A 141,133-nucleotide genomic window follows, 5' to 3' on the forward strand; every position below is an offset into this window, starting at 1 on the left:
AGTTTTAATCTGCCGCATGCAAAACTTTAATCGAAAAGCTGCCAGCGCCGAGGAACTAAGTCAAACTTTTCAAATTGAAATATCAACATAAAAAGGCAAAAATGCAAAGAGGCAAAAAGACAGAAAGGCAAAGCAGTGAAGCTTTTCCAGATAGGAAAAATTCGATTCGTATGTTTTGTCGTCACATGCCAATTGCGTGTTTGAAGTGCATGCAGAAATTTAAGCCGAAAACTTTGATCGCCTTTCAGTGCGACAGAGACAAATGTGAAAGTTTTCCCGATGCTCTCACAGCAGCAGGAAAAGTAGGAAAAGCTGGAAAAGCAGTTTGCAAAGTATGCAAAGGGCATGCAAACAATGGCCTGTGATGGCATTTTCCTCCTGTTTCGTGGGCGTTGCATTTTCGCCACTTGAACTTGTTAACTTGGCTCTGGCACAGTAATGAGAACAATAAATATCCCTGATGGAAGGCACACATATTTATTCTGCCCGCCGAAGTGCAATTTTTATTCTGGGAAAAACCAAACCAATGTTTGTATTTGCATTCCATATAGAAAATGATATTTTCAGATATTCCGTTGGGGAATAAACATATTTAAATCTTTTAGCAAACATCAGCGGAAGTGATTTTATAGATTTAGTAACTAAGATGTGCCTCCTAGAAAAACTAGATGCTCAAACTGCAACAGGCATTTTGCGATAAAAGTCAAGGCATTTTACAGTCCTTTTTAATTAACCAAATGTGTTTGCACGAAGCAGAATTACACTTGTGCACAAAAATACGGAGCGGCATAAGTAAATACGGAAGGCAAAATTAATTTGCCCAATGCAAATATGCAGAATGTGGAAATGGTTCCCCTTTTTGCTTACTTTCTGTGCATGTGCGTTGTCATAAATTTTGGCGACTGAAAGTCGAGGGAAAAACCCCGAAAAGCAAAAGGCAAATAGCCGAACAATTTTCGCTGACGTTTTCGAGCCGAGAAAAGCGACTTTGAGCGCCGTGCAAACTCGCCCACTATTGAAGTGCAAGTGAGTTAAGCGAAAACGAGCCAAGCTCCAGTTTGTGTTGGCTGCTTCCAAGATATTGCACCTGCCTTTCCCCCAGCTACCATATGTCCTGCTAATATGCCTGGATTTCGGTCCTTGTCGGCTTGTTGCCAACTGTATAGCTAGCTACATGTCTCTGCCAACTACTGCTGACTGCAGTCGGTTACCCGGCGGGCGACATTGCAAACAAGGAGCTCATTTTCGAGCACTGCCGGCAACCCAGCAAACATTTCCAGTCAAAAAAGGATGCACAGAAGCATGGCTAAGAAACATACATATATGTATTACGAACTGCAGTGTATATGGTCGCCTCATAGATTCAAATTATTCCCCGCCAACTTTGTTAGCTGGGTTGCCAGCTGCATGGAGCGCAGGACAAGACCGTGCTCATTATGCATAAATTCTCGCTGCGAAACTGCACTGAATTATGGCAAAGTTAATGGCATTATAATGCCAAAACGCTGACATCTGCCCGAACCAACAGCAGAGCACACTGCCATCCCAAGAAACATCCAGTTGGCCAAGGGCAAGAGTGCCTTGATTCCGATGCCACTCCGAATGCCTTTAAAGAGCAGGGATGGCTGCTGCTCGGATGACTTGTTGCCCCAACAGGCGGAAGCCCAGGGAGGAGTGGGCAAATGACCCTCGTTTGTTGTCCGCTGTCGCAAACAAGGTTCGCCCATGTCGACATCGGTCACACACATGGACTCGCGGACTCAGGCAAACACCTTGCATTGCCACCCCTTCACCCTGGCACTTTGGCCATAATCTTTCCTTTTTATAGCGGGTCTGGAGCCACAGGACATGGACTCAAGGCTACACTTTAAAATCACCTATCAGTGGTATGCAGATATAAATATTAATGAACGATACTCGATGAATTCATCTACAGCTTACCTTCTGGCATGCTGCATATCCCAAACTAATCTAGAAGGAGGTATTGTCTTTTTTTTTGAGTGTACGCCACAACAAGCTGGTTGTTGTCCCCATTCGGCTCCATCGACTCGCTGTGTACTGTGTACTGTGTGTGTGGGTATACTTCCTGCACACGCCGCACGCCGCCGCCGCAAACTTGCGGCACTGAGCCCTGTTCTCACTTCCGGTTTCCGGTTTGCCTCAGCAAGTTGCCTCGGCTAGTTCGGTTACCGCTGCCGTTAACTTGTTTTGATTTTTTAATGGCTCGCCCATGTCGGCGACAGCGAGCAGAGCATTTAAGAGTATGGCTTCATAGCTTAAAGCCCGAAGCTTGAAAGGTGCCAGTTGTACGCGGCCAATTCGCGGAGTGTTGCAATAATGTACATTTTTCACAATTCCTCGAGTGACTTTTGTCAAATAAGCGAACAACAGAGTCGTGAATGATACTCGCCGCTTGACGTGTTGTATGTAAGGTCTGAGTCTGGGCTTTTGTCATGCAAATTGTTGAGGAAGCAAGTCGTGTTGTCGACGGTGACGTTGATTGCTCATGAAGCGAAATTAAAAGCAAACAATGCAAGGGACTTCGACTTGTGGCGCCGAATACTCTATAAACGCTTTAGTATAATCACTTTCGACAGCGAACAACTGAGAAAGCTTTTTTGAATATACTTGTAACTGAAATAAATCACACGCTTAAGATTTATGAGCGATTTAATTTGTATGAGACAGCTCAGATGTTGATACACCTCTATTGCCAAGTAGGGGATAAGCCGAATCGGGGAAGAACCTAAGGCGGCGTGGCTTACCTTCCAGCCCATTTCCCCATTACCTCCATTAACCATTTTCGTGTTGTTCGCATGCAACTCTGGTTAAAAACAAAAGAGCTGCCAACAGGCAAGAAAAGCCACCGAGGAGTGGGAAAGTGGGGAAAAAGGGAAATGGGAAATGGGCAAAGAAATACAGTTGACGTTAAAGGGGAAGCACACACGACGAGTCGAGTCAGAAAACTTTTGTTCGCATTGTTCCCCTCGCTATTGTTGTTGCCACTGGGTTTTCTTTTCGCTGTTGCTGTTGCTGTAATTGCGGCTGGGAAGGAGTTGGCCAAGTCGAGAGTCCTGCGCAGAGTCGTCGATTTTAATTACGTATGCAATTTATTTATTACCTTCGCCCGGAAATATTGTGCAATTGTGTTGCTCTTGCCCGCTGCGGATGTGGCGCTGAGGGCGGGCAGGAAAAGGGGGCGTGGCACGGCGAAGATTCAACGTGCGGTTATGAAGTTACTTTTCATTTTCACAAGTGAGTGCTGTCAGAAAATGCAGTGCAGGCACAAAGTGCTGCATGCCAGGGATGTCAGGGATGCAACTTATTGGTTCAAGCAGGGCAGGGATTTCTTCCAGGGCGTGACTATAAGAAGTCGTGATTCTTAACAGATTTGAATACCCTTACAGCTGAAAATACAATGGAATCATTTCTCATTTCCGGCCTGCGCTATATGTAATACTAAATTTGTGATAAATGATGTGGCTAAATCTGAGTTATGGGAACCTAGCGGAAGTGGAAAATGCCGCATTCAAGCCCCTGCAAACCCACTATAAATTAGATTACCAGGCATGGAAAAGTCCAGCCCAAAGAACCGTGAACATTAGCATGGCGTGTGTCCAATAAATTAGCGTTTTCATTAGGAAAACAAGAGAAATTTGTTCACAATGCTGTCGTTCTTTGGGGCTGAGAAACACACACACACATACTATATAACTCGAACCCGTTCAAAATTGGTTGCATTACTTGATTAGTGTCCGCGCAGCGCTGTTATTAAAATTCAATCTAAAATTTTAGCCCTGCATGGGAAGTCCCGTGAGCTGATTGCATGTCTAATTTGCACTGTGGATTGGGCAAAAGGAGCAGCGGGAAATTAACGAACTTCATATTAAGTGCAAATTCCGGCCTCCAACTCGTGTCATGCGATTCTGATTTGAAGCTCGAAGTCGTTAGGCTTTTCCATCCACTCTACGTAATGCCATTTGCATGTTGGTCACATGACCGATGGAGGGACAGTAGGGGAAGTCCCTATTTTAGGGCGGTACTTAGGAATAAATCCGAGGATTGCACTATGGGAAATTTGACCCCTTTTTCTGGCCAAAACCCATTTTCTGAAATTCGGAATATTACAATAATATTTAGTGTACGCATTCATAATTGACCAATCTTTAGTGCTGCATACCAGAAATTTTAATAGATGGCGCCACAACAAAGAAATCGGCTGTTAAAAACAGCTGTTGCGCGTACACAAAACAACAATCTGCAACGTTAAGTTTTTCTGTCGTTACAAAAGTTCTAATATTTTTGGAACCAAAGCGTCGGAAATAGTCAATGCGCTAAAGATTTTCATGAATTAATATATTATAACTAGTGGGACACACTTGCTTGATTATATATACATTATAGTTTTGTATTCATGCTCTGTGACCATATATTATGTAGTTACACTTTAAATTATTTCGGCCATTCATCCATAAACAAGAATTAAAACATTATAAATGCCATTGCCCATATTTGATCAAAGCTTCAATACATGCATAAGCTATTAATAACAAAATATTAGAAAAATGCTCGTAGGGAAGTTGGTTTTATTTGTAAAACTAAAAACCAAATGATATCATCACGCTTTTGAATAACCCTCTTTAGGTTAGTTTAGTGTCATATATACGTCGACAGTAGCACGTTTAATATCGTAAGCAATCCAGTTCGAGTGGAATAGGTAATCCCCATGAGGAACTGGAAGAACGTCGGTTACTTGCGTATTTATATGAGATACAGGAATTTTATCCAAAATGACATCGTGCTGCAAAAGGAAAAATTTCGTAGAAGAAGCTTGCTACTATAATTAGTAGCCTACATTATTCGGACTCACGTCGTAGGGGCAGGAATGATTTATGTTGGAGAAATCTTGAAAGAAGTTGAAAAAGTAAGACATAACAGGATTCGATTTTTTGTTGTTAATAAACCTGCAGCCATCTACTGTAACGTTATACAGAAAGGGTTTATAGCCATTTAGTCTCTGGAATGATGCTATATTGACCTGAAACGTATTATTATATTACCTGAATATGTTATATTAAGCTACTCATACGAACCTTTATTTTGGCAATGGGTGTCTTTAGCAATTTCACTTTTATGGAAAGGTATTTGTATGTACGATTAATTGATTTTAGAAAGCAATAGTCAAAGACGGCAAACTCTGGATCGAAAGTTTTGCACTTAATGTTGGTAAACTCCAGTTTGCATATAGCCTAAAAAGGGTTTTAATTACGTTATTAGTAAGTTGAATATGCAAAATGTACTTACTATATGAATCGAAAACAACATAATACTCAGTTGAACTAGGCGAACAGGAGAAATCATTTTCGACCGCAGCTACGAACAGTTTCGCTGAAAATGGCAAAATATATTTAAATCAGAAATTTCAAATAACATATGGTTCTTTTTTAATCGTTTTTTATCTTTACAGCAATTAAACCAAATAACTTCCACTTTTAAGCGAAAGTGAGCTAATGTTACAGTTGGCTGTAGGCAAGGAAAGAGAGGGAGCACAAAGAGAGAAAAGAGAGAGGGATTCGATAACAGTTTGAAGAGAAATGCAAGTTTGACAGCTCGAAAAAGAAGACAATCATAGCAAGCGTCAATTTGACATCAAAGCGAAATCGAAAGCGGCAGCTCACAAAAAATTAGCATCGAACAGAGCAAGACCCGCATAGCAAGAGCCCCCCAAGTGAGTCAGCAAAAATCGAATAGTAACCAAAGGTAATAGTTGCAAGCGTAGCGCAGCAAAGCTTTTCCGCAGATAACCAGCAAGAGGGATAATCGAATCGAATCAAGTCCATTAGTCACGATGTCGGATCGCAAGGCGGTAATCAAGAATGCGGACATGAGCGAGGAGATGCAGCAGGACGCTGTCGACTGCGCCACCCAGGCACTGGAGAAGTACAACATCGAGAAGGACATCGCCGCCTTCATCAAGAAGGAGTTCGACAAGAAGTACAACCCCACCTGGCACTGCATCGTCGGCCGCAACTTCGGCTCCTATGTGACCCACGAGACGCGCCACTTCATCTACTTCTACCTCGGCCAGGTGGCCATTCTGCTCTTCAAGAGCGGCTAACCACGAGCGAGCCACGACGCCTGGAATCCTGGGAGCATGGGAACCTGGGACTCCCAATGCCAGGACGCCCATCGATGTTTTCCGGAGGAGGTCGCCGAACACTTTTGTTCCTTGAATTGTCAACTCGCACACATAAACGCTAAATCATGCCCTCTCACACACGCACACTCACACACACACACTCATTACCGCACACGCACACTCGCGCACGCACACTGGCACACGCACACTCGCACACTTACACACTGACACAAGCACACTTACACATGCCCACTTGGCGTTGCGTTGATACGTTTTGCCCAAATTCCAAACACTTCGCTGTGCTGACTTAACCTTAAACACTTTGATGCCAATTAAATTGAATGCCGGCCCTCAGTGCACTGCTTATGAATGCGGGGGGGAGGGGATTTCAGGCTTAAAGAGCGCTATCGCCGACTATATGCCACATTTCCCAGGACATACTCTCTGCTTTTTGGGTTAATTCGTGCATTCATGGTGTCCTTCGGTTCATCAGAAGGCAAACAATGGGAGTACGGAAAGTACGGGAATCGGGAGTTGCAGCTCCACCTGGCTGTGGGCAAATAAAAATTGCTTAATTAAGTTAATTAAAATATTGTCGCTGTCCGTGGAGCTTCCATGTGCTGGCGGCGTTGGCAGTGGCATTTATGCGTTTTTATTATCACTGCGATTGGCCAATTTCGGACAGGACGTCGTTCGGGTAATTATGCCAGTTCACGTCCAGGGCGCCATAATAATCATAAAAATAATATTAATAAAGTTCGCAGCGGGTAGGCATACATATGTATGTGTATATGTTTGCGAAATACTTTTACACTTGGCCGACAGACTGAGCGGCATATGAAAATGTTTTTTGTCGAGTGGGTGTTTATAGTTGGTTTGAGCCGCTTTCACAGTTCGACGACTTTTGGCCTTGTCGCTACCCGACTTTCCCGACTTTCCCGACTTTCCGGACTTTCCGCCATGTGGCACCCCGTTACCGGTGTTCCACACCATTCCGAGCCATTGCATCCGCATTTCGATGGCAATACCGACCGATTGCTGGGTCAGACAGATTCTCATGCATATTTCATGGCCCGCTTGAACGCGGCAAGTGGCGCACTTGAAGGCCAAAGCCGGCCGTCCAATCGAACTGCCTCGCAATCTGGTTTACACCCTTACACCCTTACACCCTTACAGTTAAAGGCCTTATTAATATTTGTAGGTACTTTCGTACTTTAATGCAATTCGACATTAAAGGCAGGGCTCCTACAAAGGTGCCGCTTCCCTGGAAAGTGGCTTCCACTATCCCACCTCTTGACCATCTACATCCTGCGCCCACCTATTTCATTGTCGAAGTGAAGCTCCGGCTTTGTCCAGCTGCTCCTGTGTCTTCCTGCCGGGTCTCTGCCTCCACTGGGCTGAATGAGTGTGGTGCTTTCGCTCCAGGATGAGTTGAGTCTGCGCACTCGGAAAATGAGAATGAGTGGCACTTTTGAAGCGACGAGTGGATAGATGGCGCCAGCGAGAAGTTCAAATCGGCTTCTCGTCGGATTTCTGGATGTTGAAAAGAGCGTTTTTGAAATTATGGTACATTTTGAAGTTTTCTACTTTCTTTTCATTTTAATTTGACCAATAGCTTAGCTGCAACTCGAATCGGTAGGAAATGTTAGAGTATTAGGACATGGCACTATTGCAGAAAAAGTTCGGTTGAAGCAGGTTAAGTATTTTGGACATACGACTTAACTTGAATTCAATTGACTGGGTTGCAAGTGCTTAAGTCTCCCCATCATGACAGTATATTAAAGGACCTTTTTAATGCCATTCCATTTGTGCCCAGCCATCCAACGCAGCAAAGATGATATTACAAATCTGCTGGTACACTCACCGCTTTGTTTTGTGCCCACATAATTCCAATTTAATCTCGCATAGTCGCATTCGCCATTCACAGCCACCATCAAGTGACTACAAATGAGCAAAACTCTTGACCTTTTTGTGCCCCGGGCGGAAAAAATGAACAAAACTTTTATAAATTACTGTCAGTAGCAGTGACCTCAATATAAAATTGCACAACATAACTTGAACACACACCGATGCACAGATACACCAGCACACCAACACACTGACAGCGGAACAATTGCGAGTGCAATAGATACGAGTGTAATTGCATTTCTCTTGGCCGCTAGAAAGCTAGAAAAACCAACTCAGAACCGACCCAAAACCAAGCCAAAACCACAGAAACATACGCACACTGATATGTTCACTTTTTGTGACCTCAGCAGCTATAATTATTGCCATTTTTTGCTGCTCAGGCACACGTATGTACATTGTACAATATTGTACAGTGTATATTCATATATGAGCCAGCAAAGCGGGTCAGTCCAAAGTCAACATTAGTTTTATCACAGTACCCCCCATTCTCCACAATGACAAAAGTCCAAATTAAACACAAACAAGACAGGAGGCGGAGGGCGTGGCGGTGGCGGTGGCCAAAAGCCCAGCACACATTCAGCAAACAATAAAAACCGCATCGTATAAAAAGTCGGGGTAAATTTTCATTAAACAAAAATAAATGTTACGAATTTGTACCAAAAATTCAAATGGCAAGTCACTTTTGAGCGCGGCTGCGAAGTGGATTCACTCTGTAAAATGTTCGCAGGATATTAAAGGATATTTTAAGTAAACGATTTGTTGAAAGGGCTAGTCGATTGAGGAAAATGTGTGTAGTAACAAGAAGTTTCAAAGCTAATGTTGTTAAAATTGTACCATTTTGCTCAATAATAATTTTGCATTTTTATTACCTTCAGTCAGTGAATTTCCATAAGTCCATTTCGCTGGATAATCGCGCACATAAACAAAAATAATCTGAAAACAGAAGAGAAAGAGATGGGATCCTCGCTGCGAAATGCTGGAAGTTGCATGCCCCTTCAGGGTTTTTGCTCCTTTTTCGGGTGGTGTGATGGATGAGGCTGCAAGGACCCGCAAGGACACATGCAGAAGTCACCCACTTGGGGAGTCGATTTTTCATTTGGCTTACGTATCATCAACCCGAGCTTGGCTCCACTACTCCCGTCTTGACTCGTTTCCCCTTTCTTTTTGGCCACTATCTCCGCCTGACCAACTCCATTGTCGTCAACGAGGCTCCTCGGCTTCATCCTGCCACTTTTCCCATCTCCTACCACTTCTGAGCTCCGGATTTGGGTGTCCATCTAATACCCCTTTGTTGCCATTTGTCGCTTTAAGGCTGAAGGCTTTGCTTGTGCAGATTAACCAAACATGCTGTTCTATACGGGAACAGGGTAAACTGCAGCTGGATTAGGACCAAGTGCATCCCACCGAAGTACTGGGTATCATATAGTCCTATATCGAGCTGCTATTGTCTGCTCCTTTGGATCCGCACAGTACTTTTGTGTGGGCTTTATTTGCGTTATGGTTGCCTGTGATAAATTGTGCGCTTTTCGTTTTGACAGATGTCAGCGTTTGTCTGCCCAATGCGAACCAGAATCAGAACCAGAAGTCTTTTGGGTTTGTCTAGGCCGGACTGCATGTCCTCGGAGGTTATCGTCCTCGGAGGTTTTCTCATTTTAATTTTCCAATGCCTTTTCAGGCATTCAAGTTCTCGCAACCTTTAACCTCAGCCTGATCTTTGACTTAACCATAGTTTTTGCAAACATTTCAGACGTGTGTGTTGGTTGTGTCTATTTTTTTTTTTTTGCTGCTCGCAGTCGACTTGTTGACATTTTCAGGCCTGTCACAGGACTCTGAAGTCCTGCGTCTGAGCTCCCCAACCTGTGTGCTGTCAGTCTGCAGGAACCGAGTCCAGGAACTGTGTCCCATGTCCTGGCCCCATGTTCTCGTGTCCGTGTCAGGCGTCACTTTATGCCCCTGACAGCGGCAACAATTTTATTTACTTAATTTGGCTTTAGTTTGTCATTTATTTACTTGTTTGCCGCAACAGCACACCAGTTGCTCAAAGTGTCCACCTCACCAGCTCCACCTCCACCTCCAGCTCCAGCTCCACCTCCGATTCCTGTTCCATATCTGCACTCCTGGCACCGATCTGGTCCGACTTCTGTTGTTGTCACTTTGACGCCGACGTTGGAGTTGTAGCTAAGGATTTTGATGTTGCTGCTCCTGGTTTCTGTTCCCTTGCATGGGGTATAGTGCAATGCGGATCCACTCTACTTTGGAATTTGTAAGTGCAACCTCCTACTTTCAAATGGAGATTCCATTTCCAGTCTTATTGCAGATTCATCCACCCTTACATTGTTTGTCATCAAGTATTATCTTTACATGGAACTGATTACTTGAGTCTCCCTTTCGAGGCTTTCGACTTTCCCTTTCGAGGGTATCCCCCATTCGAGGTGCGCAACCAGCAAAGTTCCCCATTTGGTTTTATTTGTAACACGGTGACACATTTTGCTGCCCGCACTTTATTGCATACCGTTGTCGGCTGTTGGCGGAGCGTGGCATTGAATTTTTTATGAAAATTTAGAGCAAGTTGCTTTTTTGCTTGTTTGCCTTTTGCTGCTGTTGCTGCTTTTGCTGCTGTTGCACTTTGGTACCTTAATTAAATATTTATTTCAATCATTTTCGCAAATGGATGGACACCGTGATGGGCGGTGGTACGAAACCCATTCATGGCCGAGGTGAGACCGCCAACTGGAAAGGGGGCGTGGCATTTGGGGGCACTAACATTTGTCATTACACATTAATAGCGCACCATTAATCTTTTTCGTGAGCCGCTGGCTGAGAACTGGGAACTGGGGGATGGGGAGCTGGGGGCAAAGGCTCGGAATGAATGCCATTCCGGGGTCTGGACCTGAATCTGAACCTGGATCTGGAGCCCAGTCGTCTGTCGCACAAAACCGTTAATTAATGTATGCCATTTAGCTGGAAAATTGCAAAAGGACACATACTCACGTACACAAATTGGTTTAAGGGGCAGAGATGGCAGCGTGAAACTAGAAACAACCGAACTATTTTGCAACAGTCACAGAAGTGATTAAACTGCTTACCTTAACTAGTTACTTACTTAATTAATAAAAAATCATTGCAATAGCGGAATTTTTGAGTTATATTCTATGCACAGGCCTCTGATTTTCTACCTTATTTACTCACATATTTAATACCACTTTTACAATGGTTAATAGTACTAGTACTTAAGTCACGTTGCCACCACTAGGGCATACGTGTTATGCCAGCCCATCATAATGAGCGACAATTTAGTGCCCTTTTGAATGGTGGTGCTGTGGGGTTGAGCCACTGGTCGAGTGGCCTGCGGGGGGAACGGGGATGGGGTATTGGGTGGTTGGGCGGTGAGTCGTTGTCGCCACCACAAACAAGCAAAGGCAAAGGCCGCAGTGGCGGGAAAGTGAGAGGGGATTGGGATTGGGACGGGGGGACTGGGGATTGCCCAGCAGATATGCTTGATTAATGCTTTATAACAAGGCTCGCACAAAGCGCGCTCTGAATGCACCACCCACGCCCACAGAAACCACAGGATGGCGGTTCACAGCCCTCACCCACACAGCCACCCAACCACCCAGCTCCAGTGTCCTTGCATTTTAACATTAATTTAGCGGAATGCTGGGCGAGACTATGAAAAGCTTTTCAGCATTCGCCGACACATGTTAATCCGCGTCGTGTTGTTGTGCCACCCGAAATCGCAAGAGCACTTGAAACTCTGGAATAATGCGGCTTCGGTAGTCGAATGGCGATGCGATTGGCATGTAATGATGCAAAAATTACATATTGCTTAACAGGAGGTTATCAAAGATTTATCGATCGAAGTTGGTTGTAAAAATGTTCAACAATTTAATGTTCGTATTACACTTACTTTTAGTTCCTTTGTGTGAAAACTTTACCATTTACTAGCAGTCAGTTGAATTTTCACTGAATCTGAATCTGAGATGCCCCGTGGACCTTTTCGTTAGCTTAATTAAATTAAGATGTTGCAAAATCGCAGATCTTGTTTGAGCAGCGCACTTTTGACGCTCGCAATTATTATTATTTTTACTCCTCATGGCACTTTCCATTTTATGCGATTTTCTTTGCACTATTTTTGCAGTATTTTTTTTTGCATTTTCAGTTCTGCTGAGCTCTTTGCCCTTGAGTGCTTCCTGTGGCGCCCGTTCATTAGGCAGAAACGGAAGAAAAGCCAGGGAAAAGTTAGAAAAAATAGGCCAAAAAATGTGTGTAAAGAGTTAAAAGGTTTATTCACTTTGCGCCATCTGACGGTTTTAGCAGTCGTCGTGGGGCTAAACCCGACTTTTGGGGGCAGGAGACACATTTTGCGAGTTGAGCATTAAGTAATTATAAGTTGCCAGGCTGAAAGGAGTTGGCTAAAAGTTGCAAGTTGGCATCTGCAACTAGGCAAACATATTGCATGTCTACACCCTTGTAGACACCGACACACACACACACATACACTGTCGCACACTGGCACACACTGCGTATGCGTAATGTGTTGAATAATTAAATTGTCAAACAATTGGCTTTTGGCAGAGAGACACAGAGAGACAGAGCAAAGATGACGCCAAGAAAATGCTGAACGCAACCGGGATTTATTGTCCTGCAGAATGCGAATCCTGTGAATGCAGAGAATGGAAAACGCTTAATCATCTTTAATTGAAAGCACTTGATGAGCTAGTCAAATGCCAATGAACAACGAACACTGAACACTGAACACTGAACACAGAACAATGGCAAAATTCAGACAATCGGCATTATTTATAATGCTCTTTAATCTCTATCTGAATTTGCATTTGCCGTTTTTCTATGAGTGTGTGCTGGCAAAATCATTGCTCGCTGATAGGATTCAATTTCCTTGTCATGCCGAAAACGTTTTCAATTAAATCGTATTTATTATTCAGCAGATCAAACAGCAGAGCAAACAATTCCCTTTTCAATAGTTAATAATAATGCTAAGTCGGCTTATCGCAGCTCGCTGTTTTATGGATAAATTTCGCTTCAAGCCAAAGTATCAAGAAAAAGGCTTCAATTAATTGGCATTTCATTAACACTCCTAGACATAATTAATAAATATTTCAGATGAAAGCCTTAGCTAAACACTGTAAATACCTAATTATACCATTAGCTTTAATGAAATGTACATATATATATAAGGGATAAAGCACAAATAAATAAATAAAAAAAAATTAACACCAAATAATGAACACGTGCATTTGGCAAATCTTTCAACTGAGCTGTGATTTAATATGTTAAGCATTTGAGCTGAAATCCCCCTACTTCAACTTACTAATTTCTACAGAAGTGCGAATTGCAAAAGCTTTTAGGCAGATTTCCTGGATTGGAATGGATATTTAACCGCAAATCTGCTGAGTTGTTAACTGCGTATGAATTGGCCTGAATGGTTTCAAAAAACAGAGACAAATTATGACTTGATTGCTTTTACTAGTTGTAAGAGCAGCCTCTACGCATATAAACCATTGATTTTACAGAATCCAAACGATTCAATCCAATACAGTAAAATCCGGTGCAATTTCAACTATGCAACCTCCTGACCTTCGCCCTCGCCTTCCTCCTCCTCACCCTCATCAGCTTCCGCATCCGCAGCAGCTTTCTTCGTGACAGTGGAACTCCGCTGACTTCCCGCGGATTTTTGGGAACCACGTTGACTTGGAGACTTGGACTTTCGAGGAGGCGGTTCCGTGCAGCTGTAGGGCGGCATATTGAACTCCTCCGGGTCGAACTGCTCCAGGGTTTCCAAACGCAAAGTGGCCAGCTCCGACCAGCAGCAGGGCAGGTCCTTTTCGGCCAACATCACCACCGGCAGTCGGGCATCCGTCGCGGCCTGGACTCCCTTGGGCGTGCCATCGAAGACCAGGGTGCAATCCGGTCCGGCATCTCCCAACCGTCTCATGGCAATTAAGTAGACATCCGGCTCGGGCTTTGAGGCCTTCAAGTCCGCATCGTCGGAGCAGATCACCGATGAAAAACTGTCGAAGAAGTCCTCCTTATCCCGGATCTTAGTGCAATACATTGACTCGGAGCACGAGGTGACCAGTCCCAGGCCCATACAGCACTTGCCCAAGTGGGTGACCAGCCGCTCCACTCCGGGCATCAGCGTGGGATTGGCAATCAGGTCGGAAGTTCGCTCATTCAGCTGGAAGCGAAAGGACTCCCAGCTGACGGGGAGATCGCATTTGCGGCAGATCATCTCGGCCATCTCAGCAGTTTCCATGGGACCACACTGTATCAGAACCGCTTCGGGTACCGACCTGTTGTAACTCGAAGCCAGCTCAATTACGGCCCTCTTGTAGACATGACGGGTGTCTAGATGGTAAGTCTGGTCTAAGTTATATTGGTCATGTGTATGAAGACTATCTCACCGAAAACAGCACTCTCCAGATCGAAAATGCAGTAGCTGATACCCGGACTGCAGCACATGGGAGGACATCGGGAGCATCCTGGCGGAGCCTTGCAAGACTTACAGCACGCACTGCACATTTTTGGGGCAGGACTCTACAAATTTTTCAAAACTCAAATTTTGTTCTACGAATTTTGGCCGATAACTGACATTTGCCGCACTGAAAACAAAGCTTACTCTCAATCGCACAAGATTGCCAAGAAATCGAAGAGCAAGTTGAATGTGCAAAAACCTCTTCGTTTTTATTAACTTATAAAATACGACTCATTCTCTTAAATTTAAAATGGACGGCACGGCGGGTGGCAGTGGAGGTGGCGCCTCAGGTTCCGGCTCCGCCTCCTCCTCCGCGGCAGCTGCTTCGGCGGCTCTGGCCCGGATCACAGTCAATCTCTGGCTGAACCTCGTGCGTCGACGACTCCAGCGCCTCTTGGGGGCAGGGTCCGTGAACGGTGGCAAGTTGTACATCTCCGGCTCGAAGTCATCCAGGTACTCGAAGCGCAGGGCGGCCAACTCGGACCAGCAGCAAGGCAGGTCCTTTTCGGCCAACATGATGACGGGTAGTCGAGCATCGCTCGCCGCCTGAACTCCCTTGGGAGTGCCATCGAAGACCAGGGTGCAATCCGGCCCAGCATCGCCCAGCCGCGACAGGGCAATCAGATAGACGTCGGGCTCGGGCTTGGGCGCCCTCAACTGCGGATCATCCGCACAGACCACGGTGGAGAAGTTCTCGAAGAAGTCCTCCCTACCGCGGATCTTGGAGCAGTAGTTTGCCTCGTTGCTGGACGTGATCAGACCCAACTCCATGCAGGAGTTGCGCAGGTGCGGCACCAGCCGCTCAATGCCATCCATAAACGGGGGATTTGCAATCAACTGGGAGGTCCTCTCGTTGAGCTCCTGCCGAAACGATTCCCAACTCATGGGAATATCAAGCTTGCGGCAAAAGAGTTCGGACATCTCCGATGTCGTCATTGGCCCACTCTGAACATGTAAAATATCAGGGATCCTCTTGCCATAACTACGAGCCAGTTCCTTGAGAGCCTTCCGGTAGACGTGGCGAGTATCTGAAAGAACACAGTGTGATTGACAGTGTGAAAGCCACTTCTTCAGCTCGAATCTCACCAAAGACAGCACTTTCCAGGTCGAAAATGCAGTAGCTGATACCAGGACTGCAGCACGAGGGCGAACAACCCGCACAATCTGGTTGAGATCTGCTAGTCCTGCAGCCGGAAGTGCACATCTTCCTATTCTACCAGAAGAACTCTAGGACTGGGGAAATTTTCACGAATTTAAATCAACATTATCTGTATCAAGGTCTAAAGGTAAGAAAATTTACACTAGAAACAATGTTGTCTATATTTCTCATTTCTGACATTCAATTCTCATTGCAAGCTACTTAGTATCTTATAAGGGTGGCAATCCAAAATATTGTGGCCTGAAAGTCTCGAGCGATCGCAGTCTCAAGGTGGCCGAAGCACTTTCGTCAATGGATACCAGAGGATCGGGCACCAGGACCACCTGCATGCCAGCGGCCAGAGCAGCCTCCATTCCCACTAAAGAAGACTCGAAGACCAGGCACTCGCTCGGCTCCGGCGCATCCTCGAAACGAGAGGCGGTGGTGAGGAAAATATCCGGAGCGGGTTTTCCCAACTTGACCTCCTCGTCGGAGCCGCTCAAAACCACGTGACTGAAGACATCGAAGAGCTTGGAGTGTTGACGCGTCTTTATCGTAAACGAGTCCAGACAGCTGCCACTTCCGATCGCCATGGGAATGTTGAAACTCTTCAGGTGATTCAGCAGTCGCTCCACGCCGGGCATCAGTCGAATGAAACCCATTTTGCCACGACACTGGAGCTCCTGCTGGCTCTCAAACTCCGTCTGGCTGAAGGGCAGATTGAAGGTGTTCACGATGAGAGCGGCCTGCTCGGAGTCCGGCTTGCCCATGCACTTCATCTTCAGATCGAAGCTGTACGTGTGGCCATAGGGTTCCAGGATCTTCTGAACGGATTCCGTTCGCAAACGCTCGCTGTCTATCAGCAGGCCATCGAGTTCGAAAATGCAATGGGTAACTGGCTGAAAATTACACAGCCTGGAACTCGCCTTTCTAGACCCATCTTCCTCGGACATTGTATTGAATGTGTTTAAGGTTTTGAATTTTGTTTAATGTTTTTTATTTTCTAGATAGAATACTTTGTATAGAATGTGTTTAAAGTTTTGAATTTTGTTTAATGTTTGTTATTTTCTAGATAGAATACTTCTAATAATTTTGACAGATTAACTTGGACTGCTGGGTGTTAGCCAAACTCGAACTTGGAGCAGGTGTCAAAGGCAGGGAGACCAAAGAGCTCCGGCTTGAAGTCCGCCATCGACTTGAGTACCTTGGTGGCGCCCTTTCTCTGCGGCTTGGAAACATGTTCAGTGGGAATGAAGATCACCTGGGATCCCGCTGCTATTCCACCTTTTAAGCCCACCGGAGCATCCTCGAATATCAGGCACTTGGTGGGATCTGCGGGCGGATTGAATCGCGAGGCGGCCAGTAGATATATATCCGGTTGGGGCTTTCCTCTGCCCGGTCCCAGTTCCGGATCATCGCCACAGACGACGTGGTGAAAGGCCAGAAATATATCCTTGAAGGACTCGGCCTTCACTTTGAACAGCTTTCGATACGAACTTGTGGCTATGCAGAAGGGTATGCGGTATTCGTGCAAGTGTAGAATCAGATCCCTGACCCCCGGCAGCAATTTCACACTTTTCATGTTCCTGTCGGTAGCTGCATCGAATCGCTGGCGAAATTCCGCAGGTGAGAGTGGCAGATTGAGATCCTTGACGATTTGGTGGGAAAACGTGCACATCGGCATTCCCATGTACTGCGTCTGATCGGCTTTGCTGTACGTCTTGCCAAATGGAGCCAGCAACTCTTGGACCGTTCTGAGGTAGATGCCCTCGCTATCTGAAAAGTTAAAATTATATATTTCATTGAAATCAGTTAAATGGGAGACTGTTGACTGTGGAACACACCTATCAAGGTGCCATCGCAGTCGAAGATGACATGAGTGACGGGGCAGTAACACTTCTTGGGCGGCATTTCTAAGATGGTCTATCGCTGGTCTATGGGCAGCTTTTCATACAACAGCATGCTCCTTAATTTAGAGGACAATTTAGAGGACCAGAATGGTGCCTAATTAAAACGAGCTACAAAAATTTGGTACTTCTGTTATGGATATGGATGTCCCCTTGAGAATTTTGAAAGACAATTCCAAGAGGTCGTGATTTCATTTTCTAATTTTCATTCCTTGCAGGAATGGTTGCACTTTCGTATTTTTATTTTTGGCTCAGTCTCATGCATGCGGCGCACGCCTTTTGGCCAGGACTCGCATGTTGTTGCAAAGTTGCGTAATTGATTAAGCAGTTGGCAGCCAAGCCGCAAGAGACGTTTGCACCAGCGCGTCGCCGAAACTTTGGCTTTGGCCAATACGTGCCGCAAAATGTTGGGCTGAAGGGGGAGTGGAGGGGGCAGGGTTCCGTGGGTGGTGCATGCAGCATGTGGTGCGAAACTTTCTGCGGTGGGTGGAAGGGTCAAAGGTGAATGCGTCGCGACGCTTGATTTTGGCACGGGTTTAATGGCCATGAGCACCTGGGCTGCATGAAACGAGTTAACGAAATGTTTGTGCATTTTGATAACTTTCAGAGGGAGTTGACAACGGAAATTTACGTTGTAATTTTTAAATAATCTAGTTAAAGAGCAAGAGGGTATAAGTTGATCTGAGTGTGAACTGTAAATGGTAATTTCAACTCTTTGCCACAATTTTAATTGCTCCTAGCTGAGCAAACCCACTTAGTAGCTCCAGAAGCCACTCCACTGCGAAACTTCGACCATCGCCACTGACTAGCAAAAGGATGGGGCATTTTATTACCTTTTATTGCAGTCGCAACCATTGACCGTAACGCATTAATGTCCTGTGGCCGCCAAATCGAACCAGAACCAGAGGTTGTGCGATGTCGAATGGCGGATGGCGAATGGCTAACTGGTTCGCTGAGCTTGCATATTTTATGACCAAGTCCAACTTTAATTGGAACAATACCAATAAATGCCAAATGCAGATGACCCGCAGGGTGAGCCAAAAAGTTTGATGTGCTTTGACCGGGTTATCGAAGGACCCACCAACCAGTGCGGAAATCGGCTCAAGGGTACCCATCCACATTCACAGTAGTCACATTCACATTAACACTCACATCGATATCTACACTCGCAGTCGCGTTCACACAAAGCCGCAAGGACTGCAAGGATAACAACGGCTTTTGGCCGCCCTCGCTGCAAGTTTGCGGTTTTCGTGGACTGAAATGCAGGCTGGCAGACAAGCAGTCCAGTTAACAATTCAATGAACGCAATTACAGCGCCCAGATTTCAGGTGGCAGGTGGAGAGTCCTCGTTGCCAGGACAGCGATTAGAGACGCGTTCAATTAAACGTTTGCAACATATTGTTGCTGGTCAGCCAAGTGGGAATTCCCCTAACCAAGCCACAAAAAAGAAAGCAAATTCATGCAATCCTTTGGTTGAGACTCTGAGTTACTCTATACAATACTTGGCCTACTATTTATTAATTATATTACCTGCAAAAAATTGTAAGCTACTCAGACATTTCCTGTGATTGTTATACTCGTACATAAATCTATAAAATATTCCCCATTAAAGGTGCTGTAAAAATGGATATCCTTCTACTCATACCGTGTACATAAAAAAAAGGTGAAATACCATAAATGTGGGGCTTCCCAAAATGGCTGGCTGCATAATTTATGCACACAATTCGTCGCTGCATTCGAATGTCCTGTTCCCAGAGTCCTGTTCCCCTCTCCTGGTAGCCACAACAGCTGACGCACAGCGTCCGGAAAATTGTCCGTCCGATTAATTAAAAGGCATTTTATTGACTGGGCGGGGGAGGTGGCCAAATGGCCAAATGGCCAAAAGGGGATCTGCGTGTGTGGAGAAGGGGGCGGGGCACTTTTATCGCCAGTACCTTGCTGACAGCAAATTGCTTTAGCTGATTTGGCATTTTCCATTGAGGAGATGATAAATGAAAGGCGATTGAAGGAGGTGCCAGCAGGGATGTGGTGTTAAGTGCAGATAGAACAAAGTAACGTCAATTTCAGGGCATTTTAATGGACGAATTACAGCATCAGAAGGGAGTATCGTACGTGAATAAACTTTAGTTGGAGCCAACAATTCCACTCACTACATTGCTCGAGTCTAAATATACAGTCTGCAGAATCCTCAATAAAAATGGAAGCATCTTCAAACAACTGTCTTCAGTGGGGCCTTTTGAAGGACCTTCCATCAAAGGCCCCAAACTCAGACGGTCCAGTTGCGAGTCCCCGGGCAACCGCAAGGAATACCAAATTGAATAAATAGGGTACGATATAATCTGCAAAGAGTAACCCAATAGCCGGCGGGCAAACCGCAAAAACTGCAAGCACGAATCGTCCTTTGGCACTCAATAAATGCTATCCATCTATGTACATATGTATGTGCGGAGCAGGCTCAAATGTCAGTCACATATTCCTTCAATCATCAGGACGCTCCGCAGAGCGATTTCCCAAAGGATGCCAGTGCAACAATGTCCTGTTTGGAGGAGGGGTGGGAAGGGCGGTGGGTGTAAAACATGGGCACAAAGTCCAATTTGTTTGTAATGGCATTACTTTGTTTACAAAACAAATTTTGTATGCATAGCGAGTGGCAGTTGCCGGAGAGGGCGGAAAGAGGTGAGTTGGCCGGGGAATCCCACACGACCGATTCCTGGCTCCGATTCCTCGACTCTGGCAACAAATGCTGCACAAGCAGCTCGAAATGCCGCGGGAGCTGTCGCAGTCTGGGAAACTGAGAAACTGGGAAACTGGAAAACAAAAATGGAAGGCGGGCAAATAAAATATAGACATAGATATATACAATGTATATGTTTGTACAGCTTCTAAAAATCGTTGTACCATAAAATTTCCCCAATGGACGCTGGGAGTTTTCGCTCTGCAAGGACAGGACCCTCCTTCGTCCTGCCTTTTCGCTGTTTAATTTTACAATTGTCCTTTTTCCCTATTCCTGTCCAGGGAACGAGATGAGTTGGTGGCCCAGGTTTATCTATGCGCATCCGTTCCGAGTGCGGTTTTGTGATTTATGCCCGTTTCTGTGGGCCAACATTTGTTTTGCTCGCCAAGGCCGAGCAAATAGGGGAGCCTTGGGAGCAAATAGAGCTCACTTTAAATCACTATGAGATATTAATACATATAGCTTTTAATAAAAATGGAGAAAAATAAGTTCCCAGAACACTATAGATTACTTATAAGGGAAAATCGATTGGTTATGCTGATTGAGACTGGCAAGTAACGCTTTTATTTCAAAACAAGCTTACATCGTTCAAGTATCGTGAGGACACGCCTCCTGGGGAACTTTGCTCATGTCACTTATCACCAGACCGGCCTGTTGTCCATAGTACTGAGCCATATGTATCACCTGAACAGTAGGCAATCGTTTTCGCGTCTGGATGACAGCCCAATCTGTGGGTTACAGGACTCGTTTTAGGGGAAAGTCGTTATTGTTTACAGCGCTGCACTCACGAAAACTGAATATTTTGCTGGCATCGAAGCACATAAATCGTATTGCAAAGTTCACATAATCGGTATCCAGGACATACAACAGAACGCCCTCAGGAAATGCTGCAGAATATATAAAAGTTATTAATTTTTTTAATTTTAATTACTTATTATTTAGCACTAAGCTAAGTACTATGTTACCCGTATTTTTTGTGGCCAAAAGGTACCTCCCAAGCTGTGGCTCTACGTTCAGTATTTCCACCTTTCTCATCTTGACAGTGCCAGTTCTGTGAAAATGGCCAATAGAGTAACTTCAAGATAATAGAAATCACTTACTGGTTGCTCAGTTCCCGGGCTACAACAATGAACTTGTCTTCTTCCTCCTCAATGAAGTCCGTAGACTGACACTTTGGCACTCGCAGCGAGAGATTAGGATACATCGAGTGGGTGTACCACTTTCCCTTGAATCGCTCCATGTCCAGATCCCCGACTGCAGTCATATTGGGGTTACAGGGGCCATGGAAAGCCCTCATGGCCGTCGAAAACTGATGATGCAGGATTGCAAAGCTTTGGGAGAGTATTAGGTAGGGTATATAATATTCATTTAACTTTTCAGGCTTCACTCACACGAAGATCTTCCACTTGATCATGCTGGAACGGGCTGAGTAGAAATGCAACTGAATCAGTTAATAATAAGCCAGACCTTATTTGAATCTACTGGATACGGTTTAATGAATAATAATCAGGATTTTGCGGAACTTCGTTACACTTAAAAGTGTAAAAAGAAAGAAAGTGGAGCCGTGCATTAAGTCACTAGATCGAGAGATACTCAGCTGTATAAAGAAGCTTTGAACAGAAAGGCATTGAATTTAATCGATTTTCTTTGTATTTCCATGCAATAACAAGAAGCTTAAACTGAAGCACCAAAGAACATTCAACAATCGATATTTGATCACTGTGATAACATGACACTTAGTAACTCAGGAAGTTCATAAAAATGTCGTAGAGACGCTCGTAGAGGCGTCGAAGCCACTCTCATGCCTTCTCGATGGCATTCGGCACCGTGGTGGACACAAAGTCATCCACATCGAGGCCATCTTCTCCAGCCAGCCCAGTGCCATTGCCATCCAAGCGGGGACAGTTCTTCTGAACAGTATCGATGAGGAAGGCCTGGGACACATCGTTGTCATCCAAGATCTTTCTGGCCGCATCAACCACTTCCGCTGAAGGTTCGCGCTGACGGGTCAAGATCCAAACAATTTCTGCAATTAAAATAATATTTATCATTCGGTCGTAAGTGCTAGTCACTCTATTTAAGTTTTCATACAACTCGACTAGACTGCCTAGTAACTTACTGAAATTGGCCAAAGGCGTCACACTGGTGCAGCTGTAGACGACGGCGTAAGACTCGTAATCGGTGCCCAAAACCAGGTAGTTGGCCTTCGTCAATGGCTCTAAAATTTAGTAGATAAGTAAACAAATGTTTGTTGAAGAGAACACTCAAAGTTGGTTAGTTACTCACGCGTCGGGAAAAAGGCCACGGCCAATTGACCGGGTCCAAGGACCTTGGCCTGTCCAGTTACATTCGAGGGTTGCCCGGTGCTTTTTCATCGATTTCTTGATTAAATGGAGTGTTTCAGATAATGACATTGTTTCATACTCACAATCGATTGATAGCCGCATTTACCACCGAAACAGTGTTGTTGTCTACGAGACTGTAGTTGGCATAGATGCACTTCTTGCCGATCTCGAAGGCAAATGGATAGGCGGCGTACTCATACCAGACGCCCATATACTGAAGTATTCAGGAAAATAACAATAAATACAATGTAACAAAATTACGTATATTTAGGCAGATGGTCACGTAATAAGTAATACAAACTGTAGCTCGAGCTGTTTACCTACTATTTAAAGTTCTGGGAATAATTTTAGCTAGATTAGATAAGCAAGGTCGATAATTAAAAAATAGTGGGACTCATCAAATAAAAATATTTACCTAGAATGCTGTAACAACAACGCCCTTTATTAATGAGAAACCAATTTCCTTATCTTATTATTACGTTTTTCGCTACTGTGATCATAGCTCAGTTGAACTATCAGTTTCCAGAACTAATGAAGTTTTGAATTGCACTGTGAAGTTTACCTATTTTAATATATTCCCTTGTTTTTTAACTTTAGCTCGTAATCTACTGAAACTTCATTAGCATGCTCGCTTGAACCCGATCGTTTAGACTTCCCTATTCGCAACCCATCAGAATGGGATGATTGACATGCGATGCGAGATGGATCGCCTAAGGTCGGCACTCACCGCTTCCGCGTCGAAGGTGTCCAGTAGCTTCACATCTGGACACTTGCCGGGAAAGGGCACCTGGCCATGGGCCACCCACACTGCTCCAAATACGAGGGAGATAAGCAGCAACAGGTGCGAGCTGTGGGGATGATTAATGAAGTGTAAATAACTTGGGGAAATAACTGGGAGAAATAACTGGGAGAAATAACTGGGAGCTAGTGTTCACTAAGTGGCGCTTACCTCGACTGGTGATTGTGATTCATAGTGCAGTTTACTTGGAGATACGCTGGCTAGCCACTGGACTGGGTATCCGTTCTACTTCTGGCTTAGAACTGAGGTTCTACTGCATCTGCATTGTATCTTTTATACGCTGGATGCGAAGCTTTGCTTTTCGCGAGCGAGCGAGCTTTTCGAGTGCGCCGAATCGGATTGCCAAGTGAATAAAAGTGAAATGCAGACGATCTGGATGAAGTATCTCAGCACACTGCTCTCATTTCAATCGCTTGGCAGCTATGGAAATGCATCCAGATATCACTCACATAATTTCTGTATGCACATCGCGATAATTCGGGTTCGATAAGGGCTTCCGCATGCAAAGCGGAACAATTTACACTGCAATTAGTGGGGGCAATTAATTAGGAGAGATCGCGGGTGAAAGGTCAATGTCCTGAAATGGCGAAGTGAAATTAAGTAGTGAGTCAGCAGAAATGCTTCACTCCACTCGCAAATCAGAATGATTATTTCACTAATTTCATAAGTATTAATCAGAGATATATTATTTAATTTAAAACTTGACTATTTAGTACTTATTAATATATATATTTATGCCTTTTTTTGTTAGCCCATTAATATACATTTTATTTCACTAAAAGAAATGTGAATTAATTATTTTAAATATTTTATGTTCGGTAGCACTGCAATATTAAAGATATAATAAATGGTATATCTTAGCATCCACTCACAGCTGAGCTTTTCCCTTCGTGTGGATTGCGTTTGTGGCGCCATCTACGCTCACTTCCGCCAGCGCCATCTGTTGAGCGCTTTGCCGTTGCTGGTCGAATTAAGTGAATAAATTCGTATTTTTGAGGTTCCTTCAGCGCGTATCCTTCAGCTCGTATCCTTTAGCTCGTTCTCGGGCTGGTCAGACGAATTGTTGACAGTGGCGGAATTTCTGCGGTTTTTCTCTTTGCAGCTGGGAAGGCGGAGAATTTAATTTCCCCATATATTATTAAATTAATTAAATGTGAACCACAAATTGAGTTACATATGCAAAAAAGCCCGCAGGACGAACGCTGAAACGATTGTGTGGGGCATTTCAGGTGATATATGTTTGGGCAGGGGTGGATTGTTAAGTAAGGAAAACGTCACTAGTTCTGCAGAAATCATCGGACACATGAACAGAAATATCCTATACTTTTGGCCCTTTTTTGTTCCCACCACAAGACTGGCTTATTGAATATGGATAACATATTTAAAAAGATCGAATCTACCCTCGTTTAAACACTCATATTTTTATCCATGTGCGGCTAGCGCAGATTTTGAATGGCCAGCCAACTATTCGGGGCAAGGGAGTTCATAGCGCATTGCCCCACGAAAGGATTGTGCTTGCCCCATTTGGATGGATGGATGGATGGATGGATGGATGTCCTGGCTGGGATTTGCTGTGGCTGCCACTGTTTGCTGCATGCAGCGTGTAGTAATTAAATTTAAAATATGTACGCATTTGCCGGACATCTGAGCTTAAAAACAGGTGCAATCCTTGAGGGCTGCCGGTGGAGTGGGGCTTCGGGCTTCAGGGATAATTTGATCAAAGGCAACCATAAGCCTGCAGCTTGGTGCAGAGTGGACAGATGAGAGCTGGTTATTACAGGCCATAAGTGCAGTTTTCGGTAGGTAGGTGCAGCCATGGGCGTAGCTCAATTGTAGTGCACAGGGGTCAGGCACTTTAATCAGTTTGTGCTTAAATAAACCTTCGGGTCAATAGTTAATATTTGCCGAGCTGGGTCCCCACTGCCACCTGTCACTGTGGTGCATTTGTGCGGTTTAAAGTGCATTGACAATTGGAGATGAGTGCGTGAGTATCAGATATCACTTACTATTACTAAAGGATCTACTTTACTAAAGTTTTCATAGTAAAATCAAACTCAGTTGTTCTTATTAAGATAACCAACTAAAGACAGTATTATAAAGGAAAAGAAAAGAATCTTTAATAAATATATACATAAGGGGTAAAATTTGTTTAGCAATTCCATTAAAGATTTCAACAAAATGCTTTTAAAACTGCATCGTGACACGTTTGCATTTCAGGCGAAAAAAAAACCCTGCCCACAATTCAATCACTTTGCCATTTTAAGTGCTCGAATATTTTGTGGTTATTCATTCGCTTTATGGGCATTTTGTTGAATGTAATTTGATTTAAACAGATTTTTGCCAGATGCATGAAAATCAGTGCAGTGCCACAGGATATGAGCGTGTGCATATGGAGCTCATGGCGTGTGGCCATTTAATTAAGTGGCTACCTTTAAAGCCAGCCGCCGAAATTGAATTAATTTTGATTATTGCTGCAGCTCAGCTGGGATATCAAAATATCCTTTCTGTGCACTGTGCACTGTGCACTGTGCACTGCTGCAATCAACAGTTGACATAAAAAAGGAGTCCTGAGTACCGACTCCCATTCCCCCCTCGGGGGGATCACACTAAACTGTCGGCTAAATAACATACAGGCGAGGACAGCTGGAGCAGCAGCAACATCAAGTGGGTGGAGACACACTCCGGCGACCTTTAACCCGAGCTGCGAGTGGGAGTTGCGAAAGTGGGTGGGGAGCTCCGCAGAATGCGTGGGAATTGCAAAACATGTCGCAATTTGTGCTCGCTTTTGTTGCCTGTCCTTTTGCATGCCATTCTCCCAGGATATTACCAACTGCCCGTGTTCTCCTGCACACGCAATGGGCCATAGATTAGGATGGATCCTGGGCACGGGGGGTACTTGGAAAACTTGGGAAGTACTGCCATTAAACCGAGATATGGCCAAGATGTCTGGGGTAAAAACTGCATGCTGCTAGTTGCTGTTCTCAAAAAAGAATAATTGATTTGCAAGTAGAGCCCTAGTCCCTGGGGACTCCGAACTGTATCCTCTGCAGTTGATTTTATATTTGGCTAACATTCTTTCTTCGAACAACAAGGTTTTAGCGCTTGTTTGTTCAATAATCTTATTACGCCCATTTGAGTTACACTCATATCCTCCCGTTTGATCCTTGTATGCAACATGACACCCACCTGATCACCTGCCACGCCATAAAAGCAAACCGTTCTCACAGCCATATCCCGACTTCTTGCACCTTATTTTGATGTGCAATCTTGGACAAATTTATTTATTTAGCACATTGTTTTTCGCATCGCTCCATGGGGCATCAGATGTTCTGGGCGGGAGAAAAACGCGGAAAAGTCTGGCACAACACACAAGAAAAGCAAGGCAACATTAAGAACAATAACACTAACCACTGGTGGCAGACAACAAAGGGCAGGGAAGGGCTGCACTTGGTGGTACTGGCGAAAAGGAGCAACTCTCGAAAGTATTTTGATTTGTGAAATGCTCGTAAGTATTGTCGTTTTTGGCGCTGGCGCTGGTAGCAATTTCTTAAATTTTTTATAGCGCATAACCTGTCTGGCGCACATGTGCACCCCCCTCGAAGGACCTCCATCCCCCTCACCCTCCGCCAAACCCCATCGCACCCACAAACGCAGTGGCTCAAACGCCGGAGGGCCCAAAGTCGCAGGACGAAGACGTTGCGCGCTTGTTGGCAACGCTTATTGCATTATCCTCGGCTCGAGTCAGTCAGCCCAGGATATATGTCGGCCGATCTGGATAATGGTGGCTGGTTGGAGAAGCGGGGGCGGTGTTAGATATATCCGCGCCAACTGCCGCAGCTGATGCCACTTTTGGCTCGTGGCAGCCGCGAGCTGTTTGCCCGTTTGTTGTTATCCTGGTTATGGCTGCAGCCAAGGAGCAACTCATATTCCTTTGGGGAACAGCGAATACTCTGCAACCTCACGGGGATTTTGGCCAGACTAAAGACTTCTGGGAGGTGATATGTTTCTTCTTTGGAGAGAGATACTTTATATACCAAGAAAACTGAATTAAAGTTTGCCTGTTTGAATTTCAAGCTTATTCCTTACTGAGCATCGGCATATGCCCGACGAGATATGAACAGAATTATGAAATTGGCACGACTTCAGCTGGGCTCCAAGTTACCCCCTCCCTCCAGAGCTCCACCCATCAATCCCCCACTTTCGCTATTCGCCCCAAATGCCTGGCGAGAAATGTTAATACCGAAAAAAGCAAACCATTTGCCGCAATGAAAATCGCGTAAATTTCATACTGATTGTAAGTGTCGCCGTTTTCTTGACGCTGCCACGAAGGCAGAAGCTAGACGGGCAGTACACTGCTCAAAACTAGGCAGTGACAAGCATTTGTGGTAATTCCCCACCTAGAAGTACTGCAAAAGCTTACTTAAATCAATTGGAAGCCTCAATAGTGCAAAGTAAATTCAATAAACGTTTCGGTATATTAAAGTGTGCTTTTCTCCGAGTGTAGAGAGGAGCTGCGCGAGATGTGGACGGAACTGCCATTGCCGTCTGTTTCCCCCATCCTTCACAGTTACTTCCCGATTCCCCCGACTTCCGGTTGGAACTCTGTGTTGGCTGTCGCCTGCAGATTGTCAGCATTGTCACAATTGCAATTTTTAGGATGGCATGGGATCCGCTGATTTGGTTGCCATTTCACCATTTCACCATTTTAGCATTTGAGCTCTTCAAACATTTTGCGGGCATTTACCATAAAGAGCCAGGCGAGTCCAATCCCAATCCCAATCCGAATCCGAATCCAAATCCGAGCCAAGAACGTCATTCGATTGCGTTAATAGCCGAGAGTGGCGACCAATGCCAGCTGCAAATCGCGCAAATTGCAAAAGTTTCTCGCCACTTTCTGGTTGACTTCTTTGTTGTTTTTATGGTTTATGTGTGAGTTGATGTGGTTACTACACATGTAGTTGTCATCTTTTGTTCGAGGACTTTTTACTTGGTATTTGAGGTGTATGGGACATTTTCCAGAATGGCTTAAAAACAAAAAATAGTTATATAAGGAATGTTAGTTTAATTCAATTCATAACTTCGTAAAATAGCAGTCGCTCTAATATACAGACTTTTTGTACCATCTAAGCAATTCAAAATGATGGGTAAATACTAATAAAGGTTCAATAAAAAATGTATTCTACTTTTCATATCATATACATTTTAATCCAGATATCATAGTGAAGAAGTTTAAAATCAAACCTTTGCAGCTTTAAGGACATCTGCTTACAATTCGTTCTCCATATCCTATTGATTTTGGCAACTGCTCACTTTGTATTCGATCAGGTCGCCTGCGCAACTTCTATATTTGCCTGACTTTCAGTGCAACTATGATTAAAAAATAATTTCGCAAAAATATTGAATCACGTCGCGCACTTGGCAGCTTGGCAGTCAAAGAGAACGTTTGCTGGAAGACGGATGGCGCTTTTGATGGCCGAGAATCAAGTTTGTTTTTACGTGCCATGTAGTTTGGCCCGGGAACGTGAAGGACTTGGGCCTGGGGGATGTCAAAGGTCGGTCGCAGCTGCTGCAAATGGCTGGTGCTTTGGCGAAATGAGGGCTCCTCAGTATATCCCAGTTCCCCAGTCTCAGTCTCAGTCTCAGTTCCAATACCAATACCCCCCGCCCGACCAAAACTCACTTTTGGCTATGAGAAATCGCTCGTCATTATCGACGCCTGCGAAAATCCGCCAGCTCAGACACACACTCACATGCGAAGGCGCCATAAATTATGCTGCTCCCAAACATATATACATACATTCCTTCTATACATATATATATTATATATATATATATATATAGACATCTGGGGCCGTGAAAAATCGTGCCCCAAAAACTTTGACCCCACCGCCCAGGAACTCGCAACTTATTGAAAATCACTTAGCCACACATGTGACGCCCTCTAGTTCGTGAGCATGAAAATGAAGCAGGAAATTTCGGGGCTATAATTTATGTCTCGGGGATTTGAATTCGAGGGAGCAGGGTTAAGCCACCGAAAGCACCTATGAAAAGTTTGCAAAACGGCCAGCGAAGGCTGCTCCAAATATGCAAAGCCAAAGGATTGGCAAAATAAACCGAAAGGAGTGTCAAAAATCGGACAGCTGGACAGTTGGACAGCTGGACAGTTGGATATCCTTAGGGCTTCTTAATAGACATGACCAGCGGCTAAGACCACCGCCAGCATGTGACGACAAACTCATAATTTATGGCCACATCCCGGCCAGACGCCGAATGCTATCTCTTCCTGACCCACTCCTTCTCCAGCTACAGCTCCAGCTCCTCCTCCAACTCCTACTTCCCTTAGTAGAATGCGTCCAGGATCTCGGTTTCAGTTTCAGTTGCGCCCGGCATTTCGAGCCTGTCAGTGTCGTCTGTAATTGTTTTCCTAATGGAGGGGAGCCCAGGCTGGAGATCTGGAGAGCTGGACCCCAAAAACATGACCGCACTTAAGTTGTCAGCCCAGTTATGGGCGTGGACATATTTATGGGGCCGAGTGAAACCAGATAATCGCCTCACAAGTGGAAGGCAGTGGCAGTTGGAACGGAAACAACTCCCCGGCATCTTTTGGGGAATTGAAATGCAACTGTGGGTACAGAATTTCGCCTAAATGCAACCTCTAGTTTATGTACTATGAGTATAGGAAAACTCCCAACACTGATGAGTGTGGATCAAATCAAAAGTGATAGGATTTTCCATGAATGCAGCTTCGTGCACACTGCAAAGCAGTCAAACTTTCCGAAAATATTACTGCTGAGTAAGCGTGCTGGAAAGTCAGGTTATAAATCCTGCTCGAAGTAGACTTTGCAACTAAATTAACTGGCTTGCTAACAAAAATTAGTTGTGCTAAATTCCATTTGAACTTGGAGGCTGATCGGTGAAGAAAGAGCCAAAATCATGTTCCTGGACGACTTTGGAAATCCCAAGGAGGTGACTCCCGAAACCCTGAGCACTTACTCCTACGATCTGGTACTTTTGATAGTATTTAAATATTTGTGAATTAAACAAGAGCATTTGTTTATAGCACGGCACCAAGCTGCTGACATCGGCGGACTCTGAGATTTATCTGCCACCGAAGTGGCACGGCACGATTTACAGCACTGAAAAGCTGCTGGACACCTACAGGCGGCGCTTCAACGTAAGTGGCATTCCCAGGAGCTGAAGATTGCTGATTGATCCATCTATTCCACCAGCCGGATCCCACTCTGCTGACCTTCCATGCCATGCAGCCCTACGAGCCCGAGTTCGTCTGCGTGCAGCGGGGTGTGGTGGAGCTGACGCTCCTGCCGGCTGGTCAGAGCCTCTACAGCGACAAGGACATCGTGGTGTTCCTGATCAAGCAGCCCGCCGAGGAGAAGAACTTGCTGGTCATCAAGGACCTGAGCACGCTGCTGGACTTCTTTCCGCACAACCACCACTACCACTCGCGCATCCTCGACGAGGGCATCGATGTGGTCTATGTGGACGACAGGATCTACCACAATGTCCCGCCCACCAGCCATCAGTACCATCGCCTGTACAATTTGCTACGCAACATCCAGCCTGGTGCCGTGCTGAGCCTCTTCGGCAGTCCTTTGCCCGATGTCCTGCGCAGTGCCTGCAGGAAGCCAGTCCAGAGGGCCAAGGAGTCGCACTGAAACGCCGCCTCTTCCCCGGGAATTGTGTGCCTCCAAAAACATGGTCATAGTTAAGAGTCCGGTTTAATAAACTTTGTGACTGCAGAAGATTCGTCTGCCCGCCGATTGTTTGCATATCTGATGGCGACGCATTAGTCGCAGTTGGTTGGGCCAACTGTCTGCGCTTTCCTGTCTGCCGTCCTCCAATTGATTTGATTATGTCGCAGCTGGACTGCAGAGGAGGTGGGAATGGGAATCTGGAGTAGATTATCTGGCGCTGTGGAGCAGTTGCTTTCATTTCAGGGGTACTTTACCATTGGTTTTTCTATTTTTCATTATTTAGTAACCATATTTATTTGCAGTATTGGATAAGAGTATATATTCTCACAATGATTAAACTACAACATTTCCATTAAACCATATCTGGTGGGCGTTGTTCCCACCCACCCACTTGTCAATAAATATATTTTTGGACTATGCAAAGCAGTCCCTGGCATAAACTTTTAAGTCGCCCCCACTTCTTCGTCCTCCAGCTCACATTAGTATTCATAACAAAATGTCATATATTATATTTTTGGGCGTTCGAATGGCCAAATCCCCTTGGGCAACGCACTGCGTGACATCTTTGTTTGTGGTCTGACCTCCTGAATGGCCAAAAAATAATCTTTCTGGGTCCTTGGTCCTCCACGCACCCAATTCCCCTCCTAGGATCCTGCGGCCTTCGGCCATTCGATGGCTTTGCAATCGCTTTACTCTTTTGTTTTGTGCCTGGAATATCTAATGGATGCGGCAACTAATTGAGTTGCCTGCAAAGGATCCCACTTTCTTCCTTCTTGCATTTGCAAATCCTTTTTCAGAGCCAAATCGTTTTGTTTCCTTCGCTTGGGTCGGGCTTTTGGGTCTCAGTAGGTCTCAGTACTTAATGAAGCGGATGTGAGGATTTGCTGGCACAAACAAATTCAGCGCAAATCAAAAAGTTAAGCATTCGGGGGAAAGTTTTCAGCGAGAGTTGCTTGACAAGTTAATGGGTATGTTATGTTGGATTTGCATATTATTCTAAGCAATAATACTATACAATGACATATTATCTATATAAATACAAGTATATGCAAATAGTAAGGTATTTGTTTCGACTGACTTGTCAATATGCCTCTTTGACCAGCCAAATGGAAATCAAACTCTTGCTGTTTTTGGAAGTATGTTCTATAGGTCTTACTTCAAAAGTTTCCCTTTCATCTCCCCACAACCTGTTACTCCGCACCTGTTCAATAATTGATGTAAATCTGTCACCACTGTGAAGCGCCACACTCGCTGGCATTCCAATTTCTGCTGCTGGTGTTTGGTGCTGAGTACCTTGTTGATCCCCTTTATTCCTGTCGCCGTTGTTGTTTCAAACCTGCAACTTGTTCACAACTTTTGATGGCCCTTGCTGGAAAAAAGCCACACCATGGAAACTTCACAGCTGCTGGCTGCCGAAGGAGGAGGGGTGTGTCCTGGCAGCCGAGGACTGCGTTCTGCTCAGAAGCCTATGGACGACGGCCTGAACTTATGTACAAGCTCGCTGGGGAATGATAAATAGCCGGGCTCAAGTGGCTACCACGGCATAAAGCGACTGCAGGCCAAACGAGCTGCTCACCTTTTGGCCTTATGCAAAAGGCAAGACGGGGGAAAGTCTGGGATAAAAAAAACCGGAAGGGCTGCCCAGGAAAAGCTCGAAAACGTAATGAAAATGAGATGAAAATTATTGCAACGTAAATCAGGCGCTCCTGAGGCGCCCAGCTGGGAAAATCCTTGGAGAGAAAGCCTGGCTCCTGGCTGGCTCCTTGCTATCCAGTTATCCAGATATCCTCCAACTATCCAGCTCCCTCCACCGATTATCCCCCATCTGGCTAAACGTTTTCCACTGCTTAATTTGGCTTTCATTGCTACGGATTCGGTTCGCTTTTCGCCGTTTCCCCCAGCTTTTCCTCCACTTGCCGATTTCCAAGCGGCCCGACATGAATTATTTAACGATCTCCAGCTGCGTTGATGCGATTTTCGCCAAGGATGCCTCTAAATTAAAGCCATAACAAGCTTAATGCAAAGACACAACCGCAAAAGAGGCCATCAGCAAAAAAAAAGAAATGGGAATGCTATTCTTCATTTGAGGCAACAATGTGTGGGTCCGAACAATAAGCGATTCCAATCCCCCTCAGGATTCCTTTTCCGCACATGCAAGGACTTAACTCTTTGTGCCGACGTCGACTTTCCAATTTCAAGTGAAAAATCCCGCGAATGAACATGTAAACAACACACTAGGTGGACCAATGAATCCCGAGGCAGGAGGAAAACTGGCAGCCAAGAGCGACAGGCAGGAAAAACAAAAGGAAAACCCGAAATGCAAAGAAAAATCAACTTAGAATGGCTGCGGTTCCTGTGGCTATATGCGAATAACTAGGTTTACTATCTCGAATTTAGGTACTTAAATATATAACTCAGATTTTTATATCGTGTTCAGCTGATTTCACAAGAAATGTACAAATTAGTGGTCAATAATGATATTAACCCAATATTATTATCCCAATAGCTCTCTTCAATGTTCTTAAGTGCGAAAATCATATAAAGTAAAATAGAAACATTATATTTAATCCAAGTTGATTTAACATACCCTTCGAATGCAAGAACTCTTTCCAATGCGAGGCAGGACTGGAAACCAAATGAAAACTGCTCTGCGGGAGGTCAAGCGAAGTATCTCTATCTGCAAACTGCAATGGCCGAAATGTATCCGTATCTGTATCTGTAGCTGCAGAGTGCCAATGTGTCTGCGTGTAGGAAACAGTTTGTGTGCATGAAACAGTTTGCAACAAACTCGTGCGTTTTCGGGGCGAAAATCCTAAAACCAAATAAAAAGCGCTCTGCAGTTGAACCCACTTGAAATATATATTTTTGGCAGTGAAAATAACCCCCAGAACGGCGGAAAAAAACGTCCAAAAACTTGTTATAATAAATGGAATGAAGCGCCAACGCGTTGAGCTGCAGGAGAATGTTGCAACATCGGCGTGGCACCAACAAACTGCAGCCAGCGGCGCATCCTTCGCAGATAATCCCTGGGAAATTTGTCTAACTTCCAGCCCCCCCTCCAACCCCCCTTTAAGGCTGATGAATGGCGCCGCTGCTGTGCAAATTATAATAGCAATTTGCATTATGTGGGTGGTCCGCCCTTGGCCCCTATCCCCAAGCCCCCAGATTGCCCCCCTTTTGTGGGGCGGATTAAGAGGGGGGCGCCCATTGTTGCCAGCTGCGTGGCGAATGAAATTTTAGATTGCCGAGTTAGTTATGGCCGTTAAGTGGGCGAATGTATTCCGCTGCCGGTGGGTTAATCACCGCGACTTCGTCCAGTACTCATAGCATTCATGGTCAAGGACTCAACTGGTCTAAAGAGAATTATGCAAAAATACTTAAGAGAAACCTTTCCGGCGAGATGTGTGTGGCAAACCTCAATAAATAGATCTCCTTTCATCTGTTTTAGAACTTAAAACAATTCGTTCCTCATTCCGCATCACTGCTGACATCATCAGCTCCTCGAATGCGCTCCCCCATAAAAATATCCTCACATTCTAACAATCATCTAATTGAAATCGAGATGAGATCAACCGTACTAGCCCACACCACCAGCCCGAAACGAGAAAACCATTCAGAACTAGAGACTTGGAACCAATTCCACCCCGTGCAGAAATAATTGCAAATACATAAATAAATTGATGGTGGGCTGTGTGTGTTAGCGGGCTTTAAAGCATAATAAATTTTGAATGCGCCATTAGCATGATTTATGCCCATTTAATTTTTCATAACAATGAAAAAAGCACAACAAGGACACAGGACACGCGGGCTGACAAACAGGACAGGCCGGCATTAGCAGGACAATAGAGCAGGAAGTTTCGAAGCGAAGAAGGGACTGCCTCATCATAAACAGAGAGAGTGCATAAAAAATGCTCGAATGAGGCGACAAGCGGCAACATAATTGAATAGTAAAAGCGTTGCACTGAAATTAACCACCACAAAATGACGCAAATAATGTTGAAAGGATGGCTGGCGCTGGCGGTGGGAGGCTGGATGTTTGGATGGTTGGATGGCTGGATGGCCAGTGCCGTATGAACGGACGATTAAATTTCATTGAAATTGAATTACATTAAAAAGGAGAAAAGGAATATAAAGCCAGCCAGCCAGCCAGCCGGGCAGCAAAGTGCAAAAGGCAAACGTTTCGCCTGCCGGACAATAGTGCACAAATTAACTTACAAAAGCTAAATAAAAACTGCCATCGCGGCAGTCAACGTGTCGTGTGAATGGGTGGGTTGCCATACTACACTATACTGTACTATACTGTATAGTTCATCCAGACTGGACGCATTTTCCTTTCATCCTGCGGCCATCTGCCTTAATTTCAGACCCATTCCCCACTCCACTCGCCTGCACTTTGTAAGGCTTTGCGCTTTGGACTTCGGTCTTTGGGCTCTGGACTCTGGGCTCTGGGTTGTTTATGCCAACTTCTTATCGCGCTCATTGTCATCCCACCGCGCAAACAAAATAAGCAGCCCGAAAACGAGTTGCTTATAAAGTAATTTGCGGATTTATTAAAACTTTTCCGCGCCTTCAGACGCACTCTTAGTCGCAAAAGCGGGGAAAACAGTGAAAGGAGGGAAATGCGGTAAAGGCTGTTTTTCTTTCGCTTCGGGAGACTGCGGCCAATTAGTTTGCCTAATTCCTGAGGTGAAACGCAAAACGCTTTAATTGAATTCAGCGGTCTTGGTTCGCAAAGTAGACAAACGGCTAAGATGTATAGTATTTAATCAGTTAAGGAAGTCAGAAGATTGGGACTGAAGTTCTAAGTTCTGCAGATCACTACTCAACTTCTATAGAGTCGAAAGAAAAGATGCTTTGAATATTATCCCAGCAGATGTTACATTTTTAGCTGGTGGATTAAGTTCCTTTGTACGAGTTTTCCTCGCCAAAATAAATCAGTGAGAAACTCATCACCACACAGCGAAACAGCAGCAGCAGGAACATAAATCCACTTGACGCAGCGAGAGCCCAACTTCAGACCTGGTGCGTGAGATTTATGAAACAGTCAAGTATTTTCTATTTAAGTTAATAACAATCATAATAATGGCAACGGGAAAATTGATGCAGCTCCGGAAGAGAGCGAGGAAATGGGAAACGGGATGGAAGAGGAAAGGAATCAAAAGGAAAGGAAAGGAAAAGTGGCCCACTCCCCACCTGATGATAGATGATAGATGATGTGCATATAAGCGCAAATAAACACAAGATTCGCTCTTGTCTACGAAAATAAGTTCCTTTTTTTTCCAGCTCCCCATGTTGCAAGCTCAGCGGGGAACCCTTGAGGGGGGTGGGGTATTGTGTGGGTGGGTGCGTGAGTTTTCCTTGGCTGGGTGAACGTAATAAGCTATAAGGTGTCCTCCATGTCTGCGTGTGCTCAGGGTAAAAGTCTTTGCATATTTGAGCAGCTTGTTGTCTCATTGTACTTTATGCATTTCTGTGACATTCGCTTAAAAATTCCATTACACTAAGCTCGAATTACAAACATCAGCAATGGATTCAACACGGAGTCGTGTGTTTTGGAAAAAATGTTAGAATGCCAATGCGATGCCCTTTGCTTTGTTACATATACACTAAATACTTAACAATGTAGCAATTTTTCGTATAATAATAGCAGTCTCCAAGATAAGATTTTAAAATCTCCTGACCCGCAGCTGGTAATACTCTATTAAAGGGTATTCCGCTTGCCATTTCATGCTGCGTCAAGCACAAGAAATATGAAGTACATCACGCTGTCAGCGGTGAAATATTTGGCTTTGCCAGAATGTCCTGCCCCATTTGCAGATAGCTCTGCCCAAAACCCAGCAAATATCATTTCACTTTCAATTTCACTGCGAAGAGCACTTGAACAGCTGTCGGCTTGTGATTTTCGATGGCCTGCGGCTGCACTTACCCAACACCTTGAGAAGTTTCCAAATTCTACGAATTTTCCACACAAAATACGTTCTAATGCCGTTCCAGGAACTTTGTAATCAAATTATATTTGTGTTTTTAGCAACAAGTCGAACAACAAATTTCCCAACTTATCCGCAGACGGGCGAAATCAAACGAAACTACGACGAGGGTAGAGGAAAAATGCCTGCTGGCAGCTTATCAATTTTTGTCTATCCAAAATCCTTGATTTTTGGGCAGAAAGCGAGCCGAAGTACGAGCTGATGGATTGCGGTTAGCCTCGGGAATTTTCGTATGCCCCAAACCAACTAAGCCACACTCTGCCACTCAGAAGCATTAAATTTTTAATCATGCTGTTGTTGGGGTCAAGCCATAACTGTCAATAGCAATTAGTGGGGGCCAAAATGAATTTGTGTGCCCGCAACTTGGCAAAGTGTTTGGGCCTGGTTTGGTGGCTGCTCGGTCAGAACTTTGAGGTCAAGACAAGTCAATTACGCCGCCGGCGTGACCGTGCGTACATCAATTTAATTATAAATCCTCAGCTGGATTTTCGCCGAGTATCTGTATCTATGCCATTCGGCTTTCCAGCCAACTCGTGTATTTACTGGCAGTTTCTATGTATTTAAGCTTGCCCGCCCTGGGCAAACGATTCCATTGATTCCTTCAACGGGCGAATGCCAATTGCAACGCTTAATTAGGCAAAAACTAAAGCTAGCTCAGTTCCATGCCTTGTGGAAATAAGTCGGAAAGCCTTTAAGCAGCTCCCAGACGCAGAATGGCCAAAACAACAGAACAACTATTTATGTCTGCCCAGGTCCAGGTATTCGCCATTCAGGGTAATTTCCCTAATGCGATTTGGGCCCCCGAACAAAACGGCCCCAAAAAGGAACTAAGGGAAACTAAAACTCGAGTCTGCCCGCCCAGATGGCCATAATTAACACACGTTGTCAGTCAGTTGGGCGAAAGGAAAAACAGAGGGATCTGCAGATCCGAGAAGATGAACAGCTGAAGAGATGAAGAGCTGTAGAGATGAGTGCCAGACAGACGGCAAAGTTGGCTGGTCCCGGGTCTGGGCTCCAAAATACACATGACAATAATAATTATTGTCTTGATTATGCTCCCGTGCATGTTTTACTTGGCCAAGTTTGCCATTTAGCCAAATTGCCAGACATTTGTCTTCCTCTTGGCCCGGGTCTCCTTCGGGTATCCAGCTCAAGGCGAATTCATCTCTGGCACTTTTGCGCTTCGTCTTCACCTTGAACGGCGTTGCTCAAGAGCTTTTCATTTAGCTTAATTAACTTATAACCATTTTTATGCAGGTTTATTGTCTCAATAAATAACCGCCAGACATAAATCTTATGCGGTATTAGAGCAAGTGACATTTGTGTGGCTGATGGTTTATGGTTGATTTGAAGGGCAGTTCTAAAAATACATACTATTTCGAAGAAATAAATACATTTCTTCGACTAATGCCCCCACATTATCCGTCAGCTTTCTTTGATTTATAGCTGGCTAATCAAAGGACTCAATCAGGCCAGCAGAAATGCGTCTCTGTCTCGGTCTCGGTCTCGAATACAACTAATTTATTTAAAATGCTCATTCATGTCATGCCGAATTCTTGGCCATTCATCAAAAGTCAAACGCAGGGGCAGGACACGGGTCACTCGCCGTGTCCTTTGTGCTGGTCCTCCACTGACCTGACCCCCAGGCGACCAGCCCATCGCCATCTTATCCGTCTTGGTCGGACCTCCGAAGCTGCGCAATTAATATGGAAAAGCTGGGAAAAGCAGGACCCCAACTCCTTGAGGATGGGGATGAGGGAAACGAATGGATGAATGAACGAATGAATGGCCATCCAAATCAAGATGATGATGGAGCTGGTGAAAGCGAGCGTGTGACAAATGTCCTGCTGCCTGTCCGAAAAAGATTTTCTAAATTCTGACAAAACATTTTTGTTTGGGTCTGCGAACTTGGGTGGGGTAATTAATTGAACTCCTCGATAGTTTGGCGTCTTTGAAATTAAATGTTATTATTTGTTTAGAGAATACAACTAGAATTACAAATTTAGCAAATTTACCAAATTATTTCTGTACAGAGCCTTCAATCTGTTCCACTTCCTTGCCCCAAAGCCATAATATCCCCCGAGCTAATTGAACTTTTCAGCCGAGTTTAATAAGCGTTGAGCTGTGAAAATTTGTCAGTCAGTCGCTCGCTCCTCGGAGGCTTAGTCATTATGGGGGCGTGGCATGACGGGGCAGATACTTTGGGCCCGATGCCAGAGCTCCATGCTTAATGAGCTATAAGTATCTGAAAACTGTCGAGCCATTTGCATGATGATGTGGCAATCTCTGGCCCGTTGTATACACTATATTGTTGTACTATACTTACGAGTATATCTGGCTGCCAGCAAGTATGCAACAAAGTTTTTGACAAACGACTGCGATTGTCGACGGGGGCGTCTCTGGCAATTAATTGTCCGACTTGATGAGACTGCAAACTCGATCCTCGAGTGGTCCACTGAGAAATGGCATTCATTCCCGTCACGGCCATCACATTACGTCTCATTAGCGTTTTGAATGCAACGCGGAAATCATTCATTTCCAGCCGAAAACGAAAATGAACACAATTTTGGCCGAACTTTGTAAGCTCTCAAAGTGATTTTTCAGCCGACAAAAAAGCGGCGATGACAACGCAGACTATCCACAAAAAAGGAAAACACAGAGTGAAAAGTCAACCCTCCGCCAGAGGAACAAAAAACCAGGGGGGAAAATGTTTTTCAATTGAATTGATTTTGAATGCGTCTGTCTGACTTCTGTCTGTGTTTGGACCATTGAGGAGTGCGTACTTACCAACAGCCCAAAACGCCCCACCCACACCTAATACACTGGAAACAAACTTACTAAGCTGATGACAGAAAAGGAATCCCTGTTTGCAGCCATAGCAACCATTTTCAGGATCTGCCTTTTGTTAACTTGTATTATTTCAACTAAGAATTTAATGTCTATAAAGTATCCTTTGGTTTTTCACTGTGCCATCCCCCAGTTTGCTGCTGCCACGCCCACCACCCCCTGGGGACCACGCCCCCTGCCCCACTCAGCTGCTCAGCCTCAATGCATTGATTGACTTTTGCGTTGACATTTGCGCCGGGTTATCACTTCTTTGGGGGATTCCCCGATTCCTGGGGAATCCTGGCTCCCATCCCCCACAATAAACGCATTATGTAGCCATTAGTTGAGTGCCAGGAGAGCCTTCCGCTTGTTTGCCAGCTTCCGTTGTTGTCCTCCGTCTGTCGTGTGTTTTGTTCGCCTGTTTATTTGTTTGTTTGTTTGTTCCGTTGTTTGTTTGCCTGCCTTTCACCTAACAATAAAAAATTCCACTCAATGGGCTTTTGAACGGGGAAACTTGAAAAGTTTTCATGCCTGGAATTGTTAATTTAGTTAAACAGTTCTCAAGTTGCTCATCGAGTTTAAGGTGATGCGCATTCCAGTTGATTGAATAGCGTATAATTCGGGTCTGTCAATTAATTAATTCGCTTCTTTGTGCACTTACCTATTTTATTAAACTAAACAAATGTCGAAAATCAACTATATATTCAGCTTACTATTCAGGCCAATTTTCCCACCATCGCGTGCTGCATTACCGTTTAAATATTCCCTCGAGCTGAATAAAAGCCACTTCAATTATGTAAACGCTCAAACGAAAATGGCTTCACCGCCCATTAAAAGTTGCGATTAATATGTAAACAATCATGGGCAATTGCCGGCAGGAGTTTATCCCTGAAAGTCCTTGGCCCATCCTCACGTCCCATCCCCGCCCTTCAGCCCCCCGTGCTGCCAGCATAAAAATAACACATAATCATTTTATTAGCTCAAGGAGCACGATGCACTGGGGCATGATGGTCCATCCTGTTGCTATATCGTCGATTCGCTGGAATCAACTGAGCTCAGCGGAGCGAGTCCGTTGATGTCCTGTGCGATCCTGCTCCTGCTCCTGCTTCTGCTCCCTGGGTTAACATGCTGCACTAGGGCTTGGGATTGGGATTGGGATTGGGGTGCTAGAGCTCCAAATGCCATGTGTGTGTGTGGGGGGTTCGTGGAAGCCGATGGAAGTTTTCTCGTTAGTGAAACTAATTATCCGTTGTCGCTGTCAGCAAATTTATCGTTAAACGTTAGGTGACAAGCTGAAGCCGAACGCATCTGTTGCCCCACCGAAGTGCCATCCGTCTATCCGAATCCTGGCTAGAGAGTCCTTTGGAGAGTCCTTTGGGAGGATGCTGGATGACTGGCTGATTTGCTACGCCTTGAGCACAAGATAAACAATGATTCTTGTATTGGCACACAAGCTATTAAACGATAATACATTTATTAGACAGGATTTCAGTTTACTGATATGCTTAACATATGTGCATAATATCTGATAATAAGTTTCCGCTTTCTTAGTTACATTTCTTTCAGCTTTTCGCAAATGCGTTTCCTGTTTAATCAACATTTAAATACATTTCTCTCCTCCTTTAGCTGTTTAAATTATCATTAAACAATGTGATGGCTTCTTTTTCGCATTAAAAACCGCAGCTCACAAATGCTGTTCCGTTCCGCCTTCCGAACTCACTCCCAACTCCCACTCTCCGTCCGGAATTTCATACACCGGAAACGGTTGTCGATTTGCAACAAATGGCCTCCGGATGTTGCCACATGGCGCACGTGGAAGCTTCGCTTCGGGCGGCAAAAAATTACCGGATTTTTGTAACCCTAACCCCTTTGGGCCATTAATTGCCTAGCACGTAATTATTTTGTAGTTAAAATGGGCGCGGTCGCCCCACACCCACACACACCCACACACACCCGCACACACCCACGCAGCAAACACCCACACTGTTGCAGCGGGAGTCATGCATAATTCGGGTCCTGGAGTTTGCAGCTAATTAAAAGCGCGTTGCCGGCTGAAATTAGTCGCGCCATTAAAAGGGTGAGTGGGAAATTTGTGGCATGGGAAAATTTAGGAAAGGGAAATCGCCGGGCGGGGGCAGCAGTCACAGGTGGCAAGTTGTGACTTTTCAATTAGCCAACTTGGAGGAAAAGCGGATTCTGTGGCTTTTGTTGCCTACTTTAGGGGATCCAAAAACAAGGATCCTTTCAACCAGTTTGTTCAGCATTTAAAAAAATAAAAAAAATTACTATAGCTACCCAGGAGATTTCGACGATAGACAACAGAAGTTTAATTCAATCATTTCAGCTGCTGATTATTTACGCAGCACAAAGTCAACAGAACCCAAACAGTAGACCACCCAAACAGCTTTCGCTCACGTTTTGTTGGTTTTAATTTCATAATTATGGCATTTTTATTTTGCTTTTGTAATTGCTACATTGTAAATACATACGTATTCGATATCAATAATTACAATTACGCATAGACACACATACAAAACGCACTTAATTTCCATCAATTGTGGGTGCGGTAAACAACATGCTGAATGAACCTGTGCTTGCTGAACTTCTCAAATCGATGGATATATCATATATCATAATCATATATCTATATATATAATTGGCTGCCCTTTCGCGCAGTTCATTAGTGCGAACCAAAGAAGGGAGTAAAAAGGATCTTCTTGCTTTTCTTGGCTCAAATTGAAGGATTTTTTCATATATGCCCGGGTGTTGGGTGTATTAATTGTTACTATTACTAAACGGCTTAGATAAGTGTGTATGTATGCGTAAGGGTATTGTATGTAGTAAACAACAACTAATTAATTGGGCGTGTGGGCTGCGATGATTATATTACTTATTACAGTTTAAATTACTATATGCACAATTTATTCACTTGTCTGTAACTGTAACTATTCATGTTAAATATTATTTGTTACGTCTACTCATTTGTGTTCACATTTGCATAATCATATTGAATAATTCATTTGATATTTATAGAGATATATATATGTATATGCGTACGTATAATTAACTACAGCTAGCGCATTACAATATGTACACTTAGTGGATAAACATTCGTGGGTACTGAATTGATATCTGTCTGGACGCTTAGACTAATTACGAACCCCTTAAGTAACAAACAAAATGCTGCAAAATGCCGCCCATCGATCTATCTAAGTGGGTGTATACTATGCACTATATATATTCTAAAGCTAACGCAGCGTTTTGGCTATCATCGTCTGCATACTTGGAGGAACTTATCATACGTTTTGTTTCATTTACAGTGATCTTTGCTATAGCTACCTTAGCCTAAAGTGTAACGAAAGCAGTTCTTAGTCGGAGATTAGCGCGAGCAGAGATAGTTTGAGCTGGAGAGCTGGAGAAAGGAGTAATATGTCTATCACTAGCATAGGGCCGATGGCTCAGAGTTCGGAGCTCGGCTTTCTTCATGTAGAAACGAAACCTTGTAATACTAATCAAACTAAAAGTAATCCTCACACGAATCTCGCACTCTGTCAGTCTCAGTCTTGGTCACAATTCTCATTTGTGACGAACGCAGCAGGAAACAGGCGAAACTCAGTTGGTTGGAGGGTTGCAACTCTTCGTTACTATGAAAATCAATAAGGGGCATAAGTTATTTAAATAGCTTGGTTGTTTAATTTCAATATGTCGAATCAAATGTTTTTAATAACACATATATTCAGATTATTCTTTAAGCTCAACCCTTGCTGAAGTCAGTCCACCACTTCATTCATTTCGCCTGTTCCTTGTTCTTGTGTATACCCTTTCCTTCGCACAATCTTTCCTTCAGCACAGACCTCTACCAATACCCTTTCCAAGCAGACTACTCAAAGTTCTCCACACCTCCGTTGTTGAAGCGTTCGCACCAGGCGAGTAGTTCCCGCACTTCCCGAGCGTACAGCTGCTCCTGAGACTGCAGATCACTCTGAGATTGGGACTGCGACTGGGATTTGGACTGAGACTGGCCCAAGGATGAACCAGGGAGCAAAGGTCAGACATTGTGGCCAGCTGGCTGGCTGCTGGTGCCGCTGCCCGAGTTGCTGAGCAGGCTCCTTTCGCTGGCCACGCTGCCCGGAGCGTAGATCAACTCGCTGGGTTCCTTGATGCACTCCTGGCCGTTCTTGCGACTGCTGCGCGTGCTCTGATTGCGCCAGGACTGCAGATGTCCTTCCGCCGGATGCTGTGGCACCAGGGGAATCAGCTGCTGCTGCTGCTGCGCCGGCTGCTGCTCATCCACCTTGACGTACAGTCGCTCCATGTCGTCCAGATCCCCATCCGCCGTGTGGTACAGCGCGTGCTCGTCCTCGTGCGACATCAGCATGGCCATCGGCGAGGGAGAGCCACCGCAGCCCGAGTCCGCCAGCCCATTGTAGCACATCGAGGAGCCGTCGAGGTCCAGGAGATTCTGCTGGTTCTTGCCCTGATCCGTGTTCAGCACCTTGAAGCGGGCACTTTCCCTGCCGATGCTGCAGTTCGGCGGCAGCTGCTGCCTCCTCACACTGGCGAACTGCGAGGATATCGGCGAGGATTGCTTGGCGCCGGGAGCCGCCTCGTAGGTGTGGCAGTTGCTCAGCTTGTTCTCGGTGATGTGGATGTGCCGCTGCTTGTCCTTGGGGTAGTAATACTGCTCGGAGTAGACGGAGCGCGGCGGGCCCGTGCTCGTGGGGTATATCTCGCTGGTGGTGGACATCTGCTGGTAGATGTTGCCGGGTGGCAGTTGCTGGTGCTGCTGATGCTGCTGCAGAGCCTGGTGTTGCTGATGCGCCTGTTGCTGTTGCTGCTGCTGCTGCTGTTGCTGCTGCTGCTGCTGCTGGTAGTGCGGATGCATGGGGCGCTGGAGGCCATAGCCGGGAACTGGTCGCTGTTGATAACGCGGCTGCTGATGCGGCTGCTGGTGGGGACTGAGGATCGAGGAGGTGGCATATGGGGCAGGGGAGGCGTTGCCATGGCGTCCATACTCGCTGGGTGCCTTGCCAAAACTGGACACCTCGGCGTAGTCGGTGGGTATGTTGGAGTACTCGCCCACGTACCTGCAATGGACAGATAAAAACAAACAGAGTTGAAGCACAGAATACTCGGTTATTACTTGGCTTGTTTATTACAATATTCCTCTGACCCACTGGCTCCATGGCCTCCTGTGCCCCTTGTGCCCCTGCGCCCGCCCACTTCGGTTATAAATTTGCGCAATTTATGGCGCGGCGGAAATTTGCATTTTCGGTCATGCTGCTGCGCGCTTTTCCGAGCGGGAAATATGAGAATTTAGTGGGATTTCCCGTACATACACTGCGGATACACACACTCACGGCCGAGATCAGGTGGCCAAATAGTGCTGGAGACGGCTATCCTTACATCCATTAAATAAATTACCAGCTTAAAACAAAGGTGAAAATGCCGGACTTCCCCGAATGGCAGACGCCCCAGTTTTCCATCCCAGCACTCGACCGCTTCATTCTCGCATTTTTAGCATTATTTTCACATTTAAATACTGAAAGCGGATTAACCTGGCGGGGCCATCGCGAGCCCAGCCCAAAAAAGGCGGAAAAGGGGAAAAACGATTTTAAAACTCTGTGAAAAGCTTGTAAAAATATACGGCGCATTGATGGAGTTGCCATGGCGAAGGGATAAAGCCAGGACTCCACATAGAAGGCTTTTAATGCCCTTAATGAGTGGCGCCGTGGAATTTGAAAGTGCAAAGTTGGTTCTGTACCCGGCACCCGGAGTAGTAGAGTAGTAATGAGCTTGTCAAATGTCTGATGTCTGGCTCAAAGGGGCACGAACATTTTAATAATTTTTAAACGAATTATCTATCACAAGGCGATTTGCGAGGGGAACTCAAGTTGAGTAATCTCTTCCAAAACTGGTTTTACCTTCCTTTGAGTAGAGTATTTTTCGCTCTGGGCGAATTTCTCGACACATATGACTCTCATTATTGTTTGATTACTTTTATTGTTATGGTTATCATTTCGTTGCAATTATTATTGTTAATATTTCGGTTAAATTGCACAGGGGCACGGGTGAGTAGGTGATGGCCATTTTCAATTTGCGTTTTAATGGCTAATTAAGTGTGCAAAATAATTATAATTATCTGGGCTGCGTATTTATTTACAGTAGTCGTTTGAAAAACAGCCAGACAACGCGTTTTCAAATTAAACATTTTTGCTTTCCTCGTTGTTTTTTTTTTATTTATTCTAGTGTGACTCTTTAGCTTTTGATGGCTGATTGGCATTTAATTGCCATTTTGGACGCCAGCTGGGGTGGCAAAAAAATGAACATTTTTAAACCAGGCAGGTTTTAATGCTGAAGCAATTGTGTTGTAAGAGCTAATAAAACACAAAATGTGTTTATAATTTAGTAGTTTAGTAGCTGCTATTAAAGTTGCCTTAATCTGGAGTATTTAACTCATAAATATGCACCACTCGAAATAATTTTTGTTTAATTTGCGGCCAGCATAAAATCAGCCGCAAATAAATAACAATTACAATTCGATGCCAGGCACCAGGAACATTGCGCCAAAACACTTTCGAGTCGAAACAATATTTTCACTGCCCCATTTGATTATTTTCCTGCATTTGCCAGGGGCCAGACAAATAAATTAGATCGCCCTCGGGCGAAAGTCCGGCTACATGGATTCAACTTTGATTTGGATTGGCCATCTACCGCAAAACTAATTGCAAATTCGCGGCCAAATTATGCCTAGCATATTTTATCCCTGCCCCGAATCCTTTAGCCAGTTTTTTATTTTTTTGACTAAAGTTAAAGTCGCGTTAAAGCCGATCCTCAGAGGCCTCAATAATTACATTGCTCTGTTTTTTCGGTGCGAACTCAACTGGGCTTTGGCGAAAAATCAACATAAATAGCGTGGCCAACATTTCTATTCCTAACTTGATTTTCCCCATGGCCCGGGGGCCACAAAGCAAGAAAAACTCTACCAAAAAGGGAGTTTTTTCGCTGGGCTCCCCCTTTTTGTGGATGCTCCTTTTTTCTGGTAGTCGCCGCGGCAGAAAAATGCAATTTCACAGTTTGGTGAATTTTTATTGTCGTCGCTTTGAGCTGCCAGGTCGACGAAACACGCTACCCTAGCAAAGGGTGTTTTGGACTGGACATGGGGTTGCGCTTATTACTGGATTTATCATTCAGGCATCTACGTATAGAGATTCGAATTCCTTTAACCGAAATGGGGGTGCCCATCTCTTTGGTGATTGTAATCAATATTTAATATTAATAATAAGAGCATCCCCAAACCATCATTGTTTCAACAAAACACCGCCCTTATCTGCCCCTCTTTATGGTACGATTGGTTTTTTCGGGTTGAAACTTACCGCTGCTGATTGCGTTCGGTGCCGTGTCCTCCATGAATGTCATCGCCGCCGCTGGCACCGCTGCCCGCGCCACCGGATCCACCGGAAGAGGCGCCACCGCCGGCCGGAGAACCGGGGGCACCGCAGACCGGTGCATAGTCGGCGATGTGATCCTTTTGCATCTCCAGCGAGTCGCCGCCGGGCGAGGGACGCCACACCATTCCGCCGGTGGAGGAGTCCAGCCAGTAGCCGTTAACATTGCGCGTCGATAGACTCGGCATTTTGAGCACGTCGCTCGTGTGATTGCCTGCAGGTGAGATGGAGAAAGGGTGCCGTCAGTCAGAGCAATTAAATGTGGTGCAACAAATTGTGAGCCGAATAAATTGCTTTCCGGAAATTAAACAAAAACATACAAAAGAGCCGCCTAGACAATCGGATGTTCCCGCAAAGGATTTCGATGAGATTCCACTGGGATTTCGGTAAACCTAAAGCATTTATTTCGAAAATGGCTAAGTTGACTCATTAAAGTTTTTTTAAACTCTCTCGGTGACTGCAAAAAGTCGTTTATTTGTCAGCGAATTAAAATGCTGGAACGTTTAAAGTCGCGCCTATAAATTGAACGCATTAAAATAATATTATCCCCAGCCAGTGACGTTGCGACTGCAAAGTTACCCCACTCCGCCAGCTGCCAAATCAAATAAATTATTGTCAATTTTCCGCCTGCATTGCCTGCTCACAAAACACAACAACTGCAGCACGGGTGCCGCATAAAAAATGCAACCAATTAAACTGTCCCCGGGTTATAACTGAGCATCAAGCGAGTGTTTTATAGCCCGCCACCTCTCGTCCAGATTCCCTCATATTTTTGCCTTTTTTTTCAGCTGGCTGCAGGTGAATATTCTGATCTCCCTCTCTGCAGCTCTGCAGCTTAGTTTATGGTAAATGGCGCCCATGAATATGCAACTTTTTGCGTCGCTCTGTTTCGCAGCATTTGGATTTTTTGGCTTTCACTGTCTGCGCTATTGTTAAGTGTTGAGTTTCGACACAAATGCATGGCATCATTTCCAGCTTTAAGGATTAAAGTTTGAATGTGAATGTGTTTTTAGATGCTTCACAGCTCATCCTAAATGCCCGATTCCCCAGTCAACAGACCAACCACTACCTTCCTAATTTCAATTAGACCACAAGTAGCGCCTCAACCCTGACATCCCCATAACCATGGAATATATATGCACAATATATCGCGCTCCTTCCTTTTGGCCGCCTGACCAGCTCACACACACACACACACACAAAATGTTGGTTAATAATGCACACAAAACTAAATGCATAATTGCAATGGCAGCCATTAGGGGGTTGAGTCGAGGAATTCCCGACTGGCGGCGAACTAGGGGAAGTCGCCGTCACGTGCAAAATGTTAATTTCTATTATGTGTGGCATGTGAGTGTGCCAATGTGGCGATGTGCCTGCTGCTCGCTGCTCGGTGCTTCTATGCTCGTTGCTCCTATGTTCGCTGCCTGCTGAAATATTTATTCGCACCTATTTCGGATTTTTTGCCCTACCGCTCTAGTTGTTGTTATTGTGTCCAACAATGGAAAATTAGCGTTATTTATATATGCAAATGTGTGTGTGGCGTGTCTGGCAAGGAAGGAAACGAAAACTAGCAGCTCGCAACGGATGCAGAGCCCGAGGGCCCGGAAGATCACAGGCGCCCTGCAACTGTGGCGTATGCATATGTATTTTGAAATAGTGCTGCTCCTACACATCACGAAAATGTGTATTTTTTCTATTATCCAAATAATGATAGTCTAACTAAACTAAACTAACTTGATAAAGCAATTTATGCAACAAGCGCTGTGGTGGGCTTCACTTTAATGCCCCACAGTGGGCGCCACAACTGTGTGTTTTTTTTCAATGTACTCACCACGCATGGTATTTAGAGCCGACTGCTTCATCATCATGTGCTTGCGCTTCACAAAGACCATTGCGCCAAAGGACAGCATAAGGACGGCCAGGATGGCGCCCAGGAGTATTATGAACCAGGGCTGCGTCAGCACATCGTTAACGTGGTCCTGATTGATGGGATAGCTGGAAGCGGCAAACCAAAATTATAAATAGAAATTATCCACTCACTGCTGAAACCAAAACCAAAAATAGACAAGTCTTAAAGGACTCATGCTTACCGCTGATTGATGAACGGATCGAGTCGCTTTGTGATGGGATCCAAACGCAAAGTAGCTGGCACACAATAGGGACCGATTCCAGCGTTATTTCCGGCCGCCACGCCCACGGTGTACATGACGCCTTCGGTGAGATTGGCCAAAACCAGAGTGGGCGAAGCAGCGTCGATGGTGACATTTGTCAGAATTCGTGAAAAATTGTGGGCAGTGTCAATTCCACGGACTATAACATGATAGTTCAAGAGAATGCCTGAAAATGCCATGAAAAAAGTAGAATAATTATGATTATGGTAATGACTAATTTTTTAGTAAGCTCACCATGCCGATCCTTGAGTTCCGGTGCCTTCCATTTCAGGAAGACCGCTGAGGAATTGAGCAGCAGAGCCTCCATTCCATATGGAGCCTCAGAGGGAACTGGAAAGGAAACAAATTTCGGGTGGGTTAGATTTGAATTTTAGCTTGGGCCGAGATTGAGGAGCAAGGTTAAATGGCTTTTTGATTGTGGTGCGTGATGTCACCCAGCTGACGTCCGCTCTAATGAGATTTGGTGGCCGTAATTAATTAGCATTTAGTGTGTGGGTTGCCAGGGGAACATGCTGTTGCAACTAGTTCCGGGTGTTGGCTTCAAGGGTTTCCCGACCATTGCACTGCTCAGACACATCCTGCCTGCACATCGAGTGCGTACAGAAAAGGAAACGGTTGAAAAGCAGGAAAAGAATCCTTTCCGTTCCCTCATCTCACTTCACAAGCACACACGGCTCATCTTCATTTGTTTATTTGTTTCCTGCTGTCGCTTTTTACAAGTGGGTACACTGGGCAAAAGGAATTCAAAGTTTCTGGCGCCCAACGTGGGATAGAGAGATATATGTTTCACCAAGTGCAACCACTTCCCGCGCATTTCTCCAACCCTTTCGCAGGTTTTGTATCATCTTTTTGTGTGTGCGGCTGAGTGAAGCAATTTCTTTAAATAAACACACGTGCAAAATTCTCAACGAGACAAATGTGGGAGCTCGGGAAAACAAAGCGGGGAAAGAGTGAAATCTCTAAATAGGCAACGTCTAGCGGAGTGTGAAGTGGAGTGCAGTCGTTCTTCTGTCTTTCTTTTTTTTTGGCTTTGTTGTTACCCAGCTCGCTGAATTTGCCCCTTTCCCTTGGGGACATTGCGACATGCTAAAGTGCTTGTCGTGCTTTTGTCTATGCGGGCGTTTTTTGCTTTACCCCTTTGCTTTCTTCCTGGTGCTTTCTGCTTTTCGCCTTTTCTTCCGCTGATGAGGCACCGCGATGCTTAACACGTATCTGCCATTGTGTGGCATAAATGACCCCCGGGCACACGAGATTCGACAATTGTCTCAGACTCTGGCAAGCAATTGAAAAACTCCAAATTGGCACTGTGATCACTTCGAAATGCGGCTGCAACCGAGGACAGCTTATCTAAATGAGGCAGTCCACGGGCTTTACTCGATTGTCTGTGCGAAATTGTGACTCATCTGGTTTTGGGGGTTAAGTCGATGGTGCACATGTGACTCAGATTTGGTTGCATGTGACTGACGGATATCGCGGACACACCTTTTCTCGCATATTCGGTGTCTAACATAACAAACGAAAGCTCACTGGGCAGTATAAAGTGTATTTGTCATAAAAGCATGCTTAAAGCATAGAACATTTGCTTGCTGCCCAGGAAATGTGGTAGCAAGAAGACGTATTATTGGTTTCTCCGGCTTAGTTAGTTTGAAATAGTTTAAGTTCAAATTAAATAGTTTAAAGTTAATAAATATTAGTTTTCGCAAGAGCATTCCCTAGTCAATTCAACCCACTTTAAATTTTCACTCTAACCTGCGTTCGCTCTACCGTTTACCAGGTGGAGCACACCTTTATTTGCCAACTTCCGACGTGGGTAAAAATGTTTCCTCTCGCGGGAAGAGGGAAATGTTACCAGGACTCCCAGTGGAAAAGCTCGCCTAAGCAAACGCACATCAAATTTGCATTGCCAGCACTGCACATTTTTGTGGCCCACTGTGGGAGACCGAGAATACCGGGTACGTAGTACTGAGTACTGAGTACTGAGTGCCTTATACAGCATATAGCAATAATTGTTGTTTATCTTTACACAATTGCGTTGGCAATTTCTTTGAGTCGAGCCGTTGTTGTTGTCGGCAGGAGTCAGCAGGAGTCAGGCGAGATGCTCAAGTGAAAATGTGATGCATGCGAAATGAGTTTTGATTTGATGACAGCAGGGAGCAGAAAGGGTTGAGGGTTGAGCAGGTGCATCTGAGGACTTTCAGAGAGATTTGGCTTTGCTGCGCGACGTTGCTGCATTTTATATTGCTGCGGTTTGTTGACTTATTTGCGGCACTGTGAGTGCACTCCCAGTGTCTCTCGTTTCCACTTTATTTGACTGGCTTTTGTGTTTTAATTATTTTCTTTTCAATTTGTCCCCTCTTTGAAGGATCCTTGGCTCACCAAGAACTGTTCACTTTTCGCTGCACTTTCGGTGCTGCGGCGCTGCCGGAAGTTTTTATATCACAGCAGCTTTACGGGTGATGGAATGAAGTGATAAACCTGTCTGGAAAGTTTCCTTTTTTCGGTTGAGCTTGCATTTTCCTGGCCAGCAAGTTTTCTGCGCTTGAAACAATCTTATCTGACATATTCGCTGGCTCTCAATGATATTTTTGGATAGCCTAATTCCCTGGATCAGCTGCAGACAATCCTTTAAGCAACCCCAAAACGCACTGCCTTGGCTATAACACATGTAAATCGCCAGCATCAAGTATTCTGCACACAAACCGCATTTGATTTGAGACTCTTTTTGATTCCCCAACCGGAAATGTTGTGCTCCCCCCTCGAGCAATTGTTTTCCACGTGGATTTGACATCCCTACCTTGCTTGGGCGCTTCCAACATTGTTTGGCATTTACGTACGCATGATTTGCCCTTGTCGGTGCTCGGTGATTGACATACTTTCATTATTCGCCCTATAACATGGCTCCCGATAAAAAAGTAACCAATAAACCCACCGAGCTGCCTACGCCCTTTTTTTTCTGGGCTGTGCGAACCCGGAAAAATAATTTGCGATTATGCGACCCGCATTGAGCGCAGCTGATGTCCGCCAAGGACAAAGGATACCCCCTTCTACGTGAACCTTCTGCAGAGCCGTTTTCCTTTTACCGCTCATATCCTTTTATTGAATTTGGGTAATTGTTGCAGTGCAAAAAGTGCCCTGTAACCCGCCTTCTGCATTTGTCACATGCGGCCCAGAGTTTTGGGGTTGGAGTTGCCTTGGCTCACAACTACGGGGGTTGGTTTCTTGTGAAGGTATTTATACGGCTTGTTGGATTGCGCTGGATTTGATGCACATGCTTCATTAGATCGGCCGGGGAAAGTCCCAAAGAAATACAATGCAGACTGGCGATTGCAAATCCTGACTGACAGTAGCAATACGCATTCCAGAATATCGATAAAATCGCTAGGATTTACCAAGCGAATAATTCAAAAAAATAATTAATTTCAGCGGAAAAACCAACTCACAAGCTACTGATTATTTAAGAAATCGATTGTCTTCGATTATTTCGATAAGTATTGATTACGCTTGCTAAGCAGAGTTTTCTTCGGAATTCATCCACCCAAAAACAGCGTACGCATTCCAAATCAAAGGAGCTAATAGTATTTGAAGGAACCCTCTTTGAAGCCCTTAAAAGTTGCTTAACTCACCATCTTCCAGGGTGCGAGCGATTCGCGAGTTCGACGGCTTGCCCTCGACGGATTTGTAAAATGGCACGATGAAAAATTCATACAGCGTGTACTGGACGAGCCCGGTGATGGTGCAGGATGAGGCGCCACCGCCATTGAGAATCGTTAGCATGCGATACTTGGTGCTCAGTGGGGTTGGAGCTGCTCCTCCACTCTGGTTCGTCTCCCCATCACGTTTGCCAGCAGCGGCAATATTTGGCTTTGTCGAAATCAATGCCGATGCCGAGGCAGATGCTGATGTGGATGTGGATGTGGATGCGGAGCCCAGCAGCGGATTGGAATTGCTCGTAACGGGCGCCGGATTGTTGACTATTGGATTTGGCAACTGTCTCGCATAGACATAGAAACCCTCGACGTATTTGCCATTGATGATCTGCATGAGAAAGGAGGCACAGCGAATGGGGTGACGATGAGCAATGGGTTGGGGATGTGGATGGTGTGTCGGTTACATACCTGCCAGGTGAGCTTCATGCTGGTGGAGTCCACCACACTGGCGTTGCTCAGCTCCACAACATCGCCGGACAGCAGACTGGCACGAGCCTCGCTCAGGTCCAGACCACTATTGAAGTAGCGCTGGAAAGGGAAGAGGGAATCGAAATAAAGTATTAATGATGGAAACATAAGGGTAAACGCATGATTTTCAAAACTCACCGTTCCCACCGTAATGGGCTCCGACATCGGACTGGGCAGTGATAACCCGTGGGAGTTCTCGGCGCGAATTAGAAAGAAGTAATTCACACCAGGCAGCAGGCCCGTTTGGGTAAACGTGGTGTTTTGCACCCTGGTGCCCACAGCCACCCAGCCGTCCGTTTCGTTTTTGCCAAACATCTCGATTACATAGCCCACCAGACTGGAGCCGCCCACCTTGTTGCTCCTCGTCCAGCTGAGAGTCACCGCATTCTCGCCCTTCTCCACCATTTGTGGTTTTCCTGGCGGCCCTGGGTACGTGGAAAGTTCTGGGGCTCTGAAGAACTTGATATTCGGATTTGTCGGCGTGTCCAAGCGAAGGTAGCCACTCCAAGAGGATTTGCCATTGCGATTGCTGGCCACACAGGTGTACAGGCCTTCGTCCTCGTGGCGCTGAAGATCCGAAATGGTCAGGGCTCCCGCGTCCGAGAGATTTCGCCGCTCATGCTCCTGCACATCGATGGGTATGCCATCCAGGTACCACGAGACCTGTGGCACCGGAGTGCCCAGAGTTCGGCAGGGAAGCACCACAATCGATTTGACGGGCAGCGTTTGATTCACGGGCCCCTGTTCGATAATCGGCGGTGGCAGCTCGAACTGCGTATCCACACTGACCACAGTGCGACTGCTGACGCTGCCCACGGCGTTCAGTGCGTTACAGGTGACCACCTTGCCGGAATCCTCGCGGGCAAATCGAGCTATCGAGAGCACGGAGCGGCCCTCCGGCGTCAGGGTCACTTCCATGCGACCATCCCGGTAGCCGGGGAGCAGCAGGGAGCTGTTGCCCTCCACCGACCAGTAGAGCGTTGGTCGGGGATGACCATTCGCCTGGCACTCGAAGAGCACTTCATCACCGATCTCCACCAGCTGATTCTTGGGGCGTATCACAAACTTGGGGGGAGCTAAAACGAAGAAGCGAAGAGTGATGTTAGTACACTTAAAACAACTTACAGAAATGAAACAAACGAAGGGCATCCAGCGTTTAGCAAAATGAAACTGGCTGCTAGGATTTTTTCAAGTGCATTCCAGGAACACTGGCCGCCGCATTCGGGCAATTAACTTACCGTGAACGGTGAGGATGCCCGTGGCCGTGATGCCGCCCACCGCATTGTCCGCCTCGCAAGTGTACTCGCCCATGTCCTCCAGAGTAACGTCGTCCAGCTTCAGACTGCGGTCCTCAAGTACGTGCACACGACCTGTCGAAAGAATGGCGAAATCGGGGAAATGAATATCATGTGTGCGGATGTGTTCGGCCCAGAAGCATTCGAAAGAAAAACAAACTTTCTGTCTGCCTGTCTCTGTCTCGGCTTCTACTTCGTTAGTAGTTCAAGTGGCGGAAAAATGGCCAAGCCGTATCCTCCACAGCCAAATAACCGCAGCAAAGTAAGCCAGGCCAAGACAAGATACGACATAGACTATAACTACCGCCTGCCCCAGGAGAAGAGCACCTTTTGTGGTTTTTCGCCGCACAATAAACAGAAAGAAAAGACAAAGGTTTTGGGGGCGAAGCTGACTCTGCTTTCTTTTTGGTTGGTTGACTGCGAAATAGGTTTTAAATGTGGCTGCTCCTGCCCACCTGCCCACCAGCTCACCTATTCCTAGCCACTGTGCCAATTGTTTGCTTAACAAAAGTTTAGGACAACAAGCGAGACAGCCAGGAGAGCTGCCACTCCCTCTGCACTTCCCCACGACAGACTGTGGCATCTTTGCTGCTACTATTTTCTTTGAGGTCTTTAAAGAAGCGTAAACTAGCTGGAGAAAATTGCTCCTGCCAGGCGAAGGATGGGGGGACATCTCCCCCAACGAGGGGTTAGTGGCACTGCCCTTCGGGTTGGCGAGCGACTCCGTCTGAAGGACAACATTGCAACAGTCGAGTGTTGTGCAAGCAAAATTGTTGATTGCTGCCAACAGAGATTGGCAATTAACGGAATTAAAAGTTACAGTTGTGTTTGCCCAGCTGGGGCGCAAAGGGGGCGTGGCTAGTGGTGCGAGGGTGGCTACCCTGGGCCGAAACCGCACCACCCAAACCGTGAACCCAAACTAACAACAGCAAACGCAGTTGGATGGGCGGCAATGTTGTTGCAGAGGTGTTTTGCACACTGCGAGAAAAGTAAAAACTACTTTGTAAATCAGCTCAGAACATTAACAACATGCCTTAGATGGAGCAATCTAATTTTAAGTATTATAGAATCCTTCAAAATATTTCCCAGTGCACTCTGTAAACGCAGCCAATTGGCAACACGAAGAGCCACTGGCCAAAGCAACCGCATAAACTAACTTTTTGTTTTGTTTTCTATTTTTGCGTCCACAGTGCTCTGTGTGTGTAACGAACCCTCGACTCTACTTGAGCCATGGGTAAACAAAAAGCTTTAATTTCATTTGAAATTGCGGCCTGTGCATGTGTGAATAACTGCCCCAGTAACTGAGAGACAGAGCCAGCATGGCTGCCCGGCCATTTCCGGTTAATTGAAGCTGAATGGAGCCAAGAAAACTTACGCAGTGGCATATTGCCGCCGGAGGCAGTGCGTCGCCACAGGACATCGGGCAGGGGATCGCCTCCGATGCGGCACTGGAACACCACCGAGCTGCCCACCACCGCCGTCTGGTTCTGGGGTCCTCGGATGAGGAATGGACGCACTGAAACAGAAAAGAAAGTATATATACTTGTAGTGTGGGAAGAGATAACAGAACTAGGACATCCGGCAAGATATGTTAGTCATATAGCATTGCACATTAAAAAGGGATCCTGAACATTCAGACTACTCACCATGCACTTTCAGGAAGGCGGTGGCCGACTCCCGGGTGCCAACCACATTCTTGACCACACACTGGTAGCGTCCGTCGTCGGATTGACGGGCTTCTTGGATGGCCAGATTGCCGCCGTCGACAATGCGAATCCGCTTGTTGCCGACCAGATTCAGGGTCTGGCCGTTCTTGCGCCACGAGATTTGCGGCTCCGGAGATCCTCGGGGAGCACCGCATTCCATCAGGGCCACCTCGCCCTGGGCCACGCGGGTATTTGCCGGCTCCAAACGGAACTCGTCGCGGAGAACTGGTGGGGAAAGATGGGGAAAATGGCAGTGAGATTGTGAGATTGACAAGTGGCACGGGAAAGCGCCCGGAGTAAGAGCTTTGATTGATTCAATATTAATAACTGTCAGGTGTACGCGAGGCACCGTCCACTTTGCCGGGCTACAGCTATGCTCCTCCATATTTTATAAGCCACCTACCCACCGAACCCACCTATCCACCTGACCCTCTGGCTCCATCTCCCGATCCCGCTGCTGCTGCTCCTACTACCTCAATATGCCAATAAAAGCTTGGTAATGATAGCCGGACTCCAGGTTTACGGCTTTGAACGGACGGACACGACTCTCGTTCGCAAACAGCCAACGGAAATATTAATAAGCTATGGCATTTGCAATGCTTATTTTTATTTATTCGCCGGCCAGCCACTTGCATCTTCAGTGCTCGCATTTTTATCGAGCGCAAATGCAAACTGGTTGGCGTATACAAAATGTAAAATGCGAAATGCGAAATGCAAAATGCAAAATGTAAAATGCACTTCAATAAACGCATAATGCGCTCCACTGAGCGCCAAAGGCACTGCAATAAACACACAGCGGCGATGGCTTTACGCTCGGAACTCGGTTATCAGGGAGTTGGTCAAGTTTATATGGCTTTAAGCCCAGCTGGAATCGGAATCCTTTATGGTTTGCCGGATTAATTAATCCTTGCTGCTCCAACAACCTGAAATCCCCACAGCTCTCATAAGCTGGCTATCGATTACGTGGCCAGAAGACTTCTCTTTTATATAAATTCACTTTGTTTAACTTTACTAGTAAGGAAGGGAATGGAATAGAATGAAAAGGGGAGGACTTCTATGCAGCTGCCCGTTTTGGGGTAATTTTCGGGAAATGCAACCCTCCAATTAGCTGCAAATGTTGGCTTGCTCTGAGGCCCAATCAATCAAAGTCGCATTTGTGTCGCTTTCGATATGGCTAACTATATTTTCTGAACCCTAAGAAAGTCTGTACGAAATAGCTGTGTAAAAGTTAGCCTAGCCACCCAAGTCATTTTAATTGAATTTGTTAAGCCACGATTAGTTTCAATGAAAAAACGGAAAACTGATGTATTATCATGCAAATTGTACTCCTGTTAAAACACTCAACCAATTAGCGCAGTTACTTACATGCCACTTGCAACGTTGCATTCCTGGATCGCGCCACTCCAAACTCGTTCTTCGCCTCGCACCAGTAAGTGCCCGCATCGCTCTCTCTACGTGAGTGGATGACCTGTGGGTAAGGGGAGGGGGAGTCAAGGGTAAAGAAGATTATTAAACACACGAGTTAAGAGATTTAAGTAGTTTTTCGGGGCAGCTTAGGCCGGGTCACAGGTCACGTGTCAGATCAAAAAGTCTCAAAACCGCTCATCCGAAATCAAATAAAAGGGAAACGTGCCATGTACCTCCTGCACTGTCCATACTGTAGGCAGTTGTCCAGTCTGCGTATACGCAATTTAATTTAATTAAAAAATACATTCGGGCCAGCCAGCCCAAGGGGTAGCATCCTTCTCTGCTGGGCCTTAATCACTCGGCCACTTCAATTTTAATTGGCAACAAACCGAATCTCGTTGGGGATCGGGGTGACTTACCCCCAAAAAAATACAAATTGTTATGGACAATAATAAAAGTGAATTGCTGAACTTGAGCTTCGCCTCGAGGTTCAACTTGAGAATTTGTGTGGAATTATTCAAGGGCGGGCGTCTAGTTTGTTGTTTTTTACATTTAAATTTAAAACTTAGCACAAATTCAAGACCCACTGAGGCATTATTAATCTGCAGAAAAACAATAACAAAAGCGCAGAGTGAATTTGTTGCATTTAATGAAAATAGCGGGAAAGAAGGAAAAAACGAGTAGGAATTTAATATAAACCGAGTCCGAGGAAATTGCAATGCCTGATGGGAGAATCGAGAATCCAGAATGGAGAGACAGACAGACGACACCCCTTTTGCTTTTGGAGTTTGGGGACTTTGAGGAGTCTCGTTAGCTGAAATTGCGCAATGTGCACGCACGAAATGATATAGGGGTTGCTCAGGGGTCTTCTAACCCCAACGAGAGATCTCTGTTTGTTCATCAGGTTGTTTTCCCTATCAAGCTACCAACCTATCAGCCAAAGTGCAACCAGACGGAAGCCCATAAAATAATATGGCCAGGCCAAAAAAATGCTGAAGCAGAAACATCACAAAACAGCAGAAGACACACGAACTGCTTATGCACAAATGTTGCGTTTCACATGGCATTCGAGGAGTAGGACTCGCTCGGCCTGGGAACCCAAATAAAGGAATTCGACAGCTGTATTGGCAGAGCCATAATGATAGACCCGATATGAGAGCCGGAATGAGTTGATTGGTTATGATGCGTACCTTGAGAAAGAATAGACCCCCGGCGGGCAGCATTATGCGATGCGAGCCCGTATCCGTCTTCAGTTCGCGGCCGTCCTTAAACCACTGAATGCTTGGTGTTGGATTGCCCTCGGCCTGGCAATTAAACGTAAATGGATCATTTTTTGGCACCGTCGTGTCCATGGGATGCTCGATGATGCGTGGATTTTCACCTGGAATGGAAACGGGGAAAGAGGCGTTCATTAATATCGTGTCTTTTATATGCACCGTCAAGGAGATGGATGTGTGCAAAGTAACCCTACGCCGAGGAGGCCACTTGAGTGCGTGTTGGATTTCCAAAGGATCGCGTGTGTGTGGGATCATCTCTGGGGATTTCCCGTTCCCATTCCCATTCCCATTCCCATTCCCTAAACGAAACTCATCTTTGAAGGCTAAACAAGTTTTGTCACTTAATGCAGCGGCAATTAAGAGGCCATTAAGGAGACGTTCTAGGCTCCAAAATCCAGCCAGAAATTATGTTAAGCAGCAGCGAAGTTTCACTTGAGGCGGCTGCTCCTCTCAAATTCAATTAACTTCATGAAAATATTTGCCCGCCCTCGGCTCCCTCGGCACAAAGGACCCGTCCGCCGACTAAACATAAATTTGTGCATGTCGATAAGGACGAAACAAAGGACTCCGCTAGATAAACTTTATTAAAAGCAGCAAGCAGCAGAAAGTAACGATAGACGGCGAAAGCAGTTGGATCCGAACCAACAGCTGAAATGTAATTACAAAAGCGCTTAAAGGTGAAAAATGTGTGTGTTTGGGAGGAGTGCGATGTAAATCCCTGGCCAGAGGTGGAATGCGGTGGAATGCCTTTGGTTAGCAACATCATTCAGCCGGAAATTAAGTTTTCCAGATTTATTGAAAGCGGATAGTAATGAGAGCTTGCAGCGCAGCAGAGTCACGGGAAACCAGAGCAAACAGGAATAGAGATGGGCGCGTATCACTGTTTGCCAATAGGGAATAAATCACGAGATGTGGAGGGACAACTGGGTATATTAGCTAGTTAATATTTAACACTTTTAAAAAGTTCAAAGTTTGCCAACTAGTTACAAACATTAACTCACTCCTGTTTTGCTCAGCTCTTTACTAGTAACTAGATCTGCTCGCAATTCGACACCCGAGGCGTGACCTTTGAGCCCTGGCATTGCCAGTATGCAAATCGAATCGCATCGTGACACTGCTATCACTGTGGGAAATCACTGAATCAGCATCCATCCAGTGATTCTATTTCTATTTCGAGCCAGCAGCAGATGAACGATGACATTTGTCAAATGTGTTTCGCCGAAAAAAGGGGACGAGGCTTGGGGAAATGAAAGGACTGCACCTTGGACATTTGTCAATTGCTGTTGTACTTGGCTTTTGATGTTGCTGCCGTTGTGAGCGTTGTTGTTGTGATTGCCACCCGGACAGCAGCCTTTTGTTGTGCCCTCAAAGTGGCAGAGGGAAAGGGGGGTGATGAGCTTTGAGCCATTGTCTGATTTCGGCCATGTCCAAAAGGGTGCTGCCTCCTTTGTTTGCCCGAGCTGCGTTGTCATGGCTACATTCTTGTGCTCTTGTGTGCTAATTTAAATGATGAAATATACCCAAATAGTTCTGTCATGCCAACAACGCACAGCTTATTAAAAGCGCCACACAAAATATACGAATTTTTGCAGTTTTTGCTAGCAACACCTGCCAGAACTTTCTTTGCCGGCAAACAAAATATTTAATTAAGCAAAAATCTGCTGCTGGTTGAATAAATATTTCAGCATTTTTTTGTTATCCCACCAGAAGCAAACGAAACCACACAGAAAAGCAAAACGAAAGGGAGACAGTACTTCGATAAGCTAGCCAAAAGGAAATGCAAAAATAAAATCAGGTAAAATGTGTAAACTTTGCAGCAAGAATTTTCCACACGCACAGTCTCTGCGGCAGTTGTTAAATAAAGAGTTGAAGTTTTTCATAATAGCATGTAAAAAGGCAGAAACTGAGAGAAAATGCGAGCAGAAAGGCTGTGCATAACAATGAAAGCCACATGCACTTGGAATTTTTCACTAAGAAATGTAAAGAGATCATACCAAATATTTCTTTTAACATACATATGTAAACAGAAAATAAAAAAAAAACTTTAAAAAAGCTATTAAGAACTTTTAAACAGTCCTCAACGCTGGAAAGCATGCTTTGAGCATGCTTTGAGCTATTAGATAGTCGTAAGTTCGTAAAATTTGATTTAAAATGAAATTTGAAAGTCTGAACGAAATGCTGAACCGAATTTCCAGTAGATACCCAGCTTGTACCACACAATTACCCATTTTTGCTCAGCACTTAATTACGCTCATTTGGCATATATGCTCTTCATTTGTTCTGCATCTGTGTGCGTATTTATGTATGTGGGTGAAAGTAAGCACATGCATGTGTGTGTGTGTGGGTGGCAGGGAAATTTATGCATGCATACACCGTGCGCAAAGAACTCCGGAGAATGTAAAAGAAGTTTTGAGTAAATAAACAGGAACAGAGGCAAAAAGTGCTGCCGGCGATGAAATCATGCAAGCATGCACATGCACCTAAGCAAACAATCGCGCTCACATTTGGGGCCCAGAGAGAGAGAGAGAGACGGGCGCTGTGGCGAAGACAGAGATGGCAAGATGGGCGCAGAGAGGGACGGGGATAGCGGTCTGTATCTGCTGAACTCATAATGCGCCACTAACGTGTTGGGGAGTTTTGCGGGCTGCAGCGGCAAACACCAACAATAATAACAGGAAATGCATTTCGTATATGGGCGCTGTTAAGAAATCGCGGGCTGCTGTCTGTTATCTTAGCTTATAGTGTTGTTGTTGTTTGCTGCCGTTTTTGTCTGTTTGTCCAACATAAGCATAAAAGAAATGTGTAGCCCGGCAGCAACACGAGAACATCAAGAGGGTGTCACTCGACTGGGAGCTACCTATTGAATGGGATATGGTTTGGCAACGAATCGTTATGAAAATTGGTATGTGTGTGGAGTGTTATATTAGCAGCTCGCATCCCAAAAGTTTTGGTAATATCATTTCTAGTTCCAGTGTTATTCCTTTAAATGTGTGAAAGATTCATAATAATCATCAATGCTGAGCTTAAAACCTATATACCCCAAGAGAGGGTACCAGAAGACAAGAAGCATTCACAACTGCAACTACAACTTGCTCTGCTGTTTGATGCTGTTGCATTTCTGCTAATTTGCTGTTGCCCCGTTGTTTGACTTTGGGCCTCTAGGTGCTAAAAGAGACTCCGGAGTTCTCAAGCATCTTATGCCAATATGCATCATTATTAGCATGTCAACAACATACGAGTATAAGCAAGCTGGTGCACACCATGAACAAAAATCACAACTTTCCCAACTGACGGCAACATTAAACGTGTAAGCAAGCAGCTGGTCGAAACGCATATGCAAATATGCAAACCTGGCCAGTTGTTCCTCACCCACAAGACTTGTAATCAAACAACGAATAGCCGCAATTCAAGGGGGGCAAACAGGTGGAGTTGTTGGGAGCAACCTGCCGGAAAACCATCATACAAGCTACATATGTTCAGGTAATTGAAGATGCACAAACTTGTACGTAAGTACATATATTATTGTAAAAGCATTTATTGTTTTCCCAGCTAAAGGCTTTATGTTTTCGACAGCGCAACAATGAGTTCTTATTTCCCACTCAAAGACCTGCAAGTTCTGTATGATAAATATTATATATATCGTCGTACTGCAACTGAAATGAAGTTGAACTAAGTTTCCAGACTGCTTCATTAATATGCATTTAATGTTCAAAAATCCATTATTGAAATTATTCAACTTGAGTACAAATAAACTTTACTTATCCCTCGTCAGAAAGTAAGAGTTTTTTCGCCGCTCGGCCCCACAAATCACAGAATGTCAAACTGTGGCAGCTTGAGTACTGCTGCAACCAAACCATTTTCCTTCTTGCGCTTGCCCCTTCCATTTTGCCACATTTTTAAAAATGGGGAGAGCGACAGGTTGGAAGTCCTTGATGTGAACTGTGACGTCAGGCGAGGAGGGTCTGTTAAAAAATTAACTGAGCTGCAGCAAGTCCTGCTCCTGTTTTAGTGCCATTCTGATTTTCGGTGCTCCCTTTTGCTCGTACACCGAAAAAAAATCTTTCTGAAATCTCTTTTTTTGTTTAAGTAACTTATGCATCTTTCTATCTATCTGTCTTTCTATCTATCTATCACTTTGAACAACAACTGTTATTACTTTTCAAATAAATTTGCCTGTAGCATTGCTTTTTCCAGTGTTCTTTCTTTCCCCGATATTGTTGTTTCTATTGTTTTTGCATTGGCTCAACAACAAACTGAACAATAATTTATAAGCTTTTAGTGCAGCGCGACTTCTCGGGCAACAGTAACAACAAAATAGCAACAACAAAATAGCAACAGCAAGAGCAAAGTTTTTGATTTGCCGCCAGCTGATGGAGGTTGCTGTGTAGCTGCTATTTCAACTTTCTGCTAGCATTTATTTATTTATGCTGAAATGCTTAATTTTTAATGGGCATGCAACTCGCCCAGGCAGCCAGCTCGCAAAATGGGGTATCCTTTCTAAAAGCTGAGGAGTTCGTAAGCCTTTTGCACAACTTTTGCCACTTAAGCTTTTGTACAAGAAAATGGTGAAAAGCGAGAAGAGTGGGTGTTGCTTATTTCCGTATGTGGGTATTCCGGATTTGTGTTTACCAGCTTGCTTTTGTGCAGACTAAATACGCTTATTATTTTTCCCTCACTTTTGCTGCCAAATATTGATGGGCGAAGTCATAAAGTCAATGTACTTGGAGATTAAAAAAAACACATACAAAATGAATGTAAGTGTTTCTTTTATAAGACTTTCTTAGCTCTTAATACTTTTTTGTATCATAAGGAAGTAGTTACTATTTTTTTACAAATGAAATTTAGAGAATTTCGGAGTCGCCACACTTTGCGCTGCTTTCGAAAGTCAATGTTTCGGGAAAATTTGTTACTCATTGTTTTCTGTTTACATTTGTTTGCTTTTGTATTTGCGCGCCTTGCGTTCGCTCTTCTGCGTCTTCGCCTCCTGGTTATTGTTGTTTTTTGTTTGCTTAGTCGGTCGGGAGGAAAAACAGGAGGGAAAACCTGGCGGGGGTTTCACAAGAACAACAACATCCTGCAGCGGAAGCTGCCCGGTTGCCAATTATTTAAATGCTGGTATTTACCTACCAACACGGCGGATGTGGGCCAACTCAACGAAGAAAGAAAGCAGAAAGCAGAGGGGGTCGGACCTGGGCAGCATAAATCATTATCACATTTATGTAATATTCACATCGGGCCAAGAACACTCGAAGGAATGGGATTCTGCTTGGTTCCCGGGACTGCAAAGAAAGAGCAGCCAAATATTTGCCCAAAAACGGAACCCGGGGCAGCAATAAAAACCGCAATAAACCAACAGGGATTACGGGCCATAATGTGAGGATTTTCAACAAGCTCCGGGAAACTCATACGCTTATGTCCTTGCTCCCTACTTTTCCCCTCGATGACTTCGACTTTGGCTTTTATTGTTTTCATTATTACAGCAAAAAAAAGGAATGCTCGAGAAATCAAAAAATCAAATAAATTATTCAAAATATTGTTTGGGCCATACACGCATATTAATACGCAGAAGGGGAACATATGGCTCTATCCCTGCACCCAGATGAACCCTCAAGGACCTCCTTATCCTTCCATTCTTCCATCCGGAGTCAATCCCGTTGGGCGCAGCATTTGATTAGGCAAAACAAGAGATGGGAAACCGCAGGCGAGTTCCCTGCTGAGGACTCTAGACTTGAGATGATGGCCACCGTGGTTTGAGCTCGTTGTAAATGCTTTGAAAGTATGTTGAAAATATTGTTATGCAACTGCTCTTGTTAACTTTTCCTCAGGCTTTTCCTCCTGATATTAACCACTGTCGCCGAAGCCATTTGTCTAGTCTGCAGCGTTCTCATCTCGCATTTTCAATGTCAAATTTATGCCAGGGCACGCGGAGTCGAGTCTGCCGGAGTCGCTAATGAGCCAAATCGCCCGAAGGTGCCAGGGAAAATGCTCCAGACCAGACAGTCGTCGGTCTTTCACTTGCTCCATCTTGGCTTTGGCTTTGGTTTCGGTTTTGGTTTTGGTTTGCTCATGGCTCCTCGGATTTTTTTCGCACATTGTACGCATATTGTTAATTTGGCGCCACAGGGTACGAATTCCCAGACCTCCAACGGCCCCCCTTCCTTTCCATTCTTTCGATGGAGCAACTTTTCCATTGTCTGAAGGGGTTTTCCTGGGCTTCTCCGCTCAGCTCTGCTCCGCTCCATTTTTGTGCGACTTTTGCGCTGTTAATTAAATTCGACATTCGAGTCCCATGTGAGTGTGTGCGTTTTTTCTTATCGCCGGGCGGGAGGAAAACCACTTTCCGCCATGGGGAATTTGGGATCCAAGTTTCCTCGCACTCGCACTCGCAATCGCACTCGCACTCACTTCGCTTATCAGCAAAATAAGCATTTCAGCTAAAAAAGAAACCGCCACAAAAAAAGCTCGCCAGTGCGCCTCTGCTTGGCTCTTATCAATAATTTCATAAATGAAAAACACTGAAATCCTTTTAAAGGTTCCATCCCGAGTATTTACCATCCAGTCCCCAGTCATAAATATATATGAGAGGTGCACGCAAAAAGGCACAGGCACCCATATGGCTGCGAAAGGCGACTATCAATGTCATATTTTTTACTCAGCTTTTTATCAACTCTTTTATATAGTTTATATCTTCGTTTTCTATCTTTCCCATCCTTTTTGGCTCCATTTATGTGAATGGAAAAGGGTTTCTGAGTGGGCCGCAGTTGGCTTTATTGAGAAGTTGCACTGGCCAAGAGAACGTTTAACTGGCTTATGATGTAACCGAAAAAAAATACAAAATAAAACTGAACCTTATCCTACCCATACAAGCGTTATGAAGTCAGCTAAGAGCTATGCTAATCCGAAATCTGCATTATAATATGGGATCATTTGTCAAAAGATGAAGTGATAAAGATGATGTATGGTGAATGCTGTGCATAATGAAGGTGAGAACGGTGGGAGATCGCGTTTAAGTTACTCTGCAGCTACTCTGGACTGTCTATATATTTTTACTTCAAATATTTGCCACTTTCTGCAGTTTACTTACACATATGGAGTCACTCCCTCAAATGCCGTATTTGTAACCCTGAAAAACATGGAATAGGAGCGTACAACCCCAGAAAACTACAAGTCATCGCACCCTCGAAGGAATAAAGTATAATGCCATCAAGTCTGTCATTATCACCTGTCAAAGTTCGTATGATTTCATATCGAAACCGATGTGCCCGACCCAAATAGAGTATGTATTGTGACAACTAAATAATAGATGGAAAAATGGCTGCGCGGTACAAAAAAAGTTTGGGTCAAAATCCAATTAATCATTCAGCCTAATCTCTTAATTGAATTTTATTTAGATTTTAATTTGCCTATTTCATAAGCCGATTTGAACAATTTCACAGTTCGCATTGTGCGGTAAACGAAACCTGAAACCGATTTAAAAACCAGAATAAATGCATTTGGATGATGTAAAAGCAGCAAAGTTCATAATTTGTCAATTTTTCTCGTGCCTTCAAATTAATTACATTTGTCATGCCCATTGACATTTCGACAAGTTTTCTATTAATTATTTTTGATAGATGTTGGAACTGTTAAAAATACAACCCGAAAGCTCTAGGAAATGTGTCAATGGCTTGTCTGATTTATGGCTGCGACACAGTTTCCAAAGTTTCCAAAATGCTCCACATTTGATATTGGAATTCCAATTTCAAATTTCGTTGGCCAGCAAGATCTCAGCAAACAGATCGTTATGAGTTGGTTTTTTTTGGTTTTTTGCTTACCTAGAAAGAGAAGAAAGAAGGGAAATTTATTAGTGAATCATGAGGCGCATGGAAAATGAGGTAGCCCTGTTGATTTCGTGGAAATCTGGAGCCACAGAGAGGAAAACAGAAGCTCCCGAATCCGAACAAACCAGTCTCAAAACCAGAGCCATAAAACAATTGCACATAAACCTCGTTTATGGGACGGACTGTCGCATGTGCAGCATAAATTATGTTTTGTCGTTTTGACATCCCTGACAGATATGCATCTATGCTATAACGCTATAACCCCCGGATCCGCACCGCCAGCTGCCTGCTTCTCAATCCTCCTGCTTCCTACCAATCCAACAAAGAGATCATTATCGAGCTGGGCCAGGGCCAGGGTAAGAGTAAGGGTAAGGGTAAGGGTAAGGGTCGACTTGGAGCAGCAGAAAAACACAGGCCAGGCAGTTGGGAAAAAATGCTCACAGATGTCGTTTATTGAATATCGATTTACGCCGCCGACTTCGTTAGAGAAAAACGCATGTTAAATGTAAATATGAATAAATGAGCTGAAAAACGGCAGCGAATGCCCGTCCACCCGTCCGACTATGATCATAAATAAGCCAGCGATCTGGGGCGAGGGTTCCGACCTTCCAACTCTGCGACTCTCCGCCGTCTTGAGTGCCCACTAACCGAGCTCTCAATGTCACATGTTGCATGTCCTGCGGCCAGACGAAGGAATCGGGCATCGGGAATCGAGCATCCACAATCCAGGGCCACTCGAAGCGCGAAACTCAACACTGACCAAGGGGATTGGGCAAAGATGGAGGGATGATAACGTGCACGAGGTCGAAGAGGAAATACCCTTCGAATTTATTCCAGTGAAATTTCTAATCGATGGTGTATTGCGATTTCCAGCCCAATGACTTCGTGGTACTTTCTGAACAAAAGGCATCGATTTCACATATTTGCAGAACCAATAAGTTGATGCTTTGTTCAAGAGATGTAAACATACGTGCCTAGTCGACTTTACGCACTAGAAAGGTTTCAATTTAGAAAAACACTTTCAGCTTTTGATTAACGATCCACTATCCCATTAACAATTGCTATATCTTTTAATATTGTACCACTACCCAAGAGCTCTGAATGTTTTGAGATACCATGCGTTTAGGGTATCCACTTAGCGATGGAATAAAAAGCGAAAGAGTAAACAGCCTCATTGGCCCTGGGCGAGATTTCCAAGTCGGATAAGCGGCGGGCAGGACAACGGCGAGACTTGAACCAAAAAATGGGAATAAATATATATATATATGTATATATATGTATGTATATATATATGTATATATATATGTATATGTATGTATATATATATATAGCAGGAGAAGAAAGAAGGGTTGCCGTCTCTTGCGATGATTGATTTCATGCCAAAGTTGATTTCAATCAGCAATGTTTATGCAGTTTTTGCCCCTCTTCGCTTTTTCTGTCGTCGTCTGCGGACTTCAGTCGCTTGGGGGTTGGCTTTTGACAAGAATTATGACACTAGCCATATTTGGAGCCAGTCATTCCGAAGGAGTCTTGTGGCAAGGGGCGGTGGGCAGTGGGCGGGGCGAATGTCGTTTAATTGCCAAAAGCGCATAATTATAAGGCGAACCGAGCGGAGCGACAAGAGCGTTCACTGAACCTCCTCCTCCGAATCTTAGGCCCATGACCCCGAGAAGAGGAGAAAAGAGGGAAATCGAAAAGCTAATAGGCTTTTTGGCACTGGTCCATTGTCCGAGAACTGAAGTACCAGCAGCTTAAGCGACACAGCGTTAATCAAGAGCCATGAAATCGCACCGAAAGAGAAAACAACTGGGGATCCAAAGTGGAAGAAAATCAACAGATTCTAAGCGTTATTATTGGAGTCGAGAAAACAGACTTGATGACGATACAAATTGCTGTTATTAAAGCGCGAGCGGAAGAGATACAAATTGGTTCGGCGGAGGGGGAAGCTGCGAAGATACTTTTTAAATGAAATGAGATACGTTGCGGGGTATTCGTGGCTAAAGAGGAATTAAGCGCTGCTTCCATTCCCAGAAGACATTTTCCTAATTTAAGCAGTACATTTTTAAAACACATCAACTAAGCCCCAGAAAGTGGCAACTAAAACGGGGCACTCGAATGCCCCGCAACCCTTGAGCTAATTTTGGGGCGCAAAAAGCCATTAAAGCGAACCCCTATTATCCTCATCTAATGTCCAACGTCCAGTCGAGACTCTTTTCCAGGGACAAACTGATTTAAGCTTCTTTGGCACACACAACATTTAATAAGCGTTAAAAGTAAATGTCATTAGAGAGCGTCCTTTGGCGCTGGCAGCATTCTGCGCTGACACTTGATGAGCTGTCATAACATTAGATCATGAAGGTCTACCGCCCCCATTTTAGCTACTCATTAGTCTTGGGAGCAACTGTTTGCTCAGCTTATTATGATAAACATTAAGAGTCTGCCGCTGGACGGCCGAAGACTTTAACGCACTTTAACGTGGGCTTTTCTTGGAGAAAAGCGCTCTAATTGATTGATTGATGGGCGCATTGGGTGATGGACTGGCCATATGCCGAACAAAAGGTGTCAGAGAAAGTTTTCTTTCTAAATAAACAGATGAAATATTTATTTGACTTGCTGAAATATTTCCAGCGTTTTTCTGTATATTTTTGTTTAATATTCGGAGCAGCTGTCATCGCGCTGGAAATTCGATGCGCTCAATGAAAAGCGACACTTAAGATTGGCTGGGAAATGCAGATGCGGGGAAAACTCTGTGCTTCTGTTCTGGCCTGACTAATCATGAAATTATGAGCCGATTTGTTACAGAAAACTATTCAGTCTAATGAGTGAGATTGTGGTGGGCTGGGAAAATCTTCCCAGAATGGAAACTTGATTAAGATGTGGGCTCTCTGGAGGCCTAAGAAGCGCGGATGATTTGGGAATGGAATAAGCAGTATATATCCCCATATCTAAACGGCTTGGCACTGCAGCCTAGGTCTCTGATTGCCTGTTTGTGTTGCAGTTTTTTCCGCCTCACAAATGACTTCCGCCACAGACACAAATTATAATGTAAATCGATGCAACATGAACATGAAATATAATTGAATTGAAAATGTTGCCACACACGGGAGCAGCAGCGGCAACTGACAGGCGACAGCAACTGCAAAGGGCAAAATGCTAATAAATGCAAACAAAAACTCTGCGACTTGCAGCAGCGGCAGCAGCAGCAACTCTAAGCAGCAACACAAAGCAGCAACATCAGCGGAGACAACGGCAACATGAGGCACGGAGACAACGACAACGTCATGTAACTTGTAACTTGTAGCCGGGCATCAAATATGGCCAATCGAAGGGGAAAGAATGTTACTTGGGCGGCAATATATCATCAAAGTGGGCTCTGGATACTGGATACTGGATGCTGGATGGCCTACGGATCATCGGCGATGGGAGGCAGGAATGGATGGAGGGAGATACAACCCGCAGCAGCAACATCAAATCAATGCAATTTCCATTTGTAAATGACCAAAATGAGCAGCACACAGGCGAATGTTTGGGCTTGTTGGCGGGTTACCGAGTTCCTTGCAGCATGTTTGCGAGATGGACCACCTGGAGGAGCCTCCACTGATAGAGTTCTTAGAGCACGCCCCTCTCCTCCCCTCCACTACCCGCAGCAAGAACTGACATTCCATTTTCGCTATAATTAATAAACACATGGCAAAACAATTTATCAGTTGCTGCTGGCGCCCGAGTCATGGCAAATCGATTAAGCAATCTCCGGCTAAGCAAAGCAAAAAACAGAAAGGAAAATGAATTAAAAATTGCAAACAAAAAAAGAGCAGCAAACTGGCGACTCATGTGAGTGCAGAAATATGAAAAACGACGCCGACTTCGGTGATGCATGTTGCCAAAGGGCAGCAGTAACTCCAAGACTTGCCCCCACCGCGCAACTGGGGGGCAGGATGAAAACCGCCAAGAAACCGAGAAAACTTGTCTGCTCTTTCGGGCAGATTTGTTTGCTTTTGCTTTTCTTTTGCTTTACTTTGGCGGCAGCAGGAGGAAAGGCAAAAAATTCAATTTAAAATTATTGCTGCACTTTGCTTGTTGCTTGTTGCACGGCAGCAACATGTGCCTCCCCTTCTGCCGCTGCTGCTGTTGCAACTGCGGCCCCAAAAACATGTTGATTATTTTAAAAGGCAGCAGGAAAAATGGCCCTGCGAGAAGCAGCATAATTTGTTGCCAGCAACATGTCCGAAATTCTTGTACTCCCCTCGCGAGTGGCAGCCTAAAAGTTTAATTTCCCATTTCGCATTTTGTATTTCGCGTTTCGCGTTTGACATTTGGCTCATTTGCATTTTACTGTCAAATTAATCCAATTTAACACAAGAAGAACCGCGACTCCACTCCACCGGGGAATTTGAATCCATTTCAGAGGGCTACGCAAAATGCAGCCTGCCAAAACGAACAACATAATTACCGTTAAGAATTGCGAGTTGCAACATCAGCAGCAGCAGCGGCAGTGGCAGCAGCAACAATAAGAGACATGCCTCGGACAGGCAGCAGAACACAGAACGTTTTGGGCTCCTTAATTGCCACTGGGAGACTCCATTTGGCATGGCCGAGCAGTCCACGGAGTCCACGGAGTCCATGGAGTCCAGCTGCCCAAGTGGCCAAGTGGCCAAGAGCACGACTTTGCGGACCGAGCTGCGCGCATTAGCAATATGGGAAACGAATCGGGCTGAGTTGCTCTTGACCACCACAGGTAAAGAAGGCAGCAACATTGCGGCATGTGCAACATGTTGCTGCCTGCTCCCTGTTGCACGTATCGATCGCATTCCGCGTTCCTAATTCGCTAGCATTTTACCAAAGCTTCTTTACCATATCCAGCCGCACAGAGGCGGGGCCAAAGGGGGTCCAAAGGCAGCAGATAGCGCAACTCGACTTGACTTGACTGTCGCAAATCAGATACAAGAAAAGTGCTCGCGATGGGCGAGGAGTCGCGCCGAGGAGCCGAGAGCAGAAACAATGCTGGACCCTGTGTTTAGCATATGCAGATGGGTACGGGTCTGGCTCTGGATCTCCATCTGCGCACTGAGGAAAAAGTCTGGAGAAGATCTAGACCTAGATTGAATAGAGACTAGACAGGATGGGATGCACTCATGATTAAAGGATTGAATACCAGTTGGATTAAACACTCTGCTCATCTAAAGACAATCTTAACTATATTCATTTTATACTAGAAGTTGGTAAGTTTTTAAGTTTTAAGATTTTTCATTGGCTAAATTTGTGTGCAGTGTATGATTTCGTTGTCTCTTCCCAGTTACGCACGCTGGATTTGTGGCTTGAAATATTTGCATACATTGACCCCCCGAACATGCCCCTCCCGAACATACTCTCCTTTTCCGCAGGTACGAAATATATTAAATTTAAAACGGACCTCGAAACGAAACGAAACGAAACGAAAATATGTTAATCGCGTGACTAATGTGAGAACGTTCCACGAGATACATTTGGTTCGTTAGCAGGGAACTTGGCACTCCGACGACGCTGATCAATGATCAAAGACCGACTTCAGCAACGGCAACTGCGGAGCCAAAGTTGGCTAATTAGCTATGCAAACTATGAGATACACAACACAAGATACCATGTATCTCAAAATGCCTCGGGCCTCATGCGTGCAATTCGCGGCGTTTTTCGATATTCGTTTTTCGGCTTAGCGAAAGAAAGTTTAACTCGATTTACTTCCAATTAGCTGCCATTTTCGGCTATTTGCGTCTGTATCTGTGTGGGCGCCAAATTTGTAGCTCAAAATTGCACAGATACGGATACGAGACCCCAGGAACGACCGCCAAAGAGTCTGTAATTTGACTAAAGACTGAAATTTGAATGATCGCTTTGTCTAAGTGGAGTCTGCGGTCTGGAGTTTGGAGTTTGGAGCTCAGCGATCCCTGCTCGGAATCTCGAAGAGGAAGTATCTCTTAGTGAGCATGCGAATAATGCGATTTGGGGCTGGTCGAATGCGTTCGTTTAGCGATCACTTAAGTGCCTGCATGCAGAGTTTACGTATGAACTGCACATTTTCATGAAAACTCAGAGAGTGCAAGTATGTGTTGATCAGTAAGGCTGACTGTTGGCTAAGATGGGAGCTCTTATAATACGGCTGCCATGGCTAGTTTTTATCAAGACAGGTTTCTCAGTTGCCTGCACACAGAATAGTTTTCCGTTTTCCATCTGCACAAAAGATCTGAGGACGCTGTCAGCAGGAGTTCCTCAAATATCTTATCCTAATACAGTTTCCTTTCCAATTTCCCGCGGCATATGGTTTTCCCCTCGCTTTTCCAGCCAATCTTCGAGTGAACACTGTGCCCTGGGCCAAATGACACCTGCATCCATGGCTCTACTACCTAAGGCGAAACCTACTTAAGATACTTTAGATACTTGGCCAGCCCACGAGTGCAGTTATCTATCCATCGAATGGAAGATGGAAATGGATGGGTCGCCTACCTACCTACCTACTCTGCGGATTGGGATTGGGATTCAGGTTCGGAGTCGGAGTCGGAGTCGGATTCTGTCGCCGTGGAGAACCTTTTCAGCCTCTTTTCTTGGACTATTTGCTTTTCAATGCTGCTTCGATTCGTGTTCTCCTTTTGTTGGTTTCTTGGGTTCGTTTTTATTGTTTTCCTCTATTTTTTCGGGGAAAATTTATGACTTGCTCATGCGGGGAATGCGTTCCTTGTTTTTCCACCATTGTTTGACTTGCCTCGGCTTGATTTTCTTTTCTTCGAGCTGCGATGCCGCTGCACCATCGGAATTCTCTACCTACGCAGCAGAGTCCACAGATTTTCCACTCCTTGAGCGGCTCGAATTGCCTTTGACCTTGCTTTGCGGCCATTTTCCGGGCGAGCGGACAGTGGAATAGATTTTCCCGCCACAATTAGGCAACTTCTTGGTCTCGCATTAAACGAAATTGTAGATGGAAATTGCTGGCACAGCGCACTCCAAAAGCAGCGAAGATAATCGTAAAAATTGTAGACGGGGAATTGTTAAATTTTATTGCCAAAACTTTTGGCCAACAAAATTTAATTTGCTCCAAACAAAAAAAAACAACATCAAAAGCAGCTGGTTTTGGCCAAGACGAAGGAGCAGCCAGCAGCCAGAAATATATATAATCATAAATACTTTTCGGGGGACTTAGGTGTGCGTTTTGTGTGTGGGCTTCTCTACCTGGTGGGATTAGACCTGCCAATGCGAAATTATACAACTTTTATGTCTGGTCTTTGTGTTCTCCCTTACTTATTGCTTTTCCAAGTCGTTGTTTTCGTGGGTGCGTGCATGTGTGGGAGAGCGTGAAAATTCGCTAAGCCAGGTTAAGGAAACTTCTGTTATTGCTTCCCCTACGCATTCCACTCCTTGGCTCTTGACCCAACCGCCTTGTAGCTGCATCTGTATCTGTATCCGAATCGGAGCTGTATCTGCGCGGCTAATAGAGATATGTTCGGCCTTGCGAGTGCGAAAATTAAATTTATACATTAACCCTTTGGGGCATCGTGTCACACGATTTGCATTGCATGTTGTCACGTCATGCTGTCAACAGTCAGCCAACAGCAACAACAGCAACAACTGCTGCAACTGCAACAACTGCAGCATCGACAGCAGCAACACAGAATGTCGCGCGCAAGTTTGCACCTTGAATGAGATACTCCCGACTGCAATTCCTTTGCAGTGACGCAAAAAAAAGGGGGAAAAAAGAAAAGATATTTTCCTGCCTTCTGGCCACTGCGAGTAATTAAGCCGCATGCCTTTTTCCAGCCGATGTCCCTTTGGGGCAGCTTCAAAAAGGGCCAGCCGCCGAGGTCCTCGCCCAATTAAAGCCCTATAAAAATCACTTAAGGGCCGCATTTGACAATCAACTTTAATAATAACACGAAAAGCCATGCTCCTCCCATTCCCCCCTTTACTCGCTCAACCTTGACCCCAACCGACGGTGGATATTTTCACAAAACATGACCAAAGTCAGTGGCGTGGAGTGGCGAGGGGTCAGCGGGGCTGGCGAACAAGTTGCGATAACAACAACAGCAGAAAAGGGCGCAAAAAAATTATGAAAAATTAATTTCTGCCCGACGGCAGATTTTCGCTTTTTTCGTGTTTTCCCCTTCTTTTTTTTCACTGTGTGTGTGTGGGGCAGACAGACAGAAAATTGATGGGCGTTCGAGGGGATCAGGGCGAAGATATTGCAATGGGGTTTATGCGTTATGCGTTAAGCGTTGGCTGACAAAGAATTCGCTAATAAAAACGAATGGCATGGAGATAAAGTAGCAGATGAGTAGGATTTGCTGGCGATAAGCCAGAATATCGGATGGCATATTTTAGAAGGGTAGCCGTTTATGAATCATTTATGGAGCCAACTGAATATAATTTACTGAGTAAGCTCGAACCTAGCATGCAGGTGCTTTGTGGCAAGTTCTCGATTTACCGCCACGCATAAACATGATTGTCACACATTCCGCAAACGCAAATTCTCCCAGCATTGAAACATGCATCGTTTTTTTGCCCCCACTAAGTTGCAAGTGCGGCTGTTCATGGACCTAAGCCCTTTTGTGCGGATGTTTTACAATGTGCTCCACTGTGTTGTGTTGTGTTGTGTTGTGTTGTGGTAACGATGACGATTGCCGTCGATTGTGAAACCGACAAGGAGCGGCAGCAACATCACAACCACCAGCAACATACATACAACAGTGGCAACTTTGGCCTGCAGCCTGCGAAACCTTCGATTTGTTGGTCTGTCATCATGCCTCATCATTGTCAGCCGACTCATCCCAGCAGCCCGGCATGTGCAACGTTTTCATCATCATTATTTTATGTTGCAGAGTCCCGAAGGCAGCCCAAAGGCTCCTTCGTTCCCATGTACTCCAATCCTTGCTCCTTTTTTGTTATGCATTATTGAATTTTTGTTTATAAGACAACGACGTGTTTGGATGTCTGCTGTCGGGCAATTATTATTACGACTTTTAGCCCCGACCCTGAGAATGTTTACAAATCGCTGCCATGATGTTTATGAATCGAGCGGGGCTCCCGCAACGCAACGATTTCCGTTGAGATCGATCAAATGAAGTTATCACCCGGCCAGCAGGCAATTGGCAATTGTCACAGGAACCGAATCGCAGCCAATCCGAGTGCCAAACACTGTCAGTCAGGCTGATCCTCGCGTTGATTTCAGCCCGCTTTCAGCTTTCCCCCCAATCCCCCAGAGATCCCAGCTCCCAAATTCCAGATTGCAGATCGCAGATCGCGGATCGCAGATCGCTGGACGTTGATGCCTATTGACAGCTCACAGCGGTTTATTAATGATCATGCTGCGGCTGCCCAGAGATCGAGATATAGTCTCCGTGGATCTGCTGGATGCCTGGATGGTGGATGTCTGTATGGTTGGATGTCTGGATGGTTGGCCCTGCACGCGATGCGCATCAATCTCAGATAAAGAAAGATCACTCAGCTGTCGAACGATCACTTTAAGATCGCCGATCGCCGATCTGTGCTATGCAAATTCCCTGATCCCTTGGCCTTCACTTCCCTCGCTTGATTAATTGCCGCCGCTGCACTTTTAATTATTTTTTAAAGCCGGATTCCTGGTCTCCCTTCGGCGGTTAATAATCGTACGCAGAAGTGCACCAAGGCTGATTTCCCAGAAATTCAAAACCCATTTCCCACAAGGTGCGTCAGCTAGCCAAATATTTGCTCCCCCGGAGACGAACACACCCGCCGTCTAACCCAGTTTCAAATTCTGATTGCAATGTTTACCAGGCTCTCTGGCATTTACCAAACCGTAAACAATTCCACCAACAACGAATGTCGGAGTGTTCTGTAACTCGAAACGATCCCAGAACACCAGAACACCAAAACCCCGGAGACAGACGTCTTTCGAGAGTCTTCAAATGTAAATACTGCTAAAATAAAAAACAAAGACGAATACGAATACGAATACAAATACCGAGAGGCGACAAGTGAGGCCTTATCTTAAATGCATGCCCCTCAGAGAAAGAGGAGTTGCGAGTTGGGAAAGTGTCGCCGCACCGGGGAGTGATTGGCATATCGCATTTCCCCATTTGCCGTCGTCGCAAAAGTGCAATAAATTAACTCGGTGAAAAAGCACAAAATAAACGAAAACCCAAGCCGACTGAGGAGGGAAACCAGTCAAATCTTGCACCGCAGAGCAGGTTGACTGCCCAGTGGACGATGGACGGTGGACCGTCCTCATCATCAAGTAACCAACTAAAAAGCAAATTAATTTTATGACAAACTCGTTGAATGGCCAAAGCTACCAAATCTCCAGACTGACGTGGGCAGGTTGCTCAGCCCACTCTGGGCTTATTTCTCAGTTGGCTGCGGAGAACAAAAAAAGGAATTATAAAACACAATCCGATGCGGCGATACCTGCACTAAAAGTGGCTAACTCCAGTGACCAGGCTCTGGTTACCCGGGGAAATTCATGGGAAATTTATGCGTGATTTGTTTGAGAGGTTTACGGGTAGTGAGTGAGTGAGTGGAGAGGAATGAAGTCGTTGAATATTTTATACATAGTAATCTAATTTAGGGGCCAGCTTTAATTTAAATAATTTAAAAGAGGAAAGAAATAAGATCACTTCGTTATCTAACCAAAGCAATTAGAGCTTATATATAGTTACAATAAATTGTAAAAGTAATGTCCTAGCTCTCTGGACATTTAGCTGCCCATTTTAATTAGATTGCACAATATGGTGTCCACCAAAGACATCTTTTGCTTTAGCATTCCCAGGCAGTTAGAGTGCATTCCTTCTACATGGGACATGAGCCCTAACTAAATGCTTTCTGCTTTATGGCACTGGCAATGCCACCGCAATATCAATATCAAGTTTATTTTAGCTTTTTAGCATATTTCAGTGTCTTATCAGCGGCCGCCAATGGCAGCAAATGAGCGTGAGCAGGGGGATGAGTAAGTGGTATGGTGGGGGGATTGAGGCAGCAACATGTTGCTGCTGCAAGAACAAGGCTCCATTGTAGGTTTCGCCTGGGTTGACAGTCATTTAGATTTATGGCTGATTGTCTGCAACGGCAGCGCCTTTTTATAGCCAACTTGCTTTGGCTTTAACTTCACCTTGTTGTTGCCTTATTTGCACGCAGAGTCAGCAATCCAATTTTTGCATGTTTGTTGTCGTTGCTGCCGCTGTTGTTGTTGCTGTTGCTGTTGCTGTAGCTGTTGTCGTCGTACGCAGGTGAGTACAAGCCGCAAATGCAACAACCGCGAAACTTGTTTAGCAACATTGGCCAATTTGCATGTGTCGCACTCGCTGGCAAGACTTTAGACACGGCTCTTGGACTTGGACTTCCCATTGGAGTCGCAGTCGTTGTTCTCCTCCAGATATTAGATAGCCGCAATGCGATAAACGTCCAGCGATGGACAATCGAGTAGATTCAATTCGAGTCGAATCAAATCGAATAGAGGATAGAGTCCCAGGCTCATTGATTTAAATGCCGCGCATCCTCGGAGATTCGAGGATCGCACAGCAAGTCGCCGATTGAGATTAAGCCGTTTGTCAACTTGTCATAATTGCCGGCATTGCGGACTCCACGGCGCCGATCTCCTTGGGCTTGTTAACAAATTATAAAAACTTTTCAGACCCACTCCGAATGAGGCAAAAATAGAGAGAGAAAAATCCAAACGCCAACGTTGTGGCAACTGACTGCGAACGATGACTCAAGGCGATTCTTTGAAAATTTTTCATAATTTCCTCGCCGCGCGTAGGCAGCTGAAACTTAAGCCCCAGCCCCGAACTCAAACCGAGCCCCAAATGCTGGCGATTGCTGGCGGCCATGTCTGCCACAGCAGCGACTTGCAACTAGCAACTTGCAACTTGCAACTTGCGGCAGCAGCATCATCAAGTGCAAATATGCAAATCTCTGGCGACGACGACTTGCTTAAGGATAAATGACAAAGACAAAGACAAACCTCTTTTCGGGGCAGCAGGAAATTTCAGATTTGTGTAATTAAATACGTATTAGCCGAGCGAAACTTGTTGATCCACCCAGTTAACTCATTTTGCCTAACTGTAAACTGTTTTCCCAGCGGCCAAAGGATAATAATGGCTGGCTTATGGCGTTAGTATCTCGTCTCTCTATTGAATTCGATGTTGAACTAAGAAACTAAGATTTCAATGAATCTCACAAAGATAAGCCTTTCTCCCGTCGATTTTCCGCACTGCTTTTCCCATAACTTGTGAATCAAATTTCCATGTTGATTGACCCCACCAGAATTGCATATCCTCCTCCAGTTGCAGCCCTCCCCAAAACTCTTTTCCCCCTCGAAAAACTCCTTGGCACATAGCATTTCCAATGCAATTTGCGAACCTTTTTCTCACCAAGCTCGGCTCAGATTTGCTCCGAGCTAAGCACCACGAACGAATATAAACGGGCCGAAAAAACTTTTCCGAAAATCCAGCAGTAACGCCTTCTCGAAAAACGAATAACCATTTTCCAGGCACTGCATTGCATTGCATTGCATGCAAAAATGTGGCCAACAGCAACAGCAACGGCTTTAAACGCCAACTGGCATAACTGCAACATTTCGGATGCAAGTTTGCATTTTACGCGGCTGCCAGGCTTAATTTTCCTTTATTTTTAATATCACAGCCACAGCGCCGAGCAACGGCAACAAAATGTACATAAAACCCACGGCTATATCAAGTACGGCCAGCACCCAGCACCCAGCACCCAGATATACCCACATATATACACTGTTCACTGTTCGCTGGACTGGCTGTCAGGCGGGGTCTCCAGATCTCCAGGAAGCAAGAAATAACAAAAATCTTTGCGTAGGCAAAACTTGGCTCCGACTACCCAGCTGACCATGTCCAAGTCACCTTTCAGACTCTTTCAGACTTCCAGACTTTCAGGCCGATGTCTCTGGGCTCTGGAGTCTGCGTTCTGGGTTCTTGATTCTGTCCTGTTGTTTTAAATAATTAATTATTGTTTGGCCGGCAAATAGCCGACTCGAGATCGAGTGCTCTTAGGTGTACTGAGGCCACGGGTAGTTGCAATTAGTGGTAAACGCTTTTCCTCAAGGAGTGGCGATATGTTTTCCAAGGAATTCGAACCAAATTGGTTTTATTATTAGAAGTGAAACTACATAAGATTAGAAACATTTCACTCATGTGCCAGTCGTTATTTTCAAATATCCCTAGAAGTACATCGCTATCCGCAATACCTTTCGCCAGCCAACTTGCAACACCTCCACCCACATGGGCCCGACTTTCAATCACATTCGTGCCCCAAACTGTGTGCCAACGTATCGGTGCAAGCTATAGCTATGGATACTAGCCCAGGAGACCCCTCATTATCCAGCCTGCAGCTGGGAGCAAATGGGAGATCTCGTTGAGTGCCGGGCGATTGGTGGTAGGGCAATCATGTGATTGAACAAATAACATGCTACGGAGCTGCCACAGCACTTGACTCCATTTCTTTCGCCCGGGAAAGTAGGAGAACTAAGCCAGAGACCGCTACTTAGCCCAATTTTCGCATAATGCACATGAGAAAATTGCACAAGAGCCGAAAGGCTTTTACCAAAAAAAAACACAAAAAATGCCAACATAAACGGCCAAGACAAAGGAAAGGATAGACTTAGACTGCCACCCCCGGAGTCAAAAGCAAAAAAAAAAAAGAAAAAACAAAAAGAGAAGTGCAGTCAGTCCAGTTAGCTGGAAAAACGCTCCCCAGAGTGGCATTAGAAGGTTGCCAGGGCTGTCAACCCTGCAACTTTGTGTCGAGGGCGATAATTTTTATGACCCCGACAGATTCTCAAGCCGACTGCGATTGACCCACCACCCAAAAGCTGGATGGCTAACTGGATTTCGCTGGTCACACACCACCAGTTAAGTTCCAGTGAGGAACTGAACAAAATCCTGTCGTGTGCCGGTGCAGATAATTTTATACAATTTATTATATCAAACGGGCGACGGGCGACGTCGCGTGCAACACTTGCCACGTCACATCGGGGTTTTCGGTGTTTGGTGTTCGGGATGGGGACACTGAGATACAGATACTCGGTGCTGCAACACACAGCCTCAGGTTGCGTGTTCGAGTGTTTACTGAAATCCGAATTCAAAAATCCCAATCCCAATCCGAATCCGAATTGCGTGTGTCCATGGACGATATCGGCGGACTGGGCGTCGTTGGTTTGGCATTAAAAAGCGTTTAATAAGCATTAGATTACAACATTCTCAGCGTTCTCAGCGTTGCAAGGGGTGTGACGACTTAAGCTCATTTAGATATATGTTTTTATCGGCGAAGCTATAGAGCCATGAAATTGCCAAAGGGTCTACAATCAAAAGCGTTGCTTAACTGCCATTCCTTAACCCGCCAACCTCAAACCATTTCGCCTTAGTTTTCTTTTTGATCTTGCCATCTCGACCACAAAAGCCACAAACTCGACTCTTTGTTTGATTTTCCTGTAATCAGTTGCGAGATTGGTGCGGGGTAACTACACTCGCTTGATTAGTCTTTCGAACTCATTACTCATTTATCTAAAGTTCGGTTTTGGTTTCGGGCCTGGGTTTGGGTTTGGGATGGTGAGTGATCTTTCCCGAGATCTTCCCTTAGGGGTTTACGTTTTCTGTGTTTCGATTTACCCTCATCCAACTCATTTTCCACATATGCATTTGGTTTTTGGGTTCGATGTGTAATACGATCTCTGCATTCTTTGTAAGTTGTATTTAGTTTTCCCAAATGTGATCCCTAGGTGGGTTCAGTGGGTTAGCATTAGTTTTTTGTTGCTCGCAATGTGGTGATAAGAGAGTTCAAATAAGCAGCATTGTTCTTAAATCCATACTAATAGATACTTCTTAACCTTCCCCAACCTACACAGAACATCTGAGAGATCTCGGGAATTACGATACCGATTGCGATGCCCTGCCAAAGCCCAAACATCCAGCTACGCGTATCCGAAAACGAAAAGTCGTTTTAGCCCCAGTATGTGCATCTCTAATGAGAATCGGGAGAGAGAGGCATGAATAATGGGTCTATGGGCAGAGTCGATGTCGCGTTGTCTATAAAGCGGCCTTAAAATCCATTAGCGAACGTTGCAGGCATAAATAAACCGCAGTGCCTTAATTTCACTTTGTTGTTGCGGCCCGACCGCGTGTGTTGCAACCAAAAATAGCCAAAAGACGGAGTCGACCAACAAAAAAACGTAAATGGAAACAAATGACGCTAATAAATAAATGGGGAGTGCAGCGGCATGGGGCGGCAACTCATATGCGATCGCCAAGGATTTTCCCTCGTTCCGCAAATGAAAATAGTATGTCATATTGCCCTTCAAATGCAAACGGTGCAACGCAGTGCTCCCACATTGCAACCATGGGCTGCAAATGCAACTCTGGAGCTGCATCTGTTGACACTTACCCTTGAGCGCTCCGACTTGAGTTAATCCGTTTAATCCCGCGAGGAGCAGCAGCAGTGGGAATACCGCTCGTCGACTCCGAGAGTCGCGATCGACTGGCATTATTTTTAGCCGCTCCCCATGAAAGTCTCGATTGTTTCTGTGTCGGCGTTTGATCTCGCTGGCAGTTTTATTTTTGATTTTAATTTTCATTTTACTTTTCATTTTGATTTTCATTTGAATTTGAATTTCGCTTTCGTTGGTTAAACACTGAGGTTGCAACCGCTGCGGCATGCCACGCATCTCGCACAAATGCATTTTGTCAAGTATTCTCGTTTCGCCTCCTTAATTGCACACCATTTAAAATAGATTTGCACTCATTTCCCGATACGCGCAATCTTTCGGATCTTCTTCTCCTTCTTCGTTTTGGCACACACAGTATTTATTCTATCCCACCGAGTTTGTTATTCGCTGCAATCTGAATCTGAATCCATGGCGGCGCCACTAAGTCCGTTTCCCGGAACGACGACGCGCGGAACCCGACGGATTGAACGGATGTATCTGTATCCGCGGCACATGCGAACCGGCTGACAATCGAAATGCGACTGAGGAACGAATTCTCGTTTCGCCTCGGCTCCGTCGCTTCGTGCGCCGTTCCGAATCGCCCAGTCGTCCCGAATCGTTCGCTTGTTGCATGCTGTGGAACGCGTTGGCGCTTTGTTTACTGCCGTTGCGGATTGTTTTGTTCCGTGCCCACTCGTTCCGATCCACGTGCGTATGGTCGGCAACATTTCGGGCGGAACGTTCGGAATATTGTATCATCATGTTGCTATGACTGTGTGGAGTGGGTGTGAATTGTTGCTATAAGTATGTGTGTGCTTCAAAGGACTTTCAGGACTCCTCATACATGGAATACTGAGTATTTCAGTTGGGAATATCAAACAAAATGAATATTTGTATATTTTTGAGCACAACACACAGACCATTTGATTGTGTATAAACGTTGACATTAATAATCTGCTTTAGTAGATTTAGTAAATACATTCAGACGGACTTTAACAGCGTGCCACATCCATTTCCAAGTTCAACTTGTTTATCTTCACTCTTTTCCATGTTTATGCGATCATTCAACTCTTTTTCACGTTGTCAAGCCAACAAATTGCCAGCCTTTGTGCCGCTCAGCCTCGCTCATTTCCATCCGAAAAACCAAAAATCCGAATCCGTAAACATTTCGAGCTCGGATAATCCCTACTTGTTGCGCTTTATTGCCCCTGGCTCCACTGCGTCCCCTTAACACTCTGTCGGCACAGAGAGAGAGAGTCGAAAGAATGACTCCAAAGGGGCGACCATTTGCTATCTAATCTGCTCGAGTGCCCCACTCACTCTCCAGCTGTTAGCTCATCTATTTCCAAACTGCAATAAAGCCAGGCCAGACACAGAGTTCTAGACGATCCGTTTCACAATGCGATGAATAGAAATCAAAATCAAAGTGGAGACCCGTTCTTGGACACTGTCCCAATATCTGTAGTGCGAGTAGACGCCTCTGCGCGCTAATGAATTTCGAAATCAATTGAATGGCCAGCTAGACGATATTGTATTAATTTATCAAAGTGCATATCCGAAAGGGCTTTCCTCTATAAATCGCTGCCTAATTTCCCAGCGTTGGTTAAATAATCAATAACTTCTCCACCAGGTAGAGTTGCAGAGTCTTTCGGCCGAGTGTGAAGTCAGTTCATTAATGCCGGTGCTCAGAAAAGATACAGATACATTCGATGGGCAGAAGAAGAGAAGTGTAAAATAAAGGTGTGTACCTTTCCTATAAAGGAACTGTGCGTGCATTTAGGAGCGGGCAGGTGTGGGTTCCCCTGCCCCTTCCCTTTCTCATTCCCATTCCCCGTCTGAGAATGCATCACAATGTGCATTGTCTCAGCTAGAAAGAAAGGTCAAAGTGCGTACGGCGTATGTGAGTTTGTTGCCTTCTCAAGTCCCTGTCCCTCCAATTCTCCGATCCCGACTCTCGAATCCCGATTCTCGATTCCCATTGCCGCTCACCTTTTATAGAGGCGAAGAATCCAGGTAGAGGCAAGAGAGAATTTGTGGCAGGTAAACCATATTTCAAATGCTGATAATTGGCCAATTTACAGCCAGGGCGAGTTGCTCTGCTTGAAAGGCGAGATATCTGAGCCCGGTTGCCACGCTTCATTAGCACTCCAGTGAAGTTGGGCAACGCTGCAGCGATTGTATATCCCATATAGTACTATATTATATATAACCTTAGCTCTCTTACCCAACTGAAGTAAAAGGATTGCCATTTGCTAACTATCTGAAGGATACATGCTTGGAATTCTGATCTGCACCCATAATATTTACATCTTAAGCTGGCCCGATTAAGCCTGCCTACACATGACCTTACCAAAACAGAGCGGCCAAGAAGTTTGGCAACACGGCACTGCATTCTGAATTATCTAGGCTGAAATGTTGACACTGCCTTTGTCATGTTTGGCCCTATCGCCCTCTCTGTTCCCTGCCCCTTGCCACCAGCTCGTCCCCTCTCTGTCACACAGCCAACTGACTGACTGTTTGTCTGTCATGTCGGCTGCTTTAAGCCTTGGTAATGACATGTAAGTTGCGTCTCAATTGCGGATTTGCGAGCTTCCAAACGAAATGAAATGACATTTTGATTGTCAAGCCAAAGCCGAAAAAGATGAGCGGCAAGGAGAGGAAGGGAAAGGGTAAGGCGAAGCTCACGAAACTTATAAATGCACTTTAATGTACGTGTTTAAGTTTATTGGAAGGATGCGCTGCCTTCTTTTCATTTCTCGGGCCATTTGTGCGCTCAAAAGTAAACAAATTACGTATACGTGCACACTCAAGATAATTGAAATTAGCGACTGTGACAGCATGATTACCTTCCCCAACATCTCCAGGGATCCGCCCATCCACAAATCCCGTGGACAAACAGCACACGAGTGAGGATGCGGATGCGGATGCGGATGGGGGGACTCAGATACGAAATACGTCCGAAAGATACAGATACAGCTACAGCTACAGCTACACACGCACGCACCACGTATCCGAGGACGCCGAACGCCCACTCGAGTGCCAAACCCCTATTGAGTGGGTTTTTTGGACAGGCCGCGAGTGTGGCTGCTTCTGCCTTCCCATTTCCCATGCTGTGCACTGGGAGAAATTACTCAAATTACTCAATAAGAATTACAGAAATCTAGAACTATCTAAACAAGCGAGGGTCTTCCATTCCCAAATGGTTATCAGCTCTATCAGCAATTGGAGCGGCTGTAAAAGTAAAGGTAGCTTTTTTTCGCTGAGTGTACCAATACGATTGAGCCTCCCCGAAGACTGAAAACTGAAAGCCCAACCCAGAACGCATTGAGATTGCGTCTGAGGTTTGTACAATTGCTGGATATATGATAATGAGCAGGAAATGAGTTGAGTGTGAAATTTATGGGCAGGAGTGCTGTTCTATGATTTCCACAATGACTTATGATTGTAATTAAAAAGTTTCCCGAGAGTGTCAATAAAATATTACGCCTTTTAAAGGTGGCTTGCTGGCAGTGTATCGCAAGTCCATGCCGTTCACACATCATCTATCACAAAAACACACTCTCTAATCCCGTTGCCCCCAAAAAATATGCGTAAAATGCCGCAGCTTCCCCATAAAATGCTAATCCCATTGGCATAAACTGAGTGCAACAAATGAAATTAAAAGTCAATAAAAGTTTAACTAGCTCGAACAATAGAAATCAGCGACTGCATTCTGATGGCCGGAAAATAAACGAAGTAAATACTAGCAAAATAACAAAGTTTGGGTGAATTATGGGGATATAGCCAGCATAATGCAAGCAAATAATGATTGTTTTCATGTTTAATTACAAAACTAAACTGGCAAAATCGGTGTATTGTATTAAGGAATAAATCCGAGCTGAGGGATTTCTAGTTTGCTATTGGTAGTTACTGAAAATGAAATGATAGAGTGATAGTTTAGCCCCATCAAGACGTGCTTTAAACTATTCAATACTTTAGGAATATCTCATTTGTAAGTCTTTAAACCAACTTTAATCCAACTTCCAACTAAACGATCCAAACTACCCCATTCCATCCGTAATTAGAGCACATTTATTTGCAAATGGTTGTAGAATTAGCATGCGCCTTAATTTTCGTTTGAAATGAGTTTGGATTTCGATGTGCAGGCGATGATAACTGCTTATTAACATTTGTTGCCTTTATGGCTTTTAATTAATATTTTCAGTAGTTCGCCGCCGAAAAGACCACCAGGCGAGACGGCAATAGCGGAGAAAGAGACGGCGATGGCGATAACTCTTCATGCATTCAGTCGTGCATGCAGCTTTTTCAGCTTTTTGTTTGAGTGGGCGGGAGTATTTCATTTGAATGGTTTGTTTGTGTGGCGCTTTTTTCGGCTTGGGGAACAGTGTTTCGTAATCAGATAATCATAGAGTGGATTCATTAAAATCGAAATATGAGCAGCAACAAAAACAAAAAGCCAGCGACGCTTTTGAAGCTGCTGGCGGTCCCTCCGAAAACCCAACCATACAGCAATCCAACAATCCAGCAATCTAACAATCCAATAGTCCCAAACCCCCGACGTTTTCCAATGTGTGGCAAATAGTTTTGTAGATTTCTATCGAAAAAATTGTTTGTTGTTTTTCGGTTTCCATTTTAGTTGTTTTCTGGTAGCAGAAAATAAACAGCAGGCGACCACCGCCTATGGGCATAATTAATTACATATTTCAATTGTGCGACACTGGGGGATTACGAAATGTTCAAATTGTCATTTGTTTGTTTAATGCTTGCCCTTTTCATATGAGCATTTCATTTCCATTTTTTCGAGTACCATTGAACTGCGATGGCGATGGCGATTGAAAGTTCATCGGGCTTTAGCCGTAGCTAATCCATAGCTAATCCCCGCTCCCCTTCGCCTAATCACTTAATACCGCCAATAAGCCATTGTTAGGCATCCAGACAGGCAGTCAATTTAAGAACCATCTATCATTAAATAATTTGTTAAATTTCTGCCAAACTAACAGCGCCACGAAGACCCTCGGGAACCGCAGTTTGGCCTCTTCGACGTTCTTTTTCACTTTTAATTAGCTGTGCAGCCGATAAAAATGCGCTGAAAATGAAGCGGATCGGCTGCGCCAGCCCCAATAACAAAGGCATCCGCTCGGCGAAGGCGAGTTGGGGTTCAGATATAGATATGGGGAGCGGGATCCCGGTCCCATCAGCCAGTCGGCGGAAGATTCGCACGGCGGCTTCTGGGAGAAAGGGATTCGCGGTTCGCGGGGGCTTCGAAAGGAGCGAAAATAGAATGACAGTGATCACCCAAACTGAAAGAGCCATTCAATTTGAAACAAATATGCCTTGGTTACATAGCTTCCTTGGTTAATACTTGCCAGTTTGGCTTATGTGTTGCTTCAAGAAAATCCACGAGAGCAAGGTTCGTCTTAGCGATGAGCCACCGTACCCAACTGGGAAAGAGGGACAGATTTGAGCAGTGCCGTTGGCAATGGCAAAGGCGCTGGCGAAATGATCGCGTCTGAATGGTTAGTACGTGATCGGTTCATAAAACTAAAAGCAGCCATAAACTGATAATTTGAGAATTTATAAAAAAGCGAAGATGCAGACATCGGGTTCTTATGGGTCTCGGGCGATTGATCGACTTGAGTAGCCCAAACACAGACAGGAAGCACCGACCATCATTGATTTTGACGATATTGCTGATAACGATGATGGTGATGATGATAATGATGGTGATCCCAATGTTTTCTTGGAACCTCTGATCTATCATCCAAGACACCCACTATGAAGGGAAATGGGAGAATTAAGAAGGCAAATAATTATTAATTAACCCCTAGAAAACGTCTGACTTTTATGCGACTTCCTCTGGACGAATAATAATCCTCGTGAGGCGAAAATACCTAGCAGAAAGCTGTAAACTGCCAAAGTTTGTTGACTAATCCCCTTGTGGCCCGAAAGAATGTGCCTCGAATTTCATTGCCAGGCTCGATCCGTGATCCGTGATCCCTGTTTATGTTCCAGTTAGCCGACTGGGTTTCATGATTAAGTTTTAGTGCGTTTGCGTTTTCGTTTCGGGGCGATCCTATTGTGCAAACTCGTTCGACACAAGAACACAGCTCACTGCGGAGTCGCTGTGGCGAGCTGTTGCTTCTGGCAGATCGTAAAACGCTCCGTTTTCCCCGCCCAAGTTTAATGATCGTCGGAGCTAATTAAAATATTTAGTGGAGGGACGGGGACGGTGCGGCGGAACTGGGAGGAAGTGGGGAACTGAACGGCACACACAAATGAAATTCGTGTTAATTTTTTTACGGCCTCTATTTGCAATTTGCAATTTGCCATAATTAAGCATTAGCTTTTGTGCTGTGTCATGAATCGGGATGAGAAGTAAAGTGAGGCGTGGCTGGAAACAATCTTTATCTGCAGGTCAAGAGTGTCGGCGACCCAAGATGCCTATAAAAATTGAAAATTACCAACGCAACGAGATAGAGTAGCAGCTACAGATACAGATACAGCTACAGCTACAGCTACAGATGCAGATGCATATACAGATACAGATACAGATACATATATTGTTACAGGGTTGAGGGCATCCCGAATCGCAGCCATGAATGAAGTGCGTACTGAATGAAATGGGTCTGGTCTGGGAAACAGAATTCCCATCCCAAATCCAGAACTCGAAGTCGAACTCGACTCATCGCCATGGCAAATTCGAGCTAAAAGACACAAAAAACAATGTTCCCCTTCCCCCATTATGATTATTACAGTTTTTGTTTGTTGGCTGTGTGACAATGTCGGATTCGATTCCCGTGTCTTTCGCTCGCATTTCAATCGTCGGATGAACACAGCACCGATCCGAATCCGAATCCGAATCCGGAATACAGAATCCAGAATCAGGGTTCTGCTGTCGCAGAGGCGTCGATAAAACCGCAGGGGGTCATAAATTTTTCGAGCTTCTTGCGTTTTGTTTGCCTGGAAATATCAATTGAAGTAGCCGCCGGCTAAAGTTATCGCCAAAAAATAAGGAATGTTCCTCAGGGAGATGCAAGTTCTGTTCTTTCCTGCATATAACTTTTATTTTTGTCTTTAGCCACTGCAACTCTTTTTTTCGATCTCTCACTGTTCTTTTTTTTTATACGGGAATGTGTCATGTAAGATTGAAATTATCGTCGATAGGTATTTTCGAAGGGGTAATGACATGACAACCACAGCCGAAGAACGACATTAAATAAGTGAGGGGCCCTGGGTTCTCAAGGGTTATATACCATTATAATAAATTGTTTTTATGTATTATTTATATAACTGGTAGTTTTCAAAACTTGATTCATATAAAATTTATAAAAAATACTTAGTATTTGTATTTATTTACAGGGAATGTCTGTGTCTACCCCTTCTTGGTCTACGCATCTTTCGCGCTGCTATCGCACACGATTTAGTGTCGTCTTTGTCGCTTATCTGCGGCTGCTTTCTTCCAGCAGAAGACGCGTCTTCGGTTGGATCCACCTCTGCGGTATCCCCGTCTCGTTCTCCGATCAGTCGCCTCTGTCGCACTTGCAAGATGTCTGGGGAGCGTGTGTCATCGCAGTTAAGTGGCGCGGCAAAGAGTTAATCTCGTCGATAATTATAATTTATGGCTCGCTGTGGGTTCACCTTCCTCAAAAATACTGCAACTTGGCGTGGATGAAGTTCATTATACCCGTTACTCGTAGAGTAAAAGGGTATACTAGATTCGTTGAAAAGTATGTAACAGGCAGAAGGAAGGGTTTCCGACCATATAAAGTATATATATTCTTGATCAGGACCAATAGCCGAGTCGATATGACCATGTCCGTCTGTCCGTCTGTCCGTCTGTCCGTCTGTCCGTCTGTCCGTCTGTCCGTCTGTCCGTCTGTCTGTCCGTCCGTATGAACGCTGTGATCTCAGGAACTACAAAAGCTAGAAAGTTAGGATTAAGCATACAGACTCCAGAGACATAGACGCAGCGCAAGTTTGTCGATTCATGTTGCCACGCCCACTCTAACGCCCACAAACCGCCCAAAACTGCCACGCCCACACTTTTGAAAAATGTTTTGATATCTTTTCATTTTTGAATTGGTCTTGTAAATTTCTATCGATTTGCCAAAAAACTTTTTGCCACGCCCACTCTAACGCCCACAAACCGCCAAAAGCTGCTACGCCCACACTTTTGAAAAATGTTTTGATATCTTTTCATTTTTGTATTGGTCTTGTAAATTTCTATCGATTTGCCAAAACACTTTTTGCCACGCCCCTTCTAACGCCCACAAACCGCCCAAAACTGTCACGCCCACACTTTTGAAAAATGTTTTGATATTTTTTCATTTTTGTATTGGTCTTGTAAATTTCTATCGATTTGCCAAAAAACTTTTTGCCACGCCCCCTCTAACGCCCACAAACCGCCCAAAACTGCCACGCCCACACTTTTGAAAAATGTTTTGATATTTTTTCATTTTTGTATTGGTCTTGTAAATTTCTATCGATTTGCCAAAAAACTTTTTGCCACGCCCACTCTAACGCCCACAAATCGCCAAAAGCTGCTACGCCCACACTTTTGAAAAATGTTTTGATATTTTTTCATTTTTGTATTGGTCTTGTAAATTTCTGTCGATTTGCCAAAAAACTTTTTAAATTTAAATGCTGAGTAACGGGTATCTAATAGTCGGGAAACTCGACTATAGCGTTCTTTCTTGTTTTTTTCTTAAGTTTTTTAAAATTTTTTCTCTTATTTATTTGAGTTTGTTTTGTTGCTTCTCTTTTAAGCAACAGTGCTCCATCATAATCTCAATTTTAATTGGAGTTTCGGCATAAAGGAAAATCAACGCATCGAGTTGCTTTTCCTTATTTTTACTTTTCGCTGCCGTCAAACTGACAATATTTATGATTCAGATTGCTCATTGTAATTGATCATTGTCTGTGGTGGCGATCATAAACCATGGGCTCCACTGTACTGCTGCGTTTATGGTGCGCCCAATTATGTCAATCACAGTTAGGGGCTACTACACTTTTCCGTTGACCACATTTCACTTGTGGCCCGGACACCCCACACTCACCTACTTAGATACCGAAGCTCCATTGTGCGAGTATCTATATCGTAATTTATCAAATTGATAAGGCCGGCAGGCGATGTCTGGAGGTGGGATGATCAATGGGGCCCTGTGATCGCAGCTAGTCCTTAATCTCGGCCACATTAACTCAATTTGCGTGATAAATAATAAGCGCGGCTCAGCATTCGAGCAAATCGTCTGCTCAATCTGCTCACTCTGCTCAGCCACAATCATAATTTATCAGTGGCCCATCGCACAGTGGGGCGAAATAAGCCAACAAGAGCTGGGTACTATATTGAATTGTATTTCTCCCAATATGACATATATGTTAAGATGACTGACTTTACTTAGATGATGCACCTAAAATCTTTATCAAGACAAATTCCCATTGGGATTTTAGTGGCATTAGAGGACATACCACAGTGAACTAGAAGCCTGGTCAGAACGAATCTATTTAAAGACCCACTCTCGGCGGCAACCACCTCCGTTTAACTCGCCCACCTCCATTCCGATTCGGAATTCACATCCACATCCACTTCCACCTCGACCTCAGCCCCATCCCCAAGAGAAGTCTCCACCTCCTCCCGAGTGCGAACAGGCCCAGAGCACTTAATCATGCGAGTCTTGTTGCAGATTAACTCATTACTTAACACTTTTCCACCGCCGAAGAAACTGACGGATGTTGATGAGCATAATTGTGTGGCCACACTGTAAGTCGGAGAGGCCAGCTAAACTGGCGAGATGAAGACGACAACACCTACAAATCAGCAAGGCCTCAGATACGGAATGGTACACTATGAAAAATTGATTTGACATTCTGACATATATTAACCAATGGGTCTTGACCGTTTATGAAAGAAACAGTTGACTTTTTATCAAATAAAACTGGAAACAATTGGTTTCACAAGTTGATATCCTTAATATAGTATTTTAATATTTTTCCAGTGTTATACCCTGCGGGGCGTGCCCATCGACATCGATTTGGACTGTTTCGAGAGCTGGGGAAAATGTTTCAAAATTGATGTTCACCTTCTGCCATGTTTGCCAACCCTCCGTGGAAGTCGGGGGACTCCTCCTAATGACTCGGAATATGTTTTGCTGTATTTGTAGCATTAACATTCCTTCGCAGCCGAAAATGTCTTCAGAACACATAGTGGATGTTGCGCAAACAGGCTTAAGTAGAACTCATCCGAGTACGTAGCTCATGGATGTCACTGCAAACAGTTGCTGCTGATGGCTTTTTGGGATTGGCTTGGCTTCGGCTGCATTGGCGGTTAATTATACTTACAAAGATTTTGTGTAGCATTCTCGGAATTAAAATTAATGATCTCCGATGAAAATCAACCACAAGCTTCATTTGCATAAGGAAGTGCAGGGCCGTCAATGGGGGGAAATTGACAAGAAGGAAGTTGATGATCAAGGAGATGGGACAAAGTTCAATGAAATGTATTGATAATTCAGAAAATTTCTATGTAAATAAACATCCAAATACTGGCGGATGATTTCTCAATCAGTAAACTTTTTAGTACAGGGGCCATAAAGAAATTATTATTCAGCACCATAGGTTGCACCATTGTGAGGCACTCACAAGTAAACTATTCAAAGCCCAAAAATTTGTTATAATTATTTATTGCACCTTATTTGAAACAAATTTATTCTGGGTAAACGAGGCTCACTGGAATATTTTCATTTATTATTTATTGAATTCATAACTCAGGCGAGTTTCCATTTCACCAGCAGGATTTATGTGATTTCTAGGCAAATTTACAAGCATTAATTGAACAAAACTCTCACGCACACGCATCGGGCCATATAAAATGCGGCTGACAGACGTCAGAATGGAGAAATGCGTAGATAACTACTGAGGAATCGAGGTATCGAGGTATCAAAGCGAACCACTCCCGAATATCCCCCTCCACCTATGGAGTATTTCGTTTCATTTGTTTTCCGATTTTTCCAGCATGGCCTGCATATTGTCTGGCGTTCGGATGGCCATAACCAATTATTTGCCAACACTCTGGTGTCCTCGAACATCCTGGATGTTCCGACAATCGGAAATGCAGTCGAGTGTGCGAGTGCAACCCTCTGTCGCAGTTTCCATGGCCATACGGCCATTGCCGTAATTACAGACATTTTTGCCACAATTGTGCTACAAATTTAATGCATTCTCTACCTGAATTGCGTATGCAAAGGGCCAAATTTATGGCTCTGTGAAATCTTTTTCCGATTTTGTGGTTTTGCCCCGACTCGGTGATCATTCAAGCAAACGGTTCTGATTCTGATTCCGATTCCGATCTTTCCCACTCTCCCTCCCCTTCCAGGTCACATTAATCCCCCAGATAAACTTGGGCTATATGGTAAACGAGGAGATTGAGTAACTTTGGCCAGAAAAGCGCTCAGCGTTTGTAATCCTTTAATGGCCAACTATAAATGCACAAAGCTTTGGGGCCAACTGATAAATTCCCCTCATTACTTCCTCTCTATGCTTAATCCATTGTGTTTTCCGATGACTAAGAACTCCCATTTGTTGTGGCAGCCAAATGGGGAACGAAAATAAATCCATGCTTTATTGGGCGATATATTTACCTAAAATTAACTTGGCTCTAAGTTAAGACTCAGGTTTGTATGGATTTTATACTGCTGTGTCCATCATTTTCCTATCATTCAGATTTCTTACACTTATTAAAATGAATATTCTTGTGATGTTTGCATTTTTTTCATAGGCGTTTCTAGGCATTGTTTAACCTACTTCCCATATCCGAGTGGCTTTTTGTTCGATAAGCCATCACCGCATCCGTAAGATGCGCCGAAGAGTATCTTTTCTTGTTGACTTGCTAATGAAAGCAAATGCATATGATTAATTACAAGGGAGTCTCCGCCTGTGACAGCAACAACAAATGAGCATTTTTATGTTGTCTCACCCCTCGACTTCCCCGATTTTCCCGACTACGCTGCCTTTTTAAAAATAACATCAAAGCAAACAAAGGCCAGTGAAAATATGAACTGCAAACTGCAGCGATTTGGGGAGGCACAAGTCGCAGCAGGAAAAAATCGGGAAGTGGTGAGTGGAAAACGGAAAACCCAAGACTCAGATGAAAATCTTGGCGACAGTTGAGCAGTCGAACAGTTGTTGTTGTAGTTTTAGTTGCTGTTGTTGTCCCGCTTGTTGTTGTTCCTGTTATTATTGCCTTTGGGGAGACCGTCTCATTGGCATGGCCAACTTATTCCAGCCACAAGGCGGCTCGTCCTCGTCTCCATCTTCATTTCCATCTGACGAGTGTCTGGCTGACAGGCGACTCCACGTTTGACGTTTGACAGTCGACACTGGCCAGGAAAACCCGGAGAGGGAGCTAAGGGGCAAGGCTTTCCAGGCGATGGAAACGTGAAACTCGAATTTAATTTAGCATGTTTAAAAATGTATCACAAAGTACCAGCTAATTGTCTTAAAAAATCTAAAAGTCTTATACCTACTCCCCTTAATATTATATATATAATTTTATATATTGAAATAGTTATAAATGTTCATTATACAAATTCGAATTGGATTTTCGGGCGGCCCAAGGATCACCTGTCCACCTTATCCGCCGATATGCCAATCAATCTGAGGCGTGAGTCACGCTGCCATTCCCATTTGCCCACAGACGACACTTTGCATCCTCTTCAAATTTTCCTTTTTTATTCAGCGGCTGCCAAATTCCGATGGCGAGATGTCGGAGATGCAATGGTGAGATGGTGAGATGGCAGCATGCAAATTGCGAATTGCGAGTTGCGAGTTGCAAGGGGACAAACGCACAAATCGAGTTGTCGTAAAATTAGCACTTAATGCTTTAATTAATTACGGAGACGTGCGATGCGGGAATCGAGCTGAAGTTGTCCCCCTGTCCGATGATTGTTGTTGGATGTTGGTTGTTCGTTGTTGTTTGGCTGTTGTGTGCGCGGCATTTAATGCATTTCGCATTTATTTATGGCCATTGGATGCGCGTAACTCAGCGATTCCACTCCTTCCGCCCCATGTGCCCCATGTTCGGCCACGTCAAGTGTCAGGCCATTTCACCAGAAAGCCAGAGAGCCTGAAAGGCAGAAAGCCATCCGAATCTGAATCCGAAAATACAAAAGACGAAAATATAGCGGCACAGCGAAAGATATTCATTGGGCATCTCGCGCAAATATTTCACACTTTCACAAAAGGGCAACCTCACTTCTGGCACCTCATTCTTTCGCCTTGCGATGTTTGCCTTTATGAATGGATTGTGTTTTCTGGGGATCACAGAGTACACAAAAGATACTGCGGTTGCAGTTTTACATGTCTTCTTATCTGGTGACTGGAACAAGCTGCAATTTGGCTAACTGAATGCATTGCAATGACCCACATTTGAAGTACATTGTCTTGCCAAAGAAAGTCGAAGGAATTCAGCTGCAAATAAATGTATTCTTTGTATTTATTAAACTGAAAGACAAATAAAACTACTGAGAACTTATTAGGATGTCTCTGCGGTTTGTCGGTAATTTGAATCGATCAATTAAAGTTCGGTGCAGACTGTCCATCCTTTGATGGAAAACGCATCTCATTTCGCCTATCGGCTCAATTGTCACATGATTAATGCCAACGTGGCATACAATATATACCTTTGTGAGCCATGACCACGCCCCTTCTGGGCCCGGACGAACGAATGAATGAAACGAATGATGGATGAATTGATAAAGGCAAATGGCGAAATTGTGTAGTTGTGTATTTGTGTATTTGTGTATTTGTTGGTGGCCATTGTGCGGTCCACTCATCTGCGATACTGCGATATGGAAAGCAGGTTCGGCCTTATCTTGGCCCCGTCTTGACCCCAGCTTATTGTCAACATATTGTTACTGAGGCTGTGAGTCGGATGCCTCGGATGTGATTCATTCATTTGCCACAGTAATGCCCTCGAAAACACAATTTATCTGGCTTGGGGGACTTAGACATTGGCATGGGTTCTCCGCCAGACAGTGAGATACCGAGATACAAAGATACAACCGCATTGACATCCGCACCCACCGAAAATCCTTTCGGCCACTTGACTCATTAGGCGCGTATTGATACCGGGACCCACTGCATCATCATCATCATCATCATCATCACCACCATCACCATCGTCGTCGGCGGAATCATCCTTCTCATTCGAAGCTGGGATCTTCTGGTGTTTGCATGATTTGCATTAATTTGGCAAATGTTGTCGATACCGGACGCCGACGATAAGCGCTGACATGACCAGATCCATTTGGTCATTAATTAGCCCACAGCTTTCCATTCCTCCGACTTCGTTCCCTGGGTTTCTGGTGTTCTGGTATACTGATGTACTGGTGTTCTGGTGCTCTGGCCCACATGAAAGCCATGACATTGCATAATAAATTACCAATTCATTTCGGATTTCGCACGTTCTTCGGCTGCGACTGCCGCTTTCCCCGTTTTGGTTACACATTTGAGCTGCTTTCACCAAAACGGCAAAAAACTGACACAGAAATCCGTTGAAGGTACGCCGCTCAACAAGTAAAAGGCTTTCCGCCAATGTTCTATTAAAAATTCATCAATTAATGGCTGCTTGGGTTGGCAAACATGTGTGGGAAACCAAATGAATTCCCTTTTTTTAGCAATTACAACCTAATTTGACAAAATGCAACTTTGTTCACAGCGTTGTCATTAATAATTCATATTAAGTAGAACCAAGTTCAATGTTCTGTTACCTTTTGAATAAAAGTTCGCAGTTGAAAGATACTGATTTATATGGGCACTTATTGCAACGTATTCACTTATTTCTCAATTCAATGGTGTTAATCAAATACAAGTTACCCAATTAACCACGGTGAGGGTGACGTTACCATTGAACTTGCCATAAAAAACATAATTTTCCCACCCACAAAAAACGAACTTCCCGCTGGCAATGAATATAAACGATCTGAGCTGACTACGAGCAATGAAAAAACTGCAATCGAATAAAACAAATTGTGATTCATTAGAAGTGTGGTGGCCAACTATGTCAAGTTAATCGGAGCACAGAATATACACAAAATGCAGCCACAAGAAACGAAAACGAAATTTGCTAATTAAAGTTAATATTGACAAATGATGGGGCGTTGGCGAATGGACAATGCCAAGATGTCATGTGGAGCCCACTAGTTGGCCCTCTTTGCCAGTTCCAATCCCGATTTCCAGTCGCCGATGCGCCAAGTGTTGAGAGATCTATGGGCTTGGATGCAGGGCAGACTTGGGGATTGTGCACAGGGAGTAAAGAAGACAGTTCACGTTCTATATCACTATGAAAGATGCAAAAGTATAGATTAAGAACTGTGATTGTATGCTGATTGGATATTCCATATTAATGGCAGTTCTTACTTGCAGATCTGCGATTTTCTCATGATTAAGACCTTTTTCTCTCAGTGTACGTGGGGAGGGGCGCTCGTGTCGCTGTTGCCGCCTCCGCTGTCGCCGGCGAACACTGAACGTCGAATCATGTCGATGTCGCTCGCGTTCAGATGCGAACGTAAATGATGCATGTTTAATTGCCCGCGCATAAATTAAATTTTTGGACACTGGGAGCGAGTGGGTGCCTCTGCCACATTTGCATTGTTTATGGGGGTTTGAGGAGTCGCGGGGGGTTTTCGGGGGCTGCCTGTTCCTACAGCAAGTTGATATGAGCAATCAGTTGCTGGCGGCAGATCTGGCGGGCTCTATAATCTGACATATCAAGGCTTTGGCGGCAACATCACTATACTCGAAGTTTCGTACGCACAGTTCAGACTGGAAGTTCTATGAGCACAATAAAACACTGAAATGGAATGTACAATGCCCATTCTTATAAGTAACAAACATATTCTGCTGCGAGTAGGTGCTATAAATAGCTATAAACCTAAGTAGAGTTAATATTTCAGATTATAAGTGCGCAATAATGGATTTACAAACTCATCTTGCTATTTACAAATATTTTCCAACAACTCGAATGATCGATAATGCAACGTAATGCAACCAAAAGATGCCATTAAGCCTTTCAGCACGTAATCATAAATTTCACAGATGCAAGCTGATGCTGCTGCCCCCCAAAAGGCAGATGCAAAGCGATGGGAATGGGAATGTGTTTTTAATTGTTTGCATTATTATTTTGCCAAATTAGCACGTCGTTCGCTGGCTGAAAAGCGGGGAAAAAGGCGGGTGAAAATCGGGGGAAAAGCCCAAGACAAAGTGGGAGCAGCACTTCAAAGGCCCTTTCTTGCTTTGGGGCTGAGCCAGGCTAATGGGCCGCTAAGGGCGATTGCAGTGGCTAGATATGTGGCATAAATCATAAGATAGGAATTCCCGAAAAGTAAAAACCATTTTCACCGCGCAGCGAATGCAAATAGAAACGAAGTTTTCCGAAATGTAAAAGAAAACATTTTTGGGAAGCGCGCCAAGCAACCAAGTGGGTGGCAACTGAATTAATTTCTGTTTTTCTCTGGCGCTGCTTTCATCAATTTTATTATTTTTCCTCCGCTCCTCGGGTTTTTATGTTTGCGTGTCGAGCAGAGCGACGCAAAATAAATAAAAACTTTAAGTACTTTTCGAAATTTTTGTTGTTGTGTAATCTTAAGTAGTGCGGCGTGCACACTCATAAACACTCACACTGATTCACGAAAACACTCGCACGAACACTCACTCCGCATCCGCATCCGAGCCATAAACAGCCAGTCGCTGTTGTATATTGACATATTAATGCAATTAGTTGTTGGGTTCGAGCAGTGTGCTAATTTCGCAGCCCTCCTCCATTTTAAGGACTCATTTTAAGGCGGTGCTTATGTGTAGGTGGGTAGTGGCAAATGCAGTTGGAAGAGAAGAAAATAAATATATATGTAATGAAGGTAAATGTTACAACTTTACCATGTGTATCTTGCTGCAACCTTAAGATGAAATCTCCAGGACCTAAAGTACTGCTCCTTGGCATCAATGGAATGTTGCTGAGCAGCACTAAACTCACCCCGCTTTTAATAGACTTTATTTTGTATCAAATATCAAATAACGAACGGCAGTTGGGGGATCACCCACTGGAAAAATCAACCTTTGCCCGTTGTGTTCGAGCAAACACAGTTTACACAACTCCTCGAATGCAATTATCCTGCGCAGTTTGTTATTCCCTGATTATGAACCCCCGACGGCGGCCGTGCCAAAACCAAATTACATGGATCGCAACAAAGGACGGACCCAATTCGGAGCCCTAATTTATGGGATGTATCGTCGTACATCGTGTGTGCTCTATAAAAAATGCTGCTCATACAAATGGGACACTTTGCCCTGCGAAACAACCCATTTCCACATTTCCGCTGTGCGCAGAAGGCTAATCAACGTGTGGAACAACCCTCGGAGAAAGGAATCCTAAAAAATGGAAGAGCCCCGTGGCGATTTCGGAATCCAGCATCGCAGCATCGCAGCATCCCAGTTGTAATCCCAGCTGTAGTTGTGACGCTGATCCCGCAACTCCTAAATCACGTTTGTATTTATGTTGTCGCAGGAGATTTGCGTGTTCCTCATCCTGCGGATGTGTCTGCAATGAATCTCGCCGTAAGGAATGCGAATAGTTTTGATCGCAGCTTGGAGAGGTGTTGGTAAGTCGGCTTAAGGATAATACCAGGCGTTACTTTCGTCACCCTCCCAGCTCGGAACTGGTTCTCAAGGGCTGTTTTTTTTTTTTTTTGTTTTTAATGGCACCCTCCCTCCCCGTTGCCCCTGCGATCGATCATCCATTTTAATTAGCAACAGCGTGTCGATGGCATTCGGCAACTATCAATTTCACTCACCCTTCAGCGTCTTCGTCTATTTACATAAGCTCGTATCCACACGTGACGAATCCTGAAGTGCCTTTCGCAGTCCTGCGCCTCGAAAAGGGGGCGTGGCCTCGGTTTCGATATGGTTTCGACACTATGTTCGCCTTCCAATCACTCGAGATCCTGCGACAGCTGCTCGAGTAGGTGGTCTGCATTTGACAAATGTGAAAAGTGGTACATATGGTTTATCCCAGTTCCACTGGGAATAAGTATCCACTCGATGATGCTGCTCGGTGATTAAGTAACTGTGGGAAACTGCTGCAATCTGAAGTACTTATAGCGCGGAACGCCCCATACACGGAATTTTACTTAGATGATTATGTTTTAAATAGGTGCGCATCTCTCCTGCATCAAGTCATTTTCCCAACTTAAGTAATAGGACTTACTTACTGTAATAGGACTTACTGTAAAACTGATTTTCATTACCAGCTACATCATGAGCCCATTTCAATTTAGACCTTCTATTACCCGAAATATGCCCACTTAAGAGCATTTTGTACTCTTCCAACGATCACGTCTCCCGCAGCTCATGCAATCAGGTTCGTTACGAGTGTTTCCCATTTCGGACAATAAGCCAAATGGTAACAAATTCCCCCCAACCGCCGAGAACCCATCTTTCAATCTTGGCCAGCGGCTCCATTGATGGTGATTCATCACTCTCCGCTGGATGCACTTCTTTCGAGTGGCACTCCACAGGATTAACCTCTTCCATGACATCACGTCGCCCTGTCAGCAACGCGGTGATGAGTTTCAGTTTCAGTTTCAGTTTCAGATTCATCTTGGAGCGGGTTTTTGAAGATCGATTCTGAATAATTATTGATCACATCGTTATCCACTCAAATGAGCCCGCAAAGGGCGTCCACTTAATGGGCGAGGCTTTCCGAAGCTGGCCAAATGCCTTTTTGTTTATCATGGTCTTGGCCTCCTTCCACCGCAGTTGCGTTTGCTGTCTCTGTTATTGCATTTTGTAAAGTAAACATTCAGCATGCCAAGTGCTGCTGCTGCTGCCGCCCGATTGCCACCCACAAATTACACACGCATACTCGTGTATGTATGTAGATACAGTTTAAAAGGGGGCGGTGGGAGGTACGAGGTGGTAGGTGGTAGGTGGGTGGCTGTGGCACACACAGCTGCACATTATGCAAATATTTACTTTGCGTTGATGAGGCTGATGAACAGGACACCGATGACGACGGTCCATTGATGAAGCCACTCGTGGCCCCTTGGCAAAAGCGACCAAAAACAAAAAACAAAATAAAAAGGCAGAAAACGAGCGGAGACATATCGAGGGTGTACCGTACAGGCGGCGGTGGTGAATGGCAAAAAGTGCTGCACAAATAATGTCATACGGCTGCCTCATTTGCTTTAACCCGCCGACCCACCCACCACCCACTCCTTTCGGCCATCATTCCATCCTTCCGCATCGCCACCACCCACCCACAAGGACAACCCCTTGGCAACCTGCTGCTTCGCCTGCGATGTTGCTAGTGCCAGCGATTTATCCTGCCACGAGTGTCCTTGATGTGATGGGCGTATCAGTGCCACACTCACTTTGGATTGCAGGGAAACTCAAAATCTATTTTCACACAAATAAAGTATATCTGAGAGCTAAGTACGTTAACTTTCCAGTCTCTAGAATCTAACTAGAGGGCATTTCTGAAGTCTAGAGACTGCCCGCTTTTCCACTTGTTTTCCCCGCTGTCTGCGGCAGTTTCTCAAACTGCTGTTAGCATAAATTTCAAAATTAAAATCGCAACGAGGCGACATATGTATGCAGGCGGAAAAGGGGTGGTGGTCCTGTTTTTTCAGGAGGGGGTGCTTCAAAGGGGAGTCGGGGATGCTGATGCTGATGCTGAAGCTGGGTTCGCATTCGAAAAGTAATTATTTCAAGCGAATGCAAGGCGCCAGGGGTTTAGTTACCCCTTCTTTCCATTGCTGAATGTCTCTGTTTTTTCAGCAGCTGTCGCATTGGCTCGGCATTTCGCTGGAAGTCTTTCTGTTTGGCCGCAGTTCTCACCTTTTGCAGTTGCTTGTTTACATGGACAATAATTATGGAACTTACGTTGCATTGTAATTGTTAGAATAAATCAATGTCAACTGGAATTCATCTCGCTGCAACCCCCTTTCAACGACTTTTCCGACTGCAACCCCTTGAAAATGGACTTCCGCCTGCGTTTGTTTCGATTTAATTGCTTGTTAAAGTTGAATTGTGCTGCGATTGCACGTTGCACTTTGCAGCACTTTCCACTTAATGATGCAGGAATTTGCTGACTTTGCCGTTGCAAAAAGAGTGGAGTAGAGTGAAAAGTCGGCTTCCTTCGACAAAATCAACTTTGACTTCGGCCGACAATGGCTGGCGGCATATGAGGGCCACAAATTACAGAAATCATCGAAGAAAATCCCCATTTTGGGGAAAACATTTTGCATTGCGCTCGGACAAAAGCCGCCCAAATGGGGCTTCATTAAATGTTGGACTCGAGCCGAGAGCAAAACCAAATTGCACTCAGAGAAATGACGCCGCCCCATTCCGCCAACTCAGCCCAATTGTAAAATGTTTGCCATCATTTGGCCGGGCAAAAAAAAGAGATGAAATAAAAAGAGTGGAATTCGGGGACAGACATTTGAAGTATTAAATAATTTGGCGCCATTGTGTTCACAACACACGACCAGAGCTGCAAATCCATGGAAATGCTGCCATGCTTATATGTGCATTCTGTGCTGCTGAATTTTCAAATTATTTCTTCATTTTCCGTGCATATTTGTGCACAAATAAAAAAGCAGCAGCTGACACAGAAGAAGAAAAAGGCGGAGTTGCAAGTGGAAAATGGCACGAGGCATTGTCGTTCCGACTTCCGTGGCATCCTTAGATGAGGATGTCCTAAAATATTGAAAGAGTCCTTCAGTTCTTACATGAGAGCACATGTCACAGTTGCCAATTAAAGCCAATACTTTCGCTAAAATCACTTAAGGTGTCTAAGAATGTGTACAAGGAAAAGTTGCCTTTCTCCGCATATCTTTAGACAGGTTTTTCATTACCTCAATGAGGAAGACCATCTAGACTTCGGCAATACCACTGACTTCTGGTTGGTGCTTCTAAGTTTTGTGTTTTCCGTTGTCATTATGTAGTTGTCTGCATTATTTGCCGTTTGATTCTTACAATTTGAGAGCCATGTCGGGATGTTTGCATGCGATGACAAAAGGATGATGATAATAATGATGCTGCTGCTGCCGAGCTCCTTTGGCATGTTTTTATTTCTAGCATGCATTCAGCCCTTGTCGCCGAGAATAAACATCGTAATTGCGAGTTTGTGTGGGCGACACAACATCAACATGAACTGGAACACCAGAACTCCAGAACTCCAGAACTATCAGATGAGATGAACCAGCACAACTGCCAGCACAGGAAGATGAAAAATGCCTCCAAGTCGGCGACAAATAGTCCCAAATGCCGCTGAATTCTCGGCCATGGAAGCCCAAGACACCAGAATGAGAGTTCCATTTAACCAGGCGGTCTAGCCCATCCGCTGCATCCATATCTGCGTACATGGATATCCATCATAAATGTCAGCTGCTTTACGATCGGTTGCCCTTTGACTGCTCCGCTGTTTCTGCTGTTTCTCCTTTCTGGATGTGGTGAGGCGCTTCAAAGAAGGCCGGAAAGGCCTGATGCATGCAACTCTTATACAAACACTGGGAACTTGGGATCTCCGCACCGAGCACTATACACTGAATCCGGGAACTACGGCAGAACACGCACACAACAATAAAATTTATAGCATACCGTGTATTAAACGGCACGCGGCTCATTCCCGGAACACATGTTGCATCTCTCCACTCAGCCATTCCATGTTTGCAGGGGGGACCAAAAGCAGGGCAACCTCTGCGCACAGTGGGTCGAAACTGTATGGAAACGGGAGCTTCCTCTAGCGAACTTGATCGCTTTCAATCTATCTATGTTGCGGTTATAGGGAATGCCACATATCTTAGATACAAATGTATCTTTCGAGCTATAATCGTTAAATTTATTCTATTAAGGTATGATTGCCGCATTCAAGAGATAAAACTGTTAGCTTGAAGCGATAAGGAGGATTATTCAAAGTAGCCCCACCTTCAAATTTCCATCTATCCACATCCAATCTACTAGCTAGTCTGCCATCAAGGATAATGACTGTTTTGAGGCCATAGAGCCGTGTAGCACATACGATACCATATAGCTGAATTGCAGCAATCTCGGCTCTTTTTCAGCATGTAAACTTATTAATTGCCTTTAGTCGGGGCACACTGTAACGAGGGGGCCTTGTATGGCGACATGTAGCCCGCTTTGTTTACTTCATAATTTGTTTTTGCGTTGTTGTATTCATCTTTTCGTTGTTCAGTGTTCAGTTTTCAGTTTTCAGTTTTCAGTTTGCGACCACAGAAAAACCTTTCGTTTTATTTTCCAGCTCATTTTTGTCTTTTAGTTGGCACCGCTCGTTTTACGAGCCTATCTGCCAGATTGTTTGGGTCACATTTTATTTTTGCTATTCCTCTTCCGCCGGCATCGCCTGTCATTTCCACCAACCAACCAACCAACCAACCAACGAACTGCAGTGGAGAAAAAATAAACACTGTTTTTGCTCCTCCTCGGCTGGGCAATTAAAGTGCAGTTTGGTTGTTAAACATTTATGCCATGCTCTCTACTCCGACTACGACTCCTCTTTGACTTGACTTGAGTTGACTTGGCTTGGCTTTCGGGCTGAGTGATTTGTAGCTAGGTGTAGGGGCGGACTGCGGTGTGGGGGCGTGGCAGGGAGAAGAATGCCACAACTTTGTTGTTCGTTCGGACCTCTTCGGCCAGAGTGATCAAGTTGTCAAACATTTTTACCCCCGCCAATTTGCACGGCACTCCAGAGATCGAAAATTGCATGTACAAATACCATAATACCATTCGGACTCTGTGCGAATTTCATTTGGCTTCTGAGGGGGTGGAAAATCAGGACAAGGATATATGTATGGCCAGAGACAGCTGGCCACCATAGCGGACATCCGGCTAATGCGATCCCGTTCCATTTCTGGTTCCGGTCCTCACGCTTGCAACACTCCACTTTTGCAACATTTTCGCTCGAGTGGCGCGATGGCTCAAAAGTGTTACCAAAATGAACTGCAGTCGCATGTCCAGTGCCCCTATTTCACATGGATTACACGAAATAATGGCGCATAAATCCGGCAACGGGAATGCAATTCAATGCCCACTGATTGCCGGCTTTCCACATTTTCACATTTTCACTTTTTCACTGGCCAAGGGTCCTCGGGAAAAGTGGGAAAAAGGGGGTGGAAATCGAGTGGCCAGGGGATGACAATCACAATGACAATGGAGTGCCGCATAGGTGATCATGGATGCGTAATTGTTTATTGGTTTTGCGTTAAGAATTTGTTTTGAAGAAACTGTGATTGTTTTCCACAATATGGGCAGGGGTATATACTTTCAGGGTTGAGAACGGTGCCTGAATATATGTGTAACCATAGTTTCCAGTGGCCATCACTAATTGTAAATAGTTCTACTATTAATGTTATACCTCAAACCGAATCCTTTATAAAGACAGAAGTATAAATCATGAAAAGCATAAGTTTGCAGACCGAGTGCCACTGCAGCAGGCTAATTTGTAAACTTAATTTGGTTTATTGCCGCATAGACAGCGCAGGATGCCAAAGAAAAAATGCAGTTGAAAAGGAAAAACCCGGAAAAGCCGGGAAAAATATGGAAAAATATGGAAAAGTGGGGAAAAGCAGCCGCAGACAGGCGAAAGGATGTGCGAGACTCTGGCGCATTTTCGCTTGCCAGGAAAATGCTGCAGCTGCTTTGAAGAGCCGCCAAACCCCGAGACAAACCCTCCGTTCCCCGCAGTGATGTTCTCCCCCTCGAACATGCGACACTTTCCAGTGAAATTCAAGAGGTTGCCGCATGTTGCAGAAACTGTCGCAGGAATAAAGCCAAGGTCGCGTGTGGCACGTGATGGGAAAACTGAGCGCACACGTCGATCGGATCACAACATAATCCGGCCCAGAAGCGAGGTTATCACTTTGGTAAATATCTAGTACGCGCTCCCTCCTCGGTTCGAATATCAATCAATTGGCTGGCAGTGACATTCGAGTCCCGGTGTCGGGCTCTAATCACCCGAAAGATTCTCAACACATTTTGCAAATTGCCTCCAGTCCCCGAGTTGTGGGAATCGAGTACAAGGGACCGGGATTCATCCACATCCACAGAGGGTTACTTGAAGTGCGGGCCTCGAAATCGAAATCGGCATCGGCATCGAAATGGGGAAATATTACAATTTCACTCTCTATTATTCTTTGTTCTGCGCCCAGACTTGTGAAGGTTATCAGCCGGCGAGATAAGCAACTGCACTTTGAAATAATAAAAAAAGAAAATTAAACCTCATATTCTTTCGAAATGCTTGGCGGCTCATGTTTCAACTGTCGGGGGTACATCTAGCATCAAATTCCAATTGAAATGAACCATTAAAAACCCGAAGCAAAATTGAAGTATAAACAAAGAGTGATTAATGCTGATAAGCAACTAAGGTGGCCGCCTATCATTTGGGAAAACGGATGCTTAAGTAACTAAAGAGATCCATAAAAATTATTCCATTTTTCATATGTAGATAGGAAAATGCTAGAGATGTTTACAATTTCTTCACAACTGAACCCACTGAAAATCAAGTCACAGCGCTTATAATTAGATTTTTATAATAATTTTATTTACATTAGTCAGCAATCAATAGCTCACATTGATTGTAGAGCAGATTCAGTGGTGCAAAAATTGAATAAAGATTGCGTTCAATTTAGTTCACTTCGCAGCGCCGCAAAGAACAGATCAATTTTGATTCCTGATTCCAGTTCAAAATTATAATAATGAGGAAATATATAGTACTTTTCGCTTTTTTGGTGATTTTAAAAACGAGTTGGTGTTCCAATGAGAGACTGGAAACTATTATCAATGGATATGGTCAGCTGATTGAAGCAAAGGAACAGGAACTGATATTGCTGGAGATGCAGATCAGCGACTTGCAAAAGAAGCTGGATGAAATTAAAACAAATAGTGTGAATATCTTGGAGTTGGACCAACTACGAAAGAATCTGATGGAAAAAGAGGAACAACTCATGGTTTGTGAGAGCAACGCCAAGAATCAGAGCGCTCCAGGATTCTGGAGTACAGTGAAGGAAATCATAAAGCCAAAACTGGAGGAAAAACTAAAGTTCTTGAGTGCAAACAATGTGGAAGCCAACGCGAAAACTATGAGTAAACAAGAGGAAGCCAATGAAAGCAGCACTTGGGATTGGAAAGATATTCCCCGCCAGATAGTCCTTTATTATTCAGGAAACTGATTCGTATACAAATAAAAGAACATATTCATATTGTTTATTAATGCATTTTATTTAATTGATCCCACATTATATTTATGTATTGGAATACCTACCAGTTGATGAATTGACCGATTTCCCCGCCGAAGAGCAAGACAAACGATGGCTTATCTAATGCTAATGTCCGGCTGGTTTATGGAGCGAATCGCATCATCGTAAACGTTATTTCCAGATTTCCAGACCAGCAGCAATCAAAACAAAGCCATCCGTGAGCCAAACGAGAAGATGCCCATATATTGTCCATAGGTTCTATGCAATTAGAGACAGCGCCCTGATAGATAAAAAAAAAAGGAGGAGGAAAAGTCCCAAAGATGCGCTCGAACTGTAACAAATATAAATAACAAAGAAAAAACGTATTTTGTTAGGTTTTTTTCAGTTTTTTATGGCCAACCCATAAAAACCACACACATAACGCGGCGAGCAGCGCCCCTGGATTCAATCGAGATGATACCATCATATCCAGCTCCAGCCAGGGAGACACTTGGCGACTTTGACGACGTGTGGTCCAGTCCAAGTGAGGAATTGGAGCTGACTCTGGGCAGGGGAAATGGAAATGGGAATGGGAATGGGAATGGGAATGGGCATACGAATCAGAATCCGAATGGAGTCAAGCAACGGCTCCGAATTATGAAACACTTTCCGCATTTGGGAGGGAGAGGAAAAAGTCGTGCAATAAATAAAACACTTCAAAAGTGCACTTAAGATAACAACGGAAAAAGCCAAGAGGCTGGGGAAAATGAGACCGAAGACAAAATACAAAAGACAAAAGAAGAGCCCCCACAAGTGTGAGTTGAGATGGGATACGTCTCCAAGTCTGGGCAATACGAGTATGTGGGTCATCTCAGAGTCGACAATTTCGCCTGCGGCTTGCATTTGAGTCTATATGGATAGAATATTCAAGTTCCTATATGGGTTATTAAAAAGCAGGCTAAACTGAAATAAAGAACTAAAGCAGAGATGGTACACAAAGGCTTACATGCAAACTACCACTGCGCTTTATCATTTCAATTACCTTTTGACTTGGCCAGTCCAGAAGCGAGGCTAAACATTAATCAAACATCCATGACGAGGCGAACAAATGCAGACATCAGCAGCTCCAGTTTCAATGTCAGACAGAATCAATAAATTGCAGAAAAGGCTGTCATTGTTTTCGGCAGATACGCAGATACCACCGATGGGCATTACTTCCAGGTGATTTGCTGTGTGTGTCCATGCCTTACACTCCACTGAACTTCCACTAAACTGAACTCCACTCGATCCCTTTGCATGCCGTTCGAGCCCAAAACAGGAGCATATTTTCCACGTGCACTGAACCCAGTCCCAGTTCCAATCCGAATCGAACCTGAACCGAGTGCCTATCCTATCCCAAAAATGATGCCGTGCGCACTTACGCCTGACTGGATTTTTCACACGTTCTCGGACATCCTGGGTCCTGGATTTGGCAATCGGCCCGGAGAGCAGACTCCAGGCCAAAGTCGCAGTCGGGCAGGGATCATAAAGCAAATTACCCAGGTCGTGGCTTCGGTTACATATGGTCTGCGTTCGGGTGCTCCCAGCCTCCCAGCTGGAGGAGAAGGGCGTCCGGATCCCCCAAAATAGCTGTCAATTGGGCAATGCCAAAAGTTCCTATCCCCTACCCCACTATCATCCATCCATGCGGTTCACACAAATCGAGGCAGGCATAATTTATAATTCAATGAGTTAAAGTTGAATGCAGCACGGCATTTAACCCACCATCATTAGCAGGGCTAGCAGGGGCGCAGCGGATGGCGGGGCACAAATGGGTTAAGGCAGAGGCCCAAACACATCGGGCTTTTGGCCCTCGGGCGCATGCCACACAACTCACCTTGAAGCCAAACTCAGAAGCGAAGATTAATTGCCGCAGCCTTTTGTTCGGCGACTACGTATACGTATCTTGGGCCTCTCAGTGCTTCCAGCTCTGTTGTTCGTGTATCTGAGCTGTGCATCTCGCACTTAGGGATGGCACACAGTCACGAGCCACTCTACTTTAAACATTAAATATTTTGCTATATTTTCATAAGTCATTAAACCAGGCGAGCAATGCTAAAGCTTAAGAAGAAATATATCTCTGTTGCATATAGCTTGGAACTATTACCATCACCAGCCCGAGAATATCCCTCCTGAGTACTACTTGCATGGCGATAAGGAATTTTATTCAGAGCTGCTGACCCCGAACCCGCTCCACCTACTACTATATGCGAGTATACGAGTATGTAGCTCAAGGGGCAGGCAGCACACGTAATTGCTTTTTGTTTGGCGTCTCATTTTAGTTACGGTCTGCCAACTGATGATGCTCATACGCACGGATGTGCGGAGTGCGACTTGGGGCTCCAAATCGAGTGAACAGTGGTTGGGGCAGTTGCGCCTACGAAAATAGGTGTCGCCAAGGCGATTAGACCTGGCCAAGAGATGATGATGAGGCAGAGGAGGAGGACGAGCAACGACCATGAATCAAAACCAAGGGAAGAAGCCGGGTTCCATTCATTAGCTCCGCCGACTGTCAGCCGCACACACACACAACTCGCTTTGAGTAATGCTGCTCCCATTTGAATTATAGCTGTCGCCATGACCCCGCACCTCGCATTCCCCAACCTCGCCCTTAATTTTTTTAGGCCAACTGGCTAAAAAAGGGTTCTATATACCCGGAATTCATGTGTCCTAACACACCATTCGACCCCGGGAAATGATGATGCTGATGCTGATAGCAGAAGTGATGTGTGTAGTGATCTATTGGAAGGTCTCAGTTCTGATAAGGAGCTGGTCTTATATTCAGTTAGGCTGATGCTTGATAGAGTAGAAGTTGCAGGAGAACTGTGATTCGTTACTAATGGGAATGTAAAATGGGTAATGATGTATCCTAGGATTGATGGGTTGTTACTTCCTGCATATAATTAGTTCTCCCATTCTATACCTCCAGAATAACAGCCTAAAGTAAAAGTACATTAAAATTCAGAAAGATCGCCGACTTCATTAACGACCGAATTCCAATTGAATCAGCCGCTCGTAAAAGTATAAAACTCGTGTAATTCTGTGCGCGCCGCGGATTATGAAATCCACTTCGGGCATACATCATTGTGACATGTTTTATGGTCACACTTTAATTGACAAACAAGATCCATTTGTTTCAACATTTTGCATTACATTTCCGCCTCATTGCGCATTCCAATCCAATTACAATTTCACACCACTTCCCCCCACTCAGAACCCCATACATATACATAGATTTAAAGGGCCCAACCCGGGGAAGCAAGTCTTTTGTTGTCTTCGACGTCTAGCCGGCTCATTAGGCATTATTTATGGCTGCGTAGTAGCCAATAAAGTATCCGAGTGGTAGGTGGGGCCTACTATTTGAGGGGGTAGGGGAGAACTTTCTAAAATTTCAAAATCTTAGCTTCTTAGGCATGCGCACAAATTTATAAGGCGATAAATCAGCTCGGAATGGCTTTTACCACGAACCAGAATCGAAGATTCGTCGCTGGCCAATTATTTTAATCGCCTTTGTCAAGCCACTGCGTCTCGACCACACCACCCTGCGATATATACCCTATATATACCCTAAGATATGCATATAAGATATGCACATAGGAGAATCACTCTGATTAAGCAATTCGGTGTGAAGTGCCCAGGGCGACGGACAAAAGAGCTTTCAACACTCCAGCGCCGAAGTAGAGATGGAATGCAACATTAATGGCATCTGTCTCCAGCCCAATGGATGCCATAAAAATACCGAAAATTTACTTTCACTTAGCCCCAATAACCTGATGGCTCTCCGATTTCGATTTGAGTGGCGCTCTTCGGTGCATTCGTCAAGAGGTCGCAGCGATCCACTAGATTGAGTAGCTGACTAGCGACACAACAAATTGTAAAATGTATCTTTTTGTATCTGTTTTATGGCACGCATTTTGGGCAGCAGTTGAGTTGAACACAAACAGAGGCGCCATTCGAAATGGAAATGGAAATGCTGAATGTAAAACAAGCTCGAAATGAGATGGATCTTTTTAAACACCACCATTGATGGGTAATAAAATAAGCTGCAGATAGTGGCATCTGACGCGATCAGAACTTTCGGATTAACTAATTGTAATGTGGTTATCGCATTTGAAAGACCCACTTTCTGATGGTCGTATGCCGCTTGAGATAACCCCGATAGCCGCCAAATTTTCCATCTGTTCCGGGAATTATTTCTTCCGACACGTTCGTTTACTTAGCATATCTTACCCCTATAAAGGTACAAAGCTGATATCATCGGCTGCTCATTGTACAATTTGCAGGCAAACACGACACGAACAATTCTTCAGCCGGGTAAACAAATTTTCTCCGCTTCTTCTTCGACTCTCTTCAACTCCCCGGTGAATTACCAAATCTACAGATAGCTCTCCCTTGCGCTACATTTCGAGTTCCGCATTTTGCAAATATTTACTGAAAATATGGGGAGGGAGAAACAACATAAAAGTGCTGATCAAAAGACAAGGACCGACGCGTGCTCCTGCGTTCTGGTTATTAATCAAAACAGTTTTTAATGATGTTGGCATGCGACAATCGCAATTGTTGCCACATCCACCCGCGTTTCCCCCCTTTTGTTGGCGATAATATTTGGATTAGTTCAAGTCAATTGCATCGCAGCCAAAGTTCCACGAAAAGTTGCTCGAAAGCACAGCAAATGCGCCGCGTGCTTGGCGACGAATCTAATGTGCCACACGTGGCCTTGCGAATGTTGCACTCCCGGTGGGTGGTTAAAAGTGGGTGGTTAAATGTGGGTGGTGGGAGGTGGGTGGTGGATGATGGGTGGTCGCCCGAAGATAGCCACAAGGCTGAGTTAAATGTTGTGTTAAGATTAACAACAGCCGGCCACAGAAAGCAGCTTATCGAGTTTTAGTCGCGGTTTGGTGAGTTGGGCGGAGGGGGGGAATAACTTAACCTGGACTTTTGGGGGAAGGGTTTTCCACACCATCGACGTGCCGGGCATTAATAATACAGGGGATACATATCCCCATATATCCCTCCTAATGCGGGCGACAAAAAATGTCGATTTTTTTCGGTTATCGGTTGGATTTCTTCACTGCTCGCATGCCTGTTGACTGCTAATGATGGCCAGGAAGTTGGGGAGCAGGTGCTCCTGGCATCCAGTCGCCTGGCGGAGGACATCAAATATGCTCACACTCTGCATAATTTATGGCACATAAGACCAAACAGAGAAGTCGAGGCCAGGGAGTGTTAAATGCTATGTAAACTTGGCTGGAAAAACAGCCAGTCAACTTATCAGCGTTTTTTATTTTCACTCTCCGCTGGGCAAACGAACCCGAAGGAAATGGCCGGGAAATTCAGGGCTTGTTTAACACCTTGATGGCCGTGTGGGTGGTCCACGTGAATCACAGATAACGAGCGAGGTAAAGAGGTCACTGGGTACACTTCGATGCATTTGACGGATTGCTGAAAAAATGAAAATTCGGAGGAGGTATGATATGTGATTTATGTGCAGTATAGGCCACATACAAAATTTTGAATTTATTTTGTTGGTTATTTCTGATTATTTTTTGCTGTAAAGTGGTTACAACTTTCCTGCGTTTTAAAAGTAAAACGTACATGTTTTCCAATTTGCTTCACGTCCATTTAAACTGTAACAGAAACAATTAACTTGAAAATCAGACGCATTCCTCTGAAATTTATGGCAGCCCGCATGCATCACACTCGCAACCAAGCCGAGTTGCACCTGAGCACGTTCAGTGGGACCACACAGGCACCTGCCCCACCTGCCCCACCTTAACCCCTTGGTCCCCACGGTCCGCTTAACCCCATCGAACAGCCCATATCCTGGCGACCCCCTTCGTGTCCAGCGGGCAAATTGAATGGCAAATTTGTCTGCACGCAGCAGCAGAAGCAGCAATAGCAGCAGTAACATAAACTTTTTAATTGAAAAACAATTTTTTCCCTGCCAGTTTTTCCCCTGATTTTCTTTTTGGCAATTTCTCTTTTTCGGAACACATGGGCGCTGGACGAGTGGGGGCTTTGGTCGGAGAAGTTTGACTCGCTCAAGTTTCATAAATGTTATTGAGTTTTTCCAGCAATTTGTGTAACTAGTTTTGAGCCGTTGAGGGGTTGGAAAACGGCAGGGGGGGCCGGGGGGTTGCGGCAGCTGGGAAAGCTTCGCCATTTATTGACTTGACTTCCGTGCGTATGTCGCAATTTCCGGTTTACGGCAAACGAAATAAAAACGTAATTTAATGTCACATGGATTTTTGATGGACTATGACCTCTCCACCTCACCATCCCCTTCGATTTCATCCCATCACCACCCACAAATCGAATCGAACGTTAATTGAAATCGTAAGACTTGCCACTTTATGCAGGAAGGGAAAAAATGCAGAGAGAGAGTGGGAGCCAGGCAATTAGGAAAAATCAAATGCCATCACACGACAACTTTATTGAATTCAATTATAATTTTCACACCTGAGTGTGAGATGTGCAAATGCTGAAGTTGAGCAACTGGCTTTTGAAATGGCAGATATGCAAGAGCCACGCAAATGCATGTGGTCATATTAGCTGATTTTATGGCCGTGTTTGATGGCCAGAATCAGCGAAAGATGAGTGCTGTGAAGTGCCATAGAGTAATGCGCAGACACGCAGCGAGGGGAGTTTTAGAACTTTAAGTCAATATGTAGAATAAGTGATATAAGTATGCAATCATAATGCAGATATTTATATCGTGATAAACCATGGAGATAACATTGTACAAAGCTATCTGCCTTTGCAAATATATCGACAGATGCCTGCTGCTTTTGCCAATGAAATAATTCGTTATTACAACCTGAGTTGGCCAACTCATGGACCTCACCCCCGAGCATCCATAACACTTTAGATATGCCTTTTTAGCGAGTCAAATCACGAAGTGTCCACTCACGAGATGCGACTCTAAATGCTCCCATAACCATAACTCATCGATCGCACCGCGCTGAACTTATCGCATTTGTGGGCCAGCACACCTGAGCCATTTCCTCGCCCGCTGCGAGGACTACCATCTACTACCAACTATCCGCTTCAAACTAAAACTGAAACTGCAAAGTGCCAATTGCTCCGAGCCAGTAAAGTCACCTTGTTTATGGCGCCCTGCAGCTGCGGGTGCTCTTCTTTCTTAATCGAGAGTGTGGAGTTCAGATGCGGGCTGGATTAACGTTGAGCGCTAAGGCGGATCGGATCAATCGGGGCAGATTCCGCCGCCGAGTTCAACAAACCAAACACAATGCAACCAGGCCTTAATTGAATTACCATTTGCCGCAGTGGCAGTTGCAGTTGCAGTGGCAGTGGCAGTTGCAAAATCGCATCGCATCGAATCGAATGGAATTGAATTGAATGCCAATCGACGGGAAAGTGCGCAGTGGGGAAAAGTGTGTGTATGCACATTAGTGCATAATTTTGGTACGCCCCCGATTCTGAATCCATATCCATATCCGACTGCCAATGTCTGCTCACTTAATTAACCGCCTCGCTTAGAACAGAAATTAACTCTATTGCGCCTTAATTAGCCGCGCGGCGTTTAATGAACTCGAATGCATCACGAGGCAGCCGGGAAATTTGTGTGGGAGTTGCAAGAGATTCTTCTGAAGCGGTCAGTTTTGAGGGGAAAAATAGAGAAGAGGTTGCAAGATCAAACTAGAGGTCAGACAATGATCGAAGGCCAAGAGACTCCGGGATTTATGCTCAGAACATATTCATTAGCTGCTAACTGGATACTAATGCGTTATAAACATGTTATGTAAATTGATATCTGAGTGCAACAAGCTTGTTCTCTTCACATTTTCCCTCCACTCATCCAGCTTTAATCAGAGCTAAGCCAGCTTTAATAGCCGCGTAATCCAGCTAACCACAGATGGCCGAATCGGCACGCGTTTCGCCTCCAAGCCTCCAAGCCAAAGGAAATCGAACCCACTTCGGCCCACAATATCCACGCACTCATCGAACGGCCCATTGAGTGTGCAAATAAATGCGCTTAATTAATTGCATTTTTGCACTTTCAAGTGCCGGATCGACCCTCGCAGTTTCCGCCCACAATCGAGGGCGGGAATCGAAGTCGAATGCAGGAGGGGCAACTTCAAATATGCATCAATAAACTCAATTAAACGTAAACGAGTGTGCGATTCAGGCGAAAAGCACAACCTGGCGAGCTGCGAAAGGGAAATCCCATATCCCATATTGTTGCTCCAAGTGGAAGTGGTAGTGGGAGTTGGATCATGATGGGCACTTTTTGCTCTTCTTCATTTTCTATAACTTATCTGCACATCTGCAGACTTTAGTACACATTGCATGTAGGAAGCTGGGGATTTGCCAAGTGTGAAGCGGCTTAGGTGCCTTCCCCTTACTGGCACTTACTTCATTTATTCCCTTATTTTTGCCACCGCAGAAGGCGTCTTGTTTGGGCTGATCTGCCACTTCCTGTCAAAGGGAATCCTCAGTCTACGCCGACATCTCTCAGCGGCTAGCAACTTCATTTGTTTTGGAGTTAAACAACATTTGGACACTGAATCAGTCTCAATCATTGGGGGCGATGATTGAGCGAAGGAAAAGAACTGGGGCTTTCTCCAAATTAGCCAAAAACAAACAAATCAAATTAGGGCATCATTGGAGATGGGCAACTCTCAGAACATATCAATCAGACTCCCTTTTACTTAATTTTTATAGAATTAATTTACTTAAAAAAAGCTTATATAATTTAGAAGTTTTATCACCCCCTTTGTTCAGTTCTGTATACCGAATATCAAGTAAGATTATATACCCTCACGATCAGTCCTTCCTTTCTCACGCTGCCATTCCTAGCCCAAACTACTTTGCCTCTTTTTCCGAGTATTTCATTTACTTGAATTTCACTTTGAAATGCAAACCAGACAAAAGCGTGGCGCATCCGCTAATTATCCACCACCAAAGCGATCCCCACCCATTTTCCATTTTACATTTTCATTTCCCGCCCACTCCCACTGCCGAAAGTAAAAAATCAGACACCCGTGGAAAGTGTAAACAAATTTTGGGAACATTTCCCAAACAGAACAGAACAGAAACTTAAGCGGCAAGTTGGCAACCCTTTTTAGCCCGAAAGTTTTCACTTGCTGACGACTGATGCGCTGGGCAGCTGGAAAAGCGTGGGGCGGGTGGAAAATGGGGGTGGTGATTGGGGGAGCTTGCAGATCAAAGTGATATTTTTTTTCTGTGGCTGCAGCTCGGTGCTTCTTGCTGCTTTGACGGAACCAACAAACATGTTCGCCACTTTATTTACATTGGCTTCCGGTTGAATTCGGTTTCGGTTTTGGTTTTTGGTTTTCCCCAACCCGTTGACTTAACATATTTTCCGTTTTCCCATTCAATTGGTATTTTCAGCATTTATTTGTTGTTCTAGCGAAATAAAAAGCAAAAAATATGCTTTAGCTTCGTTTGTAAACAAACACAAACATTGGGAAATTTAACTAAAAACGCGAGGGGCAAAAAACCGGGGAAAAGAAACATCAAAGGGCTGTTTGAATAAATGCAAATAGTTGACCCATCGAATTACGTAGATAATAGGGTCTAAAAGCTTTTGGCCCTAAAGATTATCGAAAGATTTCAGTGGGTCAGTCGTAGCCGAAACTCATTCGAATTTCCCAGCACGTTTTCGGCTGCTTATTAGAGTGCTGCTTACAGAGACAAAATATTATCCGACCGTTTATCGGAAAGCCATAAAGTTTTCATTATTACACGGTAATCCCCCCACCCCCCCGCCTTTTACCGTTGTCTCTTGTTTAATTACGTTTTATATTGGGCCGAAAAAGGGCGCGAGTCCAAAGGAAAACAAAGACAATCACGTGCCATGCGCAACGTTCTAAATTTCAATTGAATTCAATTTAATTAGCCGAAAGCGTTAGAAAAAGAACCATTCAAAGTCGTCGTGTCCCCCGATAATTGTTCATTTGTATGCCATGAAAGTGGGCTTTCCGTGGGTGGGGCTTCTCCTGGATGAAACTGACATAATTTGCATTTAATAGTTCCCCGAAATTCCCCGTAAGTGCTCCCTTTTTCTCGATTTTTAGTTTGTGATTCATTGGGGAATTTCAACGGAAATGACATGAACGAAATTCTCGGGCAGCCGACTTCGTTTTGATCGGCCACTGCAAATGTAATAGCAAACATGTTGCTCAGATCTGCGAATTTATTTTCGTACTCCTACGATTCGAGTCGAGTGCCAGCACATTTGCTATAATCCGATTCCTTTCATTCGCTTGTTTATTTAAGCTGAGCTTTTCAGGGCGCTAAAAATATCCAAATGTGTCAGTCTGAAAAGTGACTCACTCTGCGAACTCACAGAAAAAAGCGTATTGATAGCAAAGCCAGCGCATTAAAAAATGTAAAGTGAATTGCAGTGCTTCAAACAAATAAAGATTTATTCCTCGATTCCCTCAGAAGTCCAGTGCAATAATAAACTGCTGGAATATTGAGAGATTGGCTCCTTTTATTGAATAGCAATATATACAATTCCCAGAACAAACAAAAGCCACAGTGACCTCTAAGTAATAACAAAGGGATTCCATAGATTTCCCCCCGTTTTCCCCCCAGAAAATCTCCCAAACTGAGAGGGAAATTCCAGACACTAGGCCGAAAAGAGAAACGAGACGACAAACTTGGATAAATTGGCAAAGTTTTTAATTAAATTACGAGCAACTGAGCAGGAATTGGGTGCCTATCGGTTACCTCATTACCATTCAAACTAAATGGAGAGATGTGTATTTAATTTCCAACCATAATTTGCTACACAACACACCCATGCAAATGAGATTTTGGTCTGCGCTGGAAATTCAATCAGTGACCAGGAACCATCGAGTGATTCGGGAAACTGGGCAACAGGGAAACTGGGCAGCAGGGAAACTGGGGGAGCTTATCAATGGTATCCGAATTTCAAAGCAAACATTTTAGCCAGATTTGTGCACACAGCGCAAACCGAAGCGAAGGGCGAGGGAAATTCGGGCGTAAGTTTATCTTTCGGCCTGTTCAAGGACAATGGCATCCTGCTGGCTGGCTGGCTGGCTGGCTGGCTGCATTCCATTTATTAATTTGTTTATTTGTATTTGCACGCTGCTAACATATTCATAGACAATTGGCAAATGTAATTAAATACGTATGCAAAAGCTCTTTGCCCTCCCGCACTTTGGTTTTCGGTACTCGGTTTCCTCGGTTTTGTACACAATGTCGGTGGTGTTTCCATATTTTGAACTCGCTGTGTGTGGAAATCGGGAGTGGGAGTCCTGCCACTTGAACTCGGTTTGGTTTTGTGTGACAACATGACAATCATTGCCAAATGCGAGACACATTTCCTCTGCGGCATAAATAATGGCTAACAAGTCAGAAATCTGACTAGTGAAAGCCGTTGCTTTGCCTTGGTAAATGCCTTTGAAATGTAAGCGATTGCTAATCAGCTAATTAGGAGTGTAAGATGCGATTTCATTTCGTGATTAAACTGAACTCCTCTACATACAGATGCAAAATGACTTAAAATAATTAGTTTTATCCTATAAAGGACTATTTGAAATGTATTTACTTGTAATTTGTTTGGCTCTGCTGATAAAATATATGTTTACCAGCCAGTGATTCCCATCTGGTTCATACTGCCTTCAACACATCAACTGTCGACTTTATGCTAACGCCCAGGAATATCATCCATTCAAGGCGGTCTAAACAATTGCCGAGAAAGTTTGCGCCCGATTCGAAAGTAAAACTTTCCTCCTGTTGACAATTCTTTGTTGGCGCAGCTGAGCCGACTCGACTTTTGCCACCCTTGGCCCTTCGAAAACTGAATCCGGATCAAATGGCGCAAAACTTTTCCGCTCCAATGGGGTTGACACAATCGAAATCGGACTTTTGCCAGGATTTATGCGAGATTAGCGCAGGGTAGAGTGGAAAATGTGGAAAAAGCGGTAAAAAGCGGATTCCAGGATTCTAAATTTATAAATGTTCGGGATGTGCCCTGCCCCTGAAGACCTGACTTACATTTGTCATGACTTTGCTGACTATTCCACACAAACACTCTTCGCAATTAGTTAATGTCATTTGATAAGCAACAACTTAATCAGCAGACCCCGGCAAGGAGACAAGGAAAAGGTCAAGTATTTGTAACTCCTGCTAATTTGTTGTGTTCGCCGGAACGTGTGTGTCAAGTGTTGTGCCTTTGTCACGTAGCAAAAACTTGTCTCTGCCGCAGCTCTGATCCCCTCCTGCCCCCTTCATCCCTTCTTCGCTTCAGCAAACTTGGCTAATGAGACCAACAGCTTCGGGCCAAGTTTCTGAGTATCAGTCTGAGCCGCAGTTGCCGACTCCAGAGGCTCCCCCAGCCACGAAATCGACGGCAGCTGCAAAGACACAGATAGACCAACGGCTGTGGCGATATCCTCAGATAAAAAGGGGGCAAGTGCAGGCGGGGCATGCGGGGAAGTTGTGTGAGGGGGGGGGGGGGGGGAGGAAGGACAGGGGGCGGATATGGCAATTTTTGTGCCTTGAAATCGATATGGCATCAAAGGCACGGGCACATTATGCCATTATCCAGGGACGCGGACCGGAGAAAGGCCGCCAGCCACAGAAAACAAAAACATTTTGCAGATATATTTTTATTATGCTAAAATAATCGCACATAGGCCAATGGCAGTGGCGCAGCAGTGTGGGAAATGGCCAATTAAATGTTAATTCAATTGAATTCTTGTAATATTTAAATATCAAATTCAGAATGCATAGCAAGGAATTTTTTATATCCCAATATAGCAAGCCTAATTAAATGAATACAAAATATTTAAACATTTTTATGAATACATATACATGGAAATACATTTATTTATAGTGCAATTAAGTGAAATATTAAAGTTACCATTACCATTTTCAGGGACACTGCACCACTGTGCGCATCTGGGTGGGTGGTGCACGGTGGTGCTCGGTGGTGCCTCGAATGTGGTTGCAGGGTACCGATTTTGAACGCGAAGCCGAGGCTAAGTTACCTTTTCGGTTAGCAAAGCAACAAATTATCTGCGAGATGCATCTGAATATTGCAAACAAAAGATAAAAGCCGAAATGCAACGACAACCGACTCATAGTTGGCTGCCACAGCCGCAACATGCCACGGATGCTGTCCGCCCCCGCCCCCGCTTCTCTGCCCCTCTGTGCCCCTCTGGCCACCCAATCGCCATCTGCATCTCCATCTCCATGTCCACGTCCGTAGCGGTTCGCCTTTCGCTTGCAGCCACGCAAAAGGTGATTTATTTGAACATGGTTATCAACTTAGTAGAATAACAGGAGCAGCCAAAGCGCCGCGCCGCCAACAAGAACTACAACAATGAGCGGCCAGCGGATCCCCCCAAAAAATGGAAACGATTGGAAACCAAGTTCTAAAAGTCTCTCGAACTTGCATTACTTAGCTCTACTACTTTCTATTTAAAAGGGACATCAAAATTTGGGAGGAAAACAATTTGGGCTTATAACGCATAATTACCTTAAGTATTTATTATAGTAGTAGCCATGAAATAGTTACTTATATCATATAAAGTTTTCCAAGTGACTCAAAGTGCCGATATACCCTGTCAACCTTCCTATCCGCCGGGTAGCAAAACAACAATGAAGAGCAAACAATGCCAGATGGAGAGCAGCAACGTGCAACGTGCACCGTGCACCGTGCAACTTGAACTTGTGCTCTGACTTTGGATGTGGATGTGGATGTGGCATGGGTTTCGGGTGTGGGTTTTGGCTAGAAAGTGCACTGCCGTAAGATACGATTGCATTTACATGCATCCCATATCAGCGCCTGCATCGGGGCGTGTGTATGTGTCCGTCCGCCCCCTAAATCCCCCCCTCCCCTAACCCCATATCCCCCTGCCATATCCCTATCCCCGTCTCTGTCCCTGTCTATCTGACCGTCTCTATCTCGCCGTCTGTCTCTGTGCGCACCCAAAACACACCCACTGAAGAAGGCAGAAGGCTCCAAAGCCAGGGTCCCCAAAAGCCAGACCCCATACACTCAAGAAAAAATAGTAGACCTATTAATTCGTTTAGTAGTTTTGTCCTTTGGTGAACCAAGTGTATATAATTTTAAAGCTTTTAAACAGACTATATATTTACTATGGTTAAATTTTAATTAATTTGGATTTTTATTTGTATATGAATTATAATAAATTCAGATCAGAATGATTTTTTTTCAGTGCCCCACACCCAGGGATCGACAAGCATCCCGAAAAGAGCAACCGGCATACAATTTGGCCGGCAGCGAAATTTATTTGAAATCAATGCTTCTTGTTGCATTCTTCAGTTGCAGCGGCATCGACGGCAGCAGCCACAACTTTTTGACTCTGGTTGCAGTTGCAGTTGCAGCCGCTGCCGTTGCCGTTGCCGCCGGTAGTAGAAAAGGGTTCTACACTCCGTGCCACAGAGCATATGGGTTCGCAAAGGACTTAAATTATGGTAGGTGTAGTTGAATACTTGGGGGAAATTGCATAGGTACAAGGTAGTTGAACTATATTCATAAGAGATGAATAAACAGCCTTGAAGTATAGATAAAGTATGAGGTCAGCAGTTGGAAAACTATATATACTTAACCATTAAGGATGCAGTGTGTGATTACAGCTCATTGTTGAGTTGGCCACGGCCGAAAGTGCCTCTAAGCCGAAAACTTTCCTTGCACTTGCCATTAGTTCCCCGACACTCCTTCGAAACTCCTGACTCCTGCGAAAGCAAAAAGGCAGAAAGACAATAATTGAATATATATAGGAATTGGAATAGAAGGCATCGAAATGCAGCCGTTCAAATATATGTATATCGTATGATGATTTCAGGCAGTCGTCTGAGCTGAGCAGCTGGCAGTGAGTTTGCACCGCCTTCTCCAGCGATTCGGTGGTCACGAGTTTTGGGGCGATGTTAACACCGCCTTGACTAAAGATTTCCGATCCGAATGCCAAATGCAACTGCGGTATTATGCGGCCATTAAAAGGCCGTTCTCATTCTCGTTCTGGACTGGCAGCTTAGAAACTGGGATTTGCGAATGATAATGAAGTCCAGAACGGTAAACGCTGCCATGGGCGAGAATAATCCAACAGCAGTTTCAGCGGAATGGCAAACTGCATAGGTGCATGGACTACTTTCATATTTAATCGGAATGGAATACAAATGCAGTTAGCATTTCGCTTACATTTACACAGCAAAGTGTACGCTTTCCCAAATAACCAAATATAGGTACAAAGGCGAAGCACTGCCTCCCGAAAATCGGGAAAAATGAGAGAAAGATTGTTTAAATCAATAGGGCTGACTGGGCGGTCGACTGGCTGCCTTTCGGCTGTAAAAGTGTGAAATGCCAAATGCCTCTTTGCCTTTGCCTTTCTGTTTGCCAATGCATTTAGATGGTCTGTCCACTGGTCCAATGGTGCAGTGGTCCAATGGTCCAATGGTCCAATGGTCAGCCGGGGGCCTATTTCGTTTCTTATATTTGGTCATTACGAGATGGCGACTCCGTCTGTCGGCGAGTGCGCTTTGATTAATGCCACAAACTGCACACACACACACACACCCCATATTCAATGGAGTCGAATCGGTTATTTGGGGGTACTTGGCCATGGTATGAGCTGCAGATCTGTAGATCTGCACAGGTTTTCGGCCCGCGATTCACACACATTATTCATGTGCATTGTTCGGGCAAAATAAACACAAATCTAGACGCAAGAATCTGCAACCATTCTTTGCTCGGCGGTGCAAATTCAATGGCTCTTTGCATACATTTGCGTTTAGGCAGCCATGCGTAGCCCGCTGATTCTCATTCTCATTCCCATTCTCCGCCAACCGAATCGCAATCACAACAAGAAAACGGTGGACTCAATTCTTACTCAGAGCAGCGAATAAACAATGCCCTTTCCACGGCTTTTAGTTAACTAGTAGCCAAGACCATCGAAGGTTTTGGGAAATAACTGGGTAACATCATTATCCATGCCTGTCTAAATATTTATGAATACTACTTTCATAGTACCATAGTAACCCCATCCTTAAGTGAACCAATTTTCCCATTTTTGAGCTCCCTTAATTTTGAAGCTCTCCTCAAAGTTCTGCGACCCGGCCAATACCCTGGAATCTATCAGAAGCCAGGCTAGTCTGCGCTAAAGTCTTTGTAAGAGTCGCCAGCGGCGTCGGGGCACCACCGCCAACAACAGCAAACAACAACCACTGGCAGCGGAATCGAGGACGGCGAGCTGCAACTGCAACAATGGCCATTCAGTTGCTGCCGCTGCTGCTGCTGCAGTCTGGCCAAAAAGCAGAAATAAATACCAAAAACAAAGGCCAAAATACAGGCACAACAATGCAAACAGCGGGGCGACAGGCGGGGAGAAATATGTATATCAGATTTAAAATAAATGTAACTGCGCGGCTCATTATGCCGCGCTTACACAGAGGCTGCCGGCAAGGGGGGCGACCCCAAACCCCAACCCCCAACCCTCCCCCTTCGCAAATGGAGCGAAGGCTGCGCATGCGCAGCAGTTTGGCTCTGGCTGCACTTAATGGCCTGGGCAATCAACTTGGATGTGGATGTGGCTGCGATGGGATTGGATGAGGATGGAGATGGGGATGGGGATGGGAATGGGAATGGGGATGAGGAGGCCTTTTTGGCTGGATGGCTGCTTTGGCTGGCTTTCGAGGCTCGATGGGTCCAACAAGCTGGCTAGTTAGGCGGCAGGTAAGCACACAGTGAGCCCTCGAAGATGAGGATCACATAGGTAATAGTATCTACCTTATTGCAAGACATTTTATTGTATTTGAGTAGTTAAACAAGTGAGTTCAATGTAGCGAGTCTGCACTGTACATCTAGTTGGGCTTCCACAACGCATTTTGCGCATTTAAATAAACATTTCCCAGTTGAATGGAAGCAACCGAGTGGAGTGGGGGTACCATGCAGCATTGTTTGCTGCAAATGTTGCAAATAGAAGGAAGATCCACGGTCACAGACAGCCAACTTGCAATCGGTTTGAAAGAGGGGGGCGAATGGGGCAAGAAAGTGGTGGGGGACAGCGAGGAGCTGGAGATACTTTCACTCCATAGAACAAAGCTAATGTGCTGTTCCTCAGCACGTGCATGCCACTCTTTGGGGCACTCTTCGCTGCCTCACCCCTCATATTTGCATGATCATTTCATATTTCCGCCGCTCCGCTCAGTTCGCCGAACAAACAACTTAATCGATTTGCGTTCATTTGCAATTTGTAATCGAAATGCTCTGCCCCGCCATTCGTGCAACGTGTGCTGCACACATGCCGCAATTTGTTGCAGCGATTAGTGGAAAAAATTGCGCTGCCATGGCTTATTAATTACCCACGATAGCAGCCACAAGTGCAGCATATTTGCATCGAATTATTCTTTTTTCGCCATCCAGCAGCTACTTGTTCATGTTCTGCGACGGCGTTCTTTGCATTTTGCGCCGCTGGAGGAACGGATTTCTGAACACTGCTCGGTTAATTATCATGGGAACTTTATTTATTGAAATCGACTTTTTAGTTGTCACCCAAGGGGAGCTGCAACATGCGGCAATTTTGCTGAAAGCTGCTTGGCTTTGCGGATTCTAGGCCTAATTCCTAGCAAATGGGGAACGCAAGAGCAAGCTGTATTTAAATAAATATATTTTCAGAATTATTCCCACTACAAATAGTTGATGCCTCCCGCAGGACATTGTCCCCTTGGCAATAACCCAGCATTTAGCAGTTTCGCCGCCTTTTTGCGGCATTAGGCGACTGTAGTCACGCAATGGCAATGGCCAACAATCAGACACCCAGACACCAAGTGTGGCATGTGGGGCAAGGGAGTCGCCGCCCTCCCCACCTGTCACGCCACTGGACTCAAAGGGGCTTAAAGGATGCTCTGGGTGTCAACAGTGCCGGGTCGTATCATTATCACGCCAAAGAGGATGAGGATGGGGATGGGGATAGGGGGCTCACCTATGTGGTGCAGATCGTGTGGGGAGCTCGAGTGGAGTGTCCGTGTGTCATTAGGGGCACCGCACTGTCCCGCTGTGTTTGTCACCCGCCTCAAGTGTCCGGTAATGAAGTCAACTGAGCCGCCCGCACCTGGATTTTCTTTATCTCTTCTTTCCACCTGGCCAGCCTCCCTCCCCCCTCGCCCACAAATCTCGACCTGGCCGAATCGTTTTGCCAGCAAACACATGTAAGCCACAGCGACTTGTGTGTGGAACTTGTTTCAGTTCACTACGTTCCTCTTGTTGCTGCCACCGCCACGTGTGCCAGCTGCAACATGTTGCCGGCGGGAGCAGGCGCATGCAACACGCGGCAACAGGTATTCGAGCAACACGAGCAGCTGACTGCGATTCACATGGTTAAGTAAACTAAATGAAATGAAATAATACATAATTTTAATTTAAATAATTTTTGAAGTAAATTGGAAGTACTGACTATCACATCCTATCTCTACTTCATCCAATCAGCCTCATACACCCCATGATATATGTAAGATGGGAATCTAATGGCAATGGTTCCAATTTCCCCTTTTTATTTTTAGAAAACTCGCCTAATACCAGCAGCATTGTGTTCAGATTTCAGCGAAACCAATGCGAAGACGTCAGTTCTGCATTTCGAGCCAACTCATGCCCCTGCCACACAGTCTCATTATGCTCAACCCAATTTCGTTCTCGAGAGGGCTTTGATTACTTTATTAAATGCGGACAAGACCTGATCCGAAAAGAATAATAATTATTATGGAAATTCTTTGGCTGAGTCTGTTGTTTTCGGCTTACACTCCGAGTCCGTTTGCGCCGAGTCATTGGGAATGCCACCCACGGCCTAAACACACACAGTACGAACTCGCATGTACGGATATTGTTTGCTATATGATCGAAAGCCAAACAACTCACGATATTCTAATTAAAACACATGCGGACTTGCTTGGCTCTAGCTATGGCTCTAGCTATGGCTCTGGATCATGATAATGATCGTCGTCTTCACATTTGGCTGCCTTTCCCCGTGCTGATGGAATTACATGGAAGTGTGATTCAGCACATTCTCGAGTAGCGCTCAAAGCTAATGTTGGATTGTCGAATTGTTGATTCCGTGCCCCAAACTTCGATTCAGTTTGAACTTTATTTGAGGTCGTTCCTGGCCCAGCTTGTCTCTCATGTCGCGATGACAATTTCCATTAGGAAGGCAGACAGGCAGATGGATTTTGATGTCGGGGCAAGAGTACCTGATGTGACAGCCAATGTGGGTTCGGCCCGCCATTCAGCTCAACTCGAATCGAGTCGAATCGAATCGAAACAAGAGCGACTCCGCTCCGATCGAGAACCAGAACGGGAATGCGACACCCCAGACATGCCCCTCACATGTGGATGGATCTAACCCAGCCCAAATGGAAAACCTAAACTCGGGCGTAATAAACGGGCACTGCTATTAATAGGTGAGTCACGAGATGGCAGCGTGAGGAGGTGGAAAGTGTCCCTCCTCACTCTAAAATAGGCCTTAAAATGGTAACTAAAAATCTGTATTAATAGGATAGGACCACTCAAGCACACAGTACAGTCTTCTTAAATGGGAAAATAATTCTTTAAATTATACCCTACTTTATTTGAGTATAACTACCTATCGTATCGTAGTTTTCCGAGTCCCCTCACGATGCCATCTCCTGTAGAAACCTTCGTGCGTGCCCCGCTGAACATGTGTGGTTGCATACAGAGCACACACTCCAAGTGAAAAGTGCGGTGTGGTTCCTCGGATATACCTATGTATGCTATGTTCTATATATGGGGAAGGTTGCATGTGGGAGAAAGATCGGAGAAATTAACACAACGCAAGCCATAACTCAAGGGCAATGAGCTGCATAATTGCGCTGAGTAATTCTCACTTTATTTCGAGGGCAATTTCGAATGGGGAAACCCAGTCCCAGACGATCGGCATCCGTTTTAGATTAAATATTACGTGCATATGTATTTTTCAAGTTCGCTTTGCACTAGGCCTTTCTCTGACGTCATTTACCCAGCTGTTTTGTGTGGCAGGCATTGTCCAAATAAAAATGAGATGTGTACTTTTGAGCAAACATAGCTATTTGCATGATCGCATAACTCGGGGGAGCAGGAAGCTTATCAGTAGCCAATTTCAATTGGCACACAGTGGCATTGATTGGCACTGAAATGAGGGAACTTAATATTTGCATATGTAAGAAATGCAAAGTATATATGATTATTTATATAAATTTTATAAATAATCTTAGTTAAGTGAAGCCTTCATCTAATACCCCAAATATACAGCTGCTGGTACAAATTTATCCCACTCCATTCCCCAAATGTCCGAAGCGTCTTCATTTTAATCAAATTAATTCAGCACATATCCCTATCTAACATTTTAATCATATCTCGCTGCCATTCAACTTCAATTCGCTGTGGCACTGCCAACAGGGGATTGGGAATGAGGAATGTCCGAGCTATTATATCCGCAAGGAGCAGATGAAAGAAGTGGACAGGAAATTTTGTACTCAGTTTGGGCAGTTAACATATATTTTTATATTTTTTGGACGGTCCCTTTTCCGCTCCTCACGTGCACTATCGCATATCAAATAAATGCGGGATTATGTGAATATTTCGCTTAATGAGAATTCGGACCACACGGCAGTGCAGAGCACACAAAAGATATACATATATAGATATATACTCCAGATCCGACAGTGACCGGCAACCTGGAGGGACAGGAGGAATAAGGAGGAACCTGTAAAGTTGTGGCTTTGTCTTCGCCGGCGCTCTCCGTGGGCATTAAGAGATGCCTATCGGTGACACCTGAATGAGAAGAAGGTGAAATGCGATCCGATACGATCCGGGGCAAGAGCAAAAAGTGGAGATACAAAAAGTAGAGATACAAAACGTATATGAGCCAAATAGGAATAAAACAACAGAAATTATTACTCTCGCAGGCAGTAGCAGGCCCAATTTCTTCATCTCTGTGCCTTTGGATTGGATGGTATTGAGTTTCGGTTTCGGTTTCGGTTTTGGCTGCTGGCCGATATTTACCTGTGTTTTCCCTTACCAGTTTCCTTCCTTGCCAGTTTATTTTTATTTGCTGTCGCCTCGACATTTATCTTTTCTTTTATTGGTCTGTGCTGGGCTGGGGGGCTTTGTGTCGGCATATCTATATCTCTCTATCTGGCTTATTTCGTTAACTTCCTTTTCCGTTGCTGTCGCGCTATACGCTCTATATAGATGGCATTGTTCCGATATGCGGTGTAATTTATGCTCACTGCTCACTGCTCACTTCTATTCTGATAAATTGAAATAAAATATTCCCAAGCGACTGGTTCTCGCTGTGAAAGTTTTCCGACATCGAGAAGATGGCTCACTAATTGCTCAGCTCCGTTTGCCACTTCCCTTAACCCATAACCCTTAACCCATAACCCTTAACCCCGTGTATGCGATGCGATTTCTTCATCTTCGACACGTTGCAGCCAGACGAAAGTTGCCAAATTAGCGCAATCATATGGAGGGTGCATGCAACAAAGTATGCAGCATCTCAACCGCAGCCAAACGTGATGCGGTTTCTATTTTCCACCTACACTCATTTTTCCCAACTTTCCACTTTCCACCGAATGCCGCTAAATGTTTTTCAAGGGTTTTGTCAGTTCGGCTGCCTTAAAGGCGAAAGAGGATAACTTTCAGTGTAAAAGTGTCCCTGAAGGAGTGAGCATTATATACGGGCATTATTTATATTTCTTTGCTTTTATTCCACCTACTAATCGTGTTAAAACTTTTACAATGTTTTGTGTAGTTCTCATAATCCCAAGCTTTAATAGCCGTGGGAGACCGAATTAGCGACGCAATCAATCTATATTACAAATATCCGAAAACCGCAAATAATATTTGATAAACCTCAAATGCTAAATGCTTCCGCCTTCGCTTTACACGGCTTACCGCCGATGATTGATGGCCCTGTTCCATGGCCAAGAGTTCGCACAGATTCTCCTCGAGTTCCCAATGTGCTCATGTGGCATCGTATCGCACATACTATACCCTGCCAGCTACAGCTAAGCATGTAATCCGCTGATCCGGGCACTAAGTACCCAACTGTCAACTGCCACCAGTCGCTCCGAGTGATGCAGCATGTATTGGCGAGCCTACGTACAGTGCGTTTCGTGTGTGGAAGGCGGTGATAGTGGTGCCAAAACAAGCGAGGGATCGCATGGAGAAAATACTCATTAGGAAAAGTTACATTATAAAGTTAGGAAACAAATATGAAAGAAAGAGATATGATTTTTATAACATATTCAATTATTATCAAAACGTAATGTTTATAAATAAAAGCATGAATTAATGTGAATGCTCTTTCAGTATGAGTTAGACACAACTAATTATTTTCTATTGATTTTTAACTATAATTAACTTTAAATACCTATATTAAATGTAGCGTACTGTCTTCTCGTGACTTTCAGCCTAAGAATAACTAACTTGGTGAGTAAGCGTAGTAGCATCGAATTGCGACTGTAAAATTAATTAAACTTTCCTGCGCCCCAGCGAAAATGCATCCCATTCTTTATGGCCTGCACTTAACAACAATTCCAGAAAACAACAATTAACGGGGCAGCACGAAGAGTACTAGCAACTTAATGTGGCCGGTTGCCAAGGCAGTTTTAGAGGCCATGATTTCCCGATGTTGACTTAGCTTACCTCTGAGGGCTTCATTCGCGACTTTGGCTTCGGAGATTTATTTTTGTTACCCGGAATAAGCCGCTTACGGGGAAAATCTTTGCGTGTTTCACTTTTGGTTTGTTTAACGTTCAGATTAACATGGGCTCTGGACTCTGATTTGTCATAGGGGTTGGTATTGGCTTGATTCAACATTTAATTACAGTCGTGGGACGAAGGTCCTTGGCTTGGGGATGGGGGGATGTGGGCCTCAGCTTTGATGTCTTCGGTTATTTGATGCCAATTAACTGATGAAAGCTTAGCGCGGTCAGAAAGTAAGATTGCATCGGCGACTCCCGCTCCCGTTTCTGGGGTAATAATTCCCCTGATTAAAAGTGCGGCTCAAACCAAATTAATCAGCTGGAAAATTGATTCGCCAGCTGCATTCGAAGTGTGCAAGTTGATTACTACTATTTTGGATGCCATTTCAATTGGGAAAGTTGTGATTTTGCTAATTTGAAAAATCCCTAAACAGTGCAAGCAAAACTAGCACTTTAAATTTCGAACCATTCACTGAACCTGATTTGTGCATGTGCCTCTGGCGTTTTTCCGAAAATTGCCGGTTATTCGATGCCAATTAACTAATGAAAACCTAACTTCACTACTCTGGCCTTCCTGTTCTGGCATTGTTTATCATTTTCCCCAGCGACAGTTGGTGGTATTGTTCGGAAATCGGGGGATAGGTTCGGAATAGGATATATCTGTATGGTCGGGGCATGCAACAACAAAGGGCCAACTCACACAGGCGGCCATCAATCAGATGCGAGAGGGGTTTCATCGGAGGTGAGGGGAGTGGAAAACCTTTGCCAGACCCAAAATGAAAATGATTTACATTTACATGTGAGAGCGCGTGTCTTTTGTTTAATTGTTGCCTGCCCACACATCATTACAACACCACTTCCCTGCATCGGCTTACTTTCCAAAGATAATTGATTAATGTCCGTTCGCATTGCTTTGCCTGGGTAAACGGTATTCGGATTTTGGTTTTCGGTTATAATTATTCGTTCGGCGGGCCATAAATCATAATCCATCAAAGATTTTGCAGCTCCAGCTAAAAAATTCAAATCGCGATCGAAACTAAGCCCCTTGCCACATGGCCTCAACGAGCAAAGGAAGTAAATACTTAATGGGGAACAATACGAGTTCGGCTGCCTCGCAAGTTGCCAAGTGGCAGGAGCAGATCTACCCCACTGACACACAGAAAAATCCGAGGAGGCGGCCTGCAAAAGGGGGCTGGCAGTGGGCGTGGTCGGGGGACCGCCCGCCGCTCGGCGGACTCAAAATTCCTGGCCCTCGGCTGCTGTTTACCGTTGATTACAATCACTACGGAGAAGAAAGGCCTTGGGGGTGTGCAATTGCAATGCTTAACCCGTAACTTAGTAGAAAGAATTGGTAAGCCTAAAATTTGTATATAAAATATATATATATATATTGGCAAAACTTCTCCTTTACACCTAGATAGTTCATAAAAACCCACCTACATTTTCACTAGCTTACAAAATCATTAAATGATGGCCAATATATTAAAAATAAACTATCATTTGAAATAAAACATTAAAAAAACCTTCGTTTGCTTACAATTTGTATTACGAGTATCAGACAGAGAAGCAACCATTTTAGCCCACAGTACCACATAGGGGTTAATGCTCACAAAATCATGCAATTGTGCGTCATGTGTGTGTGCGGCTCAGCATTTACACACTCAGCGAATTGAACTGTGTTTACAATTTTTCTATTGACGTTGCTGCTTTTATGGATGTGAATGGATGTGGATGTTGCTTTACGACTACAGCGAAAAGGCCGGCCCGTTAATTCGATTCAATTTTGAAAATGTTTGGATAACCAAGAAGAATGGGAGTAACGAACATGCAGCTAGCAAATGCAAAATGAGCTCGAATCGCGGAGCAGCTCATTTGTCAGACTCTCGAAGGCATTTGTCTTACTTGTGAGTGCTCCGCGCAGCAGCAGCATTTGCAGCAGCAGCAGAAGTAGCAGCAACATTTGCTGCAGGACCAGAAGCAGCAACAGCAGCAGCGACCTCGCCAAATCGCATTAAGGACTCTTAATGAAAGTTGCCGCATCCTTGCGATGGCAGACACATCGTTTGTGCGATGATTGATTTCACGCCAAAGCGATTTCAATCAGCATTTCCGCTCCGAAAATCGACCTCTTCCCACCCCAAAGGACTTATTGCATTATGTTGGACGTAAATGGGATTGGATCGGGTTCGATGAGTGCGTCTTGAAAAAGTTCAGGCAATCCGTTCCGTTTCGGTTAATTTTGCGACAGCATGCTTGAAACTGGGTCAGGATTACACTCGACTTCATAGGGGTTAGTTGAGAAGGAAATTGTACTGCACTACTGTTCTCTAAGGATATTCATAAGTTCATATTTTATATATGCACCAGAGCGATGTACTTCATGACATTGCAAGTCCCGATTGCTTATTTATTTGTCATTAGATCTAAAGATCATAAATATAAATGAATTTATGATGGGTAGCTACATAGTGCCTGTGATCAGTGGAATGAATTGCGCTTTAATTGTAGGGATCGTCCGATTGAAGAACCCAGCACACTTATCCCGAACCTCACTGTTCCCACTTGATTTTAAGTTCGATGCGGGTCAGAATTTTCCCCCTTCCCCGTTGCGACACTGCCCACTCTGCATTAACCCCACACATTAACCCTCAATCTCGCTCATGTGTCTAGACGGCAGACTGAAGCCCCAAACTCTGTGGCTCGAAAAAAGCGAAAGCTGTCCTTGGCCGCCAGTCAACAACAAATTTATTACCTATTTAGCCTGTAATGGGCCAGGAAATACTTTCATCCTGGATAAATGTTGATGTAAGCCCGCTCATTCCGTATGTATTTCAATGTGTGTGTGTGTGTGTGTGAGGGCGACAGTTTAATTTGTGATTAATTGACGTTAAAAGGGTTCAACAATCAGCCAGCAAGCACTCGACCCAAACCCACTTCACTTTCACTCTCCGCCAGCCAGCTCCTTAACTCAATTTTATGGAACGGAAATGATTTCATAACTTGGCGGATGTTGCATATAGAATTCAATTCATTTAAATTTAAGAACTCCCAAGCAAATTTAAATTGAGTTGGTAACGAAAACACTGCGCCTGGGATCATCATTTGGCGTTTAACACTTTGGGGGAATTTATATCCGTCGGCGGCTGAAGAAGACGTGACACCACAACTGCCAAAGCTTCCGTTTCATGTCGTCTGTTGTCTTCACACTCCTGGTTTCTTAGTTTATTTTCTGGTTTCTGAATTTTTTGTTTTTGTTTTTGTTTTTTTGGTAGGACAACAAAGGTTATTAACAGTCCAGAGACGTGCAACTTCCAACTTCCCGGCAGCAACACAAATGGAGAAATAAAAGTGAGCTGGGTAAAATCTCCCACGCCGCAGGCAACTAGAAGTCGAGTGTTCTCTATTCCGCACTGACCGCTTGATTAACATTTTCTTAACATGTTCCGCCGAGGAAGGGCCAAAAAATACAGAAAAAAAAAAGGAAACCGAGCTGGCAGGAATAATACGAAATACGAAAGTCCCACCTTGTTGGATTAATATGCCCGCCGTGGCCATGGGCAATATGTCAAACACGAATTCCTAAGCGGAACACGTACGCGTCCAACACTCGAAATTCGTGAAATGCCTTCCACTTTTTTCGGTTTCGGTGGATCCATTTACACCCGAAGGACACAAGTTTTGTGTTTTTCGCCCAGAGGAGGCAAACTTTTAATGCGCTCGGTGAGTATGTATGCTTAAAAAGGTGAAGAGTTAATGCGATAGACCGTCGTATTCCCCTATTCCCCAAACTTCCCATTCCGACACAGAAATCACTTTTACAAAGTGCACAGCCAGATCCTTTTGCATGCAATGTATAACCCTGGATCCCTGGGGTCGAAAAACAGGTGGATGGCGGCCTTATAAGTTTATCTAGCCAGGCACAAGCACAAGACTAACAAATTTTCAGCAAATTCCGTGCACAAAGAACATGGCCCAAGCCCCCACTTTGGCCCTTTCTAATTGAATTGAATGCAAAAATTTCAGACGACACAAGAAAGTGTTTCAATCTCGACGTTGTGTACAGCGAAAAATCTGTGAAAGTGTACTTTAAAATAATAAAATGTATATTGTTATATATACAGACGGTTGGCTCCTTTTGTGGACCTTGAAGTTTAAGAACTTCTTATATAAATGAGTTAGTTGTAATACAAATATGGTAGATATATTTTCTCTGTGTATGCCAGTGTAAGCTCACTGTATAAACGATTCATAAGCGAGTACATTTCATCAGTTTCATCATCTACTGGCCGCTCCTTTCGCACTGCATCCTTTTGCGGACGGGAATCCGATTCGTCCTGGCCTCCACCACCATCTCCTCCTCCTCGTCTGGCTCCTCTCCATTCGGCTGTAGTCATGTGCACATATCAGTTGTCTGGCAGCTGTCTGCGGCCTTGAGCCCACCACCCCAAACCCCAAATCCCAAACCCCCCTTGTCCTGGAACCCGAACAGCACAAAGCCCAAACTCAAAGCCGCAACTTAATCGCTCCTCTCGGAGGAATGAAATCGGGGGAAACGAATATTAACAACTCCGGAGAGAAACAAAAACATTTCATTTTATCATTTAATTTGGCATACCCTAAAGGTAAAGCGTAATGGAAACAAACAGACGCTCGAAAGTTTGCATGTCAGTAGATTTAATAAAGTCATAGACTGAAAGAAATAATTGACTCACATTGGTCATGGGTGCATGTCTATATCAACTTGGCCAAGGAAGGAATGGTTTTAAATATTTTAAATTATTTTTTATACATCGTTTTCTATGGCAAGCTCTTTAGGCAACTGACATACTGCACTTCAGGCCCATGTTAAATGCATAAAAACCACTCATAATGCGATGCCTAATCTGAAATGTCCAATTAGAAACGTTTTACGGGGCAAATAAAGGCCACCCCGAGGAGAATGTGTATGGATATGGATTTGTGGTCACCACTTGGTAAAAAGAGCCGACAAATGGCATGGCTAATGCCATTCATGGGTTTGGCTTATTTATTTATAACATTTTTGATCGGGTGCAAGAGCGTAACATTTGAACTTACCCTCGACTGAAGCCGCCACATAATAGAGCAATGTTCTTTCGTCTGGCAGAGGATGCCTAACTTACCCTTAAAAAGTAGCTAAATAGGGAATTTAGTTCATAGACAAAATAAGTTTTAAATATTCCAATTACCTAAAATAGAATTATAACACTATAGTTTAATTTTAAGGTTTATTTAACGACTTGATCACTGATAATCATACGCCTTAAACTATTTAAAATTTTAAAATATCCCGATTTGGCTATAAAAAGGCTGTGGCATCTCTGGCTTAGTTTTCCGAGGTACCGCCATCGAGCCGAGTCACTTGGCTGCCTTGCCGCTTTGTTGCGTCTCCCCTCGGGTTTTCCACTTTTTCCTGGGGGGCACGCGCACGCTCTGGCACTTCCTTGCGCCTTTTTGGCCACAGAAGTGGAACAAATGGTCGCAGGACGAGAAAATGCCCCGCACAGCTGCCTGCTTTGCATAACTTTGCCACTTTAAATGGCCCTGCTCCTCAATTCCCGATCCCTGCTCTGTATTCCCACCATCACCATCACCATGTACATCGCCAGCCTTGGCGGCATTTTCAATTTCATGGTTAATTGTTTTGCACGCGGCATTTGGTCCGAGTTCAACATCTCTGCATTCAACGTCGTCTGAGCTGCCTCCTCGATGGCAAATTAAGTTTCATAATTAGCACACCCAAATGATTGGAAACTTTTGGCGGAGTGGCGAAAACGAAGAGATTCGTATGGCAAAAAACTGTCTCTGCTGCAAATAAGCAACATATGGATGCGATCGCATTGGAGATGCATTGCTCGTACACAGCAAGAAAAGTAGTCAAGTTATAATAATTATAGATGCAGAAGAAGATCAGTCCATGGTTCCCTAGTTAGATTTATAGATAGGTGGATATAGAATATGAGTAATCCGGATTGAGTCATAAGCGACCACTTAGGTGTAAAGGTTTATTTTCGTGGCACACAAATTTGGCGGAAGTGTAGGCGAGTGGCAAGTGCATTCCACGCCATACGACTCCATTCCGATTCGCAGACAAGAGCCGCCAGTTGTTTCACTTACTCAACAGTTTTACCCAACAATTTTACTTGCAGACCGCGGCAGCTGCACACCGAGGAGCACTTTTATCTTTGACATTTACTAATGACAAATTTATTCACGCTGTCACTTGGTCGCCTGTTCCTCCGGCTCACTGTCACGTCGGAGAACTCCGGTGCTCCTCCTTTCCGAGGCTGCTCAGTTGTATTCCTTGGTTCCGAAGTCCCTCCTTTGTGGTCCTTTGTGCGGGAAACTGGAGCAGGACTTGAGATTGGTTTGCACCACTTTAATTAGGAGACGCTCCCGTTTAACATTTGCCATTGAAGTGCAGCTCTTTGATCTCTTCGGGCCACGCATTGATTGATTGATCGACTGATGGACTGATGGACTGATGGAGGGGCAGCTTGGTACAGTAGCCGAGTCTCCAAGTAATTAATCAAGTTCATGAGCATACAGATAAATGTCATTAACAACTGCGGAGTATGTGAAGGCACAGAGGGAAACTGGAATCTATTTTTGGTAATTGAATGCTCCACATCTGTGTGTTAAATAAACAAATAAACATAAGCGCAAGTAAAAGATGATTTATTAATGACGCCCCAAGAAGCTGAAATCTTACAGTAGCCCACATTTTTGCATAAAATCATTTCCAATTTCGATCCAATTAAACAGCGAACAATCAGAATATTGGACGTCGCTTCGCTGAACAATCAGAATCTGAACGATTTGGATTATTTTAAGCTAAATGAGAACTTCAACTTCACAAAGCAAACTTCCGGTTACGCCTGAATGGTCCTTGTGCCAGCTCCTTAATAGATCAACTCCCAGGAGCCCTCGAAAAAACGACGTTGATTTGGTTCGGTTTGGAATCCATAGAGTGGCCAATTATTTGCGTAGGCCTCTCGGCAGACATCTGAATCAGAAATCTATCCGCGGGAAGACAATGCCACCATCGGGCAGCAGGATTGGAGGAGCGTGGTTTGAGGAGCCGGGTTTGAGGAACCGAGGCGCCTTCTGATGTGGCATTGTTATTGGAATAGCGAATAACGACGCTCCCCCAACTCCGAGGCGTACTTCAAAATGAAATTGCGCGGAAGCATTTGCAGGCAGTTTATTGGCTTCATTGTGAACCCTTTCATCCCAGAACTCTCATATATTTATATATCATTTTTTCCCCGATTAGCATGGGGCGTGTGCGCGGAGCAGCCATTCAAGCGGCAATAATTCGCCGCGCTTTGCATTGTTTAAATTTACAAATTTATTGCGCACACCGAAATATATATGAAATATATGAAGTATATGTGCTTGTTCCAAGGCAAATCGTTGCCATTTCATGTTTCGTGTCTGGGGCACATTAAGCCGAAAACGAAATGAATTGCAAATTGGTCGAGTTCCAGCGACTTTGGCGATCCGCGAACAGAGCCATCAAGATCGTTTTGGTTTCGCAGAGTGCGAGACGTTTAATGATCGCCCTGCGCTGATGATTTTCCAGAAAAGATAAATGACAACGACCACCGAAATCGCCCGAAGGTTCATGCATATATATGCATAATGAAAGCAAACAGAACACAATCATTCGCACAAAGTGTTGAGAGCAGCGGAAGCGGCGAGCAAGTTCAAGTATGAATAAATTCAAAGTCGTGGGAAACCACTAAGTTATGATATATCAATTCATATAGATATATATTTTGGAATATCACCATTTCAGGGGTTAGCTTAGCTCTTTCCTCTGTAGATTCCTACACCATCTTGCAAACTCTGAACCCATCCACTGGAGTACCTACCCTTGAGCACGGAATGAGTTCCTTTCATACGGGAACCTCAATGGCAAAGCTATCTCCGCCTTGATGGAACCAATTAAATATGTATGAACCCAATTTGCAGAGTCTCCAGATGTTTTCCTTGAGCTTGTCCTTGGCCTAGGCCCGGGAATCTTGTAGGATATTTTTTAATCAAGCCCGGGACAACACCTTTCGCTTTCATTGCGCTTTTGTATAACGCCAGCATAACGAGCAGATTGTTCCGGGCACGTTTCATCATTAGTCGGTGCAAATATTTGCATAATGTCGGGCAATATTTGCCATTAGGACCAGCCTGCCGCCGGAGATTCGGTAAGAAAGAAATATCTTTCGGGGCTTACGAACCAGAAGCCTGACAAACTGCCCTCCATTGAGGCAGATAATCGCAGCTGCTGAGCTGAGCTGACCATAAACAGCACTGGACCCCGACTTTTAAGCGGGGTGCGCCAGTGGCACCCCCACCCTCAAGGACGAAGGACGCAGGACGAAGAACGGGAACGCTATGCTAATCATAGTAATTCGAGTCGGGAAATGTGTGACAGTTGTGGCTCTAATCCCCGCACAAATGTCACGAATCGAGCCCTCGGAACGCCGTATCGTTTGTCTTTCTGCGCGGCACGCGGGGCAAAAAGGTGTCGGCAAGCCAAATGTAATAATTTTAATGATTTTTCATAAGTTGAAAACGGGAGCGGGGCACACACGCCACAGCAACGGCGCAGCGGGCTCAGCAGGAGAAGGAGATGCGTTCGAGGGCTGAGACTCGCACTCAAGATACCCTGGAATACTTCTTAAAAAGGTGAATTTACAATCTTGTTTCTATGTTTCTATTAACAAAGATATTACTATTTGCTGAGAATATTTCATTAAAGTAAGGATTTTCATACTTTGGTTGCAATATTTAATTAAATCTAAATAATAATTTCATTATTTATACATTTACATTAAGAAAACCTTGGTTACCCAATATACCCTTAAAACCCCATCTTCGAGGGTATCGAAAAAAACACTTAAGGGTAGAACCCCTAGCCCCCTCCGCTGTCCACGCCACTGCCACCTCCTTCGCCTGCTGTTGTGACATCGCTTTTCGGCTGCACCCCTTTTCGGCTTATTTAACATGAAGACTTACACACCACTGAATGCATTGTTGGGATGTTATAATTGCGCATATTTTAAAATACAAATTAGCAACGCTGTAGCTGAATTTCAATAGCATCACTTGAATCTCGAAAATGCCCGCCGGCAGTTCGGTGTGCGCATTTTTTGGGAGTGTGCCTGACTCTGACTCCGGGGTTCACTCTGAGTCGCAACTTGAGTCCCAGTTCCCCAACCTCGATCCGTTCCTGTCGCTGACATTGCCTTGAACCATGCATCAAGGCGTCAGCAGTCAGTCCGTCCAGTTCTCAGTCCTCAGTTTGCTGGTGTGGCATTCGCTTTGGCATTTCATGCATAAAACACCGAGACCCAACCGATCCAGACCAGAATCCACATCTCAGCCGAGTAGTTTGTCAGGCCATGCAGAGGAAAAACTATTTTCCATCAAAGCTTGCTCCATAAATCGTATCTGCAATGTTGTGTGGCAAAGAGATTGGCAAATGGATCACCAAATTAGCATTACAAAATAATTCGCCTACTCACTTTTGCTAACCGCTTTCTTATATGTTATTTCATACTTAGCATTCCCTATTTCTCGCAGTGCTTAGCTCGGAGTTTTTCTTTATTGTTTTTGGGTTTTCGACTACCTGTGCATAAATAGCCCAAACACTTTTTGGGATTTTCCACATGGCACCAGGTTTTCGGCTTTCAGATGGGGGTTCAACATTTATCACTGCCAAATTCGTCATGACATTGCCATTGCCAATGCCATTCCCACTCGGATTCGCATTCGCCCCGTAACCAGAACAAAGCTCTCGAGTGTAAATGGAATTTCTTGGAAAATGAAATTGGCAAGAAAAGGAAAAGCGAAACTATGAAACTGCAGTCCATATGATTGCTGGATTTTTGTTTTGAGTTATTGGTTTTGAATTGATGATGTGTCTGGGAATGAAAAGGTATAAATTGGAATTGTTTTTGAGGTTACTACAGGGCAGTTGAAAGAAACCAACACCTTCGGTCGAGTTAGGAATGTCAATCAAAACACTTATATGTCTCAAGTGTTAAATAAATTATAATTTTGCTTTTTGCTATATATAAAAATACCCGGAGTAATTACAAGGAACATCCCCAGCAATTCTACTGCAGTTCAAGCCATATATCAGGGCACTTTTCTTCTTAAATTTAAGCCAAATTTGTCGGGTTTCTCAAAGGCACAAAATCAGATCCGGACACCCACAGACAGTTGGGCCCACATACATATGTAGAGGGACTTTTAACAATGCAACAACTTGCCGCACTTGCTACATGGTCAGAAAGTTCTGAATCGAAATTGAACAATCGCTGTGGCAACATTTTGCCGAGCAAAAAAGGAAGCAAGTACA

At 44.7% G+C, this 141,133-nt stretch overlaps 12 protein-coding genes across 15 annotated transcripts; 4 read left to right on the top strand and 8 right to left on the bottom strand.

The window, feature by feature from the left end:
• Positions 1-4,620: 4,620 nt before the first annotated feature.
• On the bottom strand, positions 4,621-5,380 carry LOC120458841. The gene is made up of 4 exons (XM_039646666.1): positions 5,305-5,380; positions 5,094-5,249; positions 4,871-5,038; positions 4,621-4,801 (listed from the first exon to the last, which is right to left on the bottom strand). Exons 1-4 carry the CDS (start codon positions 5,359-5,361, stop codon positions 4,646-4,648), a joined length of 537 nt encoding a protein of 178 aa, XP_039502600.1. The 5' UTR covers positions 5,362-5,380; the 3' UTR covers positions 4,621-4,645.
• A 214-nt stretch (positions 5,381-5,594) lies between these two features.
• LOC120458843 (dynein light chain 2, cytoplasmic) lies at positions 5,595-6,493 on the top strand. Of its 2 annotated transcripts, none has more exons than XM_039646668.1 (2): positions 5,595-5,728; positions 5,785-6,493. In XM_039646668.1, the coding sequence occupies exon 2, from the start codon at positions 5,849-5,851 to the stop codon at positions 6,116-6,118; it is 270 nt and encodes an 89-aa protein (XP_039502602.1). In that variant the 5' UTR covers positions 5,595-5,728; positions 5,785-5,848; the 3' UTR covers positions 6,119-6,493. The 2 variants fall into 2 exon arrangements, with proteins under 2 accessions (XP_039502602.1, XP_039502601.1); XM_039646667.1 differs by having other exon boundaries at positions 5,598-5,728; positions 5,780-6,493.
• A 7,018-nt stretch (positions 6,494-13,511) lies between these two features.
• LOC120458264 (probable pseudouridine-5'-phosphatase) lies at positions 13,512-14,664 on the bottom strand. Its single transcript, XM_039645854.2, has 2 exons — positions 14,470-14,664; positions 13,512-14,413 (listed from the first exon to the last, which is right to left on the bottom strand). The coding sequence occupies exons 1-2, from the start codon at positions 14,585-14,587 to the stop codon at positions 13,626-13,628; spliced, it is 906 nt and encodes a 301-aa protein (XP_039501788.1). The 5' UTR covers positions 14,588-14,664; the 3' UTR covers positions 13,512-13,625.
• A 59-nt stretch (positions 14,665-14,723) lies between these two features.
• LOC120458263 (probable pseudouridine-5'-phosphatase) lies at positions 14,724-15,768 on the bottom strand. Its single transcript, XM_039645853.2, has 2 exons — positions 15,627-15,768; positions 14,724-15,568 (listed from the first exon to the last, which is right to left on the bottom strand). The coding sequence occupies exons 1-2, from the start codon at positions 15,742-15,744 to the stop codon at positions 14,772-14,774; spliced, it is 915 nt and encodes a 304-aa protein (XP_039501787.1). The 5' UTR covers positions 15,745-15,768; the 3' UTR covers positions 14,724-14,771.
• A 67-nt stretch (positions 15,769-15,835) lies between these two features.
• LOC120458266 (probable pseudouridine-5'-phosphatase) lies at positions 15,836-16,646 on the bottom strand. The gene has a single exon (XM_039645857.2). It carries the CDS (start codon positions 16,629-16,631, stop codon positions 15,909-15,911), a length of 723 nt encoding a protein of 240 aa, XP_039501791.1. The 5' UTR covers positions 16,632-16,646; the 3' UTR covers positions 15,836-15,908.
• Positions 16,647-16,658: 12 nt separating this feature from the next.
• Positions 16,659-17,760, bottom strand: LOC120458265 (probable pseudouridine-5'-phosphatase). Of its 2 annotated transcripts, none has more exons than XM_039645856.1 (2): positions 17,523-17,760; positions 16,659-17,450 (listed from the first exon to the last, which is right to left on the bottom strand). In XM_039645856.1, exon 2 carries the CDS (start codon positions 17,366-17,368, stop codon positions 16,799-16,801), a length of 570 nt encoding a protein of 189 aa, XP_039501790.1. In that variant the 5' UTR covers positions 17,369-17,450; positions 17,523-17,760; the 3' UTR covers positions 16,659-16,798. The 2 variants fall into 2 exon arrangements, with proteins under 2 accessions (XP_039501790.1, XP_039501789.1); XM_039645855.2 differs by having other exon boundaries at positions 16,659-17,454; positions 17,523-17,759.
• A 3,091-nt stretch (positions 17,761-20,851) lies between these two features.
• LOC120458645 lies at positions 20,852-21,796 on the bottom strand. The gene is made up of 5 exons (XM_039646374.1): positions 21,711-21,796; positions 21,420-21,650; positions 21,285-21,370; positions 21,108-21,206; positions 20,852-21,047 (listed from the first exon to the last, which is right to left on the bottom strand). Exons 1-5 carry the CDS (start codon positions 21,731-21,733, stop codon positions 20,908-20,910), a joined length of 579 nt encoding a protein of 192 aa, XP_039502308.1. The 5' UTR covers positions 21,734-21,796; the 3' UTR covers positions 20,852-20,907.
• A 155-nt stretch (positions 21,797-21,951) lies between these two features.
• LOC120458644 (apolipoprotein D) lies at positions 21,952-23,726 on the bottom strand. Its single transcript, XM_039646373.2, has 6 exons — positions 23,614-23,726; positions 23,392-23,512; positions 22,748-22,878; positions 22,606-22,685; positions 22,439-22,537; positions 21,952-22,345 (listed from the first exon to the last, which is right to left on the bottom strand). Exons 1-6 carry the CDS (start codon positions 23,634-23,636, stop codon positions 22,119-22,121), a joined length of 681 nt encoding a protein of 226 aa, XP_039502307.1. The 5' UTR covers positions 23,637-23,726; the 3' UTR covers positions 21,952-22,118.
• Positions 23,727-30,260: 6,534 nt separating this feature from the next.
• LOC120452161 lies at positions 30,261-31,225 on the top strand. The gene is made up of 3 exons (XM_039636268.1): positions 30,261-30,468; positions 30,524-30,637; positions 30,693-31,225. Exons 1-3 carry the CDS (start codon positions 30,397-30,399, stop codon positions 31,134-31,136), a joined length of 630 nt encoding a protein of 209 aa, XP_039492202.1. The 5' UTR covers positions 30,261-30,396; the 3' UTR covers positions 31,137-31,225.
• An 801-nt stretch (positions 31,226-32,026) lies between these two features.
• On the top strand, positions 32,027-92,980 carry LOC120443944. The gene is made up of 2 exons (XM_039623392.1): positions 32,027-32,143; positions 92,725-92,980. The coding sequence occupies exon 2, from the start codon at positions 92,801-92,803 to the stop codon at positions 92,978-92,980; it is 180 nt and encodes a 59-aa protein (XP_039479326.1). The 5' UTR covers positions 32,027-32,143; positions 92,725-92,800.
• LOC120450419 (protein sax-3) lies at positions 43,931-83,265 on the bottom strand. 2 transcript variants are annotated; one of them, XM_039633437.2, is made up of 14 exons: positions 82,690-83,265; positions 59,381-59,571; positions 58,149-58,251; positions 56,724-57,008; positions 56,453-56,593; positions 55,021-55,152; positions 53,921-54,858; positions 53,723-53,842; positions 53,231-53,642; positions 49,842-49,937; positions 49,527-49,773; positions 49,268-49,431; positions 47,365-47,650; positions 43,931-45,075 (listed from the first exon to the last, which is right to left on the bottom strand). In XM_039633437.2, the coding sequence occupies exons 1-14, from the start codon at positions 82,982-82,984 to the stop codon at positions 44,037-44,039; spliced, it is 4,449 nt and encodes a 1,482-aa protein (XP_039489371.1). In that variant the 5' UTR covers positions 82,985-83,265; the 3' UTR covers positions 43,931-44,036. The 2 variants fall into 2 exon arrangements, with proteins under 2 accessions (XP_039489371.1, XP_039489363.1); XM_039633429.2 differs by having other exon boundaries at positions 53,723-54,858.
• A 14,442-nt stretch (positions 92,981-107,422) lies between the features above and the next one.
• Positions 107,423-108,004, top strand: LOC120450378 (autophagy-related protein 25). The gene has a single exon (XM_039633371.2). It carries the CDS (start codon positions 107,494-107,496, stop codon positions 107,965-107,967), a length of 474 nt encoding a protein of 157 aa, XP_039489305.1. The 5' UTR covers positions 107,423-107,493; the 3' UTR covers positions 107,968-108,004.
• The last annotated feature ends 33,129 nt before the right edge of the window (positions 108,005-141,133 follow it).

This window comes from Drosophila santomea, chromosome 2L (assembly GCF_016746245.2).
Source record: "Drosophila santomea strain STO CAGO 1482 chromosome 2L, Prin_Dsan_1.1, whole genome shotgun sequence".
Taxonomy (NCBI): Eukaryota; Metazoa; Arthropoda; class Insecta; order Diptera; family Drosophilidae; genus Drosophila; species Drosophila santomea.

Excerpts from the sequence above, each read along its gene's own strand:
- LOC120458841 (XM_039646666.1), bottom strand. The coding sequence starts at position 5,361 with ATGATTTCTCCTGTTCGCCTAGTTCAACTGAGTATTATGTTGTTTTCG. Across the intron at positions 5,250-5,304 it reads TGTTGTTTTCGATTCATATA|GCTATATGCAAACTGGAGTT; the intron begins GTAAGTACATTT and ends AACCCTTTTTAG. Across the intron at positions 4,802-4,870 it reads ATCATTCCTGCCCCTACGAC|CACGATGTCATTTTGGATAA; the intron begins GTGAGTCCGAAT and ends TTCCTTTTGCAG.
- LOC120458843 (XM_039646668.1), top strand. The coding sequence starts at position 5,849 with ATGTCGGATCGCAAGGCGGTAATCAAGAATGCGGACATGAGCGAGGAG.
- LOC120458264 (XM_039645854.2), bottom strand. The coding sequence starts at position 14,587 with ATGTGCAGTGCGTGCTGTAAGTCTTGCAAGGCTCCGCCAGGATGCTCC. Across the intron at positions 14,414-14,469 it reads TCTGGAGAGTGCTGTTTTCG|ACACCCGTCATGTCTACAAG; the intron begins GTGAGATAGTCT and ends CTTACCATCTAG.
- LOC120458263 (XM_039645853.2), bottom strand. The coding sequence starts at position 15,744 with ATGTGCACTTCCGGCTGCAGGACTAGCAGATCTCAACCAGATTGTGCG. Across the intron at positions 15,569-15,626 it reads CCTGGAAAGTGCTGTCTTTG|ATACTCGCCACGTCTACCGG; the intron begins GTGAGATTCGAG and ends GTGTTCTTTCAG.
- LOC120458266 (XM_039645857.2), bottom strand. The coding sequence starts at position 16,631 with ATGTCCGAGGAAGATGGGTCTAGAAAGGCGAGTTCCAGGCTGTGTAAT.
- LOC120458265 (XM_039645855.2), bottom strand. The coding sequence starts at position 17,589 with ATGCCGCCCAAGAAGTGTTACTGCCCCGTCACTCATGTCATCTTCGAC. Across the intron at positions 17,455-17,522 it reads CTGCGATGGCACCTTGATAG|ATAGCGAGGGCATCTACCTC; the intron begins GTGTGTTCCACA and ends TTAACTTTTCAG.
- LOC120458645 (XM_039646374.1), bottom strand. The coding sequence starts at position 21,733 with ATGATCAAGTGGAAGATCTTCGT. Across the intron at positions 21,207-21,284 it reads TTTGGCCACAAAAAATACGG|CATTTCCTGAGGGCGTTCTG; the intron begins GTAACATAGTAC and ends TATATTCTGCAG. Across the intron at positions 21,048-21,107 it reads CAGCAAAATATTCAGTTTTC|ATTGGGCTGTCATCCAGACG; the intron begins GTGAGTGCAGCG and ends TGTAACCCACAG.
- LOC120458644 (XM_039646373.2), bottom strand. The coding sequence starts at position 23,636 with ATGAATCACAATCACCAGTCGAG. Across the intron at positions 22,686-22,747 it reads AATGCGGCTATCAATCGATT|CACCGGGCAACCCTCGAATG; the intron begins GTGAGTATGAAA and ends TCGATGAAAAAG. Across the intron at positions 22,538-22,605 it reads CGTGGCCTTTTTCCCGACGC|AGCCATTGACGAAGGCCAAC; the intron begins GTGAGTAACTAA and ends ACTAAATTTTAG.
- LOC120452161 (XM_039636268.1), top strand. The coding sequence starts at position 30,397 with ATGTTCCTGGACGACTTTGGAAATCCCAAGGAGGTGACTCCCGAAACC. Across the intron at positions 30,469-30,523 it reads GCACTTACTCCTACGATCTG|CACGGCACCAAGCTGCTGAC; the intron begins GTACTTTTGATA and ends ATTTGTTTATAG. Across the intron at positions 30,638-30,692 it reads CCTACAGGCGGCGCTTCAAC|CCGGATCCCACTCTGCTGAC; the intron begins GTAAGTGGCATT and ends CTATTCCACCAG.
- LOC120450419 (XM_039633429.2), bottom strand. The coding sequence starts at position 82,984 with ATGCATTTGTGCGAGATGCGTGGCATGCCGCAGCGGTTGCAACCTCAG. Across the intron at positions 58,252-59,380 it reads GGGGTCTATTCTTTCTCAAG|GTCATCCACTCACGTAGAGA; the intron begins GTACGCATCATA and ends CCTTACCCACAG. Across the intron at positions 54,859-55,020 it reads GGGCATCCTCACCGTTCACG|CTCCCCCCAAGTTTGTGATA; the intron begins GTAAGTTAATTG and ends TCTTCGTTTTAG.
- LOC120443944 (XM_039623392.1), top strand. The coding sequence starts at position 92,801 with ATGTTCACCTTCTGCCATGTTTGCCAACCCTCCGTGGAAGTCGGGGGA.
- LOC120450378 (XM_039633371.2), top strand. The coding sequence starts at position 107,494 with ATGAGGAAATATATAGTACTTTTCGCTTTTTTGGTGATTTTAAAAACG.